General features: G+C 51.6%; 2 protein-coding genes and 1 long non-coding RNA gene across 6 annotated transcripts; 2 read left to right on the top strand and 1 right to left on the bottom strand.

Moving 5' to 3' along the window:
- The first annotated feature begins 2,934 nt into the window (after positions 1-2,934).
- LOC144726634 (SWI/SNF-related matrix-associated actin-dependent regulator of chromatin subfamily A member 4-like) lies at positions 2,935-62,781 on the top strand. Of its 4 annotated transcripts, none has more exons than XR_013587318.1 (36): positions 2,935-3,202; positions 9,324-9,634; positions 13,256-13,385; positions 14,424-14,588; positions 15,239-15,523; positions 17,066-17,170; positions 18,918-19,260; positions 20,694-20,820; positions 21,564-21,737; positions 23,109-23,282; positions 24,200-24,370; positions 25,346-25,393; positions 26,354-26,484; positions 26,967-27,024; positions 28,251-28,375; positions 29,179-29,332; positions 29,916-30,079; positions 31,461-31,527; positions 32,529-32,639; positions 33,645-33,713; positions 34,543-34,718; positions 35,748-35,883; positions 36,092-36,199; positions 36,829-36,915; positions 37,440-37,486; positions 38,230-38,396; positions 39,719-39,882; positions 40,766-40,993; positions 43,370-43,447; positions 45,261-45,479; positions 47,577-47,830; positions 50,991-51,096; positions 54,890-54,991; positions 58,570-58,650; positions 58,940-59,085; positions 61,892-62,781. XR_013587318.1 is itself a non-coding variant. In XM_078605368.1 (36 exons), exons 2-36 carry the CDS (start codon positions 9,353-9,355, stop codon positions 61,922-61,924), a joined length of 5,058 nt encoding a protein of 1,685 aa, XP_078461494.1. In that variant the 5' UTR covers positions 2,939-3,202; positions 9,324-9,352; the 3' UTR covers positions 61,925-62,781. The 4 variants fall into 4 exon arrangements, 3 of the variants coding, with proteins under 3 accessions (XP_078461494.1, XP_078461496.1, XP_078461495.1); XM_078605368.1 differs by having other exon boundaries at positions 2,939-3,202; positions 58,570-58,693; XM_078605369.1 differs by having other exon boundaries at positions 2,940-3,202; positions 34,543-34,716; positions 35,770-35,883; positions 58,570-58,693.
- A 22,746-nt stretch (positions 62,782-85,527) lies between these two features.
- LOC144726632 (very low-density lipoprotein receptor-like) lies at positions 85,528-111,198 on the top strand. The gene is made up of 20 exons (XM_078605367.1): positions 85,528-85,681; positions 85,856-85,975; positions 95,016-95,132; positions 95,819-95,947; positions 96,179-96,559; positions 97,322-97,447; positions 98,476-98,598; positions 99,462-99,581; positions 100,430-100,555; positions 100,893-101,067; positions 101,439-101,666; positions 102,233-102,351; positions 102,991-103,130; positions 103,948-104,089; positions 104,272-104,424; positions 104,645-104,773; positions 105,679-105,771; positions 106,372-106,443; positions 107,178-107,368; positions 107,617-111,198. Exons 1-20 carry the CDS (start codon positions 85,576-85,578, stop codon positions 107,644-107,646), a joined length of 2,820 nt encoding a protein of 939 aa, XP_078461493.1. The 5' UTR covers positions 85,528-85,575; the 3' UTR covers positions 107,647-111,198.
- On the bottom strand, positions 87,032-91,222 carry LOC144726633 (uncharacterized). Its single transcript, XR_013587317.1, has 3 exons — positions 90,845-91,222; positions 88,815-88,968; positions 87,032-87,325 (listed from the first exon to the last, which is right to left on the bottom strand). It is a non-coding gene; the product is annotated as an uncharacterized LOC144726633 (long non-coding RNA).
- Positions 111,199-121,896: the final 10,698 nt, after the last annotated feature.

The raw sequence follows: 121,896 nt of genomic DNA, 5'->3' as shown, positions 1-121,896 counted from the left end.
TAGATGATTTAAAAGTGCATAGCTGCAGTGGCTTCCTGACGGCCGCAGAAGCGCATCTGGATGATTATTTTTGTGCATTATTATTGTGGTAGTTTAGCAAGGAAAGTCTGACTTAAGTTCCATGACTATTTTTCAGGAGGGTCCTGCCAAGTTTTTTGCAGTAAGGGGGCGATGTTGCTACGTATTCGCCATAGCAATTTGAGAGTCACGGAGCGAAACAGATCAGCCACAAAACCTTAAACATCTGGCAGCTCACTCGCATTGTTTCAATTAAGCCCGGTAAGCTTCACCATCCGAGACACATATCTAACAGACACGTTGATTGTCAATAATCGTTGGGTAGTTCAGCAGCATTGCTTTAATCAACCCTGCGCATGAGACACTGAATGTCGAAACCGGTCCAGAGTTGTGTTTTTGTTTGCTTGTGTCATCACCCAATCAATGCTTGTGAAATTGTGCATTCCTGAAGGCCGTGCAGGCTGATGGGGTGTGTCAAAAAAAATGTATTCGCCTCGTGTATGTGGAGGGACAGTATAGAGCAGGGGTCGGCAACCTGCGGCTCCGGAGCCGCATGCGGCTCTTTTGAACCTTGACCGCGGCTCCGGGGCGGATGCTAGCGAGGGGAGGAGACGCACTGTGACACCTGCTCTGGCGTTGCCGCTGCTGACAGGTCGCCGCTCCGCTCCACACTGCCCGCCCGGTGACAGGCAATAACGTTGCCGTTGCTTTGTCACATGTTTGGAAGAAGTAAAAACCTTCCTGGGCAGCAAAGAGCTCACCTTTGCTGAGCTGGAACAGCCAGAGTGGCTGGAAAAATTACATTTTATGGTAGACATGACAGCACATCTAAACACGCTAAATACAACCCTTCAGGGGAAAGGAGGCACAGCCCTGCACATGCTGGAGGAGGTTTTGGCATTCGAGCGCAAGTTGACAGTGTTTGTCAAAGATTTACAGAGAGGTACACTGTCTCACTTTTCCTCTTTGAGAGAGTTCAAACAAAGTCATGATACGATAAATTTGGAATATTTCAAGTCTGCAATCACCACAATGCAAAGTTCGTTTGGGAAACGATTATGTGAGTTCAGAGAGGAAAAAACGACATTATCCTTCCCTGTCACTCCCCTGGCGATCGATCCATCCCTATTGAATATGACTGCATTTGCAGGTGTAAGTCAACCTGATCTTGAGATGGAACTGGCCGATATAGCCGACAAAGATATATGGGTGTCCAAGTTCAAATGCTTGACCGCTACTCTTGAGGATGTTGCCCGTCAGAAGGCCATTCTGGCTCAGAATCATAAATGGAGTGATATTGAAAACCTTCCCAAACAGGACAAACTTGTATTCGAAACATGGAATGCCATCCCCAACACTTATATAAACATGAAAAAGTATGCATTTGGAGTCCTGTCGATCTTCGGCTCCACATATGTATGTGAGCAGGTCTTCTCCAACATGAACTATATTAAAAACAAACATCGATCACGCCTCACAGATGACAGCTTGCAAGCCTGTGTGAAAATGAAGGTGACGTCTTACAGCCCTGATGTGCAGACACTGTGCACTGAGGTTCAGGAGCAAAAATCCCATTAACCAGGTAATTTAGCTATTAATTTGCAAAAATATATTTTACATTGTTAAGTGAAAAAGTCATTTTTTTATTCAGATTGACAGCTGACTGCACGATCCTGTATATAGCAATAAGGTAAGAAACAATATATGCAGTGTTATATTTGTTTTAAATGTTGCAATGGTTTTGCGGCTCCCAGTTTATTTTTTCCTTCGGAAACGGGTCCAAGTGGCTCTTTATGTCTTAAAGGTTGCAGACCCCTGGTATAGAGGAAGGAGTCCGTATCCTCGCAGCGAGAGAGGGCTCTCCAACAATCTCTGCTGTGGTCGCGATTCGGTTGTGCGGTCACGGATGTGGTCTCGTTGGGAGTCTCCCACGCACGTGTCTGCGGCCGGTAGCTCTCGGGGGGGGGGGGGGAACCCTGCAGCCTCAGCAGCTATGGGCGCTCTCGTGGGATTTCACGGCCTGCCGGAGAATCAGAGGGCCTACAGGGTCATCGCTCAAGTTCGCGCACGTGCTTGTTGAACTTATTTCTATAGGGGGGCCCTCATGGGACCCCAGCGCCTCTCAGCGGACTGGTCGCATCTCAAGATCTCAGATATCTGAAGCGGTCCTGTTAATGCCATCTCTCATGATCATCCTGTCGGTATGGCAGGTTAAAGTTTCGAGTCCGTCAGGGGGGGGGGGGCGATTCGGGGTATTGTGGAACCACGAGCACTGTTGTACTCTACTTTTATGCTCCCTCCGCGGGGCCACCCAGGCGGCAACTGTGGGGGCATCACACACGACGGCCTCCTCGCAACAGGACCTGGGCTGCTTTGGCTCGCGTTGGCTTTCTGTCCCCGAGGGGCGACGATTGTGAGGGCCGTGGTCTCTGGGAGAGGCCGTCGACACCGTGCTGGATGTCGAGTCTGTTGAACTTCTTTCGCACCGCACGTAGCCAACCGCGACAATCGGAGGTGCGGGGACACCCGTCATCTGGCGAATGCACCTCGGCGTTTCTCAACCCCTCCACGCCGTCGACGGCCCACATTGACCAAGGTGGTGAAGTGTGGCTCAGACAGCCACGTGAAGACCCCTCGCCTCCATCCACATCCAGCAGTGGACTATTGACCACGGCGTGGGGGGGGGAACTCGCCCTCATTGGACGATGAGGTAACCGCGGACCAATCACGACGCGCGCTCTCACCCGGCTCGCGCTCTCACTTCAACCAATCGGAGCAGCGGGGGGGGGGGCTCTGGGCCCCGGTGAAGCCCCCTCCCCCATACAGCGTTGTCTTGCTCCCCCCTCTCCCCTCCGTTGTATTCCCCACCGCGCATCGGCGGCGTGCGCCGCGGCGAGCCAATGGCGCGCGGCCTCTGGGGCGAGCGCTCGAGAGCGCGGGCCAATGGGGAGGGCGCGCGCGCGCATCCGCTGTGTGGAATGTGATCGGCGCGGCCTTGCCGCGTTGCCGCAGTGACGCCGCGTCCCTGCCCGGCGCCGCCATTTGGCTTTGTTAGCGGAGACCCCGGGGAGAAGCGGCGAGGCAGAGAGAGACGCACGCCGCACACACAACGCGCACGCCGCGACGGGAGATCGAAGGCCAGGAGCGAGGGAGGCGACACGGCGCGGGGACGGGGAGACGCAAGGTACCGCTGAGCTGACGCGGGGATATGCAGCGTGTGGGGGTGGGGGGGTCACGCCGGGAGAACACCGCGGGTTTAGGCGGTGGGAGACGCCGGGAGAAGGGAGAGGAGGACCGAGAGGTCGGGGCAGGGAGACAACGTCGCGCTCGGAGGCACGCGATGGGGGGGAGAGGCAGGGTGGACAGGCGGTGAGACGCGGGGATGAGAAGACCCGAGGACGGTGGTGTTGGGGGTTAAGCATGAAGGGAACGAGAGACGAGGGAGGCATGGCGATCGCGAGACAAAAGGCGGCGCCGCATGGAGACACGGGACCGTGAGAGAAGCGAGGACAGCGGGACGGGGAGATGCGAGCTCGGGGTGCAGGGGAACGACAAGAGACGCGGAGAACGCGAGGCGCTCGGTAGGCGGTGGAGGCGGTGCGGGGCCCCCGTGCGGTGATCCTCACGCACCGGCAGAGACGATCGCTCTTAGCGACCCACGGGGGGGCAGCAGCACTCTGCCTTTGTCTCCTCGGTGCGAATGTTTGCAAACTGCATCGGCCAAATAACCATTTGGTGCCGATTCTATCCAGGGGCGGTTCATCACCGGCGAGGGACAGAATCGCTGCGCCACCGCTCCCCACTCAACACGCCGTCCCATTCATTCAGACTCGCGCCTCGCCTCCCCATCACGAACTCTCCTCACTCGCTCGGGCACGTTGCCATTCACACAATCGCTCCGTCACTCGCTCTGTCACTCGCTCATTATCGACGACAGCAGCTGCACATTTGCCACCAAGTGGCAGTGACGTCACCGAGGCGCTTGTGCCAGGCTAGGTGCACCAAGGAGGCCACGTGGAGTGTCGAATGCTCGCTGCTGACATGAGGTCACGGGACAGACCCGGGTGCTATGGGTTGACTGACTGAGATGACTGGCACTACCTGTGGTCCTCCGTGTGACACTTCGCTGCGTTTTATCCGCCCTGGCGCTCCGCCCGTCGTTGTTGTGAGCGTCGTATCTCTGCCCTCCCCGCTTTTGTTGGAGGGGCGACTGCCTCCTACTGCCCAGGAGCCTCCTCCACGGTCGATCTTGGTACCACGGGTACCAGCCATCGCCACGTCCACTCACTCGGTGCACGTACCGCGTCAGCCGTCTCCTCTAGCCCGTGCCACTCAGACACTCAGCCCACTCAGGCACACATTCACTCACAGTCTCACATCAGCCCCATCTCCTTACCAGCCCGTGCCATTCACTCGCAAACACTCACACACTCACACTTTCACAACAGTCCATCTCTTCTCTAGCCCGTTTCTGTGCTCTTTTAGCCCCCCCCTCTATCCGGCCAAACAGAAGGCGCTTGGGGCATGCGGTGGTTGTTGGGTCTTGTCGGCTGTGTCCAGATCTCCCGCTGACGATCTCGCACTCCCTCACGAGGTCACACGCTGGGGATGCTATTGTCTAATCCGCCTTCACCCAGTAAACACAGACACAATAGACGCAGAGTAGACGAATGAGTCTCCACAAAATTAAACTAGAGAAAAGTTAAATGGCCATCGTTCCACTGAGACAAGCACTAATCGGGCCAGGCTACTGCTGCTGCTCAGCGGTAGAGCGAGCGGGGAATGCTGAGAGGTTCAAATCCTGGTTGGGGGGAGTTGGGGTGCTTGGGGCGTCTCAGCCCATTAACATCATTGCGTCCGGAGTCAATGACATGAGCACCACTGTCTAGGGAAGTCAACAGAGATTGCCCCGTTTGTGAGTGAGTCCCTGCCGCGTTTGTTAATGAGTCCCTGCCGTAGTAATGTGGAACTTCCACCAATCGCTCTGTGCAAGGCTTCTAAGCGGGAGATGGCCACGGATGCTGCAACAATTCCCATTTCAGCAGGGAGTCGATTAACTCAGAGGTTCAGTTAACTCAGAGGTTCAGTCATGGAGCTCTCCTGGACGGAGACGTTGGTTGTTTGAGCTCATTGTGAAGATCTGATCACATGGCTTTATTTTTAACACCGTTACCGAGCACAGGGCCCCAAAGGGCCAACACGTCAAGCAGCCAGCAACAAACAGCAACTTCAAAGTTTACGAGTGGCATATTTCTTTGAATCGAGCAAGTTTATTATTATGAATGTTTTGGAAATGAGGCGATGGGAGAGAATTTCAGAGTTGAGCAGTGCACGGTAAAAAGCATGAAGAGAAATGTGATCTGCAGTGTGGTGAGTGAGTGGGTGAGGGAGTCTGTAAGTGTTGTGATCTGCAGTGTGGTGGTTGTACAGTGGGGATGAAACAAAAGAGTGTGGTGGAACCCAGGGCCGGATCATGGTCCCGTGAGGCCCCTGGGCACATTTCTTTTGGAGCCCCCCCCCAGATTTTCTATATTGGTGTCTTTCTTGCCTTCCTCCTCGCAAAATCATCCACTAGATCGTCAAAATCTAGCTGTCTGACAAGGTCTGACTCTATTGACTTGAGTTGCAATGAGCTGAGACGTGTTTGGCAACATGCTACTCCGCAGCTTATTTTTTATTTTGCCTAAAAGGGAAAATGTCCGCTCACCCTGGCAGTTTGTCACTGGCAAAGTTTGACAAATCCTAAGTGCCACGAAAATATTGGGGAACACTGCAGATTAAGTGCCTGCAACGTCTCAAGCAATTTAGTTGGGCAGTTCTCACTCTCAGTCAGACATGAAATACTTGAATTAGATGAGTTCGTTGGCAAAGTTCATGTCCAGGTCTGATGGATATGCAGCAGAGAGTGCATTTACCTTTTACACTATGACATCACTGTTAGACACCTGATCTGACATAAACAGAACTCCAAAGAGACTGGTCAAACACTTGTAAGCGTCCAAGCGATATTCAAGGCATGCCACTAGCTTATCAATGACCACATAAAATGTTTCTATTTTCAACTTCTCCCTCCCCTCAAGTGTCACACCTGGCTCTGAGCTCTCATCTGCAAATGTTTTGCGTTTCTTCTTTCGCTGAAGATCGTGCTCATATGACTGAGAGACACCTGTCACATTTAAGGCTGCCCTTCCAAAAGCCTCAAACTGTCTCGCCACAAAACCCGTTAACGAAGATAAAAGCTGTGCTGCTACAGAGATGTGAATGTCACGTTTCTGTAGATGCATGCTTGTAGTGTGGAACCGGTCAAGTATGACATCCCAGAAATGTGCCATGAACATCATCTCTAAGGTGTCCAATTTAGCACATAGTCCAGCGGCCTCAATTCGAGTATCTTTTTTATCATTATCATCATTGCACATACCACCGAAGGCCTCTCTAATGTGGGTGTAATTTCTCCACAGTACCTTGGTTGACTCTGCCCGAGCACTCCACCGAGTACTGGACAGCGATTTTAATGTCAGTCTGACATCTGTCTTCCGAAAGACTTTCCTCCATCTGTGTGTGGATGAAGAGCAAAATGTGTACAGTGACTGCAACATGTTAAAAAACTCGTCAGCCTCTGGGCTACTGCCGTCTAAGGTGTTAACACCAACTAAGTTAAGTGAATGCGCTGCGAAAGGCACATACTCTATCAGAGGGTTTTTTGTTTCAGGTGGGCCTGTAGCCTATTGTATTTTCCTGACATGTTGCTTGCATTTTCATATGACTGATCTCTACAGTTTGAGAGGTCCAACCCAAGGCCCTCCACCATCAGAGTTACAGTCTCTTAAACTTTTACCAGTGTGGCTCTCAATTGGCTCAAAGCCCAGGAATCGCTCCACCATCTTCCCGCTGCTGTTAACAAACCGGAATATGAACGTCAATTGGTCCACATGTGACAGGTCTGGGGTGGAGTCAACAATTATTGAAAAATATTTGGCATCCCGAATCTCATCTGCTATTGTTTGGTCAGTTGTCTGACCCATTAGCTCAATGAGTTATTCACATATTGTCGATGACAAATAGGACACTGTCCGTCTTGATTTTCTGCCAAACTATTGAATAAGTTCAGATAAGAATGGGTCAAATTGTGACAGCAATTCAAGGATGCCAAGGAAATTACTGTTATGGGTTGACCCAAACCGTTCATCATCTCCCCTAAACGCAAGTCCTCTTTCACCCAATAACTTTATCACTGCTACAACTCTTTTCAAAATGTCCCTCCAGTATTTACATTCCCCATCAGGTTGCTACATGAGATCTGCATCTATAGCACTGCCCTTTGTCAGCTGGTGCAAGGCAAGCGTGCATGATCTGTGTTCTGCAACTCTTTTCATGTTCCCCTATTCTTTCAGAGTGCTTCCAGTCACTAAACCCCTGACTAAAGCCACCGAGCTTGCTGGATAACAGTTTGCAGGCAAAACAGTGCACATAATTTGTTGAGGGTGAGTACAGTAGCCACTGTCTAAGAACCTTCTGCCCATTTGGCAATTTCTAGTTCAGAAGTTAATTGTTGGAACTTCTAGTCTTTCCACCAAGCGCTCTATCTCGGATTGAAGCTGGGTATTTTTCACTGCGGTTTTGGATGTGGACTGCTCCTCTTTCAATAAGCACTGACTTCACAATGTCACTGGAAGTGCTTTGCCATAATGCAGGGTCAGTGACCTCATAGCACCAGGAATGGCTTGGTTGCTGATTTGATTCTTATGAACTGCCCAACTGCTCCTGAGGTGGAAATGATGGTTCTTGTATACCATTAGCTGTTGAGGGTTCGCCTTCAAAGGATGGCTCTGGGGGAGTGACAACATTACTGGAAACTGAACTAGTGCTAGTTCCTTCCTCACAGCTGACAATAGTGCTGCTGTCATCATTATTACTACTCAAGGGTTTTTTGAAAGAAGTTGGCAATGAGTGGAACACTTTGAAGCAAAACTGCCTCTCTTGCCTCTTCTTTTTTGGCTTTCCTTTTGGAAGCACCACTATTGCAACGTTTGTGGTCCATATTTCAGAACTAGTATGCTATTTATATGAATATATTGATAGCATATCTCAATACTTATTAAATAATAATTGAATGAACATATATTAATAATGACAACACCCTTCAGATACTTTTGTTGGAAAATACAATCAAGTGGTAGTATTTTATAGTCTACTTGTACCTAGAGGCAGCTTTGAGTAGATAAAAGAAAAACATAGAAAAGCACAAAAAAGAAAATAACCCTAACCCTGAGAATAGATTTTCCCCTTTTTTCTGGCAACACAGGTGTTAAGATGATTAAACACCAAACTGAAGCATTTTACAAGGAATCATGTCTGCATTAACCACAATACTTGTGGTCAGAATGCAAAAAACATACTCTTGATAAAAAATGCATTGTCTTTGAAACTGATTGGTCCAAAGACAAAGCTTGCCATAATGACGCCCTTCAAACTGTCCTGTTATGCAGAATGTACTGACTTGTTGGTGAATATTGTATCATGTCACAGCATATTGTAGTGTGACAACCAGTGGCTTAGTTGTACAGAAGCACTATACTCTCCGAGACGCTCTCGTTTTAAGCATGCACTGTACGTACCAAGGGGCCCCAGGTGTTACGCGTGTGCACCGAGAGGCCTGGGGGCCCTAGTGGTCAGCTCACGCTTTAAGCACCGAGGGGCCTCACATTGTAAGGGCTGCGGGGCCCGGGGTCCTAGTGGTCAGCTTACTCTTTAAATGCCAAGGGGCCTGGGGGCCCTCACATTGTAAGCGCCGAGGGGTCTGGGGGGCAGTAGTGGTCAACTCACATTTTAAACACCAAGGGGTCTGGGGGATCCTCACATTGTAAGCACTGAGGGGTCCTAGTGGTGAGCTCACGCTATAAGCACCCAGGGGCCTAATGGTCAGCTTGCACTGTGCGTGCTGGGGGCCCTGGCGTTCAACTTTCTTCGGAAGTCTTGGGCCATGCCACTGCGTGCGGCCTGAAGCTTGGAGGCCCCCTGGCAGTCCGAGGCCCCGAGGCACTGGCCCCACTGGCCCGGTCCATAATCCAGTATTGGTGGAACCGAATCCTCAACTTTGGAGGTGTAATCATCGAGTTAAGTTCACGGGAACAATCACTATGGTAGTATTAGTGATAAAAGAGTGATTGAGAAGCGATTGACAGGCAGTGAGTGAGTGACTGGAATAAATGAATGAGTGCAGGATCATCAATCATGCTGACTGCTGCTTTACACTGAACTGCTGTTCTCGGTGCTGTGACTGACCGGCACTGTGTTCTTTGCAGGTCTTGTCTCGGCCCAGCGACAGGAGGCCATGTCAGGCGAGCAGGGCGGCGTGCCGTCCGGCGTGGGAGGATCGACGGTGCCCAATCCCGGGCCTTCTCACAGCCCCATGATGGGCCCCAGCCCGGGTCCCGGGCCCTCCCCGGGGGGCGGGTCCTCGCACGGCCTCATGGGCATGAGCCCGGGCCCGGCGCCGCCCCCGCACCCGCTCCCTCCCGGGGCGCACTCGGGCCACGCTCACGGAGGAGGGCACTATATGCACCCTGGGGTGCCAGGTCCCTTCCCGCATGACAACATCCACGCCCTACACAAGGTGAGCGTCACGACGACGCGTCTGGCTGCGGCCGTGCCGGCCCGATCGGCAGCACACACTTCCTCGCCTGGTATGCAGGAGGTCGTGGGTTCAATTCCAACCCTGACGTCTGTATATTTAGAGTTTGCATGTCTCTCTCCCCATGGTCTCGTGGATTTTTTTGACTGTTATACATTTATTCTAGATTTGAAGCTTTCGTGACTGCAAGGATTCATACTCTTAGTTCTTTCGGTAAAGTCACGTAGGTAAAAAATGAAATTAAACAATAAAACGTCGTGATTTTTATTGTTTTATTTTTATTAATTTTAATTTCATTTTTTACCTACGTGCCTTTACCGAAAGAACTAAGAGTATGTTATACATTTCCACATGATAAGTCGTTGGGTTATCATTTGTAGCCAGGTCGCTTCTGTAAAAGAGAAGAAGAGCTCAGAGGGCCACACACTTTTATTTCCACTGAAAAGTAGAAAATGTATTATTTTCACCCCAGAAATTCATACAACTTCATGTGCTGGGTGGCTTGCATTAAGGAAATTAAACATATCAAAAGGAAGCCACCCACTTTTATTCAGTACATACAATTTAATTAATTTCTGGGGTGAAACTAATTATTTTTTTACTTTTGAATGTAAATAAAAGTATGTGCATCAAACAACTATTTTATTAACCATTTTTTTGTTACCGTGAAAACTATTTTAACTATTTAACCGCTACGGAGAGTACATGCACACTCCACATATGCAAGCGTGAGGGTCAGCATCGAGCCCATGGCCTCCTGTATACAAGGCGAGGAAGTTAACATCTCATAGAGGGTGCCACGGTGGCGAGATGTTATGAACAAATCACCCGGACTTGGAACGTTCCCTCTCTGGTCGGACTTCGAAAGCCAAGCAAATATGAGCTTGGACAGTGCCTGGATGGGTGCCCACCATGCACAAACAGGTTGGCATAGGGCTGCGGGCCCTTTACTAATCTGCACTGACCAGCCGGGGCGAAGTATGGTCAAATGGCCTCCACGACCAACAGGGCGTGGAGAGGCCCTCATCCAGCAGTGGATTGACAAGAGGTGTATATGCTCCTGCAGGCATTGTGTGGCACTCATCTCCACCAGTGGAAATTCCAGATTCCCATGGCAGGGACCATCTTTAAGAAGCACTGACGACTTCGCACAAAGTGGTATCTATTTTATGACCTTGTAGAGATGACAACGATGGCTTGCCTATGTGAACCCTTGACCCTACAATAAATGAAAGCATACATATTGCTATACAACAATAAATGTAATGAAAGTTAATAGCACGCAGCCCGAAGAACGGCTATTGCAATGAGAATAACGATCACCCCGATTGCAAAGTAGTGAATTACAATTAGAACAACACGATACGTATAACACGTTGAAATTGTCGTTATTTGCGAACATTGAGTACTGTACTCTATGAAAGACGGTAAAACATTGAGACTGCAATGTTATAACAATGCGTCCATATGCACAACGGTGCATATCGCTACACAGTTTCCAAGATTTAGCACATTAACTTAAAGCACTTATATCAACAATCATAATAAGAACATTTTGGCAATCAAAATAGGCATAGCATTACGGCACTTAATTCTAAATCATGATCACGGCTCTCACCTGCTCGCTCAACTTGAGCATAACCATGTTGCACTCGCGCATCGGAACGGACGTGACAAAGCAAACGATAATGCGATTTATTAAGATTATAACTCATTATTTTAACAATAACAATAGTCATTATTGCAGTAGTAATTATTATCGTAATTGTTGATCTCGCACAAAGGGTACCACAACGGCCGCTCTAGCGCCATGATGAGTGGCGATGTAAGCGCGCCTTGCATTGGTCAGAGGCTCCCCAAAATCAGCCGCTCTGATTGGATAAGACGTTTACCCGCATTTGTGGGGCACAACCATTCTTGATTTGAAATGGGGGGGACAGAATATACAAGTATTGCTTATTCACAGGAAGTAAAAAACACATAGGCGCAGGATCGGCGGGAACTGGACCGTTTTTTTATGAATTCTTGAATTGTCACGCGAGATGAGTCGGTGTAGAAAATATCAGCTCGTTATTAAGCGTCAAAGATTTGAAAGAATAAAAACAGACAACAAGGCAAGTTCAATAAAAGTGTGTAATTCGTTTTCATAGTTTAATACAGATTTCACTTCCTCAAAACATCCTGTTCCATACACACTATACTACGCTGTTGTGAAGCGAGGCGATTCAGTAACATCACTGATATGCCATCAATTTCCATGAGGCTCACCTCTGGGTAATGCTAATACTTATCACCCCTGGGTAACGATATATTACCCCTGGTAATGTTTAATACTTATCACCCCTGGGTACCAGTATACAGCAAGTCCTCGCTTAACGTGGGAGTTTGCGCTCCTGAAATTTCCCGCGTAAAGAGAATTTGCATTAAGCGGGGAATCGTTTTCCTATAAGGAATAATAAGGTGGGGATGCCGTTCCAGCCCGTAATTTTTTTATTGTTATTATTTGACACTCCAGTACATTGTTGAACATGTTTAGTTTTAAATAGCTTTGGTTTATATAATGTTTATATACATATACTACGTGTGACAGTCATTTACTTAAATATAAAGTGTGGATATGGCGAGGAGTGTGAACATGCGTTAAACGGTGATTTACTGTGTACGTACCACCCATGGGTAACGGTTTACGTACCACCCCTGTGTAACGGTATGCATAACATCCCTGGGTAATGGTATACATATCCCTGGGTAACGATATATATGTGTTTTCTCTGGGTAACGGTATGCGTGTCATCACAGACATTTTGACATTTACTAAACCCTGACACTACTTCCCATGTGTGACAACCAATTCACTGCTTTTTCTTGAACAAAATTGAGTGTCATTTGTGATAAATGTTTCTTAACGTTGTGCTGTCTTCTAAACTGTCCGTGATTATTTGTATATTTGCATGTTCCTGTTTGAGAGGAGCACAAACCTTAATATATAGAGGAATGCAGAGCTTGGGCAATTGTTGACACCAGCTCACCATGTGGCTGCCTTCCCACTAATCTGTGGTTCCTGCTCGTGCCTCCGAGTCATTGTCTCTCTTGGAGAGTGAGTGAATACTGTGCGGCGGCGGGCGCGTTATGAGTTGACATCACAGTCCGTTCTCCTTTAACGCAGTGGTAGTTGTTGCGTTTCTCAAGATCACCGCGTTATGGAAACATCGCGTTATAATAAATCATCTTTAATAGAGGGCAAAGCACAGTCCGCGTTAACACATAAGATGCATACACAGCATCTAGAAGCATCCAGCAGCATCCCACCTCCTGCGATGCTACGCAGAGGCAGCCGTTCGACCGCTTATTCCTGCTCGCGCAATGTACTTCCGCTCACTCGAACGCGTTATAGCCAATTCACATCCGCGTTATGAAGAAAATGTGTTTCCCAATACATTCATCACATGATATTCAATTGCGTTATGAAAACAACGCGCGGCGTTGTAGGAGAACGGACTGCATTAGGAGCCAATAGTATCGCAGGGCTCTCTTTTTACGCGAGACGGCGTCTCGGGCGAGATGATCACGAGGGGTGACGGTGACTGTGGACCGCGTGCGCAGACCGTGGAGTCCCTGCAGGAGAAGGGAGCGGGCGACGATGCTCGCTTTGGCCAACGGAAGCCCCTGGTTGTGATGAAGCCGGGCCACCCGGCCATGTTCCCTCCCAGCCCCATGGATCAGCACTCACAAGGTGCCCTCTCTCTCTCACTTCCCTTTGTGTAGGCCACATGTCCCAAAATGAAGGGATCATTCGTGGATTTTCTCCGGGAGCTGCGGTTTTATCCCACACACACACGTATAAACACTCATTCATGGAGGTGGACAAACATCACGATATAGGAGCATGGAGCAACAGCAATTTATGGTAGAGCCGGTTCTGTGTGGTTTCCCCCATGCCTCTGTGCAAACACCGGTGCGTGACAAATTCTACGTCGATGTTAAATTCACTCGTGAAAAGTCATAAGCCACCACCGATGAGGAGGAGGAGCATTCCCGGTGATAATTTTATTGATTACATTGGGACTTAGAAGTAATAATCTTGTGAGGTGGTGGAGGGTCAATGATGAGACTTTTGGCTTAAAACAAGCACCAAATTCCCTCACCCAAAAGACAATATACTTCTTGTTCACCGGCACTTTCCAGAAGGGCTGCTATTCCTACACCACGGCGTTTCCGCTCATATTCCTATACCACGGTGTTTCCGTAGAGGGGGGCTGCTGCAGGATGAATGGGGGTTTCTTATCTTGGCTTCTGCATGTTTACATTTCCACCACTGACTTTGTGTCAAATGACTTTCACTTGCATTCATTGCTCAAGTGAAAGGTTCAGAAGATACCACCGACACGTGCCAACTGAACTGAGGTGTACGCGGGGGTGTCCCCTTCCTGTGTGCATGGGGAGCGGTAATGCGCTATGACCCCGGCAACCTGAGTTCAATTCCCGCTCACGGGCCAACACCAGTGACGATGATTTGAACCGGTCCTGGGCCCTCCCCTAGGTCGACTCTGCTTCAAATGAGTATCTGATGCGGTGTGTAAACATCGCAAATGGGGAAACAAATGCGGCCAGGCGTGGTGCTGGCCACCCACCCCCTCGTGTGCCATGCTGGCCTGCATTGGTGCTCGCTAACAGCACTTTCCCCAATAGCCTGTTAAGGCTATAATGTGGGAGTGGGGATCTTTGTCTTTGCCTGTGTGCTGCTGCTGAACTTGTGCTCTGTGTCTCGCAGGTTACGCATCACCACACCCGTCCCCGCTGGGGGGCCCAGAGCATGCATCCAGTCCCATGTCGGGGGGAGGGCCCCCCACTTCATCCGTGCCCATGGCCTCGAACCCGAATGGCCCCCCTCCAAAGGGAGATGCCCAGGCTTCAGGACCCGCTGTGCCAAATGCAGGTTCGGACTTCACCAAGCGAACGTCGTTGTAGGCGCTTTCATTTTACGTTTGCCGAGCACAAGCCGGCCAAAGGGGTCCAAAACACCGAGAAAGGCCAGCAACAATAAATAAAGCACTGTCAGGGTTTTAATAGATGAGTGTAACGCTTTTCTCGAATTGAGAATGGTAATTATTCCAAGAGTTTGGGAAAATAGACGATGGAAGGAAATTCCAAGGTGGGAGCAGTGCGAGGAAAATTTAGTGGAAACACTGAAGTATTGTGACTTGCTGCCCAGTGATTGAACACCGTTTGGACGAGACCAAACTGTCTGGTCGACCTAGTTCTCAGCATGCGAGGAGGAACCGACGATTGAGGGATCACGGGAAAGATAGCCATGGCAGTAGCGATAGAAGAGTGATAATGAGGTGACCGATAGCCGGTAAACAAGTGACCGGAGTGGATCCGTGACTGCTAAATTATCACTCACCCCGACTGCTAAAGGTGATGGTATGGTGCTTCTTCACAGCACCCAAGTGCTTTGAAGAAATGTGTTGAATTTGTGGAGTTCGTCTGTGTGCAAGGCTGTGAATGCAGCAGCAATCGTCAAATCGTCTTTACGAGCACCGACGTACTTTCACCAATGCTGTCGGTGTTGCCTGTCGCCAACAGCGAACGGGGGGCCCGGCGCCCCCTCCCCGTTTAACCCGATGCAGCTGCAGCAGCTGCGGGCGCAGATCATGGCCTACAAGCTGCTGGCACGGGGGCAGCCGCTCCCCGAGGGACTGCAGATGGCGCTGCAGGGCAAGCGCCCCATGGGCGGCCTGGCGCCCCCACAGAACGCGCAGAGCCAGCCGCCCCCTCCCCAGCAGTCGGCCCAGCAGCCACCGCCCCTGGGCTCTCCTCCGCAGGGCCACCTGCAGCACCAGCCGCCGGCATTCGGGGGCCGTCCGCAAGGTTTGTCTGTCCGTCTGTGCGTCCGTCCGCCTTTTATCCCTTTAATTTTGATCAGTTACATTATTTTCGAAGCGCAGTTTCTGAGCGTAAGCCCACAGGCCCAAATCGTCACACGGCCGGCAACATACGGCACTCATCAAAGTTGTAATCGTCCAGAGGTGACGCGTTTCTTGAATTGTGTAAGGTTATTCTTTGGGTCTTTTGGTAAAGTCATGTAGATAGAACAATAAAATAATAAAAATGAAAATAAAGTGAATAAAAAATGATACAAATATCACGACATTCTGATCGCAACACAAGCAATCGTCATAATATTTTTATTATTTTATTGTTCTATAATAATAAAGTGAAGATTTGTGTAAGGTTGTTATGATAAAAGCTTTTGGAAAATGGACGATGAGGATGAGAGGGAATTCCAAAGTGGAGCAGTTCGAGGAGAAGAAGCAGAAAGAGCTGTATTGTGACCTGCAGTGTGGTGGGTGAAGTGGGTGAGTCGGTGAGGGAGTTAGTGAGTAGGATAGTAAATGAGTAGGTGTGCGTTGTTGTAAACTGCAGTGTGGTGGTTGGAATAGACAACACAAAACAGTCAGTCTGGTAGAAGTGAGTCCTGGTGGGGGAATCAACAAGTGAATTTCACAGGAACAGTAACCGTGTTAGTAGCAATAGAGGGACAGGGAGATGACTGGCTGCAGGTGAGTGAGCATGTGACTGGTGTCAATTCGTGACCACTGGATTATACGTGTCTGTGCTTGTGCATACGCTGCCTGCATAATCACAGTCCCTTTATTTGCACTCAGCGTATCTCTTGTGTGGTTAGTTGTGTTATTGCATGTCTGGGTGCTTGTGTTAACATGTATGTGGGTTTTGCATATTGTTCAGTCAACTACTGCGGCTATGTGTGTGAATACGTGTGTGTGTGTATGGCGTAGCGGTTAGTGCACTAGGCTACGAATCTGGTGTCCCAAGTTCGATTCCTGCTCACGGCCAACATCAGTAACAATTGTCTGAACCGGTCCTATGGCTTTCCTCGGTCTACCCAGTCTCAAATGAGTACCTGGTGTGGTGTGTTAACATCACCACTGGAGAGACAAAGATGGCCGGGCATGATGTTGGCCACCCACCCCCTCGTGTGCCGTGCCAGCCTTGATAGTTGCTCGCTAACAGCATTTGCCCCAAGAGTCTGTTCATGCTACACGGGGGATCTTTGTCTTTATATAGTTACTGGTGTGCGTGTACCTGTGCAGTGGTGGTACAGTGGTTAGCGCGCTGCTCTACAAATTTGAGTTCAATTCCCAGCCACCATTAACATCTGTGATGAGTAATATCAAATTACAGCCCTGAGACATTGGTTGATATTAAACATTCCTGTGGCAAGGGGTGAGTCTGTCCTAAAGATAACCACTGTTGACTTTCCTTATAAACTAGTACTAAATTAATCGACCCCTGAGAGATGATGGGCTGAGCCACGTGGCTCAGATAAAAAAAACACAATTGTACAATTGATTGTGTGTAACGTGTGTGTTTTGTGGCGACGTGAATTAGGGATGGGGGTGCCCCCTGTTCCGTCCGGGGCACCTGTGGGGGCTCTGCCGGGGATGCCGGCTCAGCAGCAACACCCCCCCAGCAACACCAAGCCCTGGCCTGATGGTAACGCCACACACCAGCATCAGCATCAATGGAAACGTACATTATTATTACGACTACAGTAGTCCCTTGGTTCAGAGTGACATTGGTTAGCGGTTTTTCGGTTAACGTTTCGTCTCCCACAGGACCCCCATGGTTTCGACGAACGTTAACATTTTGATTAACGGTATGTTTATGTTACGCATGCGGGCACCAATTTCGGCCAACCCGAGTGCTTGTAAGTGGGGCTGAGCCATGCCCTCAGCCAATCAGCGACGACCTTTAATGGCTTTGTTTATATTACGTTTTATGTATTTGCAGTGGAAACAGCTCTCTTGCAGACTCAATCGATGAACAGTTTTTTCGGTTAACAGTAGTTTTCGTGGAACGGACTAAAACGTTTACAGAGGGGACTACTGTCCTATGCTTGTTCACCCAGGAAAACCTCACCGAGGCTCGACTCTTCCAGGAGGGTCCTGATAAATTGCTAAGACGATAGCAATGGCGGTGCTGCCGTGGTATGATGTTAACTACCTTGCCGGGTACGCAGGAGTTCATTGGGTTCCATCCCGACCCTGACGCCTGTTTGTTTGGAGTTTGCATGTTTCTCTCTTTCCCCGTGATCGCGTGGATTTTTCTCCCGGTCCTCCGGTGTTTCCCTCCACATTTTGACAAGTGTGTTTAGAGTATTTGGCTGCTTTAAATTTCCATATGATAAGTCCCTTCGTTGAGCTATCATTTGTGACGAGGTCACATCTGAAAAAGAGGTGTTCTAGCACAGTGGGCCTTACCTGGTAAAATAGTTTAACGACTGCTGCTGTGTGTAATCCCAATTATGTAATGTGTGGTATTTTTTGTTTTCAAAACATTTTTTCCGTAAAGCCAGCACACAATTGCAGAGGAGTAGGCCAATGACGTCACAGGGTCTTTACTGTCCACTGTGAGTGAAGCAGACGGCCTTGCTGTATTTTATGGTTCATGCTCACTCTAGTATTAACCAGAGGAGCATGCTGGAGTCGAACCTCTGCAACAAATGGCGAACGTGCTACTACCTCAGGGCAGCTGCGTCATTGTTTACAATGACACCATTGTTGCATTTTGCAAATACCGGATTTCGCTTTTTAATAAAAAAAAAATGGAAAAATCCCGAGAGACGGAACATCTTGTTTAAAAGGGTATCCAGGGGGTCGATTCGCACACATGCATCGCAATCACATGATGACACGTACACACACAACCACGCATATACACACTCACAGATATACACGTGCACACTCACCCACACTAACCCACACCTATATCCACACCCATGCATATACACACACAGATATACGAATGTACACTCACCCACACACTCACCCACACGTAATTAAAGGTCTACACACACGCAATATACAAAGATACACATACATACACGTAATCACTCGCCCCCCTACACGTTCACTCACCCACACACTCACCCACACGTATACAAATACGCACACAATATGCAAAGATAATCATACACGCAATTGTTCATCCACCTACACAAACAAATACACATTCACCCATGCACCCAGACACATATACGCTCACCCATCCAAATATGCACATATAAACTCAGACACTCATAAAGCACACATAAAATACAGCAAAGCCGAGACTGGTGGCGTTGCATCATGCGTGTGTGGGAGATCCTTCCATGTTGAAGCGGCGACTCCGTGTCAGCGAGGGTGTTCCTGGTCGGCTTTTGTATTGGTCGTCATCGTCGTCGTTGTTATTGCTGTCTCAGGCCCACCCCAAAACGCGGCGGGAGTCCCCCAGAAAGTGGCGCCCCCACAGACGGGCACAAGCCGGCCGTCTCCAGCCCAGACCCCCGTGCCGGCACCGCACGCCGCCATCACGCCCGTGAGCGCTCCCACGGCCCCCGCGCACATGTCCGGCCCGCCGGGGCCTGGCGGTGGGGCCCAGCAAGGCCCGCCACTACCGCTGGGCCCCCAGGGGCCTGTGCCGCACCAGGGCGGCGGCGGAGGCGGTGGCGCCGCGCCGCTTCAGTCGAAGCAGACCAAGATGGTGCCGGTGCAGAAGCCTCGTGGCCTGGACCCCGTGGAGATCCTGCAGGAGAGAGAGTACAGGTGCCGCCTGCACTCGGGTCGTCGTTTTGCACTGCGCAAGGGGCTCTAACGTGGCCCAGCAGCTGTAGTGCGTTCGCCGATTGATGCGGAGATTCACGGTTCACATACTTATGTATGTATGTACGTACATTCTTTCGCACCATTACGTAGACAACCGTGGTAATCGGAGGTGCGGGGGAAAGACAACAAACTAGACACAAAAAGCAATTGTAAAGAAATTAGTTTTCAATCTAGATTAAAAAGTGCATAGCTCCAGTGGCTTCCTGATGCATACTGCGTGGTGTGCGAGCAAGCAAGCAATTGCAGGGCTGCACCTTTACATGTTAACTGAGAACTGAGAGGATAAATAATAAACCACGCCGTGACTTAGGCCTGCACCGTGTAGTTTGTACGTTCACTGTCCATCTGCGCATTCATTACGTTCCACTGGAATCGGTTACCCGATGCCGACTCTGAACTGGTAACCGATTACGAGAGCGGTTACCGGTTAACAATCCTCGTCCATATGCAGGCACATGCATGCACCAGCGTGGATGGGAATTGTGCCTGGGTTCATTCTCTTAAAGACCCAAGACCCACATGGCATCATGGCCAGAGCCAGTGATGCCACCGGTGGTGGTTGGTGGTCGGAAACGATGCGTAAGGTGGATCTCCTGGTTCCCAGTGCTCGTGGGGTCCATTGGCCACTGAGAGGCTCATCTGCCTTCACGATTCAACAGATGACCCAGGGACCCACAGACCAATTTCATAAGGAGAACTGTAGACTTTGTTTATAAACAGGCAAGATTTGTTTGTGGATTTTCCATATTGTGCAGTCAACTTTTGCTTATGTATATAGATGTGTTAGTGTGTTGTGGGGAGCGGTAGTGTGTGTTGTGGGGAGCGCGCTGACCTACGAACCCGTTAACCCGAGTTTGATTCCCGCTCATGGCCAATACCAGGGCCTCCCCGAGGTCGACTCAGCCTCAAATGAGTATATGGTGCGATGCATAAACATCGCCACGAGACAGACAAAGGCGGCCGGGCGTGGTGCTGGCTACCCACTCTCTTGTGTGTCGTGCTGGCCTTCATAGGTGCTCGCTAACAGCACTTACCCTTACACTCTGCGAAAGGTTATATGGGGGATCTTTGTATTTGTGTGGGCAGTAGTTATAGAGTGGAAAGCGAACTGTGCTACGAACTCAGCGACCCAAGTTAAATTCCCACTCGTGACAAACATTCATGCCAAATATCTGAACTGGTTTTGAGCCTCCCTATGCATACAGCGTGTGGGGTGTAAACATTAGCACTGGGAAGACAAAGGCGGCCGGGTGTGATGCCGGCCACACCATTCTCCTTTCATCCTGCGCTGTGCTTCATGGGTGCCACTCTCCAACAGCACTTGCCCCATCGGTTTGTTAAGGCTATACGGGGCACTATTTTTCTTGTTGTAGGCTGCAGGCTCGGATTACACATCGCATTCAGGAGCTTGAGGGACTCACGGCCGCGCTGCCCTTTGACCTTCGTACCAAGGCCACCGTGGAACTCAAGGCCCTTCGTCTGTTAAACTTCCAGCGCCAGGTAAGTGGTGCGCGGGTCCCACTGTGGTCACGGAGAGTAGATGCAACCTGGACATCTGCGTCCTCACGGCACCACCGCGCCAGACCTGTGGCCTCTGGGCTCACTGCTGAAGCAGTGAACTGAGACTTGATTGTTGGTTTATTCAACCAAAGTTCTCTTGTCTAAAAAAACTTTTGAAAATCGATTACTTTTTGTGTATAACTTGCTAGCAGTAGCACTTCCGATTAGCACCGTAAGCTACGTACAGTGATAAAAGAAGTTCTATATGCATACGATAAGGTAAGCTTCTCATAAATTAAGTTGCAAGTTGATTTTGTTGAACTGGGTGAGAACTCAAAAGACCAGGATGACTCTCAATTGTAAGTGTGACCTGGGTCACCAACACGACAAAAGCAATAACATAGAAACAAAGCGTAGCAATGAAGCAAAGAGAAATCAGTGCAGAGGCAACGAAATTCCAATCAGAGCAAAAACAACCAACATAGCAATCGGAGCAAAGACACCGAAATTTATATAAAATACGTTTCCCTTAACAAAAGTACGTTTCTCTTAACAATTTTTAAAACCATTCTCGATGGTCAAATTAAACATCAACGCGGATTTCGGGCGAATATCGCAGCCGCCGCGCAGAGCGCAGTGCCGGCACGTTGACGTTGACGTCGCGCCCCACACACGAGTCGCTTACCTCGCGCGAGCGCGCCACTTGCTCGCTCACTCGCGTGTGCGCGTCTATGTGTGTGCAGCTCCGGCAGGAGGTGGTCGCGTGCATGCGACGCGACTCCACCCTGGATACGGCCCTCAACGCCAAGGCGTACAAGCGAAGCAAGCGGCAGTCCCTGCGTGAAGCGCGCATCACCGAGAAGCTGGAGAAGCAACAGAAGATCGAGCAGGAGAAGAAGCGACGGCAGAAGCATCAGGTGCCCGTGAACGCTACATGTGGCCCTCTCCTCCCGGCGGGTCGGCATCGGTGCTGGAGGCTGGTCCGTTGTCTTGGCGTCAGAGTTAAACTAAAGTTATTTTTAACTTTTATATTTTATCAGGCCCACTGGGTGGCGACCTGGCCACAAATGATAGCTCAACGCAGAACATGTGGAAATTTATATCGGCCAGAGGAAAATCCACGCGACCACGAGGAGAATAAATTTTGATTTAAAGCTTTCGTGACTGCAGGGATCCATCTTCTTGGTTCTTTCGGTAAAGTCACGTAGAAGGGAAGTATTATTTTATTACTTCCCTTCTACGTGACTTTACCGAAAGAACCAAGAACACGAGGAGAATGTGAAAACTCCAAATATACAGGCATCGTCAGGGTCGGGATCGAAACCACGACCTGCATACCAGGCGAGGTAGATAACATCTCGTCACCGCAGCGCCCAAGCTAAGTTGAAAAAGCCAAAGCGAATCTCAAATGAGCATTGAGGCACTGGGGCTCATTTCTCGTTTACAGCCCTGCAAATCCAGTGGTGGAAATTCCTCATTCCTAAAGCGGGGGTGAGTATATCCATAGCACATAGAAGGATAATGGGCTGAAGTCGATGCCTTTGTGTGTGTGTGTTTGTCTTTGTGTGTGTCTTGTTTTGTGTGTCTTTGTTTTATGTGTGTGTGTGGGGTGCGGAGTTCGATCCCCGCTCATGGCCACCAACACCAGTGATGATTATCTGAACCGGTCATGGACCTCTCCTAGGTCGACTCTGCCCCAAATGAGTACCTGGTGCGGTGTGTAACCATCACCACTGGGCAGACAAAGGCCGCTGTGCATGGTGTTGGCCACCCACCCTCTCGTGTGCCATAGGTGTTCGCTAACAGCACTTGGTCCAACAGTATGTTCAGGCTATACGGGGGATCTTTGTCTTTTTTGCATGTGTGTGTGGTAAATTTGTTTATTTCTGGGTTAGTGGCTGATAATTGTTTGGTCATACCTTCTTCGGTAAGGCTTCTGCCGAGCAACCATTAGAGATGCTGCTGTAAGTGATTTGACAAATCGCTTGCTTTGTGTGAGTTGGTGAATTACAGAACCACTCTATCAACCCACACCCCATTCCTCTCCCCCCACACCCCACCATACATACCCACACCCCACTCCACACCCCACCCACACCATACTCACGCTGATTTTGAGGCTGAAATTTTGCATTGCTCGGGGTCTGCGCGGCACGTTTCCAGACTGGCGTCATCATCACCTCCGATTAGCACGGTTGGCTATGGACAGTGCGAAAGATGTTCAACATACGTACGCGTACACCTGAGCTGAATTGTATCTGATGTCGCTCGGTGCTCCCCGTGTGTAGGAGTACCTGACCAGCATCTTGCAGCATGCCAAGGACTTCAAGGAATACCACCGCTCCATGGCGGCCAAAGTGCAGAAGCTGACCAAGGCGGTGTCCACGTACCACGCCAACACGGAGCGTGAGCAGAAGAAGGAGAACGAGCGCATCGAGAAGGAGCGCATGCGGCGTCTCATGGTGGGTCGCGTCGCCGGGGGCCACCCCTTGCCCGTTGCCCGCTTGGTCAAGTGTAACCAACGTAGGACCTACGGAGCTTGGGCAATTTGTCAGCGTCGGTTCTGGCTGCCTTCTCCCGGCTTTGTCTTTGGTTTTCCGCACACCTCCGTGCAAATAACTGCATGCATTACACATTAATTTGATCGGTTTTTGTGAGGTCACGATACCTATTTCAGCAAGCCTGGTCAAGTGACGCCGTTACCTGGTTGTTGTCCTGACGATGTTTGCCGTAGTTTTGAGTGAAACGTTCCTCCTAATTGCTGCTAAATTTGGTTATGAGAATTGTTCTTCAACTCGGCGGGTGAGTGAACTGAAACGATAATAACTGGAATGTCGTTAAACGCTTATACACCATGTGATCGTTTTTTTGCTGCATTGCGTTGGGTGGTGGAGGGTTCTTAACACAGATCATGACGTTGTGGCCCAATGACAAAAAACGATTACGAATCAAACTCTGTAGCGTTTTGAGATGAAATTTGCATTCATGATTTTACGTAACATTTTTATTAAAAATCTATTTGCATTCAGTGGCCAGATAGAATAAGCAATGCAGAGGTCCTGCAGAGAACACGGTGCAGGTGAGTGCTATAGCTACGATTCGGCGTAAACGATTGCGCTGGGTGGGCCGTGTGTGCAGCGTTGGCTGTGGGGCCCATTGCCGAGACCGGGATTGGAGTGGTTTCCACAAGTCTGGCGACCAAGGGGAAGAGAAGATCTAAGAGCAGACGGTTAGGAGACTGTCGGTGCATATTTTGCAGGGTCGCTGCATGTCGACCGTGCAGCAGCGGGGAGGGTAAAAAGGCATTTTGATTGAAGCTTTGTGGTGGTGGCGATGCCATCCTGATCTTGCGTGTGCTTGCGTCGGCCTTCGGACGCAGGCCGAGGATGAGGAGGGCTACCGGAAGTTAATCGACCAGAAGAAGGACAAGCGCCTTGCGTACCTGCTGCAGCAGACGGACGAGTACATCGGTAACCTCACGGACCTGGTGTGCGAGCACAAAGCCACGCAGGCTGCCAAGGACCGCGAGAAGAAGAAGAAAAAGAAGAAGGTGAGTGAGGCTTTTGAACGCCGAGGCCCTTGTGCGGAAATATTGTGATTGTGAGCAGTTCGGACCACCCGTGTGTCTGGGAAATGGCTTGCTCGAGTCTGTATAAAGTTGAGAATCAGAATCGGAACTTTTATTTATCCTGGAGAAATCCGATGAGCTGTGAAGGTCCTTTTCACAAATGTCAAGGAAGGGAGTTGGTCATAAATTTGCAACAACATCCATACAACACACACAATAGGAGTGCAAAGCATAGGAAAGGTAAGCAAGTCACTAAAAGTTAAATATGTAAAATAGATAAAGTATACGTGTTCAAGTTACGTAAGTTCACCAAATCATAAGCTTCGGCAAGGCAGCAACACAGTCCCTCAATAGAATTGCACATTCAAATGTTACTCTCGATACTACATGGGTATCAATCCCACAGAGTCTGCTGAGATATTGGTGGTTTGTTGCGCAGTAGTCAAATTGAAACTATCAGAGGTGAAATTTTAGCCAAATTATTTTCAGAACTCATATTTGAGTGTCATGGTTTTTTTGTGAAGTTGGTAACTGGAGCTGCCGTGGTTTAATCGGGATCCAGGTTGCCAGTTCGATTCAATATCACGGCGCGGCAGTTTAAACACCGGTGCAAGTTTAATAAATCCCCAACACCACCGCCTCTGCCAACCCAGCAGTATGAATGGGTACAACCCATGGTTAGTCGATCAGCAAGTCCTCTGTGGTGGGGTAGAGTGTGGGCACTCCCACATCTTCCAGCCCCTTCTGGTCAATTTTGGAAGAGTAGACCAATTACCCCTCTGGAGTTTGCTGTAGTGGAGGCCCCTTCTGGAAGGAAGTGGCGTGAGCAAGCAATTGCAAGGCTGCACCTTTACCTCTTGACCTTTACCACCAGTGACCAGGTTGAGACTACCATGGTGGCTGTCGGCATAGGGAGGCTGATGCATTGTAATGTTGGGTGCGATCTGTGTTTAACAGAAGGCGGCAGAGAAGGCGGAGGGAGGAGCGGTGGGCCCCGATGGAGAGGTGAGCCATTCACCCCAAGAGCCAAGTAGCAGCATCTGATGCTCATTCAGATGATGCGCATCTGATGCTCATCTGATGCTCATCTGATGCTCATCTGTTGCTCATCTGATGCTCATCTGATGCTCATCTGATGCTCATCTGATGCTCATCTGATGCTCATCTGATGCTCATCTGATGCTCAGATGATGCTCAGATGATGCTCATCTGATGCTCATCTGATGCTCATCTGATGCTCATTTGATGCTCATTCAGATGATGCTCATCTGATGCTCATTCAGATGATGCTCATCTGATGCTCATTCAGATGATGCTCATTTCGACCTCACAGCAACGTCACCGTCCCTAGAGAGTATAAACCCGATCAGGCGCCCTCGCTAAGACACAGAGCCGCTGCTTCAACACGGAGCGATCTCCCACACACGCACAGACACACAGACACGACACTACGCCGCCAGTCTCGAACGATTGAAGCCTCTGATTAAAACTCGCACAGCACGAGCAGCTGTTGCGGAACGAGTCCGTTTTACTTGGCGCGGCGGTGGGCACCACTGTTTTTATTGATTTATATGTAGGTTCGCTCAGTGCGATACTCATTGTAGAAATTTGCACTGCTTAAATTATAGGTGTAAAATATTTGCATATGTTTCATTATGTATTTGCTATGGGTAAGTGTGTGTACATGTTTGAGCATTTATTGCGTGCGTGAGTGTGTATGTGTATATGTGAGTGATTATATACGTGTGTGTGTGTAAATTCTACTATGTGTTTGCTATGCATGAGTCAATCAACCTCCTGGTGGACACCCTTGCAAACGTGAAGTTTCCATCTCAAGGAATATCCAGGTTAAAATGTTGATGGATAAAAAAAAAAGATATTTTCGATATTCTGGCAAGCGTACAAGACGATGATGACCTTGTGCTGCTGCTGCTGCTGTCGCTGCGTTTTGTGGCTGCGTCACAGCCGCTGGATGAGAGCAGCCAGATGAGCGAGCTGCCGGTGCGCGTGATCCACGTGGAATCGGGGCGGATCCTGTCGGGAGAGGATGCCCCCCGGGCCAATCAGCTGGACGCCTGGCTCGAGATGAACCCAGGGTAACTTTTGTTGGCAGGGCCCAGGACACACACACGACTTGCACGGAGAGATCTCGGCATCCGAATCAAGAGCCATGTCCTCTTGCTACTAAGGTCATTGAGGCATTGGTGCTTATCTCCAGTTGACAGTCCTGCAGAGCCAGTTGTGTCCAAAGCCTCCATCTTTAACTCCGAACTGACACTACTTCTATACAAAACTCACATTTGGCTGTAGTTGGAATGCTACTCTTAACACATGTTGATTCTAAATGTGCAGGGAAAAACCGGAGGACCCGGAGAAAAATCCACAAGACCACCGGGAGGACATGAAACCCCAAATATATAGGTATCAAGGTCGGGAACGAACTAACGACCTCCTGTACACCAGACGAGGTAGTTCCATCTCGTAGCCACCGTGGCGTCCCAAACAAAAAACAACCCAAACAATCTCCCATTGCCATGCGGAATCGCGACGTGCTTCCGTGTGTCGACTCGTGTTGCAGATACGAGGTGGCACTGCGTTCTGACAGCGAGGAGAGCGGCTCGGAAGACGAGGAAGAGGTACGTGCGCAAATCACACAGCCAGATAATTGCGTCAGGAGTTGCGGAGTGGTGCATCGTTTTTGATGGTGCCTTCTTCGTGTTTGTGAATCGGGCATTGAGTCTCTCGATGATCTTGTGGTCTCTTTCGGGTGACCCCAGTCGCCGCACTCTGCCGTAAAGTTTTCCATTTCTATTTGCGCATCGAGTGTCCGCATCTGCTGTCATGGTGTGGAGGGTTGATGATCACAGTCACACGAGTTAACTGCGCTGGTGACAGTCACCCAGCAACAGTGGACGAGAGAGGTTTTCGCTGACTGAATTTAAAATGTATTTTTCCCACTTTATTTGGTGTGTGGCGTGATGTGGATTCACAGTTGTTGCTGAAGTCACCCTCCTGGTCCCCCAAGACCATAAAAGTCAAACATCGAATTAGAAGTGGGAATGTAACACCACGGTGGTGAAAAAGAGCTTCACAGCTCATCGGATTACTCCAGGATAAATACATATTTTGATACCAGCGAGTGCCAGCTGTGATACACACTGATTGTGTCTCTGGACCAACCGTTTGCTGTAGACCCAGGCGGCTTGCGTAGCAGCAGGCACGCTGCAGCGGCACGCACGTCAACATCAGCAGCAGCAACAGTTTTTTAGACTGTAGCAGCAGTCGGGTTTGTGAAGCCTGATCTGGCATCAGATTCACCTGATCTGGCATCAGATTCACCTGAACTGGCATCAAATTCACCTGAACTGGCATCAGATTCACCTGATCTGGTCACATGGATTTTTTCTCCGAGTCCTCCGGTTTTTGCCCTCCATATTTAGAAACATACATTTAAACTATTTGGCTGTTATACATTTTCAAAATGATAATCCACGTAGTTGAGCTATCATTTGTAGCCAGGTCGCTCCTGAAAAAGAGCTATAAAGCTAAGTGGGCCTTACCTGGTAAAATAAAAACTAGTTTAGTTTATCTGCATCAGTCTTCCTCAGGCCTACTGGTTCTTGGTGGGGTGGTCGACAGAGGCTGGGTGGAAGGAGGGCGACTTTAAGTAACAAATGTAACGTTCTTAGCCGCCCCTCCTGGACATCTGTGAAAGAGCTTTATAGCTCACCGGATTCCTCCAGTATAAATAAATATTCTGATTTTGTTTGGATCAAGCTGTCATGGCTGAATGAAGTAGAAATAAACCATTTGGGGAGGAGAGGTATCACGACCTTCTCAATCGAACCTTCGCCCTGCTCAGGATGATGAGGAGGAGGACGACAAAGAGGACGAGCTGCCCCACCAGCCGCCGTCTTCCGTCGAGGAACGCAAGAAGATCACGGACCCCGACGAGGTTTCGGAGCACGTGGCCAAGGACATTATTTTGTGAGAATCCCCGCGCTGCTCCCACTTTGGGATTTCCCTCCCGTCTTCTCTTTTCTCCACGAGCTCTTCTTCCTCTGGAGGTCACCTACTTACGCAGAACAGTAGTGCACACACAAACAACCTCTAGCCATTATGGCATGCAGCCATTCACCAACACACCACCTACTGCACGCTGTAGCGGCCTATTCCCACCACATGCGACATATCACGGTACTCCCACAGCACATTAACACGACGCGACTCCTTCACGCACGTGCTCACTCCCAACCGTGGCAACAGCAGCAGCAGGATCACTTGCAGCAGGCGCACGCCACACCGCACAGACGGGCGAGTGTAGACGCGGTTTGCAACAGGGGTTGCGGCTGAGCAGAGGTGCCCTCTTCTCCCCCTCCGCCTCCCTGCCCAACACTTGTCACCCCCCACGCTACGGACTCCCCACTCCTGATCAGGCCTACCGCTCTTATCCCAACTCGGCCCTTGGCCGCCAGTAGCACAAACAAAGTAAACTCTGTTCCTGACAACTCCAATTTTAACCCCCTCCACCGCCAACGATTTATCCATAAATTGAGAGCATAGGAGCATCTGGCTGACGAAGAGAGGAGCTACCTGCCTGAATAGGCCGAGACAGCGGTGTTGAATGAGGTCCTCTGTTTTGGGGGATGAGGTCCTTCCTCTGTATTCCAGCAGATTTGTAAAAAAAAAAACCAACACAATGTGGACGTGTGTATACCGCGATATTTTCTGGTATGCCCGTGCATCGGGATTTAAATGTTTCGCGTTGTCGTCTGTCCGTCCACCGCTAGGAGCGCCAAGCAGGACGTGGATGATGAGTACAAGATCAAGGAAGGCATGGACCTGATCGGCTCCTCCTCCTACTACGCCATGGCTCACGCCATCACCGAGTCCGTGCATCGCCAGTCGTCGCTCATGATCAACGGCTCCCTCAAGATGTACCAGGTGAGTGAGCCCTGTCCCGCGTGCAACCGCCTGCCGCACACTCATGGGGTGTCGGATGCAGGGGCCTGGTGTGTATGTGCATCTACACACATGCACGCGCGCGTGCGTCACACGTGTGATGCGTGTTCACTCGGCGCATTGTGGGGCGGCAGGTTGGCAGAGCAAGAAGGTGCCTGGATTCGATTTCCAACTCGGGCGTCTTTCTGTGTGGAGTTTGTATGTTCTCTCACCTGTTGTGCATGGATTTCCTCTGGGTTTTCTGGTTTCCTCCTATAGCGAAAAACATTGTCATTGGTTTTGATTAAACATTCCAATGTAGCAGCAGGACCCTTCTGTAAAAGAGTCTTTGGACTCAGTGTGGCTTTCCTGGATAAATAACTAAACATACGATGACGTGAATCTGGTGTGCTGTGCAATGTGAGATTTGTTATTTCTGTATAGCGCCACCACGTGTCCAAACACCGTAACGTTTTGCAACGCGCCCAGAGTCCACGCGGCAAATTGCAGCAGAACGAACTATTTTGCGAGCCCCGTGCTCTTACACTGGAACGCTGAGTCTGTGCCGTGTGATGCCGATTGACAGGTGCAAGGCCTCGAGTGGATGGTGTCCCTCTACAACAATAACCTCAACGGCATTCTGGCGGACGAGATGGGGCTCGGCAAGACCATCCAGACCATCGGGCTCATCACCTACCTCATGGAGAACAAGCGTCTCAACGGGCCCTACCTCATCATCGTGCCGCTCTCGTCAGTCGCCTCCTCATCCGCACTGCTGTTAGGAAGCCGCCAGAGCTAGGCACTTTTAAATCTGGATTGGAAAACTCATTTCTTCAAAACTGCTTTTTGTGTTTCGTTTGATGTCCTTCCCGCACACCTCCGATTAGCACGATTGTCTACGTACTGTGCAAAATAATTTCGACATACATACGTTCTATCGCTACTACATCCATGTTAAGGGACTTGGTTCTTCCAGACTGTTTTGTCTCATCCACACTGTTCAGCCATCACCACACTGTAGGTCACAACAACACACCCCCGATTAGCACGGTCAGCACCTCCGATTAGCACGGTTGGCTCCGTTTAGGTGCGAAAAAAGTTCAACATACATTCATACCATCATTCACTCACCCGCCTGCTCGCCGAACCACGCACCCACCAAACCACCCACTCACCTACCGAACCACACGTTCACTTGCTGTTATCTGTTACAACTCTGATAGTGTTGCTGGCCGCTTGATGTGTTGGGCCTTTGGGGACTTGCGCCCAACAGCTGTTGAAGAGACAGTAATTTTGCTTAAGATTGTAATGACGATGCCTGATTGGTGAATGTCCTTGATTATGAGGGAGCTGCATTCATGTAACGGTCAGCACAGTGGACTTGCCAATCCAGTGGTCGCCGGTTCGATACGATCTCCTGGCGAAGCGGTTGAAACAGCGGTGCAAGTTTCTCAAATCCCCACTGCCACTGCCTCTCTCTACCCAGCAGTAGGATGAATGGGTACAGCCACAGTTGCGTGTGATGAGGGTAAAGTGTAAGTCCTCCCACATCTTCCAACGCGTCTCATCAGTGTGGGAGAATTGGCCCAATGTCACTCTGGAGTGAAGGCCCTGAGTTAAACGAGCGTCAACCTCGCGTCATGGTCACTCGGTACCGGGCCGGTGGTAGCTGCGCTGCTGCACGTGGGTTCCTGTAATCCAGCACTGGAGGCAGCAGCTGCGAGGGTTGCTGGATCGCCGCACAGATGTTGCGAAAACTCTCTTCCCGTTGGTGTTGAGGTGTAGTACCCCAACTTGCCTGGAGAAGGCAGTACAGCAAAAAGGTGGACTCCACCTGTTTCTCCTGTATGGAATACAGCGTTTCCCCCTCGCACGCGTGGGTGTTCTACAGGTGATGCGCTTTTCTCCCACGTGTAATCACTCCCTCATTGAGCGATAGCATCTTGATATTTAGAGGCCCGCAGAGCTCGAACATTTGTTGGTATAGGCCTTGTCCGCGGTTCATCCTTGCACCTCTGAGTTATCCTCTTATCGAGAGCGAGCAGCGGTGGCGCAACATTAAGAGGTGACATGGTAATACGCCACGCGAGCCTTGAACCTCCCGGTGACCCTGGATCTTTTCCACCCACAGGACCTTGTCCAACTGGGTGATTGAGTTTGACAAATGGGCGCCCTCCGTGGTGAAGATCTCCTACAAGGTAAATGCATGGGGGGCTGCGTTTGTGAATCTGTCTGTGTGGAGCTGCAAGTGCCTGGCTAGAGTGGTGGGCTCCGCACTGGACTACTGACTGCACCGATTGTTGTCACCTTCTTACCCCATGCCCCTACTGGACATCTGTGAAAAAAAGCTTTATAGCTCATCGGGTTTCCTCCAGTTTTAAATAAATATTCTGATGCTGGATGTCGGCCAGCGAAACGTGTCCACTACATCACGGCGCTGTCATGTGACGTGTGTGACGTTTGCTCAGTGGTCGCGTTGATATTTGGGACCTGTCAGAATCCTTGGCTATCTCCTTTTGGTGTACTTTTGCAATTTTTACTTAAGTACGTTATTTAGGAACATTAAGTAATTAATTAATTACTTTTTCCTGACTTGCTTACCTTTCCTATGCTCTGCACTCCCATCGTGTTTTTGTATTGTTGTTATAACTTTCCGACCTTTCCCCTTCTGGACATCTGTGAAAAAGAGCATTATAGCTCATCGGATTTTTCCAGAATAAAATAAAGATCCTGATTCTGTATGTGCATAATGGGTGCGTGTGTGTGTAGCGGTAATGTAGCGTTTAGTACACTGAGCTACGAACCTGGCGACCCGGGTTCGATTCCCCCTCGCAGCCATCACCAGTGACAATTATCTGAAGCAGTCCTGGGCCTCTTCTAGGTCGACTCGGCCTCAAATAAGTACTGGTGCAGTATGTAAATATCGCCATTGGGGAGACAAAGATGGCCGGGCATGGTGCTGGCCACCCCCCCACTCCCTCGTGTGCCGTGCTGGTCTTAATAGGTGCTCGCTTAACAGAACTTGCCTCAACAGTCTAGTAAAGCCTACATATTTTATTTGTGTGTGTGCGTCATGTGTGCGTGTGTGCATTTACGTGCGTAATGGGCCTGTGTGTGTGCGCAATGTGTGTGCGTGTGTGCCTGCAAGTGCGTAATGGGCGTGCGTGTGTGTGTGTGTGTGACCTGCGGCGTTTGCCAGGGCTCCCCGGCTGCTCGACGTGCTTTCATGGTGCAGCTGCGTAGCGGGAAGTTCAATGTTCTTCTCACGACCTACGAGTACATCATCAAGGACAAACACGTGCTGGCCAAGGTACCCTCGCTCCGGCCAGACTCTTCCACCCTGGCTGACAGTCTTGCTCGCGATTCTAACGATGATCGTGATTTGATTTTACTAGAGCCACGCCCCGCCTTCACGCCCAGGCAGCTTGCATCACGTATTGTCTCAACACGTTTCAACGGGCACTCCCCCGTGGCTGTCCCTCTTGTGGCACCAGGTGATTTAGCACCCGTCCTGCGAGCGGGCATGAGGCTCCCAGGAGGTGGGTGACGATTACAATGTTGTCTCGCCTAGGGGACCCCACCCCCGCCCAAGTGGCAGCTGTCTCTGTGGGGCACAAGGTGATCAGACATCGACCTGTGAGCGGGCTTAATCCCAGTTGAGTCATTAGTTTAGTTTTCGAATGTAGCAAATCTGGATCGTGACACCCGCCACACAATGGCCTACTCTTTTCAAGTGACGTCCCGGGATCTTTAACGTCCACTGTGAGCAAAGTGGACGTCGCCAGGCATTTTATGGTGACGACACACCGCAGTACTAACCAGGATGGACTGCTGGATTCCAACCGGGAACCTCTGTAACAAGCTGAAAATGCACTACCAATGGGCTATGTCACTGCCTGTTGCGGAATCTTCATGAAATTTGCTCAATTGAAAGTTACGCTGCGCCCTATGGGTCACAATGCACTCTACAGTTTGCAATGTGCCCTGCGATTCGCAACGCGCCTTTCGGTTCACAAGGCGCCCTACAGTTTGCAAGGCACTCTAGGGTTTGTAATGAGCCATATGCTTTGGTAAGTCTCCGTAATCACAACCCGGGCTTTCCTTGGGTTTTCTGCTTGGTGAGTGCATAATGACGTCGCGGGTCGTACGGATTCGCTTGAATCACGTGCTAACGTGGACCGGGATGCACACGCGGTGGTGTCTGGCGTCGATTTGCGATCTGCAATAGCGTCCCGAGTTTCTCCGTTAAGCTCTTTGCGTGTGCAGGGAAGCTCAGCGCAAAGTTAACCGCCTGGGGGACTCTGTCTGTGTGCAGATACGATGGAAATACATGATCGTGGATGAAGGACATCGCATGAAAAACCACCACTGCAAGCTCACCCAGGTGAGTCCTCGAGTTGATTTTATTTCAACCAAGGTGATAAATCAAAGTAGACTAAAGGACGAGACTCATTTGCAAGAGTGACCTGGGTCACCAAAATTAAAAGAGTAGCAAAGTGCTACAATGATGCAGAGAGTTAATCGAAGCATAACAAATAAGCGTGGTACAGAAGGAATTCAATGCAGCGCGTGAATGTTACGTGAATGGCGAGGTAAATTATAATTTGCCCCAAACGAAAATAGGGCTTAAGCTGAAAAACCAGGCTCCAGTCTACATTTCGACTGCCATTACACTCACTCAGACTTAACCATTGCTACAGTCTACATTATAGACTGCCAGTACACTCACCCAGCTTAATAACCATTGCTACATGTCTACATTATAGACTGCCAGTACACTCACCAAACTAAATAACCAGGCTACAGTCTATATTATAGACTGCCAGTACACTCACTCAGACTTAGAACCAGGCTACAATCTACATTTGTGTTTTTTTCATTTTTATTTAATTTGTATTCACTTTATTTTTATTTTTCTATCTACGTGACTTTACCGAAAGAACCAAACAATATGTCATATATGTGTGCGTGCGTATCGAAGTTACGAAGCCTTTCAATAGCATCTGTGGAGGGCCTGGTGGATTTTGGTGATATTGTCCTGAGAATCAGCAGTGCGGGCCGTGCCGGATTATGTGACCCGTGGTCCGCAGCGGGGTTACATTGCCGACTCTTCTTCACCTTCCTTCGACGAAGGATGGGTGACCGCACCTCCTGTTACGCCTTTCCGCAAGCGGCTCGGGGCTGAACCACTGTTGCCCGGGCGCCTCCCCTAGGTGCTCAACTCGCACTACATTGCGCCGCGCCGCCTGCTGCTCACCGGCACGCCGCTGCAGAACAAGCTGCCCGAGCTGTGGGCCTTGCTCAACTTCCTGCTGCCCACCATCTTCAAGAGTTGCAGCACCTTCGAGCAGTGGTTCAACGCGCCCTTCGCCATGACCGGAGAGAAGGTACGCCCCTCACGGGATTGGTCGCCGCCGGAAGGGGGGATGGAGCGCGAGCCCCTCGGGCCACCGCGGCACCATCTCCTTCCGAGGGCATGAGCGGAATTCGCTGGTGCCCAGCCATTGCCGCCCTTCACAACGTAGACCGCGGGTTTACTACCCCGCTGCTCAACTCCGATCCACTGCAAAGAGGAAGCGTTCGTCAGGAGAACGGGCCCTGTGGACGTGCCGTGCGTGCCTGAAATCTAGCGCTTTAGAGGCAGCGGCGAGGGTTGGTGGATCGCACGCGGATATTGCGCATCGAGAAGGAGCCATACCATGGCGCACCAGCAGAAGGCGATACAGCCCGAATGTGGGACCTCAGTTGTTCCGACTGTGTGGGATAGAGTGTTGTCCGCCTTCACACACGTGGGATTTCTCCAGGTGCTTGGGGTCCCTCCACATGTATGCAATCATTAATTTGTCAATAACAGCTTAACATATATATAGAACCGCAGAGCTTTGGAAATTGTTTGTAGTGTTGGCTCACCTCCTCGCTGCTGCCTCCCCGCAGGAATGTAAAATGATCTCCAGGAACATAAAATGACACTCAGGAAATGCAATTAGCGCAATGTCCATTTATTTGTTATATCTCAGTGCAGTCTCAATTTTATTCAGCACCGTTCGCACAATTACTCACAGCGCTTGACATTAAATAATCCAAACCTGAACAAACCGTTAACAAATAAAACTGAATAACCCTAACAAGAACAAAACAATGTTAAAGGCACAGGACCTACACAGATGGGTGGTTCGCAAGTGAAGACAAAAACTTTTAAGATGGGGACCTAAAAGACTCAAGTGACTGAGAGTTCTCAACGCTCTGGGGACGAGGAGGATTAGGCTGCGCCTGGCTGCTGCTGAAGGCTCTGTCGCCCGCTCATCCCCGATTTGGCCTAGGCACGCACAGGCGTGCCTTGACCAAAGCTGCGTGATTGAGCCTCACGCACAGCTGCTTCACTGAGCTCGGCCGTGCGTGCGTGCGTGTGTGTGTGGGTGGGTGCGTGCGTGCATGTTCAGGTCGACCTGAACGAGGAGGAGACCATCCTCATCATCCGCCGATTGCACAAGGTGCTCCGCCCCTTCCTGCTGCGCCGCCTTAAGAAGGAGGTGGAGGCGCAGCTGCCTGAGAAGGTAACCGAGATGGCGTCGACCCCACGGGAGCGCCCCGATGGCTCGTGGTTCTTGATGTAGAAAGGCCGGCCGGGTGTGGTGCCGGCCACACCTTCCCCATTCGTGTGCTGTGTAGGCCTTTGTAGGTTGCTCGCTAACAGCACTTGCCTGAGCAATCTGTTAAAGGCTATATGGGGGATCTTTGTATCTTTGTGTGCACGTGTGACAGGTCGAGTACGTGATCAAGTGCGACATGTCAGCGCTGCAGAAGGTGCTCTACCGGCACATGCAGGCCAAGGGGGTGCTGCTCACTGACGGCTCCGAGAAGGACAAGAAGGTGCTGCTGCTGTTCTACTCGCACACATTGTAGATGTAGTAGAATGTGTGTACACGTGTCAGTACGTGTTTGCTGTGTGTGTGTGCGGATGAGTGAGTGTACGGCCTTTATAGGTGCTCGCAAGCAGCACTTGCCTCAACAGTCTGTTACGGCTATTTTGGGGATTTATGTCTTGTATTCATGTTATTGTGTATTGGCTATGTGTTTCAATCGACTTGTTGATTCATAACTGATTTTTTTGTCAGATCACCTGTATAAATTGCATGTCGTACACCCTCCTCCACCCGACATGACCATTTCAATAACGCTGTCACGCGATGACCAAACCTGCCGGTTGGTGACTGCCCCAGCAGCCCCAGCGGTGGCGTTGCTGGAGAGCGATTTCGCACGCGGTGCACACCGGGGTGCGGACGTGGCGCTCTGACCGACGACCGGCATCGTGAAGCAGTCGCCACGATTGTCAAAGTGTCCTCCAGTCTTAGGCCTTCAATAGGTGTAATGAACGTGCACCCATAGGATTGCCTTTGTCCGGTAAATGAAGGTTTACGACACGTATGAATCGTAACGTTGGTCGCGAAACCCCACGTGTTAAATATTTGCGTTGGTGTTACGTGTGGACGTGTGTGCAGGGAAAGGGAGGCACCAAGACACTCATGAACACCATCATGCAGCTGCGCAAGATCTGCAACCACGTGTACATATTCCAGCACATCGAGGTGATGTGTGCGTGCGTGTGTGAAACGTTTAATGGCTTCACTGAAGTCGGCTCAAATGATTCAGAGGTGGAAATTCATGCCACGCTGTGTGATTTACATGATCATTCATGAACAGTGCATGTGATTGCACAATTGCTCGTTAGAGCCTAAATAGTTAAAAGTAAATTTGAATTGAGCATTGAACCTAGCGATGTCCAACATCTGCTTACAGCCACCCTGCACATTCCAATAGCTGCTTATCTGAAAAACAACCAATGATTTCCCGACAAAATGGTATTCATTTTATCTACCCCGGAGGGAGGGATGATGTCTAGAGTCAACCCCCACCCTCCCCCCCCCTTCCCGAACCAGGATTTTAAACTCACAACCGTCAGCTGAGCAGCCGCCTGGCAGTAAAGCGGCGGAGGCTTTGTGCTGCTTGACGCATCTCGGCTGTTATTAAAAGCTTCCCCCCCCCACATGCTGCAATGGGAGAATGCTGTGTGCGTTACGGACTATCACAACGGCGCTCGTTGTTGTTGCAGGAGTCATTTTCCGAGCACCTCGGCTTCAGTGGAGGCATCATCCAAGGGTGAGGCTGAGCGTGACGCCGGCCTCGCGCACCATTCACTCGTCGTGTCCCTGGGCTGTCATTGGTCTCGTTTGGAGCTCGCGCTCGGGTCGCGGTGGTGGTGGACGTACATTTGTGGGGAACGGTGGCGCAGCGGTTCGCGCGCTGCCCTACAAACCAAACAGCCTGTGGTTCAATTCCAGCTCACGGCCAACACCAGTGACTTATCTGGACTATTATCTGGACCAGTCGACTTGGTCTCAAATGAGTACCTGGTGCGGTGTGTAAACTTCGCCACTCGGGGAGACAAAGGCGGCCGGGCGTGGTGCTGGTCAACCCACACCCTCGTGTGCTATCCCCAAACCTTCATTAGTCCTTGCTAACAGCACTTGCCCCAACAGTGTTAAGGTTATACGGAGGATCTACATCTTTGGACGTATAATTTTTATTTCATTTGCACACAAAGACTCTGAAATCCCACGGCCGGATTTCTTATATAACTTATTTGCCCAGGACAGTCACGCTAGGGGTGTGTCGGGCTGCGTCACAATGCTCGAACCGGCGTGCTCTCGCCACTGCACTTGTGAGAGCGGACGCTGCGCTTGTGAGAGGACTCTGCGCTTGTGAGAGCGGACGCTGCGCTTGTGAGAGCGGACGCTGCGCTTGTGAGAGCGGACGCTGCGCTTGTGAGAGCGGATGCTGCGCTTGTGAGAGGACGCTACACTTGTGAGAGCGGACGCTGCACTTGTGCTCGGTTCCCACAGAGCCGAACTCTACCGCGCGTCGGGCAAGTTCGAGGTGCTGGACCGCATCCTGCCCAAGCTGCGAGCCACCAACCACCGCGTGCTGCTCTTCTGCCAGATGACGGCGCTCATGACCATCATGGAGGACTACTTCGCCTTCCGCAGCTTCCGCTACCTCCGGCTGGATGGTACGCTCGCCGGCGTTGCTGATTGCTGCGCCGCTCTCCCCTCTTCTGCTCCTCTTCTCACAGTGTTGCTTTGTTCGTTTTTTGTTATTTATGTTTATTTTCCGTCGCGTCGTCATGCGTCGAGTGCAGAGCTGCCCCATGCTGTGTGTGGAGCAGAGGTTGCGTGAAGAGGTACCGCTATGATATCTGCTTCTGTGGGCCGTTCTGCAAGTGATAACTATGCTTTGTATTTGATTCTGAATTAGTTTTATTTTCGGTTAGATCATCTAGGTATAATGTCAGTTTTTAACTATAACCCTTTACAACCTGACATAGCGAATCAAATTAAGTTGTCACATCATGGACAAATATGACAATTGGTTTGGAATCTCAGCAAAACTGGAGGAATGTAGAATATTTTGGCAATTCTTATTTTACATGAAGTTTCACTGGAGACTCCAACAGCATCATCAACAAAAGCTCGGCTATCGCGAGGACAAATCTGAGAAGGACAAGATTGGCCGTGAAAGCCCTACATATAAAATAAAAAAATACTTGTTTTACTTTCACGTTTTCTTAGCGCCATTCATTCAAATCACATCTCTCTCAACACTCGGCTGGAGAAATGTGTAATGTGCTGTAGTTTTCTCCAGAGGCGCTGGGGGACACAGCAGACGAATCGGGGAAGGCCACCAGAACTGGCACCACCAAAAGCCGCCCTCCTTTTGTTGTCCTATGTTGGGATGTTTGGCCAACTCCACGAATGAGTGTGTGAGGAAACCGACGCGTGCGAGGGCGAGCTGGGGGGGGGCTGGAGGTCACGCTCGATCCCCGTACAGAACGGGCCATTCGGGGCACTCCCCCCCCCGCCGGCACCGCCTTTGACTTTGCTTTGTTCTACGCTGGACTTGGCCCAGTTCTTAAAAAAACATTTTTTGCCATCGCCCTGGGAAGCGTTGCCGAGCAACTCGATCCAGGTTGAGTGGTCTCTATGCCCGGACGTCATTCGTTGGGTCGGGCGGTAGCCGTGTTCGGGACGCCCGCGACCGATCGCGTCCACGGGGACACCACGAAGCCTCTGCAGTGTTTTGCGTCGAGGTGTCGCCGGCAGGAGGTGGCGGTTAGTGGGAGGGGGATGCTGGGCTACATCATCCCATCGTTCCACCCGAATGGATCGCCAAGGAAGGGGGTGCAAGTAAACTAAGGGCGACTTGAAACTAAATAACGTTTCATCAATTGATGATTGATCCTGATCGCCCCCAATTGACCCAGCAGGTCGTTGGTTCTCAGACCTTCTGTCCATGTAGGTGGCTACTGAATCGCGTTGTGGCGTTACCGTGCAGGAACTACAAAAGCGGAGGAGCGGGGAGACCTCCTCAAGAAGTTCAACGAGCCCGACTCGCCCTACTTCATCTTCCTGCTGAGCACCCGCGCCGGAGGCCTCGGACTCAACCTCCAGGCCGCCGACACCGTTGTCATCTTTGACTCGGACTGGAACCCCCACCAGGTTACCCCTCCTCATACTGTCGCAAACCACAACCCAGTGGCGAGTCTGCGCTTTTCACGGTTTCGCGTAAACCGCTTCTGATTTACACGCCGCGGAGATGTAGCGGAATGTGGAGCGCGCACCGACTGTAAACGGAAGTTGGCGGGCCGAGACACGAGGCTAGGGGGTAAGCGCGTCTGCCGCTCGTTGTGTAGTTTCACGGTTCAAACTCAGCAGGGCACCCTGGTTAATTGTATGCATGTTGAACTTCTTTCGTAGCGTACGTAGCCAACCGTGCTAATCGGAGGTGTGGGAAAGGACAACAAACTAAACACAAAATGAATACTGCTGTACACCGTATTAATACTACACGCCATCTGCTTTGCTCGAAGTGGATCCTGCGACGTCATTTGAAGCGGAGCAGGAGGCCGTTTTGTGCGCTGGCATTCCAGTCCAAATTTGTCAAGTTTGAAAAATCACCAATAATTAGCTTTTTTTGGATCGTGCCGTCTAAGTATCACTCTCCACCACCCGACAGCCAATCAATTCACATTGTAATGTGGGCAAGTGTGCCAATTGATTTGGTTTATATATTGAGGACCCAGAGGTTGGACAGTTATTGGTTGCGCTGGCTAAACCCGCGTGGCTGCTGGCCTTCCAGCTTGTTTGTGTGATTCCTCCTCCTGCGCCTCTGAGTCATTCTCTGTCTTTGAGAGTGAAGCAGAGCTTGTGCCCGTGTCGTGTTATTATCTGAAAATTTTTTTCATAAAATGGGGGGGGGGGGGAGACTTTTATAACAACACAAAAACCGCGTGAGAGTGCCAACCGCTCCAGGAAACTCACGCACATCACGACCCCTTCCCTGCCCTTCCTCTCTGCTCGCCCCCTCGACTGTACTCCCCAGGACCTGCAGGCGCAGGACCGCGCCCACCGCATCGGGCAGCAGAACGAGGTGCGCGTGCTGCGGCTCTGCACCGTCAACAGCGTAGAGGAGAAGATCCTGGCGGCCGCCAAGTACAAGCTCAACGTGGACCAGAAGGTCATCCAGGCCGGGATGTTCGACCAGAAGTCGTCGAGCCATGAGCGGCGAATCTTCCTGCAGGCCATCCTGGAGCACGAGGAGCAGGATGAGGTGCGCCTGCCCCCCCGGCAGCAGATTTCTATTCATCATTTTTACACCACCCTGTTGCCTACCACCGAGGTCGTTAACCGGATAGTGTTAAACTTCCGCCGTGGAAATATAACATTTGCAAGGGTGTCCGTTGCTTGGCGTTCATTAGCATGCACATAGCAAACATGTAATTACACCTATGCAAACACCCACACTCATGATATACACTCACCCACCAAAGGCAAAGATCCCCCACATAGATTGTAGCAGACTGTTCGGGCAAGTGCTGTTAGCGAGCACCTACGAAGGCCAGTAGAGCACACGAGGGGATGGGTGACCAGTCTCACTCCTAGGCCTCGGCAAGGTAAGGTAAAAGGTAAAAAGCAACGAGCCTACCTTTACCCTACCCTTTACCCTTAACCCATACAAATTTCCCGATTACAGGGTAATTACTGGAGTACTACACATGAAAAGGTTTATAACGGTAAATGCTAGCTAGAGGGCTTTATAACATATGTTGAGGAGTTCCCAGGACGCACTCTGATACGAAGGTAAGTTGAGAGGCTTCCGCCAAGGGTTTATTACAAACTTAACAATACACAAGGGTAGACAACGCCCAGGGGTTAGGGGTCCTACATCGAGTCCTGGTCCCTGCCCGGCTAGCTCCGGTCTCTCTCGTGTCGGATCGGGGACTCTGCCGACTCCACCGACCGGAGAGAGAGCACTTCTATCGGCTACCACTTGCTTCTCCCCAGACTTTCCGCTCGATCCCTCTCTACCCCTGGCTCCCTCTCTACCCTTCCTACTCTACCCGTTCCCACAGTGACCCCGCTTTTGTCACGGGGTCTCCCTTAAGTACTCTAGGAGACGTGACGTCATCGAGCCGCCCAGCACGCATGACGTCACGTTCCGTGATGTCATCGCACTGGACGGCACACACGACGTCACGTCCCCATATTACCCCTCTACACATATGTAATAAAGGACTCTTTCACTGGGTCTGTCTCCGTTGTCCTTTTTTGTGGTTCGTACAACTTTGCCCGCACGGCGGCCCCACTGCTGCCGTCGCTCCCGCAGACTTGCTGCTGGCTCCCGATGCAGCCCCGCTGCTGGCTTTCCACTCAGCCTCTCCGCCCCCGACCTGCAGCCCCACGGCTGCTCTCTATGCAGCCCCACTGCTGCTCTCCGTCTCCCCCGTGCCCGGACACCGCTAGCCAACGGTGCCGAGTCCCGACCTGTGGCGATCACGCCACTTTCCACCTCCTGCCCTGCGTGGCCTCCTCCTGTCTTTATTCTCACACTCTCCCCCCGCCCTTCCCGTTCCTGCCCTTAAAAGCTCTCCTCTCTCCCACGTGACCCAACTCCTCCCCCCTGTTACGTCATATCCGCGAGGCCGTTTACGCTCGCATTACACATATAGAATACTCTCGATTCCAATTTTACACGCTTTCTTTGAACTCATTCTGTCTGTGGTTGTTGTCGTTGTTGTATCCTCAAATCTAGTAACTCAATTTTAACCCACTTCCCAATGTGGTATCGACTGCAAACTTGGTATACATATGTCATACTGATGACAACACTATATTCTATCATAAAAAATCTACGTTTTTAAACATTCTTTTTTATATGTTTTGTGTCTGTTTGGGTCTAATTGTCCACGGTCGACTGACGTTGGCTGTAATTGGCCACGGTCCCTTACGTTATGGAAAGTTTCGGGGCCACTTCTTGGAGTCGTGGAGTTCTGCCATTACTAGTACATTTAATAAAAGCGTGTTTTTTTTTTATTATTACTTATTAAATGGAAGCCACGGACTGCGCTATTGAGTTTTTAGCGGTAAACAAGGTACCGTATTTACCGGGTAATACTTCGCGCTACCTTTACCCTACCGGGTAATTCTTCCGAGCTACCTTTACCCTACCCTTTACCTTACCCCTTGGCATGTCGACACCTTTACTCTTTTACCTGGTAAAAAGGGTAAATTACCTTACCTTGCCGAGGCCTATTCACGTCCGTTTGCCTTTGTACACTACTGCTCCCCAAACGTACACTCACTCGCCCACACAAATGCACTCGCACGTGCACACACACATAGAAAACACGTCACGTACAGTGAGTATCGCACCCAGTAAAACACATCGCTCCCCCGACTGCAAAACTACTGTGGGCTGGGTCTGTGAAACAGCGATACCTCTCTGCGCTTGGGAACGTAAGCGTGAATGCCCGCGACTTTATTCGTTTGCCGATGCTCGTATAATCCACAAGGTGGCGGCAGCAGCAGGAGCGGAGTTGTGAGGCTATGAAGCTGTGTGGGCTGGAGCCGCCGGGTCACGAGGTGTGGCGGTGGTTCCGCTTCACTTCGTCCCTCTCTTCCCTCCCTCTCGTTGTTGCATCCGCAGGATGAGGACGAGGTGCCCGACGATGAGACGGTGAACCAGATGATCGCCCGCAACGAGGATGAGTTCGATCTTTTCATGGTACGGAAACCATATTGTAACTTGTGTGGTGATCTCAAAGGGCGTTTATATTCGATTCATCGTTGATTATTTGCTGAGGCCACTGCGTAATTCCCTGGCCAAATCCGTGTTGTTAAGAACCCTTAACCACAGGACGCAAGCCAAACAAATATGCTTGTATTATGCATTGTGTTTAAGAATGCTCCAATTATTATTTCCTGTAACATCGACACGAGCCCTGCATGTCACGTTTATATGCGTTCACTCTTCCCCCTGGCCATTGGGCTAATGGAGACCCCATAGCAATTGCCCCTGACCATCGTGCTCACACGGTCCACCCACCACAGCTGTTTACGCTTCATCATAGCCACATCACACAACCATAGCCACATCACTCCATAGCAGCCACGTCATTCAATCATGGCCACGTCACTCAGAGCCACGTCACTCAACCAGAGCCACGTCACTCAACCAGAGCCACGTCACTCAATCAGAGCCACGTCACTCAACCAGAGCCACGTCACTCAATCAGAGCCACGTCACTCAATCAGAGCCACGTCACTCAATCAGAGCCACGTCACTCAATCAGAGCCACGTCACTCAATCATGGCCACGTCACTCAATCATGGCCACGTCACTCAATCATGGCCACGTCACTCAATCAGGGCCACGTCACTCAATCATGGCCACGTCACTCAATCATGGCCACGTCACTCAATCATGGCCACGTCATTCAATCAGAGCCACGTCACTCAATCAGAGCCACGGCCATGTCACTCAATCAGAGCCACGTCACTCAATCAGGGCCACGTCACTCAATCAGAGCCACGTCACTCGGCTACCCCATGTTCTCTCCATTACTTCTGCGTAGCTTCTCCTGTATTGCCACGGAATTCCCGGCATCCATCTCGCACATCTGTGCTCAAATGCCAGCAACTTCTTTTTAAGCGGTTTAAATTAGGGCCCAGCTGTCCGATCCACACAGCTGTACAGATGGCACTCCTGGCCTCAAATACCCTTCTGCACCCACCACACTGCAGGATACAACAACTCACTCACTCACCACACTGCAGGTCACTACAACCCTCCCACCACACTGCAGGATACAACACTTCTCTTTTTGCTTCTTCCCCTCGTATTGCTCCACTTGGAAATTCTCTCCCGTCATCATCCTCTCTTTTCCCCAAGCTCTTATAATGATAGTAAAGTATACAATAAATAAGTATTAAAATATATCAATAGGTTTTACCCTTTCTGGCAATAAAACACGTGTGCAGATGTTAAAACACCAAAGGTCTCATTGTAGCTGCTCATCCCGAGCCATAATGCCCTGATAGTGCATTGTCTTTGTGCTGTTCGCCTTTTGGCGGTCTCTGGTCTAAAACTTTGAAATATCGGCTCAAAAGAAAGCTGTCTCTGGTGTGGACCAATCAGTTTCAAAGACAATGTCTCTATTATCAGAGCATGTTTTTTGTTTGCATGTTCACCACCAGTACGTGTGGTTAATGCAGAACAGGATTCCTTGAATAAGGATTCTGGTTGGTGTTCTAACATCTTGACACCTGTTTTATTGCCAGAAAGGGTAAAACCTATTGTTACATATAATAAGTATTAGCCTTGCTTGATTCGCGAAATGCGTCAACTCGATTTCAACTGTTACACATGCCGTCTGTCCCTGGCCACTGACATATTTGGGCCTCCGGGCCTGTCCTCGGCAAGTGTGTTTAGAAGGGGACTTTGATGTGTACGGTGATTGCGCCACCTCTGGTGGGCTGCCTCCCCCGCCCACTGCATGTCCACCTCTCTCTCTCGTCCCTCTCGTCGCGCTGCTCAGCGCATGGACCTCGACCGGCGGCGCGAGGAGGCGCGTAACCCCCGTCGCAAGCCGCGCCTCATGGAGGAGGACGAGCTGCCCGGGTGGATCCTGAAGGATGACGCCGAGGTGGAGCGCCTGACGTGCGAGGAGGAGGAGGAGAAGATGTTTGGCAGAGGCACCCGGCACCGCAAGGACGTGGACTACAGCGACTCGCTCACCGAGAAGCAGTGGCTTCGGGTGCGTGTGGGCTGGAGCGCGTGGCGGCGGCAGGCCCCGAGTCCGTGGCCCGCACGGGCGCATCGGGAGTCGCCGGCGCATGAAGCGCGCTGCTCAGGTGGTTGTCGCCACGCTTGTGCGCCCTGGGTGACTCCTGCAGGAGTTTGGCGGGGGGGGCGTGGTGGGGGGTGAGCAACCATGATGGCTGTGTCATCCCAATAGAATGATTTTGGATTATTCATGTTATACGTAGGCCTTCAAGTGGAATGTTATGATTCTTCGTTTATTTTGGGTTAGCAAATTGTACAAATTTGTCACATTCTGCTGCTTGATTTTCAACATTCCTCTGGTTTTATGAAAAACCACGTAAATTGTAATATTTATCCACATGACAACTTCATTTGATTGGCTCAGTTCCAGGTAACTTTTCAAATTTGGACCACAAAGCTGGTACACAATGGCCTTATCTTCTGTTCTTTGAATGACATCATGGGACCTTCAACGTCCACTGTGAAGCAGACGGGGCGGAGCGTCTCACGGTGCAGACACCCGCAAGGTTACCCGGCCAGGCAGCTTCCCAGCACCATTGGAACCTCCTTTGCCAGTAGCAAAATATGATAATTGGTTTTTTACCCTTTTATCTGGCAACAAAACTGACACTTTTTTTTACAAGGAGTCATGTTTGCATTGACCACAATACCTTCGGTCGGAATGCAAACAAAAAAACACAACTCTGATAATGTATGCACTGTCCTTGAAATTGATTGGTCCACACCCGAGACAGCTTTTTTTAGAGCCTAGTCTCACATGGTGTTGGACCAGATGACGCCAAAAGGCGCACAACTCAAAGACAATGCACCATCAGAGTATGAGAGCTCGGGGTAAGAATTTACACCATTGCAACCTCCTTTGCCAGTAGCAAAATATGATAATTGTTTTTTTACCCTTTTATCTGGCAAAAAAACTGACACCTTTTTTTACAAGGAATCATGTTTGCATTGACCACAATACCTGCAGTCGGAATGCAAACATTCCGACTGCAGGTATTGTGGTCCTTGTAAAAAAGAGGTGTCAGTTTTGTTGCCAGATAAAAAGGAAAAAAAACAATTATCAGCTTCCCAGCAATGAAAAATGATAGGAGTTACTAGTAAATAAGGACTTGTCCTTTGCTTTTTATTTGACGCGTGTGCGGCGATGGCGCAGCCATTGTTCGAGGGTGCAGCTATCGATCGAGGGTGCAGCCATCGATCGAGGGTCGAATTCGAACCGTGTGTGATCGGCATCGCGCTCGCTGAAGGTATGCCTTCAGGGAAGTCGTGTACTGTATACGCAACTGCGCACAATTCTGTGAGTCACTTATAACTGCTTTGCCGTTACTTATTGCTAATTATGGACTCAGACTATTGTCCTATCATTTCATAGAGTCCCTGGCACGTAATAATATGCTACACAGTGGCAGTGGGGGTCGCAAAATACCAATTTATTACTAATGAACCCCAATGATCCGATCGAAATCAGGGATTTCGATAGCATGATTGGGGGAGCACGTGCCACCCCACCTTCCCAACTGGCTCTTCCAGTGAGTAGAGCGGCTCGCAATCGGAAGGTGGCGAGTTCTATTCCTGGTTCGGACGGGTTTACTCAGTCCATCATCCCTCCCTCTGGGTTTTATGAAGTGCGTCCCACTTAGTGGCAAAGTCAACAGTGGTTTTCCTATAAAATAATGTGGAATTCCCACCACTGCCTCAGGACTGTCAACACCAATGGTTCAATGCTCAATTGATTAGGAAATTACTCTTGACTATTAACCAGGGTGGCCTGCAGGAATTGAACTGCAAACCTCTGCAGCATGAGCAGCGAACTTTTGCTGGCCATGTTGCCACACAGTCGGGCCTGTTGCTATGACGGTCACACCCTTCGCATTTGACTTGGGTCAGTGTAGGCTGCCTGAGAGTGACTGCGTCTGTGTAGGCCACCTGAGGGTGACTGCGTCTGTGTGGGTCACCTGGGGGTGACTGCGTCTGTGTGGGTCACCTGGGGGTGACTGCGTCTGTGTGGGTCACCTGAGGGTGACTGCGTCTGCGTAGGTCGCTTGAGTGCGCTACTGCGTCTGTGCAGGCCATTGAAGACGGCAACCTGGAGGAGATGGAGGAGGTGGTGCGAGCCAAACGGGCGCGCAAGCGGAAGGCGTCGCCCAGCTCGGTGGGGATGGAGCCGGAGGTGATCGAGGAGCCTCCCCCCCCGCCGGTCAAGGAGAGGCACAAGAAGAAGAGGGGCCGCCCCCCCGCGGCCGACAAGCCAGTGCCCAACCCGCCGTCCCTGCTCAACAAGATGAGGAAGGTCCTGGACGCAGTGCTCAAGTACAAGGACGGGTAAGTGGGAGCGTCCCTTGTACAAGGCACTGATTGGCACGCGGGGTACATGACAAACGCGGAATGTGCCCCCCCACCCCCCCGTATATGGCCTTTAATAAACAGTTTGGGGCAAGTGCTGTTAGCGAGCACCTACGAAGGCCTGCAAGGCGCGTGAGGGGGATAGGTTGGCCAGCACCACGCCCAGCTGCCTTTGTCTCCCCAGTGCTGATGTTTACACAGAACCTCGGGGATGCTCGAACCCACTGGAACTGCTGAACCAGCGAGAGAGCTGTTACAACAAGAGGTTATTTATGTGGCGATGAGCAAGCAAGCGAGGTCTGAGCTGGAAAGGAATTCCATCCACGGACGCAAGCACGTCAGTTGTGTTAATGGGGGAGATTAGGGAGAGAGAGATTAGCATGAATGAGCTTCCGTCGCCGCATAAATATCATCCCCGCATATGCGCACAACAGCAGTGTTAATGAGAGATTAGCACCATGAGAGTGCAATCCTAAGGGCATGTGAGCATGCGAGTGCAATCCAAAGAACATGTGAGCATGACCGCTTGTGTTGCGATCGAAACGTCGTGATATATTATTTTCATTTTGTGTTATTTTTCCACCTACGTGACTTTACCAATATAACCAAAGAGTATGGTTTCCTGCAGTCACGAAAACTTCAAATCAAGATTGGGTCACGAGGTTTGTAGCATGGTGCGCTAACCACGACGCTACCACTCCTCACACTTGAATGTATACATAGCAAGCACATAATGACACGTAAACAGACATTTTAAATCCATAATATATATCTCGATGCCTCGCATTTGTAGTGGATTCAGCCGAGTCGCAGATGTACTCTTTGGAGGCAACACATATTTATTAATACCAACACATTAACACAAGGTGGTTACTGCCCCTTTACCAGGTAACCTATGGTGGTGGACTACCAGGCTAACTATGCTAGTTACTGGGCGTAGCTACAACGGACAGGACCCTGGCTTGTGTCCTTGTCCACGTGTTGGTGACTTCTTCTTGGACGTAGAACGTAGATCATAGATCTTCAGATGACAACAACAACGCTGAACCCTGGTCCCTGTGGGGACCCCGTTTATATGCTCCTGGGTCGTGGCTGGCCCCACCCTTGGCCACGACCACCTTCGAGAAACCTCTTACCCTTTCTCGACCCTTCCCGTAGGATCTCACCCTGACACGTGACCACCCCCTAGCCCCTACTTGGAGCCCCTGTGTCGATCTTACTTGTCACGTGCCTTCCAGGGTCAACCAGAGTGCCGTGGCCTTGGGTATCCTCATCCCATGGCTGACACTCTCACACTCCCTCCTGTAGGGGTCAGCACTGAACGCCATGCGTGGTGCCACTGAGTGCTATCCCAGCGCTCACCGAGCCCCCCCCCTAGGGCTGATACTACACCCACCTACGGGGTGTCCGCTATGACGATGCATCGCACGTCGTGCCTCGCTAGAGCCGGCATTACTCAGTGACATTCACGATGTCGCTACATACGTGATGTCCGCGATGTGAGCACTTCGCACGCCGTGCCTCTGGGGCCGGCACCACACAGTGACATCCGCGATGTCACTATACGTTTAATGATCGTGATGACTGGTGGAGAAAGGCAGCAGCAGCGACAGCTCCTGTTGTTCTTAATAAAGTTTTTGGGTTAGATCGCGTTATTTATAAATGTGTCGTAACCCTCCATCACCCGACACGGCCAATCAGCAAAAAAAGTGTCACGTCAAAAGACAAATAGTTCACTACTTTAGCCCACCGGTGTGTTGAAGAGTGAATCCACAACATTTACAGTTTTTGAGTACAACGTTTCACTGGTAATTACATCCAGCATCATCGGGCAATTCGTCAGAATGGTGAAGCCCTCACTTGCTCCCGTTCTTAAATAGAGCAGCAGGGTGACGTCATCATTTAACTCATGCAGGTGCGACGATTTCAGTAGGGGTGGGGGGGGTATTGTAATTATATAATAGATTGGTAATCAGTCAATTGTTATGATTAGTAATGAGTTGTAATGTGTGTTATTGTAATTATATGCTACGTTAGTAATCAGTTAATTAGTATGTGTTTCCCCTATAAGGAATTGTAATTTGTATTATTTAATAATAAGCTTCCAGGCCGCACTAAGCCTGTAGCTGTCAGAGCTCCTGTTGCTTCACAGCTCACTAGGACATCGTGTGGTGTGACACGCGTTGAATCCTTATCTTTGGCCTGGGCTGTAAGCGGTATTTGCGAATGTGCTAAAGCCCGTGCAGTGTGAAAACAGAAAGATGAATTGCTTAATAGCCCCCAACCCTTCTCCGCGTCAGTCTTGCGTAAGAGCCCGGTGTGGCGCGACGCATAGGCACAAGCGTCACCGCTTCCTGCGGCTTTCACGTGCATCCCAGGGTCTAAGGTCAGAGCAATCGCCTGCTCAAACGAGCATTTCAGACGGAGCCTGTCTACCGATCACAGTCCCGAGCCAATGATGGAAATTACACATTTTATATGGTGGGGGCGAGTGACCACAGGACAACCGCAGTTGATTTTTCCAACAGTCGTTCTCGCTTTATCGGCCCCGGATGGAGGTATAATTGACGAAGTAAACCACCACCAACCAGGATTCGAACTCTGCAGCCTTGAGATTGCGGGCCGCTTGCTCTATCGCTGGGTGGCCACCAGGCCGGCGGTGTGTGGAGGTACGGACACGGGAGGAGGGAGGAGAACCGTCTGCTTCTTTGTTTTATAAAAACGATTTGGGAGGTGGGGGGTGGGTTTGGGAAGCGGTTACAGTTACTGCCACCACCTGGGTGCATGGAGCTGAGTCACAATCTCATGACACCAGTTGGGACACCTGGACCCCTTTCGCTCAACGTTGACAATGGGACCTCACCTATTCTTGCCTTCACCAAACACAACTCAGCCGTGTGACTCACGGCAAATGCTGCAATCTTGCATCATGCGAGTGTGGCTCCTATCCTCTTCCCCTCCCTTCCTCTTCCCCTCCCTTCTACCCCCACCTGGGCCACCATCACTTGTGAGAGAGTATCTCACAATTCGCTTTGTTTACGCGTTATCTCTCGCTCAGATCGCAGGCGCATTCCTGCTGACCTCCAGACGCCTGTGTGCGTGGGCGCGTGTGCATGTGTGTGTGGGGCCGTGTCTGCAGGTCTGGCCGGCAGCTCAGTCAAGTCTTCGTGCAGCTGCCGTCACGCAAAGAGCTCCCCGAGTACTACGAGCTTATTCGAAAGCCTGTCGACTTCAAGAAAATTAAGGTGACCAAACCATGGTGCCTCCCATCCCCGCCTGGTGTGCCCTTACATGACCGCCGCACCATGGCCGTGCGCGTGGGCGATTCTTCGTTCAGTGTGGAGTGTTCATGCTCGCAATAAGCACATTGCATTGCCCGTGCAGGAATCGATCACTTGAAAATATTTTTTCTCCTCGTCCCCGTTTTTTCTGAACTCCGTAAGAATGGCAGGAGAATGGGGGCGGGGGTGGGTGACCGGACCTCAGACATTGAACCACCGTGGCAAAAATTTGATCGTCATTGCTCCCAGAGGGGGGGGGGGAAGGGAAAAAAACGGCTGATCCAGACATCGCATTTTGCATTTTAAAGTTTTATCGGTTATATCCCCCCCCTTCACTTATTCCCCTTTCTAATCCACCGCTCTCGACCGTTATCTCTGCGGTTGTAGGGTTCGTGTACCCAGGTAGCTTTAATCGGCCCCCATTTGGGGGAGAATTACTCCGAGGTTGCGACTGGACCGAGTACATTGTGCACTCACAGAATATATCCCCGCTGTGTCTCCTGTTCGTTGAGTTCAAGAATAATATTTTTAAAACTTTTTTTTCTCTTTTACTCACTGATGAGCACAGGCCCAAAAGCCCCAAAATGTCAAGCGGCCAGCAACAAAACAGCGAACTTATCAAAGTTGTAATGAATCATAGTTACTACTAACATGTTTCTTGAATTGAGCAAAGTTATCATTATTATTACAAGAGTTTGGTAAATAAGAGATGATGATGATGGGAGGGAATTCCAAAGTGGAGTTGTGCCAGGGGAAGAAGCAGAAAGAGAAATGTTGTGACCTGCATTGTGGTGGGCGAGTGGGTGACTGTGGTGTTGTGACCTGCAGTGTAGTGCGGTGGTTGAACATGGTGTGTGTGTGTGCAACAAAACAGTGGAATGTTAATCAGCAAAGATCCTAATCTAGCAGTTCACCTGCATTGATTTTCAAGCAAGCCTGACTGCTGATGAGACATTGAAGGTCAAAACCAATGCTGCTGTAAAATTTCACTTCCAGACTGTTGCATGGCCGGTTGAATGTGTAAAAAAAAAGTAATCCATCGGAAGAAGGGGGCGTATGGTCTACCTGTTGATTGTGTTACTTATATTCTTCATAACGACGCTATTGATCACGTTACATCTGGGTTACCATGAGATGCATCTGCTGCGTGCTCTTTCACGCACTGCGGGAGGCTTCACGCACTGCAGGAGGCAGGGAGAGTGGAAGGCTGCTTGTGCCGCGTGTGTGGTGTGCGCTGGAAACCGTGTCTGCCACAGGCTGCACGGTGCGGTGTGCTCTGAAGCCGCCCACACTCCGCTTTGCTACAATGTCCTGAAGCTACATCTCTCTCTCTGCGTAGCTCGTGGCCTCTGATAACAAATTTGTCAGCAAAATATATTCGGCCGAGGACGTACAAACAGACAACAAGGCCACACGGAGTTTAATCTAATTTCCACTTGCGAGAGGCATGGCCTTGCTTATTGACAAGTTACCGAGCTTGTAACATAGAAGCTTCTACATGCAATTGAGGAGTTGAGGGCGAGCTTTGTTCGCGGAAATTGGAAGAATTGAGCGAGGAAATTCCTCCCTTAATACCATATTATTTCCACTTGTACACAATACGAGGAAGCTGCCACGCTGCACTTGCAATCTAGAGGTCACCGGTTCGATTCCATCTTCCGCCGTGGCAGTTGAAACAGCTGAAAGTTTCTTAAAACCCCACCACAGCCGCCTCTGTCCACCCAGCAGCAATGGGCACAACCATTTGCGAAGCACAATTTTGTTTTCGGCGAGCCATCGAACAAAGACGGTCACTGCATCCCTTGCTTTCAGATGCGCTCCCGCGGCTATCTGGAACGCTCTATCCATCCGATATTAGTAAGCCACTGGAGCTATGTACTTTCAAATCTAGATTGAAAACTCATTCTTTTTGAACGGCTTTTCGTGTTTAGTTTGTTGTCCTTCACCGGCACCTCCGATGAGCATTGTTGGCTTCTAACATACATGCGTACATTCCAATCAATCTGTGTGCCTTAGCAAGGTAAAGGTGCAGCCCTGCAATTGCCAGCTCGCTCCCGTCACTGCTGGCAGGAGGGCCAGGGAGCTCTAGAGCGTATTTGGCCTACTCTCTCACAATGACCAGACATCTAGGAGGAGGTGGGAGTAGACCCACGCCTTATCCCACCACACTCGACCTGCCGACCGACTTAGCTGTGGCTGTACCCATTCACACTGCCGGATGGACAGAGGCCGTGGGAATTTGGGAATCTTGCCACCGTCGTGTCAACTGCAGCTCCGGGAGATGGAATCGAACCGCCAGGCCTTGGCTTGCGAGTCCAGCGCGCCGCTGTGACCATTACACCACTGTGGCAGCCGCCGCCGCGGACCGAGCTGTAACTAATCGCATCAAAGTTACAGGAAATGAATTTGATTTTATTTTTATTTCTGTTTATGCACTGTTTTCAATTTTTTCTGTAACACAGTTCTTTTTGCACTGCTTTCTACGTGATATTGTGGCTCCGATTTCTATTTTCGTCATTTCTGTAACCTTATTTCATCGTATTGCTCAAGATGCCATGTTGGTGACCCAGGTCAGTCACCTGTACATGAGATGATAGAATGGCGGCAGTGCGTCGAGGCTCTGACACAGCAAATCTTGCGCCGTCTTATTTTACCCAGTAAAGCCACAGCGAGTTCCAAGACTTGTGTTGAGGGAGGGGTTGTGCCACATTTGGATGTTTGACCAAACACCAATGACGTGTGCCTTCGCTATGGGAGGAAACCGGGAAGACCTGGAGGAAACTCTCACACACAACAGTCGCACACCACACACTCACCACACACACCACACACTCACCACACACTCACCACACACTCGCCTCACCTCACACTCACCTCACACACACCACACACACACCTCACACTCACCTCGCACACACCACACACACACCACACACACACCTCACACTCACCTCGCACACACTCACCACACACTCACCACACACTCACCACACACTCACCACACACTCACCTCACCACACACTCACCACACACTCACCTCACCTCACACTCACCACACACTCACCTCGCACACACCACACACACACCACACACACACCACACACACACCACACACACACCTCACACACACCACACACACACCACACACACACCACACACACACACCTCACACTCACCTCGCACACACACCACACACACACCACACACTCACCTCGCACACATCACACACACCACACACACACCACACACACCACACACACACCTCACACTCACCTCACACACACCACACACACACCACACACACCTCACACACACCGCACACACACCACACACTAACCTCGCACACACCACACACACACCACACACACTCCACATACACACCTCACACACACCACACAATCACTGACCACACACTGTCAACAAAGACAACGATCCCCCCCCCCCATATCCTGTAACAGACTATTGGGGCAAGTGCTGTTAGCACCTATGAAGTTCGGCAAGGCACACGAGACTGGGTGGCCCGCACCAAACCCGGCCAATGCTCATGTTTACACACCGCACCAGGTACTCATTGACGGCTTAGTTGATGTCGAGGAAGGCCCAGTACAAGTTAATATATTCGTCAGTGAGAATTAAACTCGGGTTGCTAAGTTTGTAACTCGATGCGCTAACAACGACACTACCGCTCCCCACCTCGTGACACCCACACTCGCACACCCATGCATCGCTCACGGTCTTGTGTGTCGCGGTCCCCCAGGAGAGGATTCGAATCCACAAGTATCGCAGTCTGGATGACCTGGAGAAGGACGTGATGCTGCTGTGTCAGAACGCGCAGATATACAACCTCGAGGGGTCTCTGGTGAGCCTCTCCTCCAGCACCGGGCCCCCGCAGCGCTCCGTGCTGGATAACATGGCCTGTGTTCAAGCATTACAGCAGCAGGAATGCATCCAAACTTCCCCTGTACATGAACCCTTCCTCTTTCCGGGACGTCTGCAAGTTGCAGGGTGGGTGTCCCGTTCACCGCTGAATCTCGGAACACGCAAGCTGTTATCGTTAATTTTATTTAGAGAGGCGTAGCGCTGCAGTTTTTAAAGACATGGTACTGTACTCATCGCAGAGAACCGTAGCGACAGGACTGCACTCGATGATAGCCGGCGCTAAACTGTCACACGCCCTACCACGTGGCCTTTTACTTCCGATTACATTCAGAATTGATTCGGAAGAAAAACCTACGACGCATGCGTCCGTCATGGGAGCGGGAAAGGGTTAATCAGCCCCACTCTTGAACCTCCTTCCGTTCCTCTCGTCAAGTCTCACCTCTTCTCCATTGCCCGTTCCCTTCCTCGTCCCTCCCGTCACCCCTCCACGACTTCTTGTCCCTCCCCTCCCCTGCTCTCTCCTGACCCCACGTGCCCTCTATTTTGCGGTCGCTCATTCCTCAGGCCTAGCACGCCCCTGCTATCTAAATCACTCTATTTTTGTTACCGCTGTTAAACTATGTAAAGCGCCTTGAGCTAAGGCGCTATATAAATATTAAATAATAATCCAGCTGTGTGCCGTCTGCACTAAAACTCAAGTCGGGGAGAATTTCCTGATTTTTTTCCTTTTACAGTAATGAGCCATTTGGTGGAACTTCCACATTCCTATGGCGGGGCTAAGTCCAGCCATAGGACAACCACCCTTGACTTAACACAGAGTGGTATTGCATTTATTGGCTCCTGAGAGAGGGATGATGGGTTGCGTAAACTCCAAAACAATTTTTTTACCTCACAACCTCGAGAATGGACATCCCGACCGCGTACTCCAGAATATAAATAAATAACCAGACGATACACCTCTTCCTTTTCATATCCGTGTCTCCATGTTAAACATTGAGGTCGTTTTACACCTCCCTTCAGCCACACGGCCTTCTGCGAGTGCCATCATTTCAGCAATATTAATTCAATGCAAGAAAAACTCCAGACTGGTTTTTGACATTCAGTGTATAATCATCAGCATGCTTGCTAGAACCAATGCTGGTGAACTGCCAGGTGTATAGGACCCTCTTTGCCAGACATGGTTCCTAATTCAATGCAAACTGTAAAACAAAATCACGAAATAATCAGTAGCGTTGTGGGGGAGATTGTAAGTAACAATAAATAATAATCAATTCGGTTTTCTATAGTGTCATTCTCATAAGGTCTCACAGAGATGTACATGAAGCTCACGTTATGGAGAAAGACTGTCACAAACAGGTGAGTGTTAGGACGTGATTTTAAAAGTGTAACAACCTCAGATCTCCTATTGGACCGGGGAAGGGAATTCCACGTTTGCGGAGCTTGAATGCATACAACTCAATCTCCCATCAAACAAAGCTCCGGTCTTTGGAATAACGAGTAGACCTGAATCGCAGATCTAATATAAAACCTAAGCAGATCGGTGAGATATTCAGGATTCAACTCATTCAAGGCCTCAACTCATTCAAGGCCTCAAACGTGAGAAGAAGAATCTTATATATACAGTGAGGGAAAAAAGTATTTGATTCCCTGCTGATTTTGTACGTTTGCCCACTGACAAAGAAATGATCAGTCTATAATTTTAATGATAGGTTTATTTGAACAGTGAGAGACAGAATAACAACAAAAAAATCCAGAAAAACGCATGTCAAAAATGTTAGAAATTGATTTGCATTTTAATGAGGGAAATAAGTATTTGACCCCCTCTCAATCAGAAAGATTTCTGGCTCCCAGTTGTCTTTTATACAGGTACCGAGCCGAGATTAGGAGCACACTCTTAAAGGGAGTGCTCCCAATCTCAGCTTGTTACCTGTATAAAAGACACCTGTTCACAGAAGCAATCAATCAATCAGATTCCAAACTCTCCACCATGGCCAAAACCAAAGAGCTCTCCAAGGATGTCAGGGACAAGATTGTAGACCTGCACAAGGCTGGAATGGGCTACAAGACCATCGCCAAGCAGCTTGGTGAGAAGGTGACAACAGTTGGTGCGATTATTCGCAAATGGAAGAAACACAAAAGAACTGTCAATCTCCCTCGGCCTGGGGCTCCATGCAAGATCTCACCTCGTGGAGTTGCAATGATCATGAGAACGGTGAGGAATCAGCCCAGAACTACACGGGAGGATCTTGTCAATGATCTCAAGGCAGCTGGGACCATAGTCACCAAGAAAACAGTTGGTAACACACTATGCCGTGAAGGACTCAAATCCTGCAGCGCCCACAAGGTCCCCCTGCTCAAGAAAGCACATATACATGCCCATCTGAAGTTTGCCAATGAACATCTGAATGATTCAGAGGACAACTGGGTGAAAGTGTTGTGGTCAAATGAGACCAAAATGGAGCTCTTTGGCATCAACTCAACTCGCCGTGTTTGGAGGAGGAGGAATGCTGCCTATGACCCCAAGAACACCATCCCCACCGTCAAACATGGAGGTGGAAACATGCTTTGGGGGTGTTTTTCTGCTAAGGGGACAGGACAACTTCACCACATCAAAGGGACGATGGACGGGGCCATGTATCGTCAAATCTTTGGTGAGAACCTCCTTCCATCAGCCAGGGCATTGAAAATGGGTTGTGGATAGGTATTCCAGCATGACAATTACCCAAAACACACGGCCAAGGCAACAAAGGAGTGGCTCAAGAAGAAGCACATTAAGGTCCTGGAGTGGCCTAACCAGTCTCCAGACCTTAATCCCATAGAAAATCTGTGGAGGGAGCTGAAGGTTCGAGTTGCCAAACGTCAGCCTCGAAACCTTAATGACTTGGAGAAGATCTGCAAAGAGAAGTGGGACAAAATCCCTCCTGAGATGTGTGCAAACCTGGTGGCCAACTACAAGAAACGTCTAACCTCTGTGATTGCCAACAAGGGTTTTGCCACCAAGTACTAAGTCATGTTTTGCAGAGGGGTCAAATACTTATTTCCCTCATTAAAATGCAAATTAATTTATACAATTTTTGACATGCGTTTTTCTGGATTTTTTTGTTGTTATTCTGTCTCTCACTGTTCAAATAAACCTACCATTAAAATTATAGACTGATAATTTCCTTGTCAGTGGGCAAAAGTACAAAATCAGCAGGGGATCAAATACTTTAATCCCTCACTGTATATGTTTAAAGTAGACTATACGCCTTCGCCACGTGTACAACTGCAGACGAACCAGAGTCCGCATCACAACCGGTCGTCACATTCCGCTCTGGAGCAGTGAATTGGGGGGTGGGGGGCACGATGCGGTTTTGACTTGAGGCATTGTTGGCAAAGTTTCAAGAAAATGTAAGAAACAAATCTCACCCGGGCGGGAGGGAGGGGCTAGGGCGAGGGGGGATTGTGTTCTCTTCCTGATGTAAGTAAGAGCGTATCGGTTGCTTGTTTCTTGAGCGTGCCGGTTGATGTTCTACACCGGGAGTGACCTTGTACCACCGGTGGGGTGGGGACTGCTAGATCTACGAAGACTCCATCGTCCTGCAGTCCGTGTTCACGAGCACGAGAGAGAAGGTGGAGAAGGAGCCAAGCTGCGATGACGTGAGTGACGATGATGAAGATGATGACGGCTCTGAGTCCGAGTGTAAGCTGCTTCTCTCCGCTCCTTCCTTTTTTCACGCTTTAAGCGATGTTGCTGGCATATGCACGTGCTTTTTGTTGGGATTCTGTTAACTCGCACTGTTTATCTGCGCCGGTAACCCCACTACATTTAAAATCTCAAAACGGGCATTTTACACCGCATTGCGCAAACGGTCGCCGGCTTGTGCGTCTCTCGACGTCGTCGCTGTGCGAAAGCGCTGACGTTCTAATTTAAATTTGTCTGACACAGCCCACTCGGTGAAGGTGAAGATCAAGCTCGGAAAGAAGAAGGAGAAAGGGAAGGAGAGGGAACGGGCTCGCGTGGGCCGGCGGCGGTCAGGCCGCGGGGCCAAATCCAGGCCCGTGGTGAGCGACGACAGTGCCGATGAGGACAACGTGAGTCAAAGCCAAATTGCAGAGTCCTCCTCCTGGGTGACTGCTGTTGATGCGAGGGATCGTGATGCTGTGGATTAGTCCTGAGTCATTGCCCACTCTCTCTCTGGGTCATGGTTGTGGATCTTTTGAGGTCTTTTGTTCCTTTGATCTTGTTCAAGCCCGGGTCGCCAAAATTACAAAATCATTCAAGTTCATTAAATACATCAATGAAGCAGATAGAAAGCAGACTAAAAAACTACCTCATAGAGATCAAAGCAAATGCAATCGCATTACAAATAGAATTGAAAACAGTGCACAAACAAACTTTTAATAACTGTTTATTCTGCAATGATTTCACGAATTGCGTTTACAAGTTTATTTATAGTCAGATTAAGTAAAAAAAACACGTAAATGAAATTAGGGCAATTATTGCACTAGTGTGTAAATAGACGAGGATATACGTATTTACAACCGCAGGTGAATTTATTGTGGGCATTTGTGCCTTAAAAATCATGCCAAAAGAGCGTTGGCTTGATAGGCGGCGCTGTGACCGTACCGCCTTCCTTGGGCCATCCAAGCCTGAAAGGAGTTGGAAGTGAGGGCTTTGCTACCGAGGGTCAGGGCAGCTGGGTATGTGTGGCAGCGTTCCTTCACCGCCAACTGTCTCGGTTGAAATTCAAAGCCTTCGCTGGGAACATTCAAGCCTGCAGTTGTTTGTGTTGGATCATCTGTGGGCCCTTGGCCCGATTTTAACGTGGCACGGGTGAACCCCCGTGCCTCAGAGTTCAGGAAGGACTGGTGTTCGATTCCAGACTCGGACGCTTTTCTGCGTGGAGTTTGTATGTTCTTCCCCCTGTACTGCAATGGGTTGCTTCCTCTGGCAGTCTCTGGTTTCTCCCGTAGCTAAAAGCATACAATGTAACTGGGATTGGCCAAAACACCCCAATGAGCCTGTATTTTTGGGTAAAAAGTTATTATTTTAAGTGAGTAATTCCACGAAACAAGTTGCTCGCAGTGCCACGCTCATTACCATGCTTAAAGGAAAGAATGGTGAACTTATCTTTGACCACCAGGAACAGGTTTAGATAGCATTTTTGGTGAGGTCTTGGGGGAGGAGAAACCCCTCTCTGGGCTCGGGTGGGATTGGCCCTGCTTGGGCTATATTTCGTCATATATTAGAGGAAGTAACCGCTTCTTGTGAGTGGCTGCCATCTGTGAAGAAAACGCAAAGAGTGATCCAGAGCCTGAGACCACGTACAGTGCTGGGTAGAGATGTAGGTCATTTGTACAGAACATATATTTGCTTTTTGACCTGGTTAATGCGTATGGTACCGTAAATAGGACTGAGCTGTTGATTATAATTATTCATGTTTCAAAGCTCCTGACCCTCAGCTCACAATCATGAACTTCCTTCATGATGGTGGACAGGCCTGGGTAAAGCTGCATGGCCACGAGTCAGATCCATTTTCGGTTCACCTTGGGGTGCAACATGAATGTTCTATAGCCCCTACGCTATTTAGCACCTTTTCCCACCTAATTCAATAGGCTTTTCATGGCTGTACCGGTGGAATTTCCATCTGGTACAGATACGATGTGAGGCTAATCTATGCCTGGGTGCGGGGATGGCTCGCTTTTTGTGTCAACCATGTTATGTGTGCAGATGGTCTGGCAATTGCTGCCCACTGAAGAGTTGGATAAACTACTGTTGAACCTGGAGTGTAATACTCCTTTTATGTAATCGAATGCTGCCCTCCCCATGAGTGATAGGGGCAGTTGTGGATAGGGTAGAGAAATTTCTATACCTAGGCAGTGTGCTTACGACCAGCTCCGGTTTGGCAGCGGAGGTCACACTCTGAATCAATCGAGTGGCATCTTTAATCGGCTGCGTAACTTGAGGAAGCTACCTGGCCTGTCGCTCCATACAAAGCTCTGGATCTGCTGGAACACAATTATTCCCTACCTTCTCTAAGCTTGTGAAACGTAGAGCCCTTTAAAAGAACGTTTGTGCTGGTTTTAAACATTCAGGCTGGCCTGCCTATGATCCATCGTGGGTTTAACCAGACTAGATTGTGTGAGGAGCTCACCAATCCTTGTAAGATCTGGGCACAGTCCCATCTGTGGGCTCCTCTGACAGGTGAGGCTGTGTTGGCTGGGTTATGCAACCCGCATGCCCAACCACCGCATGTCCAAGCAGCTTCTGTTTGGTCGGATCGAGGGGGCTAAACGAACGGAGCACCGGGCGGCTAAAACGCAGCAAGTTTGCACAGTGGGGGGAACGCAGGTGGGGGTGCATTTGCCAGTCATCTCAGTCAGTCAACCCATGGTACCTGGGTCTGTCCCATGACCTTTCCAGCGAGGCCTCCACACTTCACACAGCCTCAAGGTGCAACTCGCCCGGCACAAGCGCCGTGGTGATGTCACCGTCATCATGGCGAATTGCGGTTGTGTGTAAATGTATGTGGGATGTGTGAGCGAGAGCGTGTAAATGTTTGTCTTGTAGTTTACAGAGTTGGTATATTTTCCTTATCTTGTGAATATATAATAATTATTCTAAACGGCTTTGATTTAAATAAACACTTCTGGTATTGAGCTACTGTGGATATGGAAACCTTCCCTTTCTGTGCCGGTCCTCTTAGATGGCTCTGCACAGCGTTCATCATTAACCACGCCCTTGCATTTTACGTGTACATTTCTGATGGCCCACAAATGATGGATTTAAATGCAGCAGCTTTACTTTTAAGAGATGCGATACAACTGGAAATGTTGCCTTGCGCATTCTGAGCTCGCCACTGTGTTACAAGGGCATTGTGATTCTGATATTTTTCAGGGTCAGTCGGAGGTTAGTAGCGAAGTTGAGTGAAAGATCGACGTCATTCCAGACGCACGCCCGGCGTCGTGGTGGAGCGGCGTTTTGAGTGAACGGCGTGGATCACAAATGCGCGTCGCAGCTTGCGCGCGCACGGAGAAACCTTGACTCGTGTGCATCTAAAGTCCACACGCACGCACCGTTGCAACACAGAGTTTACGTGTTACCCAACGGACCCGTTTTATCACCGCCGGTGTGTTCTTCTTCCAAGCCGATGTTCGGATCTAAAGCGGTCTCTCGGAATGACTGACGGTAGTACTCGTAGGATTTCAGTCCTAGATCTTCATGTTTGCATGAACAATTTCTTCAGGGGCCAAATGCCGAGGGCCACCCTCTCCGTGTTGTCGATGCCGCGTGCAGACGCTGGCTGCTGAACGAGTGTTAGCGTTCGCACGCCCCGGTCGCAGGTTCAGTGGTCACGTTTCCTGCAGCGCTCGTCAAATACTATTTCGTGTGGTGTATTGATAATCGTATCAGTGTTTCATTCTCGCGTCACGCAGACTCTAGCATGTATGTAGCAGGCAGCTTTTTATATTGCAAATCCGGTCCAAGTTAGAACACTAAGGAGAGGTGGGGGCAGGGGGGGGGTGGTTTTGAGGTGCAATGGATGATTCGTTTTCCCGAATGGGCCACGAGAGATACTGTGCGTGGCATATCGGTGCTCTGCGGCGGTGCCGAGTCTGCGGCGTGGGTATTTGGTGTCGCCGCGTAAAACCAAGCTGTTTTTTTCTCAGTAAAAAGCCGTAAAAATGCAATTACGTGTAAGCACCAGTTGCATTTTGTTTTGAGAAGCTTCCAGTGTGTGAGATTAATGAACTTGTGAAACGACAAAATAAACACCTAACATTACATACGTGTGTCCGCTTTCATGTATTTGCTGCTCATGCGATCGTATTTACAGTGCCCATTACCCAAGAAGCGTCGAGATCTCAAGACTCTTTTTCAAGAGGGTCCTGCAAACTTTTCATAGTAGGGGCGACAATTTCTGAGTCCCAATTAAGTCCGAGTAAATTTCCAGATTTGGCAAATTTGGCCTATGTCGCAGGATCTTTATTCATAATACAGGTTTTTTGTGGGTTAGATCGCGTAAATATATTAATGTGTCGTTAAAACCTGCCACCACCCGACACAGCCAACGAGTAAGGGTTGTCACATAAACAGAACATGTCAATTCGGCACTAGTACAGCACACCGGTGTGTTGGAGAGCCAAACCACAACATCTTTATTGTCCGTGGAGTGAAGCAGATGTAGCCGGGGCCCATATTGTCTCCTGCTACGATCGTAACGAGAGCGATCAATGTGCTATTGTCACAATTGGTTGTGGTGGCCGTTTGTATGTAGAACTTTTTTCGCACCATACGTAGCCAACCACGCTAATCGGAGGTGCGGGGGAAGGACGAGTTCACAAAGCAGGAACACGATTGTGCCACGTGACGCAACACTTTATTTCGAAAGTAGTCTTCGGGGGAGCACTTGTTTCTCTGCAATCATGACCAGAGACACCGCATCAGCCCACATGCCACAAAACACCACACTGCTCAACACCATCTGGGCAAGGGCCTAATGTGCACGAGCAGCTTCGGGTACAATCCCTAAGTCACCAATGTATCACGTGAACCCTAACTTTACCTGTGGCAACGAAATGGTGCACAAGACGCCTCGCTTCACGTGGCAATTTCACCCTAATACGCGCATGCAGCTACTCCAACGCTTTATCCGCAGCTCGTTACACAGCCCAAACAAAATTGTGACAAAATATTGGACCAGTGATTATGCAATATGGACTAGAAAAGAAATGTTACCAATGTATAAAACCTCGTTTTAGTGGAGCCTCTAAACTAAAATGTTACATGCCAGACAGCGGGAATTTTTTTTCCACAAACGGTGCTTTGGGTGAGGTGTCCATAAAAGATCATGCTCCAAAAAATTCAACCAGCACATAGCCCACAATGATGTTTTGATGATGTTACCACTCCCAAAGTGACCTTTAAATTACGTAAAAATAATTTCACGATGGGTTTAATTGCACATAAACGAGGAATTATATTTACCTTTTCCCCCCGTTTTCCCAGAATTTTAGATGCGATGCTGTCACGCTGATGTAATTTCTTCACATGAAAACAAAAACTTTAGTATGGTCCAAAAACGTCTATGTGATGACATGCACCTCTGATCAGCACGGTTGGCTACATACGGTGCGAAATAAGTTCAACGTACATGCCATTTCTTGGTCCCGTTAGGTGACATGAAGATCTTCAGTCTGAAGGTACTTTCAAACTCGGTATTTAGCAGTCGGGCCTCGTTCAAGCCCAGAAATCACCCCACGTCGGGCATCTGGCTATGATTCGGAAAGCCCGATCACACCTGCACTCCCCCTCTTCACCTTTAACCTTTTTTTTTCGCTCGTGAACCTGCTCAAGTGTGGGGAGAATCTGTGCTTGAACTTGTGAAAGCTTTCCTGGAGCATGGCAGGGTAAGGACTGCGTGCGTCAAAGGGCAACGCAGCAACAGGAATATTGTAAAGATTTTACGTAGAGATTCAATGATGCAATCGCTCGGTGTTTGCAAAAAGAGACGAAAATGAGGATCTCGGGACTTAGTGCTTCATTGCAGTATTGGAATATGGGACTTCTTTACCTCCTGGTTCTCCAGGCTTCTGACTCGTCTTCGTCACAGGTACCGTCCATCAGGTTAATGTTCGCGCTGTGTTGGAGTGTTCATAGAGACAAGGCAGTGACGTGAATGAGAAATAAACTAGTGTAGTGGCATCGGGGGATGCCACTGCATGCCACGTTGGGCCAGCCCGTGTGTAAAGCACGGGACAGGCTGCTCACACCACCTACAACACAGCAGTGTGCAACGTGCACTCCTTGTGCGGTGTCAGCCCTCCGAGGCTAGGGGACGAGAGCGCCGGGAGTGGCGCAGGGGTGACAGGGGGCCATGGCACTCCGGATGAACCCGGAGGGCTAGTGGCCGGAGGTACCGGGGGTGGGGCCCCAAAGAGGGAGGATCGGGGACCCCAGGACAGGTTCCAGGGTCCTCTGGAAAGGTTGAGAAGGGAGGCAGGCCTAGGGGCGGGGGAGGCCCCGGGACTGGGGATATAAGCCGGACCCCTCAACGGGTCCGGCGGTTTTTGCTGGTCTGAAGACTTGAAGATGTCCTCCTAAAGAAGAAGCCCAAGGGTCAAGACCAGGACTCGAGTCGGAGTCCGGCTTGACAGCTCCCCCACCCCCCCCCCCCAGTCGCGTGAGGGCGAGTTAGCCTGGAGAGACCACTCTCCAAGTTACCTGTTGGAAGGGGCAGCTACCCCCCGCGTGTTAACAAGTGTTGTTGAAATAAACGTGTTGCCTCCATGAAGCCTCACTCTCCCTCTTGTTATGTATCTCGTTTATTGTTAGATTTTAATCACAGCTCCTATGATTACTGTTGTTACATTGTTTTTATAGCTTTATTTTGGTGATTTCGAAAACATATGGTTAATCCATGTTTCTTGTAGGAAGTGCGGAGTTGGCCTGATAACTTTCATCTAAATTGTCTTATGGCTGTTATTGTTTGACTTGCATCACACTGGGATGTTTGCACACATCGTTGTAATACGGTGGTTTTTTTCTGGAAGATTTGCTGGTTTATCCAGGATGTTTCTGTTGCGCGACGTCGCTTTAAGATGTTCTCTGTTCATATTTTGTTTGTTGCGGTTGCACCCGACTCAAAAGCCGCATGGCTCACAGGGCTATACCTAATAAATGAAACTTGAAAACTTGAAACTACCCACTACACTAGTAATAAGCCGCACAAGATGCGCTCACCTTCGTAGACCGACTCGGAGGCACGAAGATAAACCACAGACAATCGGGAAGGCAGCAGCCACGTCATGAGCCGACACCAACAATTGCCCAAGTCCTGCAGTCTGTATGTATATGTTGAACTTCTTTCGCACCTTACGTAGCTAACCGTGGCAATTGAAGGTGCTATCGGCCAATTAATGAGCACATGTGGAAGGAAACCAGAGCAACCGGAAAAAATCCAAACGTGCAAGGTGGAAACACACTATCCCATACAGACGAAACACATGGAGTCTTCCTTTTACTGTACTGCCTTCTGGTGAGCCAGAATATGGCTCCTCGAGTGCTGGTTTACAGGCGTGTGGCCACTACCGCTCAGATGGGAGTGTCGTGTCCTCGCAATGTGAGAGGCCTTGAAGAAACGGCAGTTCCTGAAGTAGCTACAATGATATTTCAATGTGGAGCCCTCCAAACACGATAAGTCTGTCTTCCCCGTGAATTGCGGGCCCGTTCATTGAATGTTCTTGTAGTTGGCAAATATGTAGCAGTCACAAGTTAGAGCAGGAATACAGACGGTTCAGTGATGGATTGCAAAACATTCGTACCATGCTCTTAGTTCTTTCGGTAAAGTCACGTAGGTAAAAAATGAAATTGAAATTAATAAAAATAAAACAATAAAAATCACGACGTTTCGGAGGCAACACAAGCTTCCGTCTTCAGGTGAAACCGTCACAGCAAAATATCTGTACCTTATATAGTGGTTAAGGGGGGAGGAGCCAGGAAGGGCAGCGGGGGAGGAGGAGTTGTGAAGTGATCAATTACTGCTTTTGTTATACTGCTGGGTGGGTAAATAAATTAGATACGATTAAGCCGCTCTTTGTTATGCTGTTTGTGCGCAAGTCACTGTGGGATGAATGGACTCGTGGTCAGGAACGTGTTGCGCAAGTAACTGTGGATGTACATAATAGAAAAGGAGCGGAAATGCCCATGTTTATACCAGTGTTGGCTGACAATAAAGAGTACTGTTAAACGTTAGGGATGTTAACACTCGGTGAAGTAAAATAGTGCCTGTCAGATAAGATGGTCCAAAAGTGTGTAATTAAATTTTTTTTGCATGGTTGATAACATATTTCCAATGATTACTAAGTTTGTACCCATCATCACGGTTGAAATTATGTCTGTGTTTGTATATCTGAATGGCTTCGTGTACAAACCTTTTATGGTATCCAGAAGGCTTGCAGAGCACCTTAGTCTCGGAGAAAACAATCTCATGAGAGCCCACCGAGTTGTAGCAATGATCGGCAACGGCGGACGACTCAATTTTGCCGTGTTTCAAATCTGACTTGTGCTCGCGGACATGATCAGAGACATGACGTTTCGTTTCCCCAATGTAACAGTCACCACAGCTGCAACTCAGTTTATAGACTCCAGGGTATTGCAAGTCAGGGATGACATCCTTCAACGATGGAATTAGATTACGGATTTTTTGTACTGTACTGAATCGGACTTGGATCTTATGTTTGTTTAGAATTTTGGAGATCTTTTTGGTCACGCCTGCTATGTATGGTAACGTGACAGTTTTGATCGGAGTTTCAAGTGGCTGTTTCTGTATGGTGGGAGAAACAGCTTGGCGGATGGTGCGTTCAGAGTATCCGTTCATCCTGAGGGCCCGATGTACGTCTCAATTCACTGGCCAGGTGGTGTTGGTCAGAAATGCCATGCGCTCTGTGGTATAGCGTTTTGATGAGAGAATTCTTTTGAGATGGGTGGTGGTGAGAATCCGGTTTCAAGTAGGAATCTGTGTGGGTGGCTTTCCTGTAAACATAATGTCCCAAGGATCCGTCAGGTCTCTTCTCAAACAGAATATCTAAGAATGGTAGTTTGCCATCTTTCTCCACTTCCATGGTGAATCTGATGGATGGATGTCTGGAATTGATGTGGTCCAAGAAGTGGTTCAATGCTGGGAGGCCATGTGGCCAAATGACGAAAGTGTCATCCACATACCTCTTCCACAGGGAAGGACGCAGGGTGGATGTCTGGATGGCGTCTGATTCAAACTTTTCCATGAACATGTTGGCTATTACTGGTGACAAGGGGGAGCCCATAGTGGTACCCTCATTCTGTTTGTAGAAGGTGCCATTCCAGGTAAAATAAGTGTTGGTGAGGCAATGCCTAACCAGCACAGGTACATCCGAATTCAATCCATGTTGGACCAAGTCCTCAATTATTGTTAGGGTATCAGGCACTGAAACTTTGGTAAACAGAGATACTACATCAAAACTAACGAGGATATCATCAGGAGATAGTACCATGTCCTTGACCAAAGAGACTAGTTGGGTTGAGTTGAGTACTGCCGAAGAGGTATTGCCTGTGAAGGGAAGTAGAGTGTCTGATAGAAAACGGGCTAGTTTGTAGGTAGGGGAGTTAATCGTTGACACGATGGGTCGTAGCGGGGTGCCTTCTTTATGGATCTTGGGAAGACCATAGAGTCTGGAAGGTCTAGCAGCCGAGGGTTTTAGAGAGGGACGTTTAGTTGGTTCGATTAGGGAAGTCGAACTAGTAATGATACTGTTGGTTTTTGTCGTTAGGCTGTTAGTAGGATCGCTTTTCATTTTGGAGTAACTACCATCATTAAGTAGGTCCAGGATTTTGTTGTTGTATGATTCTTTATCCATGATGACCGTGGCATTGCCTTTGTCTGCCGAGAGGATGACTATATCATCTCTCTTTTTTAAGTTCGCGAGTTCAGAGTGTTCGTTTTTGCTAATGTTACTAGTGGGTTTCTTAGCATTCTTAAGAATCGTGGCTATTTCAGCTCTTGCTACATCCGCATGGATGTGTCCTATGCCTCTGAAGGCAACATCAACCTGAGAAATGACATCCTCTACTGGTATAGGACTAAATTTCGCTGTCACCCCTAAATATATCATCACTTGGGGAATGTTTTCAAAGAGGATAAGTAGGGCAGTTTTGGCAGGAGAGGCAGGGGTAGATGAGACACAAGCATGGTTAGCAGCCCAATATATAGCCTCACCTTTCTCCAACGTATCCACCTCAAGCATAACGTGTGGGATCCATGTCTGTGCTTTGGCAGGCAGACTATAGTTTGCCCTTAAATTGGCTTGTGGTAACAGGTCATTTTATTTACTGAGAGGTTCACATACACTGCATGGACTATACTGAAGGAATCTGGAAGGTATGGCTTACTCCGTGCATATTTTTGTGGGGGGTAAATAAGGAACCTCTACAAAACTTCAGGAAACTCGAGAAGGAAACTGATGTGACAACTGATGCCACCTCCACGAAACACGACCCCTGAAAGTGCTGTAGCAGAAGATGGGTTGAAGTTAATGTTATCTAGGTCCCTGAAAGTGAAAGAGACCCTTTCTCAGATTGGAAGGGCAAACTCCACACCATCCTTCTTCAACTGCTCGCCTGTTTTCTAACTGCAGCACCTGATTGTTGGAGCTGCTGATATCCAGTTTGGCGAGCTGGTCAAATGACGGTTCTATTTCTGATTAGGACGTGGATGTTCATACCAATGTAGATGGGAACAGGAGATTCTCTCTTGTGTGGAGTGTCGACTGTAACTTTCCTTGACTGTTTATAGTGTATTGGCGTTGTGGAGAAACACCTGAGAGATGTCGAGACAAGCTTAAGAAGCTTCTCCCTCTCCTTGCAAGGTCGTCGCGTCGAAGACCACTGATGTTAGATGTCTGCTCCTGGGTAAGATTTTTAGATAATTATGGAGGAGGGCTTCCAGAAAATTAGAAAATGTCTTCCTTGAACATTTCCTCTCTGCAAATCTTTACAACCTCTCTGAAAATGAAAAGTTTGCGATCATTGTTATGCACAAGTAAGGCAACTTTTGAGCATCTGCGGCATGCTTTTTGGAAATAAAAGGGCGATATTCTTTCCATCTGATTGCTCTTCCAAACCCATTCCATCAAAAAGAGCCTGGCTCTGAATTGGGTTTTGTTAATGGGGATATGTTAAATTATTTCTATTTTAGTAATCTAAATTTCATACCATAAGGTCACTTAAAGACTAAATGCAGATTTCCACTACATGCTGAAACTACGGGGTTATTGCATTTGTAATAAAGGACTCCGTCACACGATGTTGATCTCCATTGGTCATTTATTGATGTTCTTCTCCTCGTCACCCCGCTGGCCTCCTCCTCGGCCCAGCGTCGTCTCTCCTTGCGCCCCGCGCACTCTGCAGCTACCCTGCTGCTCCGCCCTGCAGCCACACTGCTGCTCCGCTCTGCAGCCACACTGCTGCTCTGCTCTGCAGCCACACTGCTGCTCCGCTCTGCAGCCACACTGCTGCTCCGCTAGCCCTGCAGCTACTCTGCTGCCTGTGCAACCTCGCACGCCCTGTGCGCCCCGCGCACTCCGCTCTCTCCGTTCTTTCCGCTCTCTCCGCACCCCGCTGGCTGGCGCCGTCTGGCGAGTCGTATCAGCCTCGCGGCTGAGGGCACGGCGGCCACCCAACGTGGTCTCCCTCTTCACTCTCTCGACTCCCCCAGATGTCTTCCGGTCTCCTTCCTATAACCTCTCCCCCACGTGACCCTGACTCCTCCCTCTCCCACGTGACCCTGACTCCTCCCTCGCGGATCGTCACATCCGGCCTGCCCATTTACGCTCGCATTACACATTTGTAGATCGGCGCACAAGAACTTTGTTCATATTTACCAACTCTTCTTTTCGTGTGGCTGATGTTGATGGAGAGCAACGGCTGTAAATTTACACTGAGGTGGTAGAGTGGGACGATAGCGCCAGGAGCAGCTGAGGGTGTCGTGGTTGTGATGACGCCCCCGTCGTTATATGTAGATCGGGCAAGGAGTTGGTGCTGTTCTGGGTGACCATAGTCACACACTGCCGGAGAGTTTTTTTTAAAATATATTTAATCATCTTACCTTTCAACGTCATTCTGTCTGTGTGTGGCCGCTACTTGCGAGGGTTTACGTTTAACAAAAGACCCCATGTAGCACGGCATAAGCCGCATGGTGAGCCAGCGCTATTCCGGTTTCGCATCCATCACCTTTAAAGTACTTTAATTAGCGATTTAGTGCTGTTTTTTTGTAATTTATGTATTACCTTGCGCCTCCCAGCGCGAGCCAAAGCACGCATTTGCGCATGTGCACCCCTACCAAGGTGCACACGCGTTCGGTTGGGGGGGGGATTTCTCATTCGCGTGGACACTGCGCAAGAAACATTTATTACCATGACTGTTTACTCATTACTATTCCTGTTGCCTCTTATTCCCCACAAACTTTGCTTTTGCGGCCACGTCGTTATGTGAGGGAATGACACTTATGCACACGTTTTCTCTTTTAAAATAGGTACCTTTCTAAATATCACTGTCCTGCTCACAAAAAACAAGTTTGAGGGGAAGAAGAGCCTTTTTCTGTTCTCTTGAGGCATAAGCAGCCACGTAATATCACTTACTGCACAGGGCCAAACAAATAAATATACTGAATACTATTATGTCTTCATACTCTTGGGTCTTTCGGTCAAGTCACGTAAATAAAAAAATAATAGATCACGACGTTTCGATCGCAACACAAACAATCGTCTTCAGGTGAGAGAGAAAGCTGCTGAGACAAGGTCTTATATAGGCCTCAGAGGGGTGCATCAAGGTAGGTGGGTGGAGCTAGAGATGGTCCAACCACAGAGACTGGGGCAGTGGACACCCAGCCTGTCAATACAAAGATATCCAACCTAGTAATGAAACTCAGAGAGTCAGTTAACATCGGTAGAAAAGATTGAAACATCATAGCAAGTTACGACTTTACCTGGTTAATCTTCTTCAGCCGACTTAATGTCAGCCAATTAGTTAGTAAATACAAAAGTAATTGTGTAAGTCGATGTGTGCATGTGAGTCCATATATGTGTGTGCGTGGTGTGTGTGTGAGTCGATGTGTGTGTGTGTGTGTAAGTCCATGTGTGTGTGTGAGAGTCGATGTGTGTATGCGTACGTCCATGTGTGTGTGTAAGTCGCTGTGTGTGTTTGAGTCGCGATGCCGGACGGGCAACTCTGTCGTGGACAGTGCTCATGGCGTCTGTGACCACCAGAGTGGCTAAACGGGGGCTCTGGACGGGTGCGAGGGGCTGGTAACCCCTCCACCTTCAATTAATTACCACTAAACCACAACTTAAATATGTAACTAATAAGCTTGTGCCGGAGGGACAGGCGTTTATGACGTCTCCTGACCAAACCCCAATTGGCGGAGCCAGGAGATTGAATCTTTACCCTCGGGGCTCCTCCAGAAACAACGAAAAGCCACTTCGTGTGGCCACGTGGAATGGTCGAACGCTCACTGCGGAGGAGAGGCTGCCACTCCTCTGTCAGGAGCTGGACCGGTACCGCCTGGATCTCTGTGGCATTCAGGCGGTCCAGTGGACCGGCTCTGGCAACTGTCACCATGAGGGGTGGACAGTCCTCTTCTCGGGGCAGGAGACTGCCAAACAACAGAGAGTGGCTCTTCTTCTGAGCAAAAGAATGAAGGGGGCGTGGGAGCGTGGCGGTGAGGTGTGGGAAGCTGTAAGCCCGAGGCTACTTTGGGCTCGCCTTCACATCAACCAAAGGCGAGGAGTGGTGGTCGTGGTTACTTATGCCCCCACTGAAGACAAACATCCGTGGAGGGATGCAGGCAAGGCCGATGAGTCAGATGCCTTTTATGACCTCCTGTCACAGGTGCTAGCTAAAGTGGCCCCTCGGGATAGAGTCATGCCCGAGTTGGTCATGATGCTGGCACCTGGTCTGGGCCAAATCAGCTCAATAACAACGGCAGGAGGCTGCTAGATTTTTGTGCAGCCCATGGGCTTGTTATTACTAAGACGCTGTTCCGGCATCGGCGCATCCATACAACATCATGGATACATGCCGGGTCCAAGCAAGAACATCTGCTGGACTACATAGTGACAGAACAGTGGATGCGGACTCATGTCCTTGACACCAGGACCTACCGTGGAGCTGATTTGCCCACTGACCATCGACTTGCCATCTGTAAGATGCGCCTGCCATTCTTCCACTCCAGTGGTGGGTGTATACCTGTAGGGGTGTTAGAGAGAGAGCCGTTATGCATGGCAGCTTATGGGAAACAAACACAGTGGGCGGGGCTACGTGAGTGCACGGGGGGGGGTGCTCTCAACGACGTCCGCACCAGGCAGCCCGGGGCCCCACCCCTCAGCGGGGGTTGAGTATAAAGGGGGATGTGTCAGAGGGCTCGGGGCAGAATGTTAAAGCTAAACCAGTGAAGACCGAAGATCGTCTAGTTAGAGCCCTGGACTCCCCTGGGACGCCGCCCTTGTCAGGGCCGCGCAGGACCGAGCCAGCGGCGTGGTCCCGAGAACCAGAGCTAGTGCTCTGGGACTCCGGGTACCGTAGCCCGACTTACCAGTGTCGGGCCAGACAGCCTCCCCTAGCCCGTTAGTGGAGGACTAGGAGGTAGGTCAGAGATAGCTAGCAGTGTATTCCCAGCTAGCCGGGTGAGGGGGCCGATACCCCCTCCAGTATTGTATGTCCGCGGTTGTGACAACTGTTGCGGAATAAATACGTGTGCCTCAACCCCGGGTGTCCAAGAGTCCTCAATGGTATTACATCTGGTGTCAGAAGTAAAAATCTATGAACATGGACACGCGCCGGTCAGCTCGGGTCAGGATACCGGGGGCGGAGGACACCGCTGCAGTCGGAGAGCCCGGGACGGGTGAAGAGAGCACGGAGCAGTCGGGGCCAGATACGGCTACGCCGCAGCAACAGGAGGGTGGAGAGGTGTCGGCAGAGGGGCTGAGGCAGGCGCACGCCAAGCTGATGGAGCTGCTGCATGCCGCTGCTAGCATGCTGGACCACATCACTCAGCTGGGGGCTGCTGGACCGCCACGGGGCGACGAAAGCCGACGACCACAGCGCCTTCCCGCCATTTCGGCGGAACACCAATTTGAAAATCCCGCCATCACCGCAGCTGCAGTTGAGGGCGTGGCCGGCCTGAGCATCGCGTCCAACGGCGGGCATACAGTACCTGCCGCATCATCGCCAACGGACGGGACGTCACCACGGGTGCGACCGGCGATGCCATCGGTCGTGCGCGCCGAAGCAGAGCCGGGTGAGGGGGACGAGGAAGGGCGACCTTCTGTGGCAGCCGCTGCGCTACATCAGCGACTGCCTCCACTCAAAGAATTTGTGGGCGAGGAAGGCGACTGGGGCGGCTTCCAGCGGCGCTTCCTCGCTCACCAGGAGATGGCGAAGTGGACGGACGCCGAGGCTCTCCGCGCGCTGCCAGCACTCCTCGACAGCGACACCCTCGCCACTTTAACATCGGCACCGAAGGAGAGGCGCTCTACGCTGCAGACGGCGATGCAGGTGCTGGCTGCAGTTTACGGTCCGCCGTCAGACTGTCGCCAACTCTTCTACGATCGCCAGCGGGGGGCAAAGGAGTCGCCTCTGGCGTACCGCACAAGCCTCCTGGCACTGGCAAAGGCGGCCTTTCCACGGATGGACAACGAAGGTGTCGACGCCATGGTTACAGAGAAGATGCTCCTGCTGGCGGACGACTTGGAGATCGTCATCGTCGCACAGGACGACGCGGAGATGTGCTCCCTCCAAGCAGCACGATTCCTCCACGCAAACCTGCTCGCGCAACGACGCAAGGCCAGCAAGGCGGCGAGCGGGCGTATTGTGGCCGCAGCCACCCTCCCGGCGGAGGAGATCTGCGCCATCGACCATCAACGGCGGCAGGGAGCGGGAGTACGGGCGGACCGGGGCGGACCGGGGCGGCTCGAGCCATCCCGATCATCCGTCGTCGTCACCAGCGCTCCCGCGCTGCTACAACTGCGGCATCCGGGGCCATGTCACCTCGGGGTGCCGCTCTCCTCGGCAGCACGGGACGACACCTCGACGGGACGCCGGCCCTCTTCCCAAGCTCCATCATCATAACCCGGCGAGTCGCGGCACCTCACATGTTTGGCCCACGCACACACCCGCCACACACTCATACACCGCACCGATTGGGGGGCCAATATCGCGCACCATCGCACCAACACGCACCGCTCTGGGTACTCAGATTGAACCCAGCCAGTGGTCCGTGTTGGCCCATCGTGTTGTAGCCGCGTCGTCGGGGTCGTCGGCCGTTGTGGGGCACATCGACGGGGTCGAGGTGCGCATCCTGGTCGATACGGGAGCATCGGCGACCATTATTTCGGAGTTAATTTACAATATTCTCCCTGCCCAGAGCCGTCCTTTGATGCCTGTTAACGTGCCATTCTTTGCTGCTAACGGGGGCTCACTTGGCATCATCGGACAGATTCGAGCCCTAATTTGTATCGGGGATATTAAATTGTCTGGGCCGATTTTTGTTTCCTCCTCGCTGGCGGTTCCGTGCCTGCTGGGGACGGACTTCTTGGCCAAAATGCCGATTAGGATATTAATCGACCAGGGATGCATTGAGCTCCCGTCGGGCCGACGCATGGCGTTTCTGCCATCCCCCGGTACGAGTCGGACGGCGTTTGCGACGGTGCCGGCGTTTGTAGATAGAACGGTGCGCGTTCCTCCGGGGGCACAAATGTTGGTTCCTTTGAAACTTCGGCGGCCCTTCGCTAAGGGCATTGGGGCCCAAGGGGTTCTGCTGGGGCCATCTAGGGCCGGGGTTAGTGGACCTCATTTACTTCCGGCCCAGACCATAGTAAGAGGGGACGGAGACCCCTTCATCGCGGTCCTCAATGTGGGCTCGCAGACGGTGGTGGTCCCGCAGGGGACCGTGCTTGCTCACGCGACGCCGGTGCCCTGTGAGGAACCCGTTGCGAATCACGTGAGTGCTGTCCCTGCGCCGCGACCACATTCGGACAGCGATGAAGGGTGGCTCGAGGCGCTTTGTGCGGGATCGACGGACCTGTCAAATTCAGAGCGTCAACAGCTTAAAACGCTACTGCGGGAATTTTCCGACGTTTTCAGTCGGGACAAATACGATTTGGGTTGCACTCATCTGCTGCGTCACCATATTGATACGGGTGACAGCGCGCCAATACGCCAGAATCCGTTTCGGTTAAGTCCTGCCGAAAAGGACCATGTCAAATCGGCTATTGATGACATGTTAGCCGCCGACATCATTTCTCCTTCCACCAGCCCTTGGGGAGCGCCGACGTCCTGCTTAAAAAGCAGGACGACTCGTTGCGGTTTTGTGTTGATTTTCGGCGCCTTAACAAAATTTCGGTTGCCGACGCATACCCGCTCCCACGGATGGACGAATCGCTGGACACCTTGGCGGGAGCGCGATTCTTCTCCCCATTGGATTTACTTTCGGGATTCTGGCAGCTTCCTCTGGACGATGATTCAAACCTAAAACTGCTTTCCGTACACCGCACGGCCTGTTCCAATTCAACCGGTTGCCGATGGGACTCCACTCAGCGCCGGCAACTTTCCAGCGTTTGATGGAATTGGTTTTGGCTGGATTGCAATGGGATTCGTGCCTGATTTATTTGGATGACGTTATCGTCTTTAGTAAAACTTTTGACGAACATCTCCAGAGGTTGCGGGCGGTTTTCCTAAAGATGCGGGCTGCTAATTTGAAATTCAAACCCCAAAAATGTCATCTGTTACGCTATTCGGTGCGTTATTTGGGACACATCGTGGGGCGCTCAGGTATTGCTACCGATCCCGCCAAAACGCAGTGCGTCAGCTCCTGGCCGACTCCCACCTCGGTGGGAGAGGTCAGGAGTTTTATTGGCTTCGCGTCGTATTACCGACGTTTCGTCGCAGATTTTGCGACGATTGCGAAACCCCTACACGCTTTAACATCAAAAGGGATTCGGTTCCACTGGGGTCAGGAGGAGGAGGCTGCTTTCTGCTCCCTTCGGGACGCCCTGGTAAAAGCTCCTCCCTTGAGTTACCCCAATTTTTCTCAGCCTTTTTTGCTCGACACCGATGCGAGCAACACAGGTATTGGGGGCGTGCTTTCCCAGGTGGTTGACGGCGTGGAACGGGTGGTTGCGTATGGCAGTCGGGTGTTGTCTCCGGCGGAGCAAAGATATTGTGTCACCCGTCGGGAACTGTTGGCAATTGTCTATTTCATCCAACAGTATCGCCCATATCTGTATGGTCGGCATTTCACCGTCCGCACAGATCATGCGGCACTGCAGTACGCCCTGCGAGTTCAACAGCCATCGGGACAATTGTCCCGATGGTTGGAGATCCTCCAGGATTTTGATTTTGAAACCACCTACCGTAAGGGCGTTCGCCACACAAATGCTGACGCTCTGTCGCGCATGCCAACCACCTCCGAATGTGCATGCCTCCTGGGGTCGGGACGTTGCAGGCCAGCAGGGGACATACCGGTTCCGGTCCTGGCGGCCGCCGGCCACGACAAAACATTGGTTCCAAATTCAATCGCACAACAGGGAAAAGATTCCCTGTTGGGGATGCCCGTCAATGAATGGGGGTGCCTCCAGATGGAGGATACCTCTCTCCTCGGGTTGCGTCGTCGCGTCGGCTGTGCTGGGCAGGGCAGGGGTGATGCCGACGCATGGGAATTGGTGCATGGTCTGCTGATGCACTGGGACGGAAAATCCCATCGACATCGGCTAGTGGTCCCGTCGGGGTTGCGGGGCAAGGCGGTGTGGGCCGCACATGAGCGCCTCCTACACCTGGGGACCCAAAAGACCCTCGCCTTACTCCAACTCGATTATTTTTGGCCAGGCATGACGAAGGATGTCGGGGATTTACTGGGGTCATGCCCTCGGTGCGCGCAACGAAAACCGCCAGCACGTGTGTCTAACCCACCCTTGCAGTCAATCAAAGTGTCCAGAGTTAACGAACTCGTCGCGCTGGATATTTTGGGCCCATTCCCCGCCACACCCAGGGGCAATAGATATTTGTTAACTGGTGTGGAGTATTTTACACGCTGGCCTATGGCCTGGCCCCTTGCCAACCAGTCGGCAGCAGCCATCGTGGAGGCCTTTGTTCAGGGTTATGTCCTGGACAAAGGTGCTCCGGAGCGGCTGCTGACGGACCAGGGCAAAAATTTTTCCGGTAAATTGCTCAAAGAAGTCTGTGAGCTCCTGGGCACGAAGAAAATTCGTACCTCCCCGTATCACCCGCAGACTGACGGGATGGTCGAGCGTCTGCATCGGACCATCGCGTCAATGTTGTCACAGCAGGGGTCGGAATCCTAGACCGATTGGGACTTGCAAATTCAAGGGGTATTGGCGGCGTACCGGATGGCCCCCCACGCAGCTACGGGATTTTCACCCTTCTACCTCATGTACGGCCGCGAACCTGACCCGCCTGTTCGTGCCCAGCTGCAAATCCCCGCGCCTCAGGGAAAAACTAAATTGGCTGACCATGTAAAATTTAATTTGGCCAAATTGACAGAGGCACGGGATGCTGCTATGCAAAACTCTGACCTCCGTCAGAAAGCGAATGAGCGGCTCAGACTGGGTCGGGCGCACATGCTGCAGTGGAAGCCGGGGGACAAGGCATGGCTGCACTGTCCCCAGGTGCCACTCGCAACCTCCTCTAAGCTGGTGCGGCCGTGGCGGGGCCCTGTGGAGGTGGTCGAGGTTTTGCGACCGCAGTGCGTGCGCATCAAATGGGGGAAGCGGCGGTGGTTCGTCCACCCCTCTAGATTAAAACCCTTCGTTGCGGTACACATCCCCACTTCACACACGCGTGGCCAAACATGTGGGGGGTCGACCGACTCACTGGGTCCGTCTCCGCCGCGCTCACCTAATGCCTTGCCGGCTGTGCCACCTCCAGGTGCATCAGGAATGACGGGCTCACGCCCGATCACCCCTCCTGGGGATGCCAAGGGTCACGCGGCGTCGGATGAGGACTCACTCCGAGACGGACAGTTGCCACCTGACGGTCCACCACCCGGGGTTACCCCGTGTGAGGGGCCCGCTGCACGGACACGCGCTAAAATGCGCAGACTGTTGTGAGGCCGGAAGATGTGTACATAGGTTGTGTTCATTGCGTGTTGTGTGTGTGGTGGGTTCCCTGCAAATTGTGTATAGACTGTTTTTACAGAATTCGTATTTAATCGGGGGGGGTGCGTCGGGTTGTTTTCTCTTCTTGCTGTTGCGTTCTTGTTGTGTTGTTATTGTTATTGTTGAAAAATAGTGAGGCACACGCGCGGTCAGGGGGTAAATGCGCTTTTATTGTCGTTTTTTTTTGTATGTTGGCAGCCGGGACGGCTGCAAGCTATGCGGGGGGGGGGGGGGGGGGGATGATGTAGGGGTGTTAGAGAGAGAGCCGTTATGCATGGCAGCTTATGGGAAACAAACACAGTGGGCGGGGCTACGTGAGTGCACGGGGGGGGGGTGCTCTCAACGACGTCCGCACCAGGCAGCCCGGGGCCCCACCCCTCAGCGGGGGTTGAGTATAAAGGGGGATGTGTCAGAGGGCTCGGGGCAGAATGTTAAAGCTAAACCAGTGAGACCGAAGATCGTCTAGCTATAGCCCTGGACTCCCCTGGGACGCCGCCCTTGTCAGGGCCGCGCAGGACCGAGCCAGCGGCGTGGTCCCGAGAACCAGAGCTAGTGCTCTGGGACTCCGGGTACCGTCGCCCGACTTACCAGTGTCGGGCCAGACAGCCTCCCCTAGCCCGTTAGTGGAGGACTAGGAGGTAGGTCAGAGATAGCTAGCAGTGTATTCCCAGCTAGCCGGGTGAGGGGGCCGATACCCCCTCCAGTATTGTATGTCCGCGGTTGTGACAACTGTTGCGGAATAAATACGTGTGCCTCAACCCCGGGTGTCCAAGAGTCCTCAACGGTATTACACACCCAAGACCCCATTCAAACCCTTAGTGGCATGGTCTCAACTAGCTGGGGAAAGTTCAAAGCGAGAATTTCATCATCGCTTGCGGCTGGGGTTGGCATTGTCCCCCACTCCTCCTGATGTCGAGGGAAAATGGGCGAGGTTTAGGACTGTGGCTCATGCAGCTGCAATGGCTGCTTTGGGTACACGATCCATACCTCCCCAGAGACCCTGGCTGACAGAGGAGGTGTTCAGGATAGTTGAGACAAAGCGACAGGCCCATTCTCATCGGCTACAGCATCCCACGTCGGAGAATGAGGAGGCTTACCGCAGCCTTCGCTCGGAGGTTTGGAGAGCCGTGAGGCGCTGCAAGGATGGGTGGTGGTCGCGGGTTGCTGAGGAGATGGAGTCTGCCTCAATGGCCCACCATCACAAATCACTCTTTAATTCTATCAAAAAAGTAACCTGCAGCCCCACACCTATTACCATCATTAGGGGAAAAAATGGTGATCCAATCTCCGACCCGCAGAAACAGGTTTGCAGATTTGCTGAGCATTTCTGTGAGGTCCTGGGGGAGGGGAAATCCCCCAGCCTAGAAAACAACGGGGGACAAAGTGTGGATGACCATGTGGAGGCTGCGGTGCCTCAAATATTGGAAGAAGAAGTATCCCCCTGTGAGTGGCTGGCTGAGGTGCCATCTGTTGAGGAAGTTCTGAAGGCGATCCAGAGTCTGAGACCAGGAAAGGCACTGGGCAGAGATGATCTCCCAAGCGAAATGCTGAGGGAGGGTGGCATTTGTGCACAGACTGCCCTATATGACATCATAACAACAGTCTGAACCACTGGATGGATTCCGCAGGATTGAAGGATGCCCTGGTGGTAATTGCTGCTCACTCAGAGGAGGAGTTGGAGGTGCTGCTGCTGGACCTGGAGCTTGCCACTAAGAGATGGAGCCTTTCCATTAGCCCCACCAAAACTAAGCACCTGCCTGGGTATTTTGTACTATCGGACACTCCACCCCCACAACTCCCAATTGGTGATAGGGCAGTTGTGGAGAGAGTGGAGAGTTTCCCATACCTGGGCAGTGTGCTCATGATCGGCTCCGGTTTAACAGCAGAGGTCTCACTCCATATCAGTCGAGCGGGATTATCTTTTCATCGGGTGCGGAATGCTGTGTGGAAGCTACCTGGTCTGTCGCTCGGCACGAAGCTTCAGGTCTTCTCGGCCACAGTCATTCCCTCCCTTCTCTACACTTGCGAAACGTGGACCCCCCTAATGGAGCATCTTCGCCGGTTGGAAACATTTAGGCTGGGCTGCCTACGATCCATCCTGGGTTTAACCATGCTAGATAGTGTGAGGAGCTCACAAATCCTTGAAAGATCTGGACAAAGTCCCATCCGTGAGCTCCTCCGGCAGGCAAGGCTGTGTGGGGGCCGTTGGCCCCCGGGGTCCCCCCCGCCTCCATCCCCTATTCCGTTTACGTTACCCCACCTCCCTAATACCCGCTAGGGTTTCGCCGGCCTTCGGACGCGACGCCCCTACCCATACGGCTTCACGCGGTGCTCCCACGCGCATACGTGCGCACAGCATCATCAATCAAACGCCATACTCCCCCTCTTTACACCGCTACGTACAGCTCTCGCACGCTGCGAGCATGTGCCCGTCTACAGCCCGGTGCGGCACTCGCCTCCACGTCGAATAACCACGTGACCAATGCGCACCCGTATCCGACACGTAGCGAACGTACGCGCACTCACGCACACAGCTCCCCGCGGCACCCACTCACCACTGAGCACTCACGTTGTGATCGCGCACCTGTATCATACACGTAGTGAACGTACGTGCACTCACGCACACAGCTCCCCGCGGCACTCACTCACCACTGAGCACTCACGTTGTGATGGCGCACCTGTATCATACACGTAGTGAACACACGCGCACCCACACGCGCAGCTCCGCGCAGCGCTCACTCACGCGGCGAACCACTGTGTACACAGAACCACACACGTTCACACCTCTCAACGAGATCACACGAGGCTGCGATCAGCTATTAATGATTTATTGTCTGCTACCTGGAACTTGTTGTTAAATCAGTCTGAATCGACGAGGCTGGCCTACGCTGATACCTTTATGCCTATTTCCTATTTATCTGCTTATGATACCCTTTCACCTTGCTACTCACGGTTTGAAGTATTCGGCGTCCTGTGGCTTTTCCTCGATGCTCGTCTGGACACGTCACGCGGACGTCCAGAGGGCAGAGCTGGGAGCCGACTTGCACGCGGGCGTCTTGAAGAGAAGTGAGATCACTCGATCTTGCTACGATCCCTTTTATCCTCTCTCCCGGACTCCCCGAACACTCTCCGCTCATGCGCGGCGCATATGCTAATCAATGTGTGGCGTGCGCGGCGTAAATTCTAATTAATCCCTTTATCACGCAGGCCTTTGTTATTGCAGATTATGCTGCGGCGTCCATCACAAAGGCTCGCCGTGGGAATTTGTGCGCGGCTCCCCGCGTGCCTCCGCTCTCCTGATTATTCATACTTCAGCTTAATCCTTTACCTTCCCTAACAATGGTGCCTGCGCGCTCAAGCGTAATTATCCTAACCATCAGCGACTACGCGCAAGAGCCCCTGCAGTCCTGCTAATCATGCCGTCCCGTCCCTCCCCTGCTTGCCTCGTCGATACGTGGGGGGTGTGTGTGGGGGATGCGCTTCAACCGCGGTGGCCGAATGCCCCTCGCCGCGACCATACCATCATAAGGCCGGTCGCAGCGCCGCGGTGCAACGTAGCGTCGGGGGAGGTCGTCCAATTCCCTGGTCACCGGAAACCGTGAAAGTCAATCCCGATAAGGGCTTCTCGGATAAAAACCGGTCGATCAGGTGACCTCCCCTTCCAGCTCTATGGGGGGGGGGGGTGCGTGCGGGTGTGTTCATGTGAGGTGAGGGGGACGCGGGGTCGGCTCCGTCGCTTGGTGGTGGCGAGGTCGCAGATGGGGCGCCTGCCGACCGGCTTCGTGGCGGCGGCATCACAGCTGCGTTGGGTAGGCCATGTAGCCTGCATGCCGAGCCACCGCATGCCTAATCAGCTTTTCTTCGGCCGGATCGAGGGGGCTAAACGGGCGTGGCACGGGCGAGAGAAGAGATGGAGTGATGTGGTACAGGAGGATGTGGAGGTGAGTGGACTTGTCGATGACTGGTACCAGCGGTGTCAAGAGCGGCCTCTGTGGAGGAGGTTCGTGAAGGACGCTACTGGGCAGTTGGGGGCAGTCGCCCTCCAACAACAACGGAGGGCAGAGGAGTGACGCTCACAACAACGAGTGGAGCGCCGGGTAGCTAAAGCACAGCAAGTTGGCACAGTAGGGGGGCACAGGTGGTGCATCAGCCAGTCGTCTCAGTCAGTCAACTTGTGGCATCTGGGTCTGCCCCGTGACCTCCTGCCAGCGGGTGTTCGACACTTCACGTGGCCTCAAGGTGCACATAGCCTGGCACAAGCATCGTGGTGACGTCACCGCCACTTAGTGGCGAATGGCGGTTGTTGTTGTGTGTAAGTCGATGTGTGTGTGTAAGTCCGTGTGTGTGTGAGTCGCTGTGTGTGAGTAAGGTGATGTCTGTATGTAAGTCGATGTGTGTGTGTGGCTCTATGTGCGTGTGTGAGTCTGTGTGTCTGTGTAAGTCTATGTGTGTCAGTCGATGTGTGTGTGTAAGTCGCTGTGTGTGTGAGTCGCTGTGTGTGTCTACGTCAATATGTGTGTGTGTAAGTCGATGTGTGTGTGTGAGTCGATGTGTGTGTGTGTGCGTCGATGTGTGTTTTAGTCCATATGTGTGTGTGTGTGTAAGTCGATATGTATGTGTGTCTTTTTCGCCCGGGCAATGCCAGGCACTTCCCACTAGTATAATATATATTATACTGGTAGGAACCGCCAGGTTACACCAGCCCACAGGGGATTATTGTGTCCATCCGTCGTGCAGGGAGGGGCTGGGTGGGGAGGGGAGGGTGGGGAGGGGCTGGGTGGGGAGGGTGGGGAGGGGCTGGGTGGGGAGGGTGGGGCTGGGTGGGGGGTGGAGGGGGTGGGGCTGGGTGGGGAGGGACTGGTCACCCCATGGTGCCCTTATAAAACTCAACGTTTAACCTACTCACGCCGGCTTGTGCCCGCCCACCACAAACTTTACCATATTCCTATTTTTTTGGAACATCATATTTTTGCCAATTTTTGCGCTAAAAAGATCCCAATAATTGGGCGGTCGACTCAACCCGACATCCTTCCAGGGGTCGATACAAAGGGGAAGCCACTTTGTTCTGAAGTCAATCGTCGTTTTGTCTAATGAAGACTAATCCCCGCCATATGAATGAGGAATTTACACCACTGGCTTTGCAAGGTTGTGAAATCAGACGAGCTCCGATGCTTTGATGGTCATTTGAGCAGCAGGACTTCACGAGTTTGATCCACGTGTCAGCAGGGTGTATTGCCTCAATGTAAACCTCCATCAGCAGGGGGACTCGGAGCAGCCCTGAGCGATCAAAGTATTAATGAGCGTCGCTGTGGAGAAGACTGTACAAGTAACACAACCGCTAAGCTGGACAAATGCGGTGCGTGACTACTTCCCCACATCTGCCCCTCGAGATTGAAAAACTCATTTCTTTAGAACTGCGTGTTGTGTGTTTAGTTTCTTGTCCCCCTCCTCCGCAAATTCCGATTAGAACGGTTGGCTACGTACGGTACGAAAGAAGTTGAACATACATATCTATCAAATATACTGTACAAGTCTTTTTTACACATCGCATCAGCGCCGCGGTCTTCTGGGAGTGGATTTTTTAAGCAGCTTTGGTTAAATATACGCACAACTCTAGGCCAGTTTAATCAACAGTTTGATGATGATGCTAATCATGAGCCTTGAAGACTACCAGAGTTGTGATGATGACGACGATGATGGAGGGGAGCAGCTGTGATGAGGTCACTGGTAGTGGTGATGAGTTGTGATGAGGTCACTGGTAGTGGTGATGAGGTCACTGGTAGTGGTGATGAGTTGTGATGAGGTCACTGGTAGTGGTGATGAGTTGTGATGAGGTCACTGGTAGTGGTGATGAGCTGTGATGAGGTCACTGGTAGTTGTGATGAGGTCACTGGTAGTGGTGATGAGATGTGATGAGGTCACTGGTAGTGGTGATGAGTTGTGATGAGGTCACTGGTAGTGGTGATGAGCTGTGATGAGGTCACTGGTAGTTGTGATGAGGTCACTGGTAGTGGTGATGAGTTGTGATGAGGTCACTGGTAGTGGTGATGAGCTGTGATGAGGTCACTGGTAGTGGTGATGAGTTGTGATGAGGTCACTGGTAGTGGTGATGAGGTCACTGGTAGTGGTGATGAGTTGTGATGAGGTCACTGGTAGTGGTGATGAGTTGTGATGAGGTCACTGGTAGTGGTGATGAGCTGTGATGAGGTCACTGGTAGTTGTGATGAGGTCACTGGTAGTGGTGATGAGTTGTGATGAGGTCACTGGTAGTGGTGATGAGCTGTGATGAGGTCACTGGTAGTGGTGATGAGTTGTGATGAGGTCACTGGTAGTGGTGATGAGGTCACTGGTAGTGGTGATGAGTTGTGATGAGGTCACTGGTAGTGGTGATGAGCTGTGATGAGGTCACTGGTAGTTGTGATGAGCTGTGATGAGGTCACTGGTAGTTGTGATGAGTTGTGATGAGGTCACTGGTAGTTGTGATGAGGTCACTGGTAGTGGTGATGAGCTGTGATGAGGTCACTGGTAGTTGTGATGAGGTCACTGGTAGTGGTGATGAGGTCACTGGTAGTGGTGATGAGCTGTGATGAGGTAATGAGGAGGTGTGAGGAGGTGTACACATTGTGGTCGTTGTGACACTGATCCGGCTCTGGGGGAGTTGTGGAGAGGAGGAGGTTTGGTGATGAGGTGGGAGCATGAAGAGGAGGCGCTGTGAGTAGGTGGAGGAGGAGGCGCTGATGAGGAGGAGGAGGCGCTGTGATGAGTAGGAGGAGGAGCAGCAGCAGCAGGCGGAGTCGGCGGCTCCGCCCCGCGCCTGTTGAGATCCCCGCTCCGCGACGCCGCCTCCCCACATCCGAGTCGCGACGTCCATGCGGAGCCATGACCCAGCGGAGCCCCCCGCACCGCCTCGCCGCGCAGCGCCGCCGCCTCCTCTCGCTCGGCCTCGTCGCGCTGCTCGCCGCCTCCCTCGCCTCCCTCGCCTCGGGTGAGGAGACGCGCAGACGATGGGTGGCGCTGGCTGGCGCCGTCGCGTCTCCGTTCGTACCTCCACCTCCCCCCCATTCATTATCGCACGCGTGCCGCGCGTCCCCGACTCCCTTGCGTGGTCCTCACGGTGCCCCCCCCCCTGTGCCCCCCACCCCCCGTGCCCCCCCCCCAGGCGAGTTTGCTCGCTGCGACCCGTCTCGCTTCCAGTGCCGCAATGGGCGCTGCGTGCCCGAGGCGTGGCGCTGCGACGGCGGCAACGACTGCGGGGACGGCAGCGACGAGACGGGATGCGGTGAGTTGGCGGTGAGGGCGGTGAGGGGGGTGAGGGTGGTGAGGGTGGTGGAGAGAGTGGCCCGTGGGGTGATGGCAATGGGGTTGAGGGTGAGCTGGTGGTGAGGGTTCGCGGTGTTGTTCAGGGGTCAAGGGTGAGCTGTTGGCAGTGAGGAGTGATGGGTGAGGGTGAGGTCTCTTTGAGTCGGAATGGGCTGCTTTGGATAGGGGTGAGTCGTGCCAGGGTGAGTGGGGGGTGTGGGTGTGGTCTCTCTCTCTGGGTTAGAATGTGAAGGGGAGCTGTTGGGGTGAGTTGCATGGTGAGGGTGAGTTGGTGAGATGGGGGTGAGTGAGTGGGGTGAGTAGCATGGTGAGTTGGTGAGATGGGGGGTGAGTGTGTGGGGTGAGTAGCATGGTGAGGGTGAGTTGGTGAGATGTGGGGTGAGTAGCATGGTGAGGGTGAGTTGGTGAGATGTGGGGTGAGTAGCATGGTGAGGGTGAGTTGGTGAGATGGGGCTGGGTGTGTGGGGTGAGTAGCATGGTGAGGGTGAGTTGGTGAGATGGGGGTGAGTGAGTGGGGTGAGTAGCATGGTGAGGGTGAGTTGGTGAGATGGGGGTGAGTGAGTGGGGTGAGTAGCATGGTGAGGGTGAGTTGGTGAGATGGGGCTAGTGAGTGGGGTGAGTTGCATGGTGAGGGTGAGTTGGTGAGATGGGTGTGAGTGTGTGTGGTGAGGAGCATGGTGAGTTGGTGAGATGGGGGTGAGTGTGTGGGGTGAGTAGCATGGTGAGGGTGAGTTGGTGAGATGAGGGTGAGTGAGTGGGGTGAGTAGCATGGTGAGGGTGAGTTGGTGAGATGGGGGTGAGTGTGTGTGGTGAGGAGCATGGTGAGTTGGTGAGATGGGGGTGAGTGAGTGGAGTGAGTTGCATGGTGAGGGTGAGTTGGTGAGATGAGGGTGAGTGAGTGGGGTGAGTAGCATGGTGATGGTGAGTTGGTGAGATGGGTGTGAGTGTGTGTGGTGAGGAGCATGGTGAGTTGGTGAGATGGGGGTGAGTGTGTGGGGGGAGTAGCATGGTGAGGGTGAGTTGGTGAGATGGGGGTGAGTGTGTGTGGTGAGTAGCATGGTGAGGGTGAGTTGGTGAGATGGGGGTGAGTGTGTGTGGTGAGTAGCATGGTGAGGGTGAGTTGGTGAGATGGGGGTGAGTGTGTGTGGTGAGTAGCATGGTGAGGATGAGCTTGTATATTGAGGTTACCTGTTGACGCTGGCAAGTCGCTCCAGTCTCGTGTGTTTTCACGTCAGGCTCGGTACACTGCTGATGAGACCCACAGGAGAGAAGCTCGCGTGGTTCGTGCCTCCATGTGCTGTTTGAGCATCTGAAAAAAAAGGGGGAACGCCTATTTTTTTTTATTTTCATCATTTCGTGAGTGACAAAAAAGGTCCTATATTTATGACTGCTCAACCCTAGCAATTCATACTTTGGTATTTTTAATTGCCTTTGTTAGTGTTCGCCTGTTTGCGTTCTCTGCTCTAACGCTGGTGGGATAAGTCCATAGAGAAGGCGGTCTCTCTGGTGTCGGGAAGTCCGTCTCAAAGACGCTGCATGTTCACCACAAGCATGTGTGGTTAATGCAAACTTGATTCCTTGGTGTTTGGATATCTTAACACCTGTGCGGTATTGCCAGCAAGGGGTAAAGCCTATTCTTCTTTTCATTAAATTAGCTTAACTCTAGGCAAATGCTGCTGCTGGAGAATATTTGATCGTGGTGGGGATTGACTAAAATATATTTAATTGCAGCGATGATGGCGTGAGTGTGGAGTTGAGTTTTTGTTTGGGCAGACATCCATTCATCCATTCATGCGCTGTGGGGAACGCGGTGACGTGGGTGTCGTGGTGGGGGCAGCTGGGGGCTGGTGGGGGGAGGGGCTGGTAGGGGGAGGGGAGGGGCTAGTGGGGGAAGGGGGGGGTCGCTCTGGCCAGTTTCCCGCGTTCGGCGTCTCACGTCAGTCGGGACACGGGGCTCGCTGATTGGCGCGGAGCTCAACAGCAGATGTGACGTGCCCGCTTGGGTGGCCAATGGTACGCGTGAGTGTGTCAAGGGCGTGGTCCCCCCGCGTGCGTCGCGCGCTTGGGGTAGTAGGGGCGGGGTGGGGGAGTTGAAGTTGAAGGGTGATGGGTCCAAGGTGATGGTGATGTGGGTTGTTGGTGATGGTGTGTGTTCGTGATGATTTGTGTTGTTGGTGATTGTTGATAATGGGTGAGCCTTCTGGAATGATGATGGTGAGCGTTCTGGATGATGATGAGCGTGCTGGATGATGGTGATCAGTGTTGTTGATAATGGTTGGTGATTGTGAGTGTTCTAGATAACGGTGTGGGTCCTGGGTAGACCTGCAAGGTGTGGATCTGATGTTTGTAGGAGGGGAACTTTCCCTCACATTTGTTCTAAATCTGTGGACTCTGTGGAACTTGTTGTCCTTTACCTCGTAACAGCCGAACCTGTGACCTCAGCGGTCACATAGCTACAGCCCTACGATGCCCTGACAATCACGGCCTCCGGGCCCGGTAACTCACAGACCGCACACACCGACGTCTCACGTGGCAGCTGACAATTGGCTCTCAACTCACGTGACGCACGCGCGAGTGCGTCTCTCTGTGAGCAACCTCTAATGTTCAACATCACCTGATTCGAACGTTGTTTGGCGAGGCACCCTTTGTGGCCCTACGTGAGCGAGGTTCCATTGCACAACCTCGACGGAGCACAGCTGGCTCGGAGCCGCCCACACAAATTTGACCATGGCAGGGTGGTGATGTGTTCTGAAGATGTATGCTGCTCTCACGTCTGCAGTCGAGCACCCAGTTCCTACCTCACTGCTGCGCCTGATAGAATGCAACGTACAGCAGCAGTCGGGGTGATTGGTGATCCAGCACGCGTTGCTTCACTCCAGTTACTCGTTCGCTCACCGGCGGCCAGTCACCTCCTCATCGCTCTTCTGTCGCCACGACCATGGTTACCGTGTCCTATGAACGTCACTCGTTGATTCCTTCACCCATGTTATGGACTTCGGTGTACCAGACTGACTGCTTTGTCGGTCACATACTGACGCTGTTCAGGTCACAAAAACAACAACACCACCACTCACCCATTCACTCACTGAACCATCACGCTGCAGGTGACATTACTCTTCGCTCGCACTGCTCTGCTTTAGATTTCCCTCCCATCGTCTCTCTTTTCCCACCAGCACAAATAATCACTATTCTCGGTCCAAGACACGAGTTCGTACACTTTTTCTAGCACAACGTTGGTTAGTGCTGCGTGTTGCTGTGAACGCGTGACGTTTTGGGCCTTTGCTTAGCAACTATGTTTCGAACACACGTAGAGGTGGACACCGCTGTGTCCATTGGCCACGTGACTGGAGCTCAAGGTGTGGCATTGTTTCGTGGAGTCTCTATTAATAACCACCCTGGGTGAGTGGTGATCATAGGGGGTTCAAGTCCAAGCAAGGAGGTTTCACTCTTTGAGTGACGGCGGCTGATGGAGGAAATGTTGCTGCAGGGCAGAGTGGGGCCACGACGCAGCCACTCCCCAAAACTTTTCCCCAGGACCGCCCCTACTTGCAGACCAATGCCCCAATTATAGAGCAGGTGCCCAAGTCCGCCTTGTGTCGCACTAGGACAGCCGTGCCACTGATGCCCCCCTTTTCAAATGTTGAGATGATCGGATGTGATGTAAAGCGCCCTTCTGAGATGCCCACGCGTATAGGAAGGGGCTGGGGGGCGGGGTGGCTCTATCAAAAACAAAATAATGTTTTTACATCTGCCCACCCGAACTCTCTCCCCATGTCCTGCAAACTCTGCACCTGTGCATCTCTGCGGAAGCTTCAATTCAGCCACCGTTAGTTCATGAGCCCAGACCGATATCTCTCACATGAGGTAGCACGGCTTTAGTGGTGCAAATGTCTTAATGTGGCAAATAACCATTTGAGATGAGTGGCCGTGTAAATCAATGTTTGCCTTAGGTGGTACCACTCACTGCTCTGGCCCATGGACGAGCAGCAGCAGTGTCGCTGATAATTCCCTAGGTAGGGCGTTTGCTGCTGGTTCGTTATCCCTGCACCGCGTCACATTGCGTACGTACAGCTGCCATCGTTAGTCCGCGTGTTTACCCAGGGAAAGCCTCGTCTCAGTCTCAAAACTCCGTTTTTTAGCAGGGTTCCTGTTTGCTTCTCACAGATTAATACTTTATTTTATTTTATCGACCATGGTGGTGATGATGGGTCGGCCCCAGGGGGAGCCATTTATACATCACAAAATGCATCGTATAAGTTTACAAGTTGCACCTTATAGATACATAACATTTTGGCACTTTCGTGTGAAGGCGATGTTAAACCCTCGCCAGGTGTAACACTCCGTGTGGAGATGGCGAGTGTTGTCACTCCGCCGTGTTGTATTCTTGTGGTGCGGCGTTCCAGTTGCGATGCCGCTGATCATTCTTGAGATTCCCATCCTCCATTCCGCGTGCCACACGGGACTGGGGCGGTCAGTGGTGGTGGGACAAGTGATGGTGGAAGTGCAATGGTTAAGCGCACTGCTCTCCTAATCCGGCATCCCCGAGTTCGATTCCCGTTCATGCCCAATAACAGTGGCGAATGTCCCGGGCCACTCGGTCAACTTGGCCTTAAAAGTTAGTACCTTAAGCGGTGTGTAAAAACATCAGCACTGGGGAGACAAAGGCGGCCACGCGTGGTGTTGGCCACCCATGCCTCATAGGTGCACTGTGCCAGTCTGTCTAAGTGCTTGCTAACAGCACTTGCCCCAACAATCTGTTAAGGCTATACGGGGGATCTTTGTCTTTTAGAGGTGGCCGTGGGAATCCGCAAGCGCTGCATTAATGTACCTGGCGACGAGTTGCGCAACCCCACAAGTGCCGCGTGTGTAGCAGAGGCTGGGGCTGTCGCCCCCCCCCCACGTGCTCGTCGGTGTGCGTCATCTCGCGTGGGGCGTGCCCGCTGCTGCCCGGCCCCGCCCCATTGCCGGTGGTGTGTTGCGTCGAGGCCAATCGGCGGAGGGCCCGGGAGTGGTGCGGGGGGCCGGCCGAGTGACGACGCGGCGCTGCGCCCTCTCTCCCAGCTCCGCCCCAATGCCCCTGCCCTCACCACAGCGGCTTCCGCTGTGGCGGGGCTGGGTCGTAGTAGGGGAGTAGTAGGGGAAATAGGCATTTGCATGGGACGGTTGAGCTGTTTAAAAAAAGTCAAAGCTCTTTATTCCCCTCCGTCCTTCGGTGCCCCCCCCCATACCCCGCCCCTCAAAATCCCAAGCACGTGAAGAATGTATGAATGATGCGAGACATGTTTAGAGACTTGTATGGATAAAACCTTATTCTGAACAATAATACCGATACATTACTCACGACGTGACTGCTGCATTCGTAACCATGCGCAAAATAGCAGGATGCTTCAAGTTGCCACACCAGTTGTCCAACAGTGCTTTTCCTAAGGATAGACCTCGCCGCCGCCATAGTAACGTGGACTTCACACCACTGACTTCAAGGCTGTATTTTGAGAGATTAAACCACCGGTCAGAATGGCGGATATCACTGGCTTGTGAGACATATTTAGGACGTCCAGTATATATTCACCGCATTCCAGATCCAAACAATGCACCTCGTGGCTTTGACATTCCTCCTCGAAGACAAGTGTAACCAACTGCGTCACAACATCAACAGGCCAATGCGCACATCGCCTTCATGAATGGGAAATTCAAGACGAGCCTCAGTAGTGCGATTGTGGCCATGTAACCCAAACTACGGACTACAGATCGAACCACCATTGTTGTTGTCTGTGCTCCTTCAACGGAGGAGGGATAGCAAACCTACACGAATTGCCAGGCAGACCTCGACATTAGCCTTTAGCTCCTGAACATGTCGCCACAGGCAAGAATAGAAGAGCAAATAATGATTTCTCGCTCGCAGTTGGTGTCCGGCCCCACCTGTTCTCGGGACGTGGGTGAGTGTGCATTCCTCGTTGTGAAATGGCTCTCCAGTGACGGCATTCTCCGTGGCAGTTGTCCTTATCGGTCCCGCAAGTGGGACCGACTTTCCACCCCGTGTGGCCTTAAATCACCCCCAAGCCTCCTTCCGCTCTATTTGCCCTGGACGCCGGAAAAAAGATGCGCATTGCTGCCCTAAAATTGGGAAGCACACCACCTTCCCATGCGATTACAAGCTACACAAACGGGACTATATATGTCCATTCTTTCTTGTGTCCCTGGACATTAAACATTTTATAGTCAATTTTGCACAACCCCATTTCGGATTGCATCATTTCGGTAGCGTTGGCTTCAACACGAGCAAAACTCTGTACCGGTTTCTGACACTCGGTGTCTCATTATCAGCAGACTCAGGCTTTGATGATGAGAGAGATGGGGGTGGGCAGGGTTTTGAGGTGAGGGTCTCAGGTCACTGTTTAGAAAGGTAAAGGTGCAGACCTGCAACTTTTTGCTCGCACCACAGCGCGCGGAAGGGCCTTCTCTAGAGAGGAGCCCCTCGTCGAGTTGTATTTGACCGAACCCCTCCATGTTGAACCGGGGCATCTTGGAAGAGGTTTGGAGTACCCACATTTTACCCCACCACACGTTACTTACCGACCGTAGACAGTAGTGAACCCGTTTATACTGCTGGGTGGTGGACAGAGGCGGGGCGGGGGAAATTTGATAAACTTGTGCCACTGTTTGAACGACCTCCGGACTGCAAGTCCAGTGAGTGTTGCTGACCATGATGACACCACGACAGCTCCAGTGTTTATTTTGATTGGGCCGTTCATTGACGGCAGCGCACGCTACACGTGATCAACCATGTGGTGGGGGCCGAGCGGGTGGGGCGGCACCTGCATGATGGTGGGATTGCAGCACTGGCTGTAAGTCATGCGGCTGAGTTGTTTTTGTTGAAGGCAGGAATCGGTGAGATCAATTGTCAACTTTGAACTTTTGGGGCCCAGATTTTCTCAACTGCGTTCGTATGGTTGTGACTCGGCTCCATGCACACAGGTGGTGGCCGTGACTTTAAAGTCACTGCCTCCCAACTCGTTTTTATAAAACAAAGAAGCAGACGGTTGTCCTACTGCCGGCCTGGTGGGCCGCCCAGCAGTAGAGCGAGCAGCTCGCAATCTCAAGGCTGCGGAGGAGTTTGTATCTTGGTTGGAGATGGTTAACTCAGCACATGGTTGCCTCCCTATGGACTCAATATAATGATCACTACTGTGTTGGGAAAATCAACGTCAGCGTTTGTAATAAAGGAATTTCCACCACTACTGCAGGACTGTAAACAGGATATGGAGCGCCAATGCTGCAATGCTCATTTAAACAGGACAATCATTGACTTTTGCCATTGAAAAATAAAGTATATTTATTTACACAACCAATCAGCATTGTGGGAAGCCATAATTTTTGTAGCAAAGGGTTTTAAAGTAAGAAAACTCTAGACGGATTTCGCCACCCGTTTATCGGCAACTTGATAGTGCCGGTACAACTTTATTGCAGACAATTTGTGTGCAATAAACGCCGGTGAATTTGAGCTGATGTTGCATGGTGGCCTCTGCCAGTATGAACGGCCTTATTGTGGTAAGAGAATAGCACACGCGTTATATTGCAAGACAAAAACAACAACAATCCCACTGTGATGTATTAGGACTTGTGTGCGTGCGCATCTCAGTTAACCCATGGCACTTGGGTCTATCCTGTGACCCGCCTGTCAGCAGAGCGAGATCCATCCACGCTTCACGTGATGGTCTCAAAGTTCATCATAGCCTGGCACGAACATTGCAGAGACATTGCTGCCAGTTTGTGGCGGATAGCTGCTGTTGTTCCTGCAGCTGCTGCTGTTGTTGTTGTACTTGTGAGTGGGTGGTTGACGTGATTAGTGGATTCCTCTACAAACCCAACCACCTGAGTTCCATTCCCGCATATAGCATCAGTGGCAAGTATATTAAACCGAATATGGGCCTCTACTAGGTTGACATGGCTTCAAATGAGTACCTGCGTTCAGCGTGGTGTGTACCACCACGCTGAACGCGAAGACGAAGGCGGACGGACGTAGTGCTGCACATCACTTCCCTCGTGTGCTGTGCCAGACTTTGTAAGTGTCACTCGATAATATGATTTGCCTCACGAGTCTCTTTATGGGCTATGCAGGGAATGTTTTGAGATATTTGCATGACTCACTCTCAAAACACACACACGGGGATTTATTGTGTGCCGTGGCACTTGTAGAGTTTGCCTGGAGCACGGTGCGGTGTGGCGTGAGCGCGCCTCGGCCAATGGGATCCTGGCAGGTGGTGGTGGCGATGCTGGTGGGTGATGACGGGGTGGGGGGTGGGGGCTGGGCCCTGCCCCACCACCTTCCTCTGCCATAGCCTTGACCATTCCGAGGGCTGCTTCCGTGACGAGCAAAGCGAAGTCGATGAACGCCCGAGGAGTCGCCGAACCCAGTGTTTACAGTTGGTGGTTGTGCAAGGCCGCAATTTGAACGGAACACAAAATGATTCCTCCTTCTTGCCCCACACTGACTGCCCCCCCTCCACATCCTATTGTCGGCCACACGGCATTCTGGGAGCGTGTCTCATCGGCAGCATTAATGGTTCAAGCAATCTGATGAGACAATGAATGGACCGGTGTCCAGCATTCAGTCGGGCTTGTATTGAACCATGCTGGTGAACTGCCCGATCTTTATAGGTTTAGGACCCCCTCTATCTCTGATAGAAATTGGTCCAAGTTCAACACATAGTTGCATGATACATAACGCAAATAAATCATTCGTATCGTTCTGGAGAATATAAGTAGCAAAAATAATTAACTTGTCCTAACTCGGAAGGTTTACAGAGTGCTGGATCATCGAACTGACTGCTGCCTCATCACATTGCACGGTGGATTTATATGGTGGTGACATCTGAGTGCGTGGTGCTGAGTTGGAGTTGAGAGTACGTGGTGTTGATGGTGGTGGTGATGGCGTTCGTGGTGATGGGGCACCATGATGGTGGTGGTGATGGTGGTGTCGTCATCGTGTGTGGGAGCAGGACCTTGCAGGAAGGATCAGTTCAGCTGCGCCGATGGGATGTGCATCAACCGCAGGTGGCGTTGCGACGGGCGGCCCGACTGCCCCGACAGCTCGGACGAGAGCCCGGCCGAGTGCGGTGAGGCCTCCCTCCCCTCACGCCATTGCCACCAGTCACGGTCGTACCAGCTTGGCCTGGGGACCACGCGGGCGTGTGACCCCCTGTCCCTGTTGGCACATGTGTGTGTGTAAATGTGTGGATGGGGAGCGGTGGCGCAGCGGTTTGCATGCTACGCTACAAACCCGGTGACCCGAGTTAAATTCCCACTCGCGGCCAACACAAGTGACGGTTATCTGAACTGGTCCTGGGCCTCCCCTCGGTCGCCTCAGCCTGAAATTAGTATCTGGTGCGACGTGTATAAACATCGCCACTAGAAGACAAAGGCTGCCGGGCATGGTGCTGGCCATTCGCCCCCTCGTGTGCCGTGCCAGCCTTCATAGGTTTAGAGTATTTGGTTGCTTATAAATTTACACGTGATAAGCCACTTTGCGCTATCATTTGTGGCCAGGTCGCTTCTTGAAAAAGAGCTACATAGCTCAGTGTGCCTTACCTGGTAAAATAAAAAACAGTAATACAAAAAATAGGTGCTTTTCGCAAACAGACTTGCTCCAATAGTCTGTTAAGGCTATACGGTTGATCTTGGTCTGTGTGTGGACCTGATTGTGTGACTCAACTGTGTGTGGTATGCGCGTGTAGCCGTGTGGTCATGTGGTTGTATGCGTGACTATGGTTGTGACCCACGGCTGTGTGTGTGTTTGTGGCAGGCTTGCGCTCTTGCGCATCTGATGAGTTTGACTGCGGTAGAAACGTGACGTCTCAGCGCTGCATCCAGCACAGCTGGGTGTGCGACGGAGACCGCGATTGCGAGAGCGGGGAGGACGAGCAGGGCTGTGGTGAGGCCCACCCCAGCACACGGGGGTCCATGACCCCCACTCTCAGCGGTGCTCACACTCAAGGCCACCATCCTTGTTCTCCTTGCGTCATCGGAAAGGATTTCGGCATATTTACAATTATGAGAGCGATGGCGGTAGCACCAGCGCTTTGGCCGCTTGTTGCAGAAGTTCTCGCTTACAATCCGGTCAGCCGCCCTTCTTAATACTTGTGACCACCCCCCCCTCCCACAGCCCCCGTGGTGTGTGCAGAGCACGAGGTCACGTGCCGCAGCGGCAAGTGCGTGGACGAGAAGTTCGCGTGCGACGGCGACGACGACTGCGGCGACGGCACGGACGAGGAGGGCTGCCCCACGGTGCCGCCGTGTGCCGCCGGCTCGCTGGCGTGCCCGTCCGACCCGGCCATGTGCGTGCCGCCGATGCTGCAGTGCGACGGGCATGCCGACTGCCCCGGCGGCGAGGATGAGGCGGACGAGCGCTGCCCCGGTGAGGGCCGCCTGGACCCCAGCTGCAGGAGCAATGCGTTTCGCTGCCGCTCGGGCCACTGCGTGCACGAGGGTTGGCGCTGCGACGGGGACCCCGACTGCGACGACGGGTCTGACGAGGAGGGATGCAGTGAGTGCCCGCACACCCCATTTCCTCCCCCCCACTCATGAGTCCTCACTCCCGATGCGGTCATGACTAAGGTTGTTAATGTCGCACCCAAAAACGTCTCGAGCAGCAAAAGCCGACGCGTTGACCTTGTTGGCTGAGGTGAAGGCGGCTGCCACAGCAGCCGTGTAACGGTTTAGCGCGCTGGATGCAGAGATCGTCGGAATCAATTCTGTCTCCTGACGCGGAAGTCAAAACAACGGTGCGAGTTTCTTAAATCCCCCCCCCTCCACTTCTGTTCTTCCAGCAGTAGCATAAAGGCTGGGCCACAATCACAGTTTAGTCGAACGGCAGGTCACGTGTGGTGAGGTAAAGTGTGGGTATGCCCACCACTTCCTGAGCCGTCTGGTCGGCGTGGAAGAGTAGCCAGATACCTTTTGTAGAGCCCACTCTCGTAGAGGGCCTTCTACCAGCCGTGGCACTAGCAAGCAAGTGCAGGGCGGCACCTTTACCTTCGTACTGAGGTGACTTGGGCCGTCGTGCGGATTGTACGTTTGCGAGTGGCCAATGGTTGCTTTCATTACTCACATCCCACTGGAATTGATTACCAGTTCCTGACTTTCAGAATCGGTGACCGATTTGGAGAGTTGTTCACTGGTTACCTGTGAACAACCCTAGTCACGACTCGCGTAACTGAGCGAGGTAAACGGCGTCGGCGAAGGCACGCGAATCTCAATCCGTACCGCCTCCATCCCCTCCCTCCTCTCTCTTCCGTCCGTCGAACAGAGGTGGAGGCTTGCGGTGCGAACCAGCTGCGCTGCACGGACGGGTCGTGCGTGCCCGGTAGCAGCCAGTGCGACGGCTTCAGGGACTGCCACGATGGCTCCGACGAACACGACTGCAACAACACGGGTTAGAGTGCGAGCATGCGTGCGTGCGTGCATGCGTGCGGCGCTTCCTTGCCTCAATACTGTTGTTGTTTTTGGAAAAAGTGCCGTTAGCGAGCACCTGTGAAGGTCAATATGGTGTATGAGGGGGTGGGTGGCCAACACCAAACCGGGGAATGTTTTGCTCACCATTGCTGATGTATCCATCGGGTACTTATTTAAGGCTGAGTCGACCTAGGGGAGGCCCGGGGCTGGGTTCAAATATTAATCACCGATGTTAGCCGCGAGCGGTAATTGAACTCGGGTCGCCGAGTTCGTAGCGCAGTGCGCTAACCGCTCCACACAACGCGCACACAACGCGCACACAACGCGCACACAACGCGCACACAACGCGCACACAACGCGCACACAACGCGCACACAACGCGCACACAACGCGCACACAACGCGCACACAACGCGCACACAACGCGCACACAACGCGCACACAACGCGCACACAACGCGCACACAACGCGCACACAACGCGCACACAACGCGCACACAACGCGCACACAACGCGCACACAACGCGCACACAACGCGCACACAACGCGCACACAACGCGCACACAACGCGCACACAATGCACAACACACACTCGCTTATGTGAAGCCTCAACACAGCAGCACCTCGACCATTCAATTCAATGGAATTGATGAAAGTTACGCATGATACTTCCTGCTCTGTTGATAGTTAACCAGCCGGGTGGCAGCTCAGCTTAAGAGCAAACCTTGCCATTGCAAGTTCAAATCCTGATTGGGGCGGTGGACTCAGCACATCATCCATCCAGAGTCAATAAACTTGAATACCAATTTGTGGGGAGTGCATCGTGGTTGTCCTATAGGTAGACTTGCCCATGCCATAGGAATGTGGACATTTTAATATTTGGCTCTACAGGGTCGTAAACAGGAGATGAGCACCAACGCCTCAACAATCGTTCGAGCGGGAAGTCACTTTGCGTGTTGCTTCGTGTGGTAACACTGGACTAATTATGCACCTGCTTCTGCCGCCTATAGCCGTGGACTGCACGGGCCCCGGCTGGTTCCGCTGCCGCTCTGGCGAGTGCCTGCAGGACCGTCAAGTGTGCGACGGGACGAGAGACTGCCACGACTGGTCGGACGAGCCGCTCAGCCTGTGCAGTGCGTTCCCACACGGCACCCCACACCACCCCCCCACATCTCCCCTATGTCTCCCTCTCAACGGTGCGAGCTCTTACCCCCTCTGTTCATCAAAATCAAGATGCCACCACCACCACACCTCTTCGCCACCAATGCGTTCCACTCCTCCCGCCAGATCCCGCAGCTGCTGCTGCACAATCAACACTGCCCTGGCCTTAGATTCACAAAGATTCACATAAGACTCGCACGGAGGCCCATGGACTCGCACAGAGACACACCGAGACCCATAGAGCTATCCCGACGGTCTCCAACTATATGCTCTTAGAAGTCTTCTCGACTTGTGGAGACCACTCCAATGCTGGTCTCAGCAATCGGCTCCACGCACCCTGCAATACGGCCCACCCAACGCAACCGTTTTACGTCTCATCATAGCTTTGGCACTCACCTGCCCCGCGGACCTCTGCTTTGATTATCCTGCCTTGACACGGAACCCTCAGCATCCGTCTCGGACACCTGTGCTCCGTAGCCCACAACTCTTTTGGAGCTGCTTGGGTAGGGTCAATTCAGACTCACTGTTTTTCTCTTCCACAGTGGTTCCCATGGCCCCTCACAAACTTGTGCTGCTAAAGCAATGCACCTCTTGAGCTCTTTCTCACAGCCCCCCATCTGCATTATGGACTCTACTGCTTGATTATGCGCAGTTCCTCTACCACCTACACCTTATCTCCTCCTACCGAGACCAGAGTTAAAAGGAAGTGCTAGTCTGGAGTGTGTGTGCACGCTCACAGCAGTTTCCCCAACAGTCTGTAAAGGCTATATGGGGGGGATCTTGGTCTTTGTGTGGCACGGATGGCAACTGACGTCCGCCCGTGTTTGTGCTGCAGATGTGAACGAGTGCGCCACCACCAACGGAGGCTGCTCGCATACATGCTGGGACCGGCCGCTAGGCTTCGAGTGTGGCTGCCCCGCGGGATACGAACTCCTGGACGAGTACACGTGCGGAGGTGAGCCGGCGATCGCAAACTCGTCCCCCGCCATAGCTCACCCCGCCCCTCCTCTGCACAACGCCGGTCACATGTACAAATGCTTGTAACCACTATAACTTGGAGCGCGTTCATGCAGCGAACATACCACCCAATCAACAAGTTGATATAGATACATCAGTAAGTGGTGGGCACCCCCGCCATGTATATATTGATGTTGAACTTTTTTTTGTTCTGTACTTAACCAACTGTGCTAATGTAAATGTAGAACGCACCCGGGCTGTAACGGCTGCGTGCGAGTGAGTTTTAATCAGAGGCTTAGACGAGCCCGAGACTGGTGGCATAGTCTCGTGGATGTGTGTGTGGAGGAGATTGTTCCGTGTTGAACCGGTTACCCTATTGATGGGTTGCACCTCTGAGTAGCACAGTTGGCTACATACGGTGCAAAATAAGTTCAGCATACATACATAACTTTGTGAACGGAGAGCATAGTTATTGTTTTTGAGGAAAGCAATCGTTGTTGAGGGGCCATGTTTTTTAATTTGTACGTCTGTAGCTCATGGGTGGCTCAGCTGTGGAGTGAGCGGCTCGCAGTCCGAAGGTGGCAAGTTCATGACTCATGCTATCATTCCTCCAGAGGTAGATTCAATCAATACCACTTTATGAGGAAGTCAACAAGTGGTTTCTTGACTTCTACACCTGTCCAATAGGAATGCAGAATTTCCACCAACTGGCTCAATCATGACTGTAAAGCAGGAGATGAGCAATCTGTTATTGCTCTCACGTGAGCAGGAAATCTCCTTGGCTTTGAGATAATGGACACCCAGCCTGACGAGCCATGCTGCTGCTGTGCGTGCCGGCCCCAACAGACACGGACGAGTGCAAGCAGCCCGGCGTTTGCAGCCAGCTGTGCATCAACTATAAGGGCGGATACAAGTGCGATTGCTACGAGGGATACACCATGGACCCTGCCACGCAGGCCTGCAAGGCCACTGGTGAGTGTTCCTCCCCCAGTCTTCAGCGTGCTGCCCCCTTCTGGATAAATGAGCGTTAAACATCGTCAAATGTTGTTTTGGGAAACCTTGCGTTTCAAAGTAAACTTGAGGTTTTTTTTATTGGTGAACGTGAAATAATTGGTTAGTTTCACTGCAATTTTTTATTGTGTCGCCATTGCAAAGCAGCGAGGGGTGGTCTGTGTTGGTTGCGCCCTTACCTCATAACGGTCGTGCGTTAAGCGTGTCCAGGGGGTCTACTGACACGAGAGCAGCAAATGCGTCGGTGCACGTCTCGCTTTCGCGCATAACATCGTGTGCCGCGTGTGTGTGTGTGCAGAGCACCAAAAGACCTACCTGATCTTCGCAAACCAGCGTGACGTCCGCCGCGTAGACCTGCACACGCGCAGCTACAAGCAGCTCATCTCGCGCACGCGCAACACTGTCGCCGTAGCCGTCGAGATCACGGCCAACCGCATCTACTGGTCTGACCTGGGCCAGAAGCAAGTTTACAGGTGTGGCCTAGCGCGGAGAGGGGGTCCTCCATACCCGTGTGAGTGAGTGGGTGAGTGGGTGAGCGAGTGGGGAAATGAGCAGGTGAGTGAGTGGGTGGGTTTGTGACCGAGTGAGTGAGTTGGTGAGCAAGTGGGGAAATGAGCAGGTGAGTGTGCGAATGAGTAAGCGAGTGGGTGGATGGGTGGGTGGGCGAGTGAGAGGGGTTACGAGCGGGTGAATGAGTGTGAGCGCATGAGTGGGTGGGCAGGGGAATGAGTGGCCGAGGTGAGTCAGCGAGCGAGCGATTGGGCAGCACGTTGGCATCGTGCGTTGTCGATTGTGGACACCGCGTGTGATGCTCTCTCTGTGCCTCTCTCCCTTCCCCGTACAGCGCACTAATGGATGAGGCGCATGATTCCACGCGCCACACCAGCGTGCTGGGCGAGGCGCCTGTCTTTGTTGAGGGCATCGCCATCGACTGGGTGCACGGGAACCTCTACTGGACCGACTCGAAAGCCAAAACCGTTGCCGTGGCCAAACCCGACGGCTCCCGGCGCCGCACGCTCTTCGGTCAAGGGTTGAGCGAGCCCCGTGCCATCGCCGTGGACCCGCTGAGCGGGTGAGCAGGCGGCACACCACCCCCCTCACCCTGTCCGTCTGTCCGTCCGTCTGTCCGTTTTGGCAGTTCACTAGCGTTGAGACACTGAATGTCAAAAGCTTCACTTGTGTAAAACCCATATTGCTAAAATTCTGCATTTGCCAGAAGACCGTGTGGCTAATGGGATGTGTCAAAAATATTTTAACGTGGAGAGACAGATATGGAATGGTATTACCTACTCAAATTTCTGTATCTATAATATTTGGTTTGAATATCCATTAGTGGTTGAGCGAGCAGTTTGCAATCGGAAGGGCATGAGTTTAAATCCTGGTTGGGGTGGCTGCCTCGGCCCACCATCCCTATAGGATAGATCAAATAGGGACCACTTTGTGAGGAAGTCAACAGGGGTTGTCCTTTGGATTGACTCTGATGAGATGTAACATTTTTTATTTTTTTATTTACATGTAAGGACAGGTATGGGAAGGAGGTAGCACATTGCTTCGTTATTGTTACTCGTGTGCTAGCGGTGCGACTCATTGCGCCGCCTTCACCGGTGCTAACCTCCACGTCGCCGCTCTCCCGATCAGGTTCGTCTACTGGTCCGACTGGGGTCAGCCGGCTAAGATCGAGAAGGCCGGCATGAACGGCGTAAGCCGCCAGGTCATCGTGTCGAAGGACATCGAGTGGCCCAATGGCATCACGCTCGGTGAGTCTCGCCCAAACGAACAACCGCCCACTTCGCCGATTGGCGCGCTCACACAGCCGGCAAGAACCGCCCGTGCAAAGCAAGCGTGAAGGCTGCGTCACCACTGATCGGGAATATCATTATTATTTCCTGGCTGCTTCCCATTGCCCCGCAACGCAAGGCTTTCTTTTACATAGTTTCTGCCTGTTGTGATTATGATTATAAGAGCCATGGGTTAAAGAGACGATGGTGGGAATTCCATAGTGGAGCAGTGCCAGGGAAAGAAGCAGAAGAGAGAAGTGCTGTGACTTGCAATGTGTTTCGGTGGGTCGGTGGGGTGGAGTGGAGTGGGTGGGGTGGGGTGAGTAGGTGGGTGGTGACCTGCAGTGTAGTGCTTGAACACAGTCTGGTGGATGAGACGAAAGCAAGTCTGGTAGACCGAGTCCTTAATGTGGGTTGAGGAATCAATGATTGAAGTTCACGGGAACGGTAGCCATGGTAGTAGCTATAGAAGAGCGATTTAGGAGTCGAACCGACTGCTGGCAAATTAACGAGGGACTTGGAGCGTGGGGTTGAGGGTAAACCTACGCCGGTGAGAATGAGGAACAATCGTTGCCGGTGTTTCCGTGCTCACCCTCGCGACCCCTCTCGACCGTGCAGACCTGGTGAACAAGCGTCTGTACTGGGTGGACTCAAAGCTGCGCACGCTGTCCAGCGTGAACCTGGCCGGGGGCGAGAGGCACGAGGTGATGCACCAGACGGACGCGCTCCACCACCCCTTCGCCATCGCCATCTTCGAGGTGAGGGCGCCGCTCACTGCGGAGGTCTTGGGACACTTGGCGTTTATGGTCCAAACCCCCCCCAGCTAAACGCACAAACACACACAACTCGTAGTGTTGTGCGCACCACCGCAGCATGTATAACACGCTCGAGCTGTAACCCCGGGTCCTGTTACCGTTAACCTGGTCCGAGAAACCGAGTTCTGTAAACCGGTTCCTGTAAATCACCGGGTTCTCCGGTTTTCCCCTCTACATTTAAAATCAACATGCGTGTAGCGTATTTGGCTGTTATACATTCCCATATCATAAGCCACTGTTGGGCTATCATTTGTGGTTAGGTTGCTTCTGAAAAAGAGCTATATAGCTCAGCGGGCCTTACCTGGTAAGCTAAAGTTGTTTAGTTCAAAACATTTAAATAGTATAGTGTAAGTTGAGTTTGTAACGGCTGTGCATGCTGTACGAGTGAATATTAATTAGAGGCTTAGATAAGCCGGAGACTAATGGTGTAGTCTCGTGTGTCAGGGAGGTATCGGTCTCGGGACGCTAAAACTGTTAAATTGTCAATGCGTCTGTGCGTGGCGTGTGGTAGTGCAGTGGTCATCACCCTGCACTACAAACACGGCGATACCAGTTCAATTTCCGCTCATGACCACTAACGGCGAATATTTTAACAATTTCTGGGCCTCCCCTAGGTCGGCTCAGCCTTAATCGAGTAGCTGGTGCGGTGACAAATGTGGCCGAACATGGTTATGGCCACCCCCTCATGTGACGTGCTAATAGCACTTACCCTAACAATCGTTTAATGGCTGTACGGGGGATCTTTGTATTTGTGGCGCAGGACAAGGTGTATTGGGCTGACGGGGAGAAGGAAGCCATCTACAGCGCTGACAAGCACACGGGGAGCGGCATTTCCTCCGTGGTAGAGGACCTGCACAGCCCCCAGGACCTGCTCGTTTACCACCCCCTGCTGCAGCCAAACGGTACAACGTGCGCTCTGCCACCCCCTGCTGTGCTATCCCCTGCTGTTCCATCCCCAGCCGTGCTCTTCCATGCTGCGCCATCGCACACAGCTCGTCGCACACACGCACGCGTGCGCGTATGCATCTCCCCCCTCCCCCTTGACTCATGCCCACCCCCCGCGCTGTCACTCCTCGGTTTGCAGGCACGGACTGGTGCAGCACAGCGCCGCTCCCGAACGGCGGCTGCGCATACCTGTGCCTGCCGGCGCCGCACATCACCGCCGGGTCGCCGCGGTTCACGTGCGCGTGCCCCGATGGGGAGTTCCTCGCAAACGACGGCCGCGGTTGCAGCAAAGGTGAGCGTGGGGGTAGGGAGGGACCCAGGGCGCGGGGCCGGGGTTCGTCCGCAAACGCGACGGTCGCACCGCCCCCCTCGTGGGCACCGTCTCGGCCTGGATGGGCGATCGCAAGCCGCACCCGGACCCCCCACGGTCCGGTTTCGTCAAGGCGACGGGAGGGGCGTCTTTGTCAGGGGGCGTCGCTCACTCCACGTTACCGCTTTCGCGCCTCTCGTAGACCGCCCCCCTGTCGTTGTGATGACAACCGGACCAAAGGACGTCACGAGTCGGGAGCCACAGCGGACAAGCCCACGGCCCGCGACCGCCTCGTCCTCCACCACGACCACCAGGACCACCACGATGTCAGGTACAAACTCAATTTCCCTCAAATCACTCGCTGCCTGTATACCAGACAGCCGGGGTTGGAGTGAGCGAGTGTGAGCGTGCGAGTGTGCAAGGGTATTTTGTGGGAGTGGGTGCGATGTGAGTGGGAGGTGTGTGTGAGAGTGTAAGGGTGCATGTAGGGAGTGGTAGTGCAACTGTTAGCGCGTTGCGCTACGAATCTGGCGACCCGAGTTCCATTCCCGCACACCGGTGACAATTATCTGAACCGGTCCTGGGTCTCCCCTAGGTTGACTCGGTCTCAAATGAGTACTTTTCCATGAGGGAGACAAAGGCGGCCAGGCATGGTGCTCGCCACCCACTGCCTCGTGTGCCGTGTCGGCCTTCATATGTGCTCGCGAACAGCACTTGCCCCAACAGTCTGTAAAGGCTATACGGGGGAACTTTTTCTTTCTGCATGTGTGTTTAGTGTGCGTGAGATGTGTGTGTGAGTGGGTGCGAGTGTGCATGTTGTTAGCGCATTGTATTACGAACCTCACGACCCGAGTTTGATTTTCGCCCTCTGGGCCAACATCGGTGACGAAATATCTAAACTGGTCCTGGGCCTCCCTTCGGTCAACTTGGCCATAAATAAGTACCTGCTGCGGAGGCGGCAAAAATACTCAGATTGAAGCGGCCGTACACGGACCTGGCAACCCACCCCCCCCTCGTGTGCCGTGATAGCCTTAATAGGTGCTGACCAACGGCACTTGCGCCAACAGTCTCTTAAAGGCTACACGGGGTATTTTTGTGTGATAGGTACCGGTGGTGGTTGGGGTGGGGACATGGGGTAAGTGCGAGGGAGGGGCCGGGGCAGCTGTGACTCGCCTGCTTACGTCTCGTGAGCTGTACACGTGTCGCCCTGCTCACCATCGCGCTGCCCTCCCACAGACCGCCCGGCTGCCGTGACGACGGATGACGCGACTCGGCAGCACCAGCGGACGAGCACGGCGCCCGCGACCTCCCCCACCGCGACCAACTCCCGTACGAGCCCCTTCCTCTGGCTTTTAGTCACTCGCTGCCTGTAAACCGGTTCAAATCCAGCAGGCTGCCCTGATTAATACCACGGTGGTGTCGTATTTACCGGAAAAATACTACATCGCTATCCGCTTCGCTCACGGTGGACATAAAAAATCCTGTGAAGTCGTTCAGAAAGAGTAGTCGAGCATTGTGTGCCGGCCGGCGTCACGGTCTAAATTTTACCAGAATAAAAAAAAAATACCGCTAATTACTCAATTTGGAAACGCATGGCAACAATGTACTCCTACTGAGAAACCGCTGTTGACTGTGGCTGTAAGACACAGCAGCTCCTTCCTTTGGACGTTAAAAGATCCCCATGACACCATTCGAAAATAATAGTAGCCCATTATTTCAGCCGTCACGATCCAAATTTGTCCAATAAAAAAAAGACACCGCAAACGACTTACTTCTGCCACACACCCAGTCGGAGTTGAATGGCGTCTGGATGTTGGATTCAGTGTGTCGTCGGATCATCAGTGCTGCCGTTCGGCAGCTGGATTGACCTTCGCGATCATCGCGTTGTGGCCCCCTTGATCCGACTGTCCCCTGTGTGTCGCGTTGCAGATATGCTGGCTCGGAAGGAGGAGGCCTCAACGTCTGTGGTGCCCGTGGCACTGGGGATCACCATCCCTATTGGTGAGCCCCCCCCCACTCCGACCCCACACCCCACACTCCACACTCGGTGTTTTATGGTGAAGTGAGTGGCTGGGCGATTCTGGGGGCCCACTGGATGGAGCTGGCGATGGCGAGAGTCTGGGTTCAAGTTGGGCTTTTACATTCGCGTTCTTCTGTCACTGGTAGCTGCATGACTAAAAGTCCGTTTCCGGTTTACCGCACGGACAAAAACGTCTCGAGCAGTAACCACGTCGCGTTTAGCTCGTTAGGTAACAAACGAATGCAGCTGCGACAGCGGTGTAATGGTCGGTCAGCAGTGCACTGGGCTTACAATCCAGAGGTCGCCGGTTTCAGTCCATCTCCTGGCAGCACAGCACTTGCCTGATGATGCTGGTTGTAACCACCAGGGAAACATTACGTACCCATTTGTTCACTGCGTGTGGATCACTAACACAACCAGTGGTGCTGCTGAAGCAGCAATCAACCGGCATGTTTGTTCATCACTTGACAGCTTTATTCATTGGCTATCGGGTTGAGGAAGGTGCACGAGACACACATTTGACTTGCGCTGCGATCTGACCCAAAAGTCAGTTATGAATCATTAAAATATCTTTATTTGGTATTTCCACTTAAATTTGGCAGCAAGCCGTCTGGGTGTGAAGGGCAGGTGCGGTGGGGTTTGGGTGACACTGTGTGACCCCATGTGACGTCGCGTGTTCATGTCCCCCCCCCCCCACCGTGCTTGCCGTTTGCAGTGCTGCTGCTGCTGTTGGCAGCAAGTGCAGTGATGCTGTGGCGTAGCTGGAAGCGGCGTAGTGCCAAAAGCATTCACTTTGAGAACCCGGTTTACCGCAAAACCACGGAGGAGCAGGAGGAGGAGGAGCGAGAGATGAGCTTTGGCATGACTCGCAACGGCTCCGTGAGCAGCGCCCACTCCTACACGCCGGTACGGAACACTCCCACACGCCGGTAACGAAACACTTTGTGCTCACTACTGCGTGACGAGATTTCTCTTTTGTTCGTTTTCATTGTACAGGAGACTCGATTATCCACACTAGTGACGGGGAGGTTGGCCGCGGATAATCGAGAGTCGACTGAACTTTGTTTCACGTTGTCGCGCCACATCTGACCTCGTGTGGTTGTTGAGGTTTTTTTTTTTCCCTGACACATTTATTCGTCCGTATGTGTTTGCAGATTGTGCAGGTCCACGTAGAAGAGGACTAATGTCGGAAACTTTGGGGGGAGAACAACAGAAACGAAAAAGCCCCACGAATATACATTTACAACCAGAGGACCAGTGAGCTTCACTGCAGTCACCCAGGAGGGGTCTGATTCTCTCTCTCCTCTCTCCGGCACCTCCCCCTGGCTTCTCTCCCAAGCAGGTGTGGGTGGGGGGCTTCTGGGGGTGGGCAGGGGGGGTGCACAGATCCTGTGGAGTTTGTTACAAGTCGCCCTTAATTGCGTCCGAAATTCCGAAACGCCCTGGGTTGAGGAAGGTGTTTCTTCAATTGTGCTAATTGCGCAATTTAAGTTCTCATTCTGCCATTCGCCCCTCGCTGTAATGAGGGAGTGGGCGGTTGAAGCTGCTCATCAAACCTACGGTGCCAACGTCTCCTCCATCAATGAAGTCAACCCTGCTTTCTGGGAAAGGCCACAACACAAGCTACCTTGCCAAGGTTTCGCCATATTTCTACGGCAATCGGAGAGCGGGCTGCGTCGTGACCATTCTGAGACTCTTGACGTGCGGCCGCCTTTCACGGGGTCTGGGCACTCTTGTCGCGCACCACCGCTCCCCAGAAACTTTACGTTTGAGGCATTGCGGCCCTCACCACACATATTCTGTTTTTTTTTCTAACCACTACGTGGCCAAGTTCAGCCAAAGAGTTCTCAAGGCCGTCACACGCCAACGACTAACAGGCGGCGGCGGGGGCATGGACGCAATCCGGGCGGAGTGGCGGTCGGGTCGGACCGTTAAACGAGAAGCCTTCCAACGGGTAACGTTGCTGTCCACGGCCACGTTAGTTTGATGACCTCATCAATGTCGACCGGGGGCGGGGGGAAGGAGGGGGGGGTGATATTTTGCATAAGCGCTTTGGTTTGAATGAATCGCTCCTGAAGGAGGAGGGGGGGAGCACCATTGTTTACAGATTTGAGGGTAGGGAAATCGATCGTTGCTTTATAAACCCGTGGGCGTGTTGATGCACGGGCGAGCAGGCAGGTGAGGTGGGGGATGAGGTGGGAGGGGAGGTCACATCGCCGACGTCTGTAAGCAGGCAGCGTGCCCGAGAGCCAAGAAGGTTCTCCTCGTCCGAGTCAGTCTGTCTGCGGAGTGGTTTTGACGACGCCCGGGAGAGTCGGAATCCGGGAGCTGCGTGTATGTGACAGCCGCTGCTCTAATCGTGCATAGCACAGACTGTACCATCAAGACAACGAAACAGCCTTAATATTATAAACACGGGCAGATGACTGCAAGCAAAGCCCGAATGTTTGTAACGTGGCCAGTTTACTGCGGTGACGATTGTGTTGTGTGTTGCGTGCATGGTGAATCGGTTGGACTGTGCTTGGATCAGCTTATTTATTCTTGGTATTGTGTGTATATGTGTATGTATGTCTGGCTTTGTACAAACAAAACAATACTCCGTCTTCTGTAAATTTGAGCCATCCGTGATGAATGTCGGTTAATCGACACGTGTTTGTAACTAGTTTTCTGTACATATGTATAAAATGCTACGTGTGTGGGACAGAACAATTGCCCAACACGCATTGTATTGTGATGACCTACTGTAGTAACTGGCCGGGAGTAAAGATGGCACGGGGATAAGCACCCTGTGCCTTCTTAGCGGCGGCAGGATTTCAAGACGGTTTTTTTTTGTGGTTCTTTATCGTTGCTTTTTCAGATCTTTGTTTTTCCTGTTTTTAAACTGGCATCAATCAACTCGGGGCCAGGGGCGGCAGTGGGCCACATCGGTAGAACGTCAGGGGTGCCGTGGCGCCGCGATGTCACTTTGGAACGGCAGCAGCGTCGGGAACCCATCACGATGGCCACCGGCGCCGTTTTGGTGAACGCAAGAAACGGCACAAAGTGGCCTCTTGCTCATAGAAGCACACTCGATCCTGTGACACTACCAGCCACATTTCGGTTGAGGGTTGAACGTGAAGTCCGTGGGCTTTTCCAGCAAAAAAGCCCATCGAGGTGGGGTCAACACCCCGAGCTCTCGGTTGCGCCACCAAATCGTTCTCAATCGCACGCGATCGTGGACGAGTCTGGTAGCAGAGACGTCCACTCTGGGGGCTCGTTAGCCATTGTGTCACACGGCACCGAGTCGCGTAGCCGACGGCTTCCGGTGTGGATCTGCCCGTTTGGAGTTTTTTTTATATTTACGGCGTGGGTGCGTGCGTGATTTGTTGCAGAATTGTAAATAATAATTGCAAAAGAATCTCAAGGACTCACGAATGCCTTTCCAGCCAGGCCTCGCCTCGCTCGTGATGACGCAACTGTTGTGACAGTCGTCGCAACCGACCAACTGGGCCAAACGCGTGTCGCTAAAACCCTCAGGAGCTGCTGTGCACGGTCGGTGCGTCAACGAACCTCATAAATCGGCGCGGCAGGCAGAGCTTCGTCAGGGTAATTCTGCCGCGCCGCCGAAGGGCTCTCGGTTCTTGGCGTCGCCGGGCTGGGTGACCGCGCGCACTCAGGAGCCAGGCGTAACGCGACCACGAGCTTTAAAAAAATCGACTGCGTCCGTCCTTGCTCGGTCTTACTACCTCCCGTGTGCTTTCCGCCACGGTGGAATATCCTCGCGCCAGAGAGAGGAGCTTGTGCCTGGGGCAGGGGGGGGGGGAGAGATAGTTTTGTCCACGGCAGCAACCTCGTTCAGTATCCCTCGCCCATGCGTTCCTTATCTGCAGCGTTTGCTGGGTATTATATCCGTCCGTCACGCGTTGCCGCGACCAATGCTTTCCTACCACCGCTCGCGTGCAATAGCCATGCTGAGAAGCGGCTCCGAAAAGTTGTCACGGGTTCGATCGTTTCCACGAAACGCCACGTTCGCGCGGTGGTTCGCGTGGTGGTCCGCGGAAATTCTTGACCGTGATCTGCAGATATGGCTGGGGAACTCCCACTGCGTTTTCTATCGAGCCGTAATTAGTGACATCTGTATATGCGTTATATAAGTTCAGACTTTTATTTCAACTGGTTGCCAATTTTGTATATTTGTCACTTCGTTGCCAAAATGATTGGGGGGTTCTATTTAAGTTTATGTCCGTTGTACGCGTTTGTAAATCGGCCGAATGGGATCTTGCACTTAATGATGGGTATCACGTGCCATGGTCACTGGCGAGCTGCAGCGGCGGCGCACGAGGCTGCATGCGGCGCTATGGGGGGGGGGGGGGGTTCGGTGCACCCCGAACCCCCCCCCCTCTTGTCGTTGCATTGCTGCTGACTGTGGCTCCGCTCGTACTCGCTCGCACGCACACATTTGGGCAGCAGCCTGGGTAAAACCAGCGGCGGCGTCGCCGTCGGCGTCTTTGTGGAGCTGCGTTGCAGCGAGTGAAAAAAACCCATCCCCCGTGGGGCGCCTCGGGTTCGTGTGATGTTGCCACCATCACGTGTGCGCGTGTGTCTCGGGGTCAGGGAAATCCGTCTATGCTCTGGCTGCATTTGCCTCAGCCCATGAAACAAAATAAGTGATGGCATATGCAATCGGCGTCTCCGTCTCAGAGGTTACTGTGTGCAAATTACTTGCCTAATTTGTCCAAATAAATGCCGGAATGCAACTCTTCGCGCATGCTGAGGTTCTTCATGAATTGCAGAGTGGTGTGGGTGCAGTGCTGCTGATGTGTGAGATGGGAGTGGTGAGTTGTGAGTGTGGAACTGTGATGCATCGTGAGATGAGAGTGGTGAGTGTGAGTCTGTGGTGCTGTGTGAGATGGGAGTGGTGAGTGTGAGTCTGTGGTGCTGCGTGAAATGGGAGTGGTGAGTGTGAGTCTGTGATACTGTGTGAGATGGGAGTGGTGAGTCTGTGGTGCTGCGTGAGATGGGAGTGGTGAGTGTGGTGCTGTGTGAGATGGGGGTGGTGAGTGTGGGTCTGTGGTGCTGTGTGAGATGGGAGTGGTGAGTGCGGTGCTGTGTGAGATGAGAGTGGTGAGTGTGGTGCTGTGTGAGAGGGGAGTGGTGAGTGTGGGTCTGTGGTGCTGGGTGAGATGAGAGTGGTGAGTGTGGGTCTGTGGTGCTGTGTGAGATGAGAGTGGTGAGTGTGGGTCTGTGGTGCTGTGTGTGATGGGAGTGGTGAGTGTGGTTCTGTGGTGCTGCGTGAGATGGGAGTGGTGAGTGTGAGTCTGTGGTGCTGTGTGAGATGAGAGTGGTGAGTGTGGGTCTGTGGTGTTGTGTGAGATGGGAGTGGTGAGTGTGAGTCTGTGGTGCTGCGTGAGATGGGAGTGGTGATTGTGATTCTGTGGTGCTGTGTGAGATGAGAGTGGTGATTGTGGTGCTGTGTGAGATGGGAGTGGTGAGTGTGAGTCTGGTGCTGTGTGAGATGGGAGTGGTGAGTGTGAGTCTGGTGGTGTGTGAGATGGGAGTGGTGAGTGTGAGTCTGTGGGGCTGTGTGAGATGGGAGTGGTGAGTGTGGTTTGGTGGTGCTGTGTGAGAGGGGAGTGGTGAGTGTGGGTCTGTGGTGCTGTGTGAGATGGGAGTGGTGAGTCTTAGTCTCTGGTGCTGTGTGAGATGAGAGTGGTGAGTGTGGGTCTGTGATGCTGTGTGAGATGAGAGTGGTGAGTGTGGGTCTGTGGTGCTGTGTGAGATGGGAGTAGTGAGTTTGGGTCGGTGGTGCTGTGTGAGATGGGAGTGGTGAGTGTGGGTCTGTGGTGCTGTGTGAGATGGGAGTGGTGAGTGTGGGTCTGTGGTGCTGTGTGAGATGGGAGTGGTGAGTGTGGGTCTCTGGTGCTGTGTGAGATGAGAGTGGTGAGTGTGGGTCTGTGATGCTGTGTGAGATGAGAGTGGTGAGTGTGGGTCTGTGGTGCTGTGTGAGATGGGAGTAGTGAGTTTGGGTCGGTGGTGCTGTGTGAGATGGGAGTGGTGAGTGTGGGTCTGTGGTGCTGTGTGAGATGGGAGTGGTGAGTGTGGGTCTCTGGTGCTGTGTGAAATGAGAGTGGTGAGTGTGGGTCTGTGATGCTGTGTGAGATGAGAGTGGTGAGTGGGTCTGTGGTGCTGTGTGAGATGGGAGTAGTGAGTTTGGGTCGGTGGTGCTGTGTGAGATGGGGGTGGTGAGTGTGGGTCTGTGGTGCTGTGTGAGATGGGGGTGGTGAGTGTGGGTCTGTGATGCTGTGTGAGATGGGGGTGGTGAGTGTGGGTCTGTGGTGCTGTGTGAGATGGGAGTGGTGAGTGTGGGTCTGTGGTGCTGTGTGAGATGGGAGTAGTGAGTTTGGGTCGGTGGTGCTGTGTGAGATGGGGGTGGTGAGTGTGGGTCTGTGGTGCTGTGTGAGATGGGGGTGGTGAGTGTGGGTCTGTGGTGCTGTGTGAGATGGGAGTGGTGAGTGTGGGTCTGTGGTGTTGCTATGTGATATGAGAGTGGTGAGTGTGGGTCAGTGGTCCTGTGTGAGATGGGAGTGGTGAGTGTGGGTCGGTGGTGCTGTGTGAGATGGGAGTTGTGAGTGTGGGTCGGTGGTGCTGTGTGAGATGAGAGTGGTGAGTGTGGGTCTGTGGTGCTGTGTGAGATGGGAGTGATGAGTGTGGATCTGTGGTGCTGTGTGAGATGGGGGTGGTGAGTGTGGGTCTGTGGTGCTGTGTGAGATGGGGGTGGTGAGTGTGGTTCTGTGGTGTTGCTGCGTGAGATGGGAGTGGTGAGTGTGGGTCTGTGATGCTGTGTGAGATGGGGGTGGTGAGTGTAGGTCTGTGGCGCTGTGTGAGATGGGAGTGGTGAGTGTGGGTCTGTGGTATTGCTATGTGAGATGAGAGTGGTGAGTGTGCGTCAGTGGTCCTGTGTGAGATGGGAGTGGTGAGTGTGGGTCGGTGGTGCTGTGTGAGGTGGGAGTGGTGAGTGTGGGTCGGTGGTGCTGTGTGAGATGAGAGTGGTGAGTGTGGGTCTGTGGTGCTGTTTGAGATGGGAGTGGTGAGAGTGGGTCTGTGGTGCTGTGTGAGATGGGAGTGGTGAGTGTGGGTCTGTGGTGTTGCTGTGTGAGATGAGAGTGGTGAGTGTGGGTCTGTGGTGCTGTGTGAGATGGGAGTAGTGCGTGTGGGTCGGTGGTGCTGTGTGAGATGGGAGTGGTGAGTGTGGGTCTGTGGTGCTGTGTGAGATGGGGGTGGTGAGTGTGAGTCTGTGGTGCTGTGTGAGATGGGAGTGGTGAGTGTGGGTCTGTGGTGTTGCTGTGTGAGATGAGAGTGGTGAGTGTGGGTCTGTGGTGCTGTGTGAGATGGGAGTAGTGAGTGTGGGTCGGTGGTGCTGTGTGAGATGGGAGTGGTGAGTGTGGGTCTGTGGTGCTGTGTGAGATGGGAGTGGTGAGTGTGGGTCTGTGGTGTTGCTGTGTGAGATGAGAGTGGTGAGTGTGGGTCTGTGGTGCTGTGTGAGATGGGAGTAGTGCGTGTGGGTCGGTGGTGCTGTGTGAGATGGGAGTGGTGAGTGTGGGTCTGTGGTGCTGTGTGAGATGGGAGTGGTGAGTGTGGGTCTGTGGTGTTGCTGTGTGAGATGAGAGTGGTGAGTGTGGGTCTGTGGTGCTGTGTGAGATGGGAGTAGTGCGTGTGGGTCGGTGGTGCTGTGTGAGATGGGAGTGGTGAGTGTGGGTCTGTGGTGCTGTGTGAGATGGGGGTGGTGAGTGTGAGTCTGTGGTGCTGTGTGAGATGGGAGTGGTGAGTGTGGGTCTGTGGTGTTGCTGTGTGAGATGAGAGTGGTGAGTGTGGGTCTGTGGTGCTGTGTGAGATGGGAGTAGTGAGTGTGGGTCGGTGGTGCTGTGTGAGATGGGAGTGGTGAGTGTGGGTCTGTGGTGCTGTGTGAGATGGGAGTGGTGAGTGTGGGTCTGTGGTGTTGCTGTGTGAGATGAGAGTGGTGAGTGTGGGTCTGTGGTGCTGTGTGAGATGGGAGTAGTGCGTGTGGGTCGGTGGTGCTGTGTGAGATGGGAGTGGTGAGTGTGGGTCTGTGGTGCTGTGTGAGATGGGGGTGGTGAGTGTGAGTCTGTGGTGCTGTGTGAGATGGGAGTAGTGAGTGTGGGTCTGTGGTGTTGCTGTGTGAGATGAGAGTGGTGAGTGTGGGTCTGTGGTGCTGTATGAGATGGGAGTAGTGAGTGTGGGTCGGTGGTGCTGTGTGAGATGGGAGTGGTGAGTGTGGGTCTGTGGTGCTGTGTGAGATGGGGGTGGTGAGTGTGAGTCTGTGGGGCGGTGTGAGATGGGAGTGGTGAGTGTGGGTCTGTGGTGCTGTGTGAGATGGGAGTGGTGAGTGTGGGTCTGTGGTGCTGTGTGAGATGGGGGTGGTGAGTGTGGGTCTGTGGTGCTGTGTGAGATGGGAGTGGTGAGTGTGGGTCTGTGGTGCTGTGTGAGATGGGAGCGGTGAGTGTGGGTCTGTGGTGTTGCTGTGTGAGATGGGAGTAGTGAGTGTAAGTGTGGTGCTGTGTGAGATGAGAGTGGTGAGTGTGGGTCTGTGGTGCTGTGTGAGATGGGAGTGGTGAGTGTGGGTCTGTGGTGTCGCTGTGTGAGATGGGAGTGGTGAGTGTGAGTGTGGGGCTGTGTGAGATGACAGTGGTGAGTGTGGGTCTGTGGTGTTGCTATGTGAGATGAGAGTGGTGAGTGTGGGTCTGTGGTGCTGTGTGAGATGGGAGTGGTCAGTGTGGGTCTGTGGTGCTGTGTGAGATGGGAGTGGTGAGTGAGTCTGTGGTGCTGCGTGAGATCAAAGTGGTGAGTGTGGTTCTGTGGTGCTGTGTGAGATGGGAGTGGTGAGTGTGGGTCTGTGTGAGATGGGAGTGTTGAGTGGTGCTGTGTGAGAAGGGAGGGGGGGAGAGTGAAGTGATTCTGGGTCCTACACCACCGCTCATAATAATTTAATCTCTACATTTATGCGTCACTCAACTGCCTCGACATCTCACACAGCGCCTGGCCTCGCATCTTAACTCAACCGTTACCAAGGGGACTCTCCCAGTGGCAGCTGTCTCTGTGCAGCAACGACGTGACACGGCGCCCACCCTGATCCCAGTAACCTGCAAGTCCCTGTTGGTGGTGATGCACATTGCGTGCCTTGAGTATATTGCCCGCCTCAAAAGCAGTGTCATCGACAGCCATTGCCCGTGCACTGCTGGATGAGGGCCCACTCGAGCCCTGTCCATCCCTTTGGTCCTGCTTCATCTGCGCCGTGGATTCCTTTGGCTGACGCTCCAAACATTTATCTCGACCACTGACCGTCGCCGTCTCTTCTGGCGATGTGGCCCTGCCCAGGTGCACTTCTCTGAACAGTAAATACCTTAGAAATGTGGAGTGTCAACGATTCAGAGACGGAGTTTCTAGGAGGCACCTTTATTGACAACTTTCACGGTCTCATGCACACTCTTTCCACTGAGATAGCCAACTACTATCCTTCGCAATATCTACCGGAGACGTTTAGCGACGACGTCGATGAGACGAGTCCATTCCCAGGACCGGCAGCCCCGGGCTCCCGCTCTTAGCTCCTTTTATGCTCCCAGCGCTGCCTGGCTCTGCCCTGACTGCGCCTCTCTTCTTGAATCCGCTAGCAGGTTCCAGGGGCATCCAGATGGGGTCCTCCGTGACCCTTACCCGAGTTCCTCCCCTCTGCCCACACCCCGTGCATACCCTCACCGGCGTGTGTGCTGTCTACCCACCACAGTTGCCGCTGCTGTCCACCAGCTGGCGCTATTACACTACACATGGATAATATATACTGTATATGTGTGTGGGGAGCAGTAGTGTAGCGGTTAGCGACCCGAGTTCGATTCCCGCTCACGGCCAACACCAGTGACGATTATCAGAACCGGTCCTGGGCTTCCCCTAGGTCGACTCAGAATCAAATGAGTACCTGGTGCGGTGTGTGAATATCGCCACTTGGAAGTCAAAGGCGGCCGGGTGTGGTGCTGGCCACCCACCCGCCCCTCGTGTACCGTGCCGGCCTTCATACAGTGAGGGAAAAAAGTATTTGATCCCCTGCTGATTTTGTACGTTTTCCCACTGACAAAGAAATGATCAGTCTATAATTTTAATGGTAGGTTTATTTGAACAGTGAGAGACAGAATAACAACAACAAAATCTAGAAAACGCATGTCAAACTTTTAATAAATTGATTTGCATTTTAATGAGGGAAATAAGTATTTGACCCCCTCTCAATCCGACAGATTTCTGGATCCCAGGTGTCTTTTATACAGGTAATGAGCTGAGATTAGGAGCACACTCTTAAAGGGAGTGCTCCTAATCTCAGCTTGTTACCTGTATAAAAGACACCTGTTCACAGATGCAATCAATCAATTAGATTCCAAACTCTCCACCATGCCCAAGACCAAAGAGCTCTCCAAGGATGTCAGGGACAAGATTGTAGACCTACACAAGGCTGGAATGGGCTACAAGACCATCGCCAAACAGCTTGGTGAGTAGGTGACAACAATTGGTGCGATTATTCGCAAATGGAAGAAACACAAAAGAACTGTCAATCTCCCTCGGCCTGGGGCTCCATGCAAAATCTCACCTCGTGGAGTTGCAATCATCATGAGAACGGTGAGGAATCAGCCCAGAATTACACGGGAGGATCTTGTCAATGATCGCAAGGCAGCTGGGACCATAGTCACCAAGAAAACAGTTGGTAACACACTACCCCGTGAAGGACTCAAATCCTGCAGCACCCGCAAGGTCCCCTGCTCAAGAAAGCACATATACATGCCCGTCTGAAGTTTGCCAATGAACATTTCAATGATTCAGAAGACAACTGGGTGAAAGTGTTGTGGTTAGATGAGACCAAAATGGAGCTCTTTGGCATCAACTCAACTCGCCGTGTTTGGAGGAGGAGGAATGCTGCCTATGAGCCCAAGAACACCATCCCCACCGTCAAACATGGAGGTGGAAACATCATGCTTTGGGGGTGTTTTTCTGCTCAGGGGACAGGACAACTTCACTGCATCAAGGGATGATGGACGGGGCCATGTACCGTCAAATCTTGGGTGAGAACCTCCTTCCCTCAGCCAGGACATTGAAAATGGGTCGTGGATGGGTATTCCAGCATGACAATGACCCAAAACACACGGCCAAGGCAACAAATGAGTGGCTCAAGAAGAAGCACATTAAGCTCCTGGAGTGGCCTAGCCAGTCTCCAGACCTTAATCCCATAGAAAATCTGTGGAAGGAGCTGAAGGTTCGAGTTGCCAAACGTCAGCCTCGAAACCTTAATGACTTGGAGAAGATCTGCAAAGAGGAGTGGGACAAATCCCTCCTGAGATGTGTGCAAACCTGGTGGCCAACTGCAAGAAACGTCTGACCTCTGTGATTGCCAACAAGGGTTTTGCCACAAAGTACTAAGTCATGTTTTGCAGAGGGGTCAAATACTTATTTCCCTCATTAAAATGCAAATCAATTTATACAATTTTTGACATGCGTTTTTCTCGATTTTGTTGTTGTTATTCTGTCTCTCACTGTTCAAATAAACCTACTATTAAAATTATAGACTGATAATTTATTTTTCAGTGGGCAAACGTACAAAATCAGCAAGGGATCAAATATCTTCTTAGGTTTTTTCGGTAAAGTCACGTAGAAAGTAAAATAAAATAAAAACAAAAATCACGACGTTTCGGAGGCAACACAAGTCTCCGTCATCAGGTGGGACCGTCACAGCCAGATTAGCTGTATCAAGTGAGGCAATGATTCAAGATGTAATCCCTTAAAAGCGCGATGGGTATTACCTTGTTATCTCGGCATCTCTTGAGGAAGGCCAGCGTCTCGAGAAGCTGTGACTTCTTGTCTCTTTGTCTGTTAAAAACTCTAAAATACTTTTTTCCCTCACTGTAGGTGCTCACTAACAGCACATGCCCCAAAAGTCTGTTTCAGGCTATACAGAAGATAAGAATATTTATTGAGACTGAAGGAATCCGATGAGCTATGAAGTTCTTTTTCACAGATGTCCAGTCGGAGCGGGTCAGACAGTTACAACAACAGAGAATATGAAAACCGATAGGGAGTGTAGAGTATAGGAAAGGTAACCAAGTCGCTAAAATAAATAACAGTAAGGTATATAACTACAAATGACAAAAGTATATCAAATCATGCCGATTTTTCAACACTAAATGCAAACTTGGGCAAGACAACAACAGTCCCAGATCACACCAAGACAACACAGTTCCTCAATAAAATTGAAAGATCCTTTGTCGTTAATGTGTCTGTCTGTGTCTGTCTGTGTCTGTGTGTGTCTGTGTGAACATATACAATAATTATTATTATGTATGAGTTTAACAATGCTTCCTTTTGTTGTTGAATCGTAACACATTTTATGACACTGACTGTATGGGGATTTAAATACAGTAAATCATTATTTCCTTCCGACTTATGAACCGTTCAACTTACGAACGGGCATCTGGAACGGAGTCCGTTCATAAGTCGAGGGACTGCCCGTACTACATTCTCCTGGCGAGCCGGGGTAAGGCACCTACCTCCTCGACACCCACGGGAAGGGAGTTTAGCAACAATCGTGCGAACCACCAACCCTCGCTGCCTCCACAGTGCTGAATTAGAGCCACGTGCGTAGCCACCACCGCTCGGCTTTGATTGATTGCATCAAGCAAGCAACTACAGAGGGGAATCGGGCACGGTGACGGCACCAATGAGAGCTTGGTTTTCCGACAAATGTTATTCGTGAAGACTAAAACGCCATGAATAAATATGAACAAGAGTAATGCATTAGGAACAACCACCGTGGACTTGCTGGTGGCAGTCATCATAACTGGTGGAAATTAACTGCAGGAAACGAGAGATTGGGACTTAGTGGGGAAGCCAGCAAGATCGGCGAAAGTTAAAAGAGCAAGCAGCTTGTCATCGTAAGGTTGTGAATTCAAACCCTTCTCCGTGTTGGGTGGGGGGTTTACTCAGTCCATCACCCCTCTCGCCAGAGGGTCGATAAAACAGGTACCACTTTTGTGATGAAGTCAACAATGGCTGTCCTTCATAATAAAGGTTTTTCGGTTAGATCGCGTTATTTATAAATGTGTCGCAACCCTCCACCACCCGACACAGCCAATCAGTAAAAAATGTGTCACGTTGACAAAAAAAATAATTCACTACTTTAGCCCACCGGTGTGTTGAAAAGTAAATGCACAATATTTACAATTTTTGAGTACGACGTTTTACTGGTAATTACATCCAGCATCATCGGACAATTTGCCAGAAGAGTGAAGCCATCCACCTGATCCTGGTCTTAAATAGAGCAGCAGGGTGACGTCATCATTTAACCCAATCAGGTGCAGATGTAGTGAGTTCCCAGGGAGACAGACGACGTAGTTGAGGCACACTCTTTTATTTAACCAAAAGGCGGTAACAATACTTGAATGGGGTAACGGCCCCTTCACCCTTACTCAATGGGAAACACCCCTAGCACTATTCCCTGACTGTCCTATTCCCAGTCATCCGCTAAGAGTGCTATGGGAGGCTATCTGATCAGGCCCTGGTTAAACACGGATCCCGGCACCCAGCTAACCAGGCCGTCCTCGGCCCTGACAAGGACAGCAAGCCAGGGGAGTCCCAGGGCCTATTCTGCCGGTCTTCAGTCTTCACTGGTAAGCTTCTAACACACTGGCCGCGAGCCCTCTGGCTCCCTGCCTTTTATAGGAATCCTCTCTGAGGGGTGGGGCTATGGGGGATCACAGCGCCCCCATGGCCCCCCAGGGTTAACCGATGCGGACGTGGATGTAGACACCCGTGTGTGGGTGCAGACACCCTTGTGTTTCTGTCCGCCTTTCTCCCAGTAACAACCCTACACAGAGATCAGAGGCAGAGAAGGGGGGTATTGTAATTATATAATAGACGAGCTGTCCTAGCCGGCTTCGCCCGGGACTTGGATCCACCACGCCCGGCCGCCTTTGTCTCCCCAGTGGCGATGTTCACACACCACAGCAGTTACTCATTTGAGGCTGAGTCGACCTAGGGGAGGTTCAAATAATCGTCACCGGTGGTGGTGGTGGCCGTGAGGAGGAATCGAACTCGGGTCGCCGGGTTCATAGCGCAGCGCGCAAATCGCTTCGCTACGCAGTGCCCCCCCCCCCAAAGTTGTGAATATGTGTGTCTGTTCAAAATGTTTAGCATACTTCCCGACATGCAAGAAACTTGAAATTTGGCATGTGGTTACTGTCCAGACTGTACACCATGCAATAATGGATATATTTTGCATGGCAAGTGAGCTGTGACATTTATGATGTCACCCGCATGCGGAAGCGTAACGCAGTGTGCCAGCTGATGTCACGCATCCCCCCCAACCCTCCGCGTGTAAAGTGCCATACACATGCATTGCAGGTCTAAGGCGTTCTTCGCGTAGCATTGCTTTATTATTTCCGTCGTTTACTGCCGTACGCACCCTGAGAGTTGTGTGTGTCTGCAGCCAGCACGTGTATGTGTACCTTTGGACGCGGTAGTGTAGTGGTTAGCGTGCTTGCGCTACAAACCCGGCGACCCGAGTTTGATTCCTGCTCACGGTCACCACCGGTGCGAATTATTTGAACCGGTCCTGGGCCCTCCCCTCGGTCGACTCGGCCTCAAACGAGTAATTCGTATGGTGTGTGAACATCGCCACTGGGGAGACAAAGGCGATCTGGCGTGGTGAATCCAAGCCGGGTAGTAAAGCTAGTATATGTATAAAAGGGAAATTTGTGAATATGTGTCTGTTCGAAATGTTTAGCATACTTCCCAACATGCTGCAAACTTGAAATTTGGCATGTGGGTAGCTCCCACACTGTGTACACACTTTTGTATTTGGGGGGGGGAATGACAATGAAGTGTGTGGCGACAACCTGCATACAGGACTGGCGAGGATCGATATCTGGTGAGCGTTTGTGGTATCGATTAAACGGGAATAGGCGGGTAATAAAGAAATCAACAACCTTCGATTCTTGGCACGCGAGCGTAAGTTTTTTTTTCCACCGCGCGTTGGGTTTAATTTGAATTATTCAGGTAATGATCAAAGTTTTATTTTCATTTATCATTAAATATGTAATTACATGCATTATAAAGATGAGGGTTATTGTGTGCAAACTTTACATGTAGCACGTTAAATATTTTCCCCCTAAGTAACATGGCTAAACGGTACAATGGCAATGGGTCTTTTATGTAAAAATTTATTTAGGTAAATTATTATTGCAAGTACTTAATTCTTACCTATAAAATATTTTTTTGTCTGTCTGTGTGTCTCTCTGTCTGTCTGTGTACGCAACTTGCGACGCATTTAACTCACAAACTGGGGTTTACATTTCTAACTTTAAAGTAGTTATATTGACAATTTAGCGGTTTCTGCCGAGCGCAGTCAG

This window comes from Lampetra planeri, chromosome 24 (genome assembly GCF_965212315.1).
Source record: "Lampetra planeri chromosome 24, kcLamPlan1.2.h2, whole genome shotgun sequence".
Lineage (NCBI taxonomy): Eukaryota > Metazoa > Chordata > Hyperoartia > Petromyzontiformes > Petromyzontidae > Lampetra > Lampetra planeri.
The sequence above is the reverse complement of the archived record's forward strand: the minus strand, read 5'-3'. Positions and strand labels throughout refer to the sequence as shown.

Coding starts and splice junctions, on each gene's coding strand:
- LOC144726632 (XM_078605367.1), top strand. CDS start 85,576: ATGACCCAGCGGAGCCCCCCGCACCGCCTCGCCGCGCAGCGCCGCCGC. Junction 95,948..96,178: donor GGAGGACGAGCAGGGCTGTG/GTGAGGCCCACC, acceptor CCCCTCCCACAG/CCCCCGTGGTGTGTGCAGAG. Junction 96,560..97,321: donor GTCTGACGAGGAGGGATGCA/GTGAGTGCCCGC, acceptor TCCGTCGAACAG/AGGTGGAGGCTTGCGGTGCG.
- LOC144726634 (XM_078605368.1), top strand. CDS start 9,353: ATGTCAGGCGAGCAGGGCGGCGTGCCGTCCGGCGTGGGAGGATCGACG. Junction 17,171..18,917: donor CACCAAGCCCTGGCCTGATG/GTAACGCCACAC, acceptor TTGCTGTCTCAG/GCCCACCCCAAAACGCGGCG. Junction 33,714..34,542: donor ACCACTGCAAGCTCACCCAG/GTGAGTCCTCGA, acceptor CGCCTCCCCTAG/GTGCTCAACTCGCACTACAT.